Source organism: Oncorhynchus gorbuscha, linkage group LG14 (genome assembly GCF_021184085.1).
Source record: "Oncorhynchus gorbuscha isolate QuinsamMale2020 ecotype Even-year linkage group LG14, OgorEven_v1.0, whole genome shotgun sequence".
Taxonomy (NCBI): domain Eukaryota; kingdom Metazoa; phylum Chordata; class Actinopteri; order Salmoniformes; family Salmonidae; genus Oncorhynchus; species Oncorhynchus gorbuscha.
In genome coordinates this window covers 74284158-74428336 of record NC_060186.1, presented here as the reverse complement: position 1 = coordinate 74428336, position 144179 = coordinate 74284158, and the positions used below count along the sequence as shown (strand labels likewise).

The 144179-nt window shown below is 43.1% G+C and overlaps 1 protein-coding gene and 1 long non-coding RNA gene across 4 annotated transcripts; both read right to left on the bottom strand.

Annotated features, from left to right (window-relative positions):
- Positions 1-34470: 34470 nt before the first annotated feature.
- On the bottom strand, positions 34471-35756 carry LOC123995944. Its single transcript, XR_006831913.1, has 4 exons — positions 35683-35756; positions 35544-35599; positions 34709-35404; positions 34471-34631 (listed from the first exon to the last, which is right to left on the bottom strand). It is a non-coding gene; the product is annotated as an uncharacterized LOC123995944 (long non-coding RNA).
- Positions 35757-62185: 26429 nt separating this feature from the next.
- LOC123995397 (B-cell lymphoma/leukemia 11B-like) lies at positions 62186-140224 on the bottom strand. 3 transcript variants are annotated; one of them, XM_046298973.1, is made up of 6 exons: positions 139667-140224; positions 139183-139374; positions 115283-115651; positions 64613-65316; positions 63647-64450; positions 62186-63386 (listed from the first exon to the last, which is right to left on the bottom strand). In XM_046298973.1, exons 2-6 carry the CDS (start codon positions 139244-139246, stop codon positions 62790-62792), a joined length of 2538 nt encoding a protein of 845 aa, XP_046154929.1. In that variant the 5' UTR covers positions 139247-139374; positions 139667-140224; the 3' UTR covers positions 62186-62789. The 3 variants fall into 3 exon arrangements, with proteins under 3 accessions (XP_046154929.1, XP_046154928.1, XP_046154930.1); XM_046298972.1 differs by having other exon boundaries at positions 139183-140224; XM_046298974.1 differs by lacking the exons at positions 139183-139374; positions 139667-140224 and adding an exon at positions 116945-117127.
- Between the last annotated feature and the right edge of the window lie 3955 nt (positions 140225-144179).

Genomic DNA, 144179 nt, shown 5'->3' with positions numbered 1-144179 from the left:
GGAGATTTGCATTCATGGAGATTTGCATTCATGGAGATTTGCATTCATGGAGATTTGTATTCATGGAGATATGCATTCCAGGAGATGGCATTCATGGAGATATGCATTCATGGAGATTTGCATTCATGGAGATTTGCATTCATGGCATTTGCTTTGCATGTCTGCTCAGCTGTAAATTACCTTCTTCGGGATCAAATCAAATCAATTGTATTTGTAAAGCCGTACTTACATCAGCTGATATCTCAAAGTGCTGTACAGAAACCCAGCCTAAAACTCCAAACAGCAAGCAATGCAGGTGTAGAAGCACGGTGGCTAGAAAAAACTCCCTAGAAAGGCCAGAACCTAGGAAGAAACCTAGAGAGGAACCAGGCAATGAGGGGTGGTATCACTCCCTGACCATAGATAGCTTTTTTATTCTCTATTTCGGTTATGTCGGGGTGTGACTAGGGGGAGGTGTTCCAATCTTGGAGTTTTTATTTCTATGTTGGCCTGGTATAGTTCCCAATTAGAGGCAGCTGTTTATCGTTGTCTCTGATTGGGGATCACTGTGTTTTGTGGGATCTTGTTTTGAGTTAGTGCATGTAGCACCTCTTATGTTACGGTTCGTTATTGGTTTCCTTTTGAGTTTTTTTGGAAGTTTCAAATGAATAAAGATGTCTAACTCAGAGCAAGCTGCGCCTTGGTCCGTCTCTATACACAACCGTGACAGGTGGCCAGTCCTCTTCTGGCTGTGCCGGGTGGAGATTATAACAGAACATGGCCAAGATGTTCAAATGTTCATAGATGACCAGCAGGGTCAAATAATAATAATCACAGTGGTTGTAGAGGGTGCAACAGGTCAGCACCTCAGGAGTAAATGTCAGTTGGCTTTTCATAGTCGATCATTCAGAGTATCTCTACCGCTCCTGTTGTCTCTAGAGAGTTGAAAACGGCAGGTCTGGGACAGGCAGCATGTCTGGTGAACAGGTCAGGGTTCCATAGCCGCAGGCAGAACAGTTGAAACTGAAGCAGCAGCACGGCCAGGTGGACTGGGGACAGCAATGACTCATCAGGCCAGGTATTCCTGAGGCATGGTCCTAGGGCTAAGGTCCTATGAGAAAGAGAAAGAAAGAAAAAAAGAGAGAAAGAAAGAGATTATTAGAGAGAGCATACTTAAATTCACACAGGACAGGAGACAGGAGAAATACTCCAGATATAACAAACTGACCCTAGCCCCCCGACACCAAACCTACTGCAGCATAAATACTGGAGGCTGAGACAGGTGGGGTCAGGAGATACTGTGGCCCCATCCAAAGATACCCCCAGATAGGACCTAACAGGCAGGATATAACCCCACCCTCTTTGCCAAAGCACAGCCCCCACACCACTAGAGGGATATCTTCAACCACCAACTTACCATCCTGAGACAAGGCCGAGAATAGCCCACAAAGATCTCAGCCACGGCACAACCCAAGGGGGGGCGTCAACCCAGATAGGAAGATCAAGTCAGGGATCTCAACCAACTCAATTGACGCACCCTTCCTAAGGACGGCATGGAAGAGCACCAGTAAGCCAGTGACTCAGCCCCTGTAATAGGGTTTGAGGCAGAGAATCCCAGTGGAGAGAAGGGGAACCGGCCAGGCAGAGACAGCAAGGGCGGTTCGTTGCTCCAGTGCCTTTCTGTTCATCTTCACACTCCTGAGCCAGACTACACTCAATCATATGACCCACTGAAGAGATGAGTCTTCAGTAAAGACTTAAAGGTTGAGACTGAGTCTGCATCTCTCACAAGGGTAGGCAGACCATTCCATAAAAATGGAGCTCTATCGGAGAAAGCCCTGCCTCCAGCTGTTTGCTTAGAAATTCTAGGGACAGTTAGGAAACCTGTGTCTTGTGACCGTAGCGTACGTGTTTGTACGTACGGCAGGACCAAATCAGAAAGATAGGTAGGAGCAAGCCCATGTAATGCGTTGTAGGTTAACAGTTAAACCTTGAAATCAGCCCTTGCCTTAACAGGAAGCCAGTGTAGAGAGGCCAGCACTGGAGTAATATGATCAAATGTTTTGGTTCTAGTCAAGTTTCTGCATCATTTTTGGACAGAAATGTTCTGATTTTTGCAATGTTACATAGATGGAAAAAGCAGTCCTTGAAACAATCTTGATATGTTCGTCAAAAGAGAGATCAGGGTTCAAAGTAACGCCGAGGTCCTTCACAGTTTAATTTGAGACGACTGTACAACCATCGATATTAATTGTCAGATTCAACAGAAGATATTTTTGTTTCTTGGGACCTAGAACAAGCATCGCTGTTTTGTCCAAGTTTAAAAGTAGAACATTTGCAGACATCCACTTCCTTATGTCTGAAACACAGGCTTCCAACATAGGCAATTTTGGGGCTTCACCATGTTTCATCAAAATGTACAGCTGTGTGTATTTAACATTATGTTCCCGAATGACATCACCAAGAGGTAAAATATATAGTGAAAACAATGGTGGTCCTAAAACGGAACCTTGAGGAACACCGAAATTTACATTTGATTTGTCAGAGGACAAACCATTCACAGAGACAAACTGACATCTTTCCGACAGATAAGATCTAAACCAGGCCAGAACTTGTCCGTGTAGACCAACTTGGTTTACCAATCTCTCCAAAAGAATGTAGTGATCGATGATATCAAAAGCAGGGATCGGTGTCCCTTCCACGGGATGGTTTAGCTAATGGAGGCTAATGCGATAATCATGAAGTTGTAAGTAATAAGAAAACTTCCCAGGACATAGACATATCTGATATTGGCAGAAAGCTTACATTCTTGTTAATATAACTGCACTGTCCAATTTACAGTAGCTATTACAGTTAAATAACACCATGCTATTGTTTGAGGAGAGTTCGCAATATTAAAGGCCATATTATATTATGGCCTTTCTCTTGCATTTCAAAAATAAAAAAGAACGGTTAATTAAAAAATATATATATATATATATATTACCAGATCTATTGTATTATATTCTGCTACATCCCCTTCACATTTACACAAATTTCAAAGTGTTTCCTTTCAAATAATACCAAGAATATGCACATCCTTGCTTCAGAGCCTGAGCTACAGGCAGGTTGATATGGGTATGTCATTTTAGGTGAAATGAATAATATATTGTCATCTAACTCACAAACTCCCTAAATAATATTTTATTATCTAACTCACTTACTCATTAAATAATATATTGTTATCTAACTTACTAAATAATATATTGTTATCCAAGTCACTAACTGTAAATAGTACATTGTTATCTAACTCACTAACTCTGAATAATATATTGTTATGCAACTCAATAACTCTCTAAATAATATCTTTTTTTTATCTAACTCACTAACTCACTAAATAATATATGTTTTATCTAACTCACTCTCTAAATAATATATTGTTATCTAACTCACTAACTCTGAATAATATATTGTTATGCAACTAACTCTCTAAATAATATTTTTTTTTATCTAACTCAATAACTCACTAAATAATATATTGTTATCTAACTCACTAACTCACTAAATAATATATGTTTTATCTAACTCACTAACTCACTAAATAATATATTGTTATCTAACTCACTAACTCACTAAATAATATATTGTTATCTAACTCACTAAATAATATATTGTTATCTAACTCACTAACTCACTAAATAATATATTGTTATCTAACTCACTAACTCACTAAATAAATATATATTGTTATCTAACTCACTAAATAATATATTGTTATCTAACTCACTAAATAATATATTGTTATCTCACTAAATAATATATTGTTATCTAACTCACTAAATAATATATTGTTATCTAACTCACTAACTCACTAAATAATATATTGTTATCTAACTCACTAAAACTCACTAAATAATATATTGTTATCTAACTCACTAACTCACTAAATAATATATTGTTATCTAAAACTAAATAATATATTGTTATCTAACTCACTAAATAATATATTGTTATCTAACTCACTAAATAATATATTGTTATCTCACTAAATAATATATTGTTATCTAACTCACTAACTCACTAAATAATATATTAAATTATCTAACTCAATAACTCAACTAAATAATATATTGTTATCTAACTCACTAAATAATATATTGTTATCTAACTAACTCACTAAATAATATATTGTTATCTAACTCACTAAATAATATATTGTTATCTAACTCACTAAATAATATATTGTTATCTAACTCACTAAATAAATAATATATTGTTATCTAACTCACTAAATAATCACTAAATAAAATAATATATTGTTATCTAACTCACTAAATAATATATTGTTATCTAACTCACTAAATAATATATTGTTATCTAACTCACTAACTCACTAAATAATATATTGTTATCTAACTCACTAAATAATATATTGTTATCTAACTCACTAAATAATATATTGTTATCTAACTCACTAAATAATATATTGTTATCTAACTCACTAAATAATATATTGTTATCTAACTCACTAAATAATATATTGTTATCTAACTCACTAACTCACTAAATAATATATTGTTATCTAACTCACTAAATAATATAGTGTTATCTAACTCACTAAATAATATATTGTTATCTAACTCACTAAATAATATATTGTTATCTAACTCACTAAATAATATATTGTTATCTAACTCACTAACTCACTAAATAATATATTGTTATCTAACTCACTAAATAATATATTGTTATCTAACTCACTAACTCACTAAATAATATATTGTTATCTAACTCACTAAATAATATATTGTTATCTAACTCACTAAATAATATATTGTTATCTAACTCACTAAATAATATATTCTAACTCACTAAATAATATATTGTTATCTAACTCACTAAATAATATATTGTTATCTAACTCACTAAATAATATATTGTTATCTAACTCACTAACTCACTAAATAATATATTGTTATCTAACTCACTAAATAATATATTGTTATCTAACTCACTAAATAATATATTGTTATCTAACTCACTAACTCACTAAATAATATATTGTTATCTAACTCACTAAATAATATATTGTTATCTAACTCACTAAATAATATATTGTTATCTAACTCACTAAATAATATATTGTTATCTAACTCACTAAATAATAAATATATGTTATCTAACTCACTAAATAATATATTGTTATCTAACTATAAATAATATATTAAACTCACTAAATAATATATTGTTATCTAACTCACTAAATAATATATTGTTATCTAACTCACTAAATAATATATTGTTATCTAACTCACTAACTCACTAAATAATATATTGTTATCTAACTCACTAAATAATATATTGTTATCTAACTCACTAAATAATATATTGTTATCTAACTCACTAACTCACTAAATAATATATTGTTATCTAACTCACTAAATAATATATTGTTATCTAACTCACTAACTCACTAAATAATATATTGTTATCTAACTCACTAAATAATATATTGTTATCTAACTCACTAAATAATATATGTTATTATCTAACTCACTAAATAATATATTGTTATCTAACTCACTAACTCACTAAATAATATATTGTTATCTAACTCACTAAATAATATATTGTTATCTAACTCACTAAATAAAACTAAATATATATTGTTATCTAACTCACTAAATAATATATTGTTATCTAACTCACTAAACTAAATAATATATTGTTATCTAACTCACTAACTCACTAAATAATATATTGTTATCTAACTCACTAACTCATAAATAATATATGTTATCTAACTCACTAAATAATATATTGTTATCTAACTCACTAAATAATATATTGTTATCTAACTCACTAAATAAATAATATATTGTTATCTAACTCACTAACTCACTAAATAATATATTGTTATCTAACTCACTAAATAATATATTGTTATCTAACTCACTAAATAATATATTGTTATCTAACTCACTAAATAATATATTGTTATCTAACTCACTAAATAATATATTGTTATCTAACTCACTAAATAATATATTGTTATCTAACTCACTAAATAATATATTGTTATCTAACTCACTAACTCACTAAATAATATATTGTTATCTAACTCAAACTCACTAAATAATATATTGTTATCTAACTATCACTAACTCAAAATAATATATTGTTATCTAACTAACACTAACTCACTAAATAATATATTGTTATCTAACTCACTAAATAATATATTGTTATCTAACTCACTAAATAATATATTGTTATCTAACTCACTAAATAATAAATAATATATTGTTATCTAACTCACTAAATAATATATTGTTATCTAACTCACTAACTCACTAAATAATATATTGTTATCTAACTCACTAAATAATATATTGTTATCTAACTCACTAAATAATATATTGTTATCTAACTCACTAAATAATATATTGTTATCTAACTCACTAAATAATATATTGTTATCTAAAATAATATCAACTAAATAATATATTGTTATCTAACTCACTAAATAATATATTGTTATCTAACTCACTAACTCACTAAATAATATATTGTTATCTAACTCACTAAATAATATAGTGTTATCTAACTCACTAAATGATATATTGTTATCTAACTCACTAACTCACTAAATAATATAGTGTTATCTAACTCACTAAATGATATATTGTTATCTAACTCACTAACTCACTAAATAATATATTGTTATCTAACTCACTAAATAATATATTGTTATCTAACTCACTAACTCACTAAATAATATATTGTTATCTAACTAAAATAAATAATATTTGTTATAAATAAATATATTGTTATCTAACTCACTAACTAACTCACTAAATAATATATTGTTATCTAACTCACTAACTAAAATAATATATTGTTATCTAACTCAAATAATATATTGTTATCTAACTCACTAAATAATATATTGTTATCTAACTCACTAAATAATATATTGTTATCTAACTCACTAAATAATATATTGTTATCTAACTCACTAAATAATATATTGTTATCTAACTCACTAAATAATATATTGTTATCTAACTCACTAACTCACTAAATAATATATTGTTATCTAACTCACTAAATAATATATTGTTATCTAACTCACTAAATAATATATTGTTATCTAACTCACTAAATAATATATTGTTATCTAACTCACTAACTCACTAAATAATATATTGTTATCTAACTCACTAAATAATATATTGTTATCTAACTCAAATAATATATAAATAAAATAATATATTGTTATCTAACTCACTAAATAATATATTGTTATCTAACTCACTAAATAAATATATTGTTATCTAACTCACTAAATAATATATTGTTATCTAACTAAAATAATACTAAAATAATATATTGTTATCTAACTCACTAAATAAATAATATATTGTTATCTAACTCACTAAATAATATATTGTTATCTAACTCACTAAATAATATATTGTTATCTAACTCACTAAATAATATATTGTTATCTAACTCACTAAATAATATATTGTTATCTAACTCACTAAATAATATATTGTTATCTAACTCACTAACTCACTAAATAATATATTGTTATCTAACTCACTAAATAATATATTGTTATCTAACTCACTAACTCACTAAATAATATATTGTTATCTAACTCACTAAATAATATATTGTTATCTAACTCACTAACTCACTAAATATCTAACTCTCACTAAATAATATATTGTTATCTAACTCACTAACTCACTAAATAATATATTGTTACATAACTCACTAAATAATATATTGTTATCTAACTCACTAACTCACTAAATAATATATTGTTATCTAACTCACTAACTCACTAAATAATATATTGTTATCTAACTCACTAACTCACTAAATAATATATTGTTATCTAACTCACTAAATAATATATTGTTATCTAACTCACTAACTCACTAAATAATATATTGTTATCTAACTCACTAACTCACTAAATAATATATTGTTATCTAACTCACTAAATAACTCACTAAATAATATATTGTTATTAACTCACTCTAATATATTGTTATCTAACTCACTAACTCACTAAATAATATATTGTTATCTAACTCACTAAATAATATATTGTTATCTAACTCACTAACTCACTAAATAATATATTGTTATCTAACTCACTAAATAATATATTGTTATCTAACTCACTAACTCACTAAATAATATATTGTTATCTAACTCACTAACTTACTCACTAAATAATATATTGTTATCTAACTCACTAACTCACTAAATAATATATTGTTATCTAACTCACTAACTCACTAAATAATATATTGTTATCTAACTCACTAACTCACTAAATAATATATTGTTATCTAACTCACTAAATAATATATTGTTATCTCAAAATAATATATTGTTATCTAACTCACTAAACTAAATAATATATTGTTATCTAACTCACTAACTCATAAATAATATATTGTTATCTAACTCACTAACTCATAATATATTGTTATCTAACTCACTAACTCACTAAATAATATATTGTTATCTAACTCACTAACTCAAAATAATATATTGTTATCTAACTCACTAAACTAAATAATATATTGTTATCTAACTCACTAAAATAATATATTGTTATCTAACTCACTAAAATATATTGTTATCTAACTCACTAACTCACTAAATAATATATTGTTATCTAACTAACTCACTAAATAATATATTGTTATCTAACTCACTAACTCAAAATAATATATTGTTATCTAACTCACTAAATAATATATTGTTAACTCACTCTCACTAAATAATATATTGTTATCTAACTCACTAAATAATATATTGTTATCTAACTCACTAACTCACTAAATAATATATTGTTATCTAACTCACTAACTCACTAAATAATATATTGTTATCTAACTCACTAAATAATATATTGTTATCTAACTCACTAACTCACTAATAATATTGTTATCTAACTCACTAACTCACTAAATAATATATTGTTATCTAACTCACTAACTCACTAAATAATATATTGTTATCTAACTCACTAACTCACTAAATAATATATTGTTATCTAACTCACTAAAATAATATATTGTTATCTAACTAACACTAAATAATATATTGTTATCTCACTAAATAATATATTGTTATCTAACTCACTAACTCACTAAATAATATATTGTTATCTAACTCACTAACTCACTAAATAATATATTGTTATCTAACTCACTAAATAATATATTGTTATCTAACTCACTAACTCACTAAATAATATATTGTTATCTAACTCACTAACTCACTAAATAATATATTTATCTAACTCACTAACTCACTAAATAATATATTGTTATCTAACTCACTAACTCACTAAATAATATATTGTTATCTAACTCACTAACTCACTAAATAATATATTGTTATCTAACTCACTAACTCACTAAATAATATATTGTTATCTAACTCACTAACTCACTAAATAATATATTGTTATCTAACTCACTAAATAATATATTGTTATCTAACTCACTAAATAATATATTGTTATCTAACTCACTAAATAATATATTGTTATCTAACTCACTAACTAAACTAAAATAATATATTGTTATCTAACTCACTAACTCACTAAATAATATATTGTTATCTAACTCACTAACTCACTAAATAATATATTGTTATCTAACACACTAACTCACTAAATAATATATTGTTATCTAACTCACTAAATAATATATTGTTATCTAACTCACTAACTCACTAAATAATATATTGTTATCTAACTCACTAACTCACTAAATAATATATTGTTATCTAACTCACTAAATAATATATTGTTATCTAACTCACTAAATAATATATTGTTATCTAACTCACTAACTCACTAAATAATATATTGTTATCTAACACACTAACTCACTAAATAATATATTGTTATCTAACACACTAACTCACTAAATAATATATTGTTATCTAACTCACTAAATAATATATTGTTATCTAACTCACTAACTCACTAAATAATATATTGTTATCTAACTCACTAAATAATATATTGTTATCTAACTCACTAAATAATATATTGTTATCTAACACACTAACTCACTAAATAATATATTGTTATCTAACTCACTAAATAATATATTGTTATCTAACTCACTAAATAATATATTGTTATCTAACTCACTAACTCACTAAATAATATATTGTTATCTAACTCACTAAATAATATATTGTTATCTAACTCACTAACTCACTAAATAATATATTGTTATCTAACTCACTAAATAATATATTGTTATCTAACTCAACTAAAATAATATATTGTTATCTAACTCACTAAATAATATATTGTTATCTAACTCACTAAATAATATATTGTTATCTAACTCACTAACTCAAAATAATATATTGTTATCTAACTCACTAAATAATATATATTGTTATCTAACACACTAACTAATATATTGTTATCTAACTCACTAAATAATATATTGTTATCTAACTCACTAAATAATATATTGTTATCTAACTCACTAAATAATATATTGTTATCTAACTCACTAAATAATATATTGTTATCTAACTCACTAACTCACTAAATAATATATTGTTATCTAACTCACTAAATAATATATTGTTATCTAACTAAATAATATATTGTTATCTAACACTAAATAATATATTGTTATCTAACTCACTAAATAAATAATATTTGTTATCTAACTCACTAACTAACACTAAATAATATATTGTTATCTAACTAACTCACTAAATAATATATTGTTATCTAACTAACTCACTAAATAATATATTGTTATCTAACTCACTAACTCACTAAATAATATATTGTTATCTAACTCACTAAATAATATATTGTTATCTAACTCACTAAATAATATATTGTTATCTAACTCACTAAATAATATATTGTTATCTAACTCACTAACTCACTAAATAATATATTGTTATCTAACTCACTAACTCATAAATAATATATTGTTATCTAACTCACTAAAAATAATATATTGTTATCTAACTCACTAACTCATAAATAATATATTGTTATCTAACTCACTAAATAATATATTGTTATCTAACTCACTAAATAATATATTGTTATCTAACTCACTAAATAATATATTGTTATCTAACTCACTAACTCACTAAATAATATATTGTTATCTAACTCACTAACTCACTAAATAATATATTGTTATCTAACTCACTAACTCACTAAATAATATATTGTTATCTAACTCACTAACTCATAATATATTGTTATCTAACTCACAAAACTCAAAATAATATATTGTTATCTAACTCACTAACTCACTAAATAATATATTGTTATCTAACTCACTACTAACTCACTAAATAATATATTGTTATCTAACTCACTAAATAATATATTGTTATCTAACTCACTCACTAAATAATATATTGTTATCTAACTCAAATAATATATTGTTATCTAACTCACTAAATAATATATTGTTATCTAACTCACTAACTCAATAAATAATATATTGTTATCTAACTCACTAACTCACTAAATAATATATTGTTATCTAACTCACTAACTCAATAAATAATATATTGTTATCTAACACACTAACTCACTAAATAATATATTGTTATCTAACACACTAACTCACTAAATAATATATTGTTATCTAACTCACTAAATAATATATTGTTATCTAACACACTAACTCACTAAATAATATATTGTTATCTAACACACTAACTCACTAAATAATATATTGTTATCTAACACACTAACTCACTAAATAATATATTGTTATCTAACACACTAACTCACTAAATAATATATTGTTATCTAACACACTAACTCACTAACTCACTAAATAATATATTGTTATCTAACACACTAACTCACTAACTCACTAAATAATATATTGTTATCTAACTCACTAAATAATATATTGTTATCTAACACACTAACTCACTAAATAATATATTGTTATCTAACACACTAACTCACTAACTCACTAAATAATATATTGTTATCTAACTCACTAACTCACTAAATAATATATTGTTATCTAACTCACTAAATAATATATTGTTATCTAACTCACTAAATAATATATTGTTATCTAACACACTAACTCACTAAATAATATATTGTTATCTAACACACTAACTCACTAAATAATATATTGTTATCTAACTCACTAACTCACTAAATAATATATTGTTATCTAACTCACTAAATAATATATTGTTATCTAACTCACTAAATAATATATTGTTATCTAACTCACTAAATAATATATTGTTACCTAACACACTAAATAATACATTGTTATCTAACTCACTAAATAATATATTGTTATCTAACTCACTAAATAATATATTGTTATCTAACACACTAACTCACTAAATAATATATTGTTATCTAACTCACTAAATAATATATTGTTATCTAACTCACTAAATAATATATTGTTACCTAACTCACTAAATAATATATTGTTATCTAACTCACTAACACACTAAATAATATATTGTTACCTAACTCACTAATTAATATATTCTTATCCAACTCACTGACTCTAAATAATATATTGTTATCTAACTCACTAAATAATATATTGTTATCTAACTCACTAACACACTAAATAATATATTGTTATCTAACTCACTAACTCACTAAATAATATATTGTTACCTAACTCACTAATTAATATATTCTTATCCAACTCACTAACTCTAATTAATATATTCTTATCCAACTCACTAACTCTAAATAATATATTGTTTTCTAACTCACTGACTCACTAATTAATATATTGGTATCTAACTCACTAACTTTGAATAACATATTGTTGTCCAAGTCACCAAATCTCTAAATAATATATTGTTATCTCACTCTAAATTATCTTGTCCCCGTGATGACTCATACAAAATTCTTGCCATTGAGTTTCTCTGAAATCCACCGTAGTTTTCCTGAAATCCTAGTTGGAAGACTCACAGAATCAGGACGGAATAAACAGCCAAAATAATCCAACCAGGATTTCTGGAAAGCCTAGGAATTTGCAACCCTAATCAAGTGAGTTTTTCTGCTGATACAAGACTGTATGGAATGAATTATAGCCTGGTCTGTGTAAGTAAACAGGTCTAAATATCTGGGACCAGGCTAAGAGCACAGAGCCCAGAGGACCAATAAGAACCTTGTGAACACCTCTGTCTATAGTGTCAGTGTTTACATGACATTATAGTGTATGGCGTGACATGAACATTCGGGGAAGTTGGCTAAGGCACACTGCAGACATAACGACCAGGGATCAAGGGCAGGACATTTTACTCGGTGGATAGGTATGTACCTTGTGTGTTTTTGTGCTCAGTACACATGAGTTTGATTGACATTTACAGAGGAACTGGTCGAACGGCTTCAGCCTTTGACAAACTGAAAGGTGTGTGTGAAGGTATGCCCAGTATGTAAGATCTGAGGGAGGTGTGTGTGTATAAGGATGTACAGTACAGCAGTAAACACTTCATAAGAATAAGAGACAGAAGTATAGATAGACAGCATCGCTGACTTCACCTGGCTGAATGAGATAACGACTGACAGTAGCTCGTATGTAGGTGAGCTATTGTTTCAATCACCCACAACTGAAGGTCTTTCATTACTTCACATGTCCAATCACTGCTAGGTAAAACAATGACAAAGAGATATGTGAAACACAAACACCTTTAAACATAGACTGCACAACCACATGAAAAAATACAACAGTTTACTATAGAATAATACAGTACTTACTAGAGAATTCTAAAGTAAGCTGAAGTTTCCTCTAGAATACTACACTGCACAGTGTAATATCCTCTAGAGTACTGTACTACACACTGTAGTATACTGTCGAGTACTATACTATACCTTGTTGTATACTGTAGAGTACTATACTACACACTGTAGTATACTGTAGAGTACTATACTATACCTTGTTGTATACTGTAGAGTACTATACTACACACTGTAGTATACTGTAGAGTACTATACTATACCTTGTTGTATACTGTAGAGTACTATACTACACACTGTAGTATACTGTCGAGTACTATACTATACCTTGTTGTATACTGTAGAGTACTATACTATACCTTGTTGTATACTGTAGAGTACTATACTATACCTTGTTGTATACTGTAGAGTACTATACTACACACTGTAGATGCTGTAGAGTACTATACTATACCTTGTTGTATACTGTCGAGTACTATACTATACCTTGTTGTATACTGTAGAGTACTATACTACACACTGTAGATGCTGTAGAGTACTATACTATACCTTGTTGTATACTGTCTATACTATACTATACCTTGTTGTATACTGTAGAGTACCTTGTTGTATACTGTAGAGTACTATACTATACCTTGTTGTATACTGTCGAGTACTATACTATACCTTGTTGTATACTGTAGAGTACTATACTATACCTTGTTGTATACTGTAGAGTACTATACTACACACTGTAGATGCTGTAGAGTACTATACTATACCTTGTTGTATACTGTCGAGTACTATACTATACCTTGTTGTATACTGTAGAGTACTATACTATACCTTGTTGTATACTGTAGAGTACTATACTATACCTTGTTGTATACTGTAGAGTACTATACTACACACTGTAGATGCTGTAGAGTACTATACTATACCTTGTTGTATACTGTCGAGTACTATACTATACCTTGTTGTATACTGTAGAGTACTATACTACACACTGTAGATGCTGTAGAGTACTATACTACACACTGTAGTATACTGTCGAGTACTATACTATACCTTGTTGTATACTGTAGAGTACTATACTACACACTGTAGTATACTGTCGAGTACTATACTATACCTTGTTGTATACTGTAGAGTACTATACTACACACTGTAGTATACTGTAGAGTACTATACTATACCTTGTTGTATACTGTAGAGTACTATACTACACACTGTAGATGCTGTAGAGTACTATACTACACACTGTAGTATGTGTAGCACTTACAGTATTATCTGCAAAAAAACGCTGCAGTAAATACATTAGTGACTACAAAAACACTGAAGTAAATACTACATTAGTGTCCACAAAAACACTGCAGTAAATACTACATTAGTGTCCACAAAAACACTGAAGTAAATACTACATTAGTGACCACAAAAACACTGCAGTAAATACTACATTAGTGTCCACAAAAACACTGCAGTAAATACTACATTAGTGTCCACAAAAACACTGCAGTAAATACTACATTAGTGTCCACAAAAACACTGCAGTAAATACTACATTAGTGTCCACAAAAACACTGCAGTAAATACTACATTAGTGACTACAAAAACACTGCAGTAAATACTACATTAGTGTCCACAAAAACACTGCAGTAAATACTACATTAGTGTCCACAAAAACACTGCAGTAAATACTACATTAATGTCCACAAAAACACTGAGGTCTGCAAAACCCCTAGATTTTTTAAACAATAGTAAATACTGCAGTATTTAATTTGCATATACCCTGCCCCCCCCACCTTATCGCAATATGTGCCACCCATGAGTAAGAAACCTACATGCCAAGTACAGGTTACAGAAAAGAGCAGAAGTTCTGAACTAACCCCAGACCTACCTACCTACAGTATACTACAGTTAACTGTACATATGTATACTACAGTTTCTTACTACAGTATTTATACTACAGTTAACTGTACATACTAAAGTATTTATACTACAGTTAACTGTACATACTACAGTATTTATACTACAGTTAACTGTACATACTACAGTATGTATACTACAGTTTCTTACTACAGTATTTATACTACAGTTAACTATACATACTACAGTATTTATACTACAGTTTCTTACTACAGTATGTATACTACAGTTAACTGTACATACTACAGTATTTATACTACAGTTAACTAAACATACTACAGTATGTATACTACAGTTTCTTACTACAGTATTTATACTACAGTTAACTGTACATACTAAAGTATTTATACTACAGTTAACTGTACATACTACAGTATTTATACTACAGTTAACTGTACATACTACAGAATTTATACTACAGTTAACTGTACATACTACAGAATTTATACTACAGTTAACTGTACATACTACAGTATGTATACTACAGTTTCTTACTACAGTATTTATACTACAGTTAACTGTACATACTACAGTATGTATACTACAGTTTCTTACTACAGTATTTATACTACAGTTAACTGTACATACTACAGTATGTATACTACAGTTTCTTACTACAGTATTTATACTACAGTTAACTATACATACTACAGTATTTATACTACAGTTTCTTACTACAGTATGTATACTAGAGTTAACTGTACATACTACAGTATTTATACTACAGTTAACTATACATACTACAGTATGTATACTACAGTTTCTTACTACAGTATTTATACTACAGTTAACTGTACATACTACAGTATTTATACTACAGTTAACTGTACATACTACAGTATTTATACTACAGTTAACTATACATACTACAGTATTTATACTACAGTTAACTGTACATACTACAGTATTCACTGGAGTGTTTTTGCAGACTTTAGTCCACAAAAACACTATGTTGAATACTACAGTCAATTCTGAAAAAAAGCACTACAGTGAATACCAGTATTCATATCACAGTATACTACAGCATTTTTTTCACTTGGGAATATTCAACACATTCAACCATACAGAGACACCAGAACATCTGAGACCAATGCTAGCAGCACTGACTCAGGTGTGTATTATAATGGCTGGTTTTATTATTTTAGAAGGTTACACTGTAAAAAGGAGAAAACCTTCAGGCCTGCGGTAATGTCTTCACTAGATTCTTCCACTTTAGTGCTTATGCCCTGCCTGTCATTAGCAATCTAGGAAGCACAATAAGTCACCTATACAATAGGCCTCCTCTGCCCACTCAGAGAGTAAAGAAAAAATACATATGGATATATGCCAGCCTATGCAGCAGAAAAACCTCTTAAAGAAAATAGACATTATTCAGAATAATTGCCCTCTGAAGGACAAACATGCTCTGTGAATAGGAGATCCTTCAGGTGCAATCATTGGTGTGAAAACTGCAGAAATACTTGCTGCTCTGTCGAGGCCATTGTTGTGGAAGGCCACATGGCTGACACAGGAGGTTTGTCAAATGTGTCACAAATGGCAACACTTTTCCCTATTTAGTCACTGTTGGAAATGCATTCCAGGTGACTACCACATCAAGCTGGTTGAGAGTGTACAAAGCTGTCATCAAGGCAAAGAAAGGGTGGCAACTTTGAAGAATCTCAAATATAAAATATATTTTGATTTGTTTAACCCTGTTTTGGTTACTACATGTTTCCATATGTGTTATTTCATAGTCTTGATGTCTTCACTGTTATTCTACAATGTAGGACATTGTCAAACAAAGAAAAACCCTACAATTAGAAGGTGTGTCAAAACTTTTGACTGGTACTGTATATATTTACATATATACACACATACAGACAGTATATACCTACAGTGGGACAAAAAAGTATTTAGTCAGCCACCAATTGTGCAAGTTCTCCCACTTAAAAAGATGAGAGAGGCCTGTAATTTTCCTCATAGGTACACTTCAACTATGACAGACAAAATGAGAAAATAAAATCCAGAAAATCACATTGTCGGATATTTAATCAATTTATTTGCAAATTATGGTGGAAAATGAGTATTTGGTCAATAACAATAAGTTTACTATATTGACATAACCTGAAAGGCCACTCAGCAAGGAAGAAGCCACTGCTCCAAAACCGCAAAAAAAAATCCAGAGTACGGTTTGCAACTGCACACGTACTTTTTGGAGAAATGTCCTCTGGTCTGATGAAACAAAAATAGAACTGTTTGGCCACAATGACTATCATTATGTTTGGAGGAAAAATGGGGAGGATTGCAAGCCGAAGAACACCATCCCAACCGTGAAGCACGGGGGTGGCAGCATCATGTTGTGGGGTGCTTTGCTGCAGGAGGGACTGGTGCACTAAATAGATGGTTTCATGAGGGAGGAAAATTATGTGGATATACAGTGCCTTGCAAAAGTGTTCATCCCCTTTGGTGTTTTTCCTATTTTGTTGCATTACAACCTGTAATTTAAATTGATATTTATTTGGATTTCATACACAAAATATTCCAAATAGGTGAATTGAAATAAAAAAACAACTGAAAAGTGGTGTTGGCATATTTATTCACCCCCTTTGCTATGAAGCCCCTAAATAAGATCTGGTGCAACCAATTACCTTCAGAAGTCACATAATTAGTTAAATAAAGTCCACCTGTGCAATCTAAGTGTCACATGATCTCAGTATATATACACCTGTTCTGAAAGGCCCCAGAGTCTGCAACACCACCAAGCAAGTGGCACCATGAAGACCAAAGAGCTCTCCAAACAGTTCAGGGACAAAGTTGCGGAAAAGTACAGATCAGGTGAAAATAAGGTCTGAGGTCAACACAGGTGTAACGTGCGTTGTTTGAAGGAGACCAAGGCGCAGTGTAATTTGTGGTCATCATATTTATTTAAATGAGAACCAGCAACAAAATAACACACTGAAACCAAAACGAACGTAACGTTCCGTGAACAAAGTGAAACCAAATAAAACATACTGTTCTGTAGGCTACAAGAGCTGTACAAAAACAAGATCCCACAACATGGGTGGGAAAAAGGGCTACCTAAGTATGATTCCCAATCAGAGAGAACGATAGACAGCTGCCTCTGATTGAGAACCACACTCGGCCAAACACACAAAAATATACAAACATAGAATGCCCACCCCACATCACACCCTGACCTCAACAAATAGAGAAATAAAACGTCTCTCTAAGGTCAGGGCATGACAGTACCCCCCCTCCCCTAAAAGGTGTGGACTCCCGGCCACAAATCTGAACCTATAGGGGAGGGTTCGGGTGGGCATCTACCCTTGGCGGCGGCTCCGGGTCGGGGCGTAGACCCCACTCCATCTCTGGCTCCCCCCACTTTGGTGACACCTCTTGCCATGGATAATCACTGGAGGCTTCCTACATGGTGCCGGAACAGGTCTCACCGGACAGGGGAGATGCACTGGAAGCCTGGTGCTTGGAGCAGGCACCGGATACCCCGGGCCGTGGAGGCGCACTGGAGGTCTCAAGCGTAGAGCCGGCACAACCCGTCCTGGCTGGATAGTTACTTTCGCCCGGCAAATGCGGGGCGCTAGCACAGAACACACTGGGCTGTGCAGACGCACCGGAGACACAGTGCGCAGAGCCGGCGCAGGATATCCCGGGCCGAAGAGATGGACTGGAGGCCAGGAGTGCTGAGCCGGCACCATCTGTCCTGGCTGGATGCCCACTCTAGCCCGTCCAATGCGGGGAGCTGGAATACAGCGCACCGGTCTGTGACTGTGCACTGGAGACATGGTGCGCATCACTGCATAGCACTGCGCACAACCGGTCACACGCTCCCCACGGTAAGCACAGGGAGTTGGCTCAGATCTAAACCCTGACTCCGCCAATCTCCCCGTTCTCGGGCTTCCGCGCCGTGACCCCTTGTATAGTTGCCGTTCCTCTAATTCCTCGTATCCTCTCCATTCCGCTAGCTGCTTCTATCTCTACCATGCTGTGTTGTCATGTGTTCTTGCCTTTCCAGGTTGTTGTCTCAGGTCTCTATTTATGTAGTGTTGTCTCAGGTCTCTATTTATGTAGTGTTGTGTAGTCTCTCTTTATGTAGTGTTGTATAGTCTCTCTTTATGTAGTGTTGTCTTAGGTCTCTCTTTATGTAGTGTTGTGTAGTCTCTCTTTATGTAGTGTTGTATAGTCTCTCTTTATGTAGTGCTGTCTCAGGTCTCTATTTATGTAGTGCTGTCTCAGGTCTCTATTTATGTAGTGTTGTGTAGTCTCTCTTTATGTAGTGTTGTATAGTCTCTCTTTATGTAGTGCTGTCTTAGGTCTCTCTTTATGTAGTGTTGTGTAGTCTCTCTTTATGTAGTGTTGTGTAGTCTCTCTTTATGTAGTGCTGTCTCAGGTCTCTATTTATGTAGTGTTGTGTAGTCTCTCTTTATGTAGTGCTGTCTCAGGTCTCTATTTATGTAGTGTTGTGTAGTCTCTCTTTATGTAGTGCTGTCTCAGGTCTCTATTTATGTAGTGTTGTGTAGTCTCTCTTTATGTAGTGTTGTATAGTCTCTATTTATGTAGTGTTGTGTAGTCTCTCTTTATGTAGTGCTGTCTAGGTCTCTATTTATGTAGTGTTGTGTAGTCTCTGTATAGTCTCTTTTATGTAGTGTTGTGTAGTAGTCTGTATAGTCTCTTTATGTAGTGTTGTGTAGTCTCTCTTTATGTAGTGCTGTATAGTCTCTCTTTATGTAGTGCTGTATAGTCTCTCTTTATGTAGTGTTGTATAGTCTCTCTTTATTTAGTGCTGTATAGTCTCTCTTTATGTAGTGTTGTATAGTCTCTCTTTATGTAGTGCTGTCTAGTCTCTCTTTATGTAGTGTTGTGTAGTCTCTCTTTATGTAGTGTTGTATAGTCTCTCTTTATGTAGTGCTGTATAGTCTCTCTTTATGTAGTGTTGTATAGTCTCTCTTTATTAGTGCTGTATAGTCTCTCTTTATGTAGTGTTGTGTAGTCTCTCTTTATGTAGTGCTGTATAGTCTCTATTTATGTAGTGTTGTATAGTCTCTCTTTATGTAGTGCTGTCTAAGGTCTCTCTTTATGTAGTGTTGTGTAGTCTCTCTTTATGTAGTGCTGTATAGTCTCTCTTTATGTAGTGTTGTATAGTCTCTCTTTATGTAGTGCTGTATAGTCTCTCTTTATGTAGTGTTGTATAGTCTCTCTTTATTTAGTGCTGTATAGTCTCTCTTTATGTAGTGTTGTATAGTCTCTCTTTATGTAGTGCTGTCTTAGGTCTCTCTTTATGTAGTGCTGTATAGTCTCTATTTATGTAGTGTTGTGTAGGCTCTCTTTATTTAGTGCTGTATAGTATCTATGTAGTGTTGTATAGTCTCTCTTTATGTAGTGCTGTCTTAGGTCTCTCTTTATGTAGTCTTGTGTAGTCTCTCTTTATGTAGTGTTGTATAGTCTCTCTTTATGTAGTGTTGTATAGTCTCTCTTTATGTAGTGTTGTCTAGTCTCTCTTTATGTAGTGTTGTCTAGTCTCTCTATGTAGTGTTGTATAGTCCCTCTTTATGTAGTGTTGTATAGTCTCTCTTTATGTAGTGTTGTCTAGTCTCTCTATGTAGTGTTGTATAGTCCCTCTTTATGTAGTGTTGTATAGTCTCTCTTTATGTAGTGTTGTATAGTCTCTCTATGTAGTGTTGTATAGTCTCTCTTTATGTAGTGTTGTCTTAGGTCTCACTTTATGTAGTGTTGTCTTAGGTCTCTCTTTATGTAGTGTTGTATAGTCCCTCTCTATGTAGTGTTGTATAGTCCCTCTCTATGTAGTGTTGTATAGTCCCTCTTTATGTAGTGTTGTATAGTCTCTCTTTATGTAGTGTTGTCTTAGGTCTCACTTTATGTAGTGCTGTCTTAGGTCTCTCTTTATGTAGTGTTGTATAGTCCCTCTTTATGTAGTGTTGTATAGTCTCTCTTTATGTAGTGTTGTATATAGTCTCTCTTTATGTAGTGTTGTATAGTCTCTCTTTATGTAGTGTTGTCTTAGGTCTCTCTTTATGTAGTGCTGTATAGTCTCTCTTTATGTAGTGTTGTCTTAGGTCTCTCTTTATGTAGTGTTGTATAGTCTCTCTTTATGTAGTGTTGTATGGTCTCTCTTTATGTAGTGTTGTATAGTCTCTCTTTATGTAGTGTTGTCTTAGGTCTCTCTTTATGTAGTGTTGTCTTAGGTCTCCCTTTATGTAGTGTTGTCTTAGGTCTCTCTTTATGTAGTGTTGTCTTAGGTCTCTCTTTATGTAGTGTTGTCTTAGGTCTCTCTTTATGTAGTGTTGTCTTAGGTCTCTGTTTATGTAGTGTTGTATAGTCTCTCTTTATGTAGTGTTGTCTTAAGTCTCTCTTTATGTAGTGTTGTCTTAGGTCTCTCTTTATGTAGTGTGTATAGTCTCTCTTTATGTAGTGTTGTCTTAGGTCTCTCTTTATGTAGTGTTGTCTTTCTTTTCTCTCCAAAACTCTTGAACGTGCCGTCCTTGGCCAGCTCTCCCGCTATCTCTCTCTGAATGACCTTCTTGATCCAAATCAGTCAGGTTTCAAGACTAGTCATTCAACTGAGACTGCTCTCCTCTGTATCACGGAGGCGCTCCGCACTGCTAAAGCTAACTCTCTCTCCTCTGCTCTCATCCTTCTAGATCTATCGGCTGCCTTCGATACTGTGAACCATCAGATCCTCCTCTCCACCCTCTCCGAGTTGGGCATCTCCGGCGCGGCCCACGCTTGGATTGCGTCCTACCTGACAGGTCGCTCCTACCAGGTGGCGTGGCGAGAATCTGTCTCCTCACCACGCGCTCTCACCACTGGTGTCCCCCAGGGCTCTGTTCTTGGCCCTCTCCTATTCTCGCTATACACCAAGTCACTTGGCTCTGTCATAACCTCACATGGTCTCTCTTATCATTGCTATGCAGACGACACACAATTAATCTTCTCCTTTCCCCCTTCTGATGACCAGGTGGCGAATCGCATCTCTGCATGTCTGGCAGACATATCAGTGTGGATGACGGATCACCACCTCAAGCTGAACCTCGGCAAGACGGAGCTGCTCTTCCTCCCGGGGAAGGACTGCCCGTTCCATGATCTCGCCATCACGGTCGACAACTCCATTGTGTCCTCCTCCCAGAGCGCCAAGAACCTTGGCGTGATCCTGGACAACACCCTGTCGTTCTCAACTAACATCAAGGCGGTGGCCCGTTCCTGTAGGTTCATGCTCTACAACATCCGCAGAGTACGACCCTGCCTCACACAGGAAGCGGCGCAGGTCCTAATCCAGGCACTTGTCATCTCCCGTCTGGATTACTGCAACTCGCTGTTGGCTGGGCTCCTGCCTGTGCCATTAAACCCTTCAACTCATCCAGAACGCCGCAGCCCGTCTGGTGTTCAACCTTCCCAAGTTCTCTCACGTCACCCCGCTCCTCCGTTCTCTCCACTGGCTTCCAGTTGAAGCTCGCATCCGCTACAAGACCATGGTGCTTGCCTACGGAGCTGTGAGGGGAACGGCACCTCAGTACCTCCAGGCTCTGATCAGGCCCTACACCCAAACAAGGGCACTGCGTCATCCACCTCTGGCCTGCTTACCACTGAGGAAGTACAGCTCCCGCTCAGCCCAGTCAAAACTGTTCGCTGCCCTGGCCCCCAATGGTGGAACAAACTCCCTCACGACGCCAGGACAGCGGAGTCAATCACCACCTTCCGGAGACACCTGAAACCCCACCTCTTTAAGGAATACCTAGGATAGGTTAAGTAATCCCTCTCACCCCACCCCCCCTAAGTTTTAGATGCACTATTGTTAAGTGACTGTCCCACTGGATGTCATAAGGTGAATGCACCAATTTGTAAGTCGCTCTGGATAAGAGCGTCTGCTAAATGACTTAAATGTAAATGTAAATGTAGGTCTCTCTTTATGTAGTGTTGTCTTAGGTCTCTCTTTATTTAGTGTTGTCTTAGGTCTCTGTTTATGTAGTGTTGTCTTAGGTCTCTGTTTATGTAGTGTGTATAGTCTCTCTTTATGTAGTGTTGTCTTAGGTCTCTCTTTATGTAGTGTGTATAGTCTCTCTTTATGTAGTGTTGTCTTAGGTCTCCCTTTATGTAGTGTTGTCTTAGGTCTCTCTTTATGTAGTGTTGTATAGTCTCTCTTTATGTAGTGTTGTCTTAGGTCTCTCTTTATGTAGTGTTGTCTTAGGTCTCTGTTTATGTAGTGTTGTCTTACGTCTCCCTTTATGTAGTGTTGTCTTAGGTCTCTGTTTATGTAGTGTGTATAGTCTCTCTTTATGTAGTGCTGTCTTAGGTCTCCCTTTATGTAGTGTTGTCTTAGGTCTCTCTTTATGTAGTGTTGTATAGTCTCTCTTTATGTAGTGTTGTATGGTCTCTCTTTATGTAGTGTTGTATATAGTCTCTCTTTATGTAGTGTTGTCTTAGGTCTCTCTTTATGTAGTGTTGTCTTAGGTCTCCCTTTATGTAGTGTTGTCTTAGGTCTCCCTTTATGTAGTGTTGTCTTAGGTCGCTGTTTGTGTAGTGTTGTCTTAGGTCTCTCATTATGTAGTGTTGTCTACTCTCTTTATGTAGTGTTGTCTACTCTCTTTATGTAGTGTTGTCTACTCTTGTCTCTACTCTCTCATCCCTACCACCCCCTCCCTCTACCCTCTCTTTCCTCTACCCTCTCATCCCTACCACCCCTCTCATCCCTACCACACCCTCCCTCTACCCTCTCATCCCTACCACACCCTCCCTCTACCCTCTCATCCCTACCACACCCTCCCTCTCATCCCTCCCTCTCTTCCCCTCTACCCTCTCATCCCTACCACACCCTCCCTCTCATCCCTCCCTCTCTTCCCCTCTACCCTCTCATCCCTACCACACCCTCCCTCTCATCCCTCCCTCTCCCTACCACCCCCGCCCCTCTTCCCTACCACCCCCTCTCTTCCCTACCACACCCTCCCTCTACCCTCTCATCCCTACCACCCCTCCCTCTCTTCCCTACCACCCCCCGTCTCTTCCCTACCACCACCCTCTACCCTCTCATCCCTACCACCCCTCCCTCTCTTCCCTACCACCCCCAGTCTCTTCCCTACCACCCCCCTCTACCCTCTCTTCCCTACCACCCCCCTACCCTCTCTTCCCTACCACCCCCTACCCTCTCTTCCCTACCACCCCCTACCGTCTCTTCCCTACCACCCCCTCTACCCTCTCATCTCTACCACCCCATCCTCGACCCTCTCTTCCCTACCACCCCTCCCATTACCCTCTCTTTCCTCTACCCTCTCATCCCTACCACCCCTCCCATCCCTACCACCCCTCCCTCTACCCTCTCATCCCTACCACCCCCTCTACCCTCTCATCTCTACCACCCCATCCTCGACCCTCTCTTCCCTACCACCCCTCTCTACCCTCTCTTTCCTCTACCCTCTCATCCCTACCACCACTCCCATCCCTACCACCACTCCCATCCCTACCACACCCTCCCATCCCTACCACACCCTCCCATCCCTACCACCCCTCCCTCTACCCTCTCATCCCTACCACACCCTCCCTCTACCCTCTCATCCCTACCACACCCTCCCTCTACCCTCTCATCCCTACCACACCCTCCCTCTACCCTCTCATCCCTACCACACCCTCCCTCTACCCTCTCATCCCTACCACACCCTCCCATCTCTACCACCCCATCCTCGACCCTCTCTTCCCTACCACCCCCTCTCTACCCTCTCTTTCCTCTACCCTCTCATCCCTACCACCACTCCCATCCCAACCACACCCTCCCATCCCTACCACACCCTCCCATCCCTACCACCCCTCCCTCTACCCTCTCATCCCTACCACACCCTCCCTCTACCCTCTCATCCCTACCACACCCTCCCTCTACCCTCTCATCCCTACCACACCCTCCCTCTACCCTCTCATCCCTACCACACCCTCCCTCTACCCTCTCATCCCTACCACACCCTCCCTCTACCCTCTCATCCCTACCACCCCCTCTACCCTCTCATCTCTACCACCCCATCCTCGACCCTCTCTTCCCTACCACCCCCTCCCATTACCCTCTCTTTCCTCTACCCTCTCATCCCTACCACCCCTCCCATCCCTACCACCCCTCCCTCTACCCTCTCATCCCTACCACCCCCTCTACCCTCTCATCTCTACCACCCCATCCTCGACCCTCTCTTCCCTACCACCCCCTCTCTACCCTCTCTTTCCTCTACCCTCTCATCCCTACCACCACTCCCATCCCTACCACCACTCCCATCCCTACCACACCCTCCCATCCCTACCACACCCTCCCATCCCTACCACCCCTCCCTCTACCCTCTCATCCCTACCACACCCTCCCTCTACCCTCTCATCCCTACCACACCCTCCCTCTACCCTCTCATCCCTACCACACCCTCCCTCTACCCTCTCATCCCTACCACACCCTCCCTCTACCCTCTCATCCCTACCACACCCTCCCATCTCTACCACCCCATCCTCGACCCTCTCTTCCCTACCACCCCTCTCTACCCTCTCTTTCCTCTACCCTCTCATCCCTACCACCACTCCCATCCCAACCACACCCTCCCATCCCTACCACACCCTCCCATCCCTACCACCCCTCCCTCTACCCTCTCATCCCTACCACACCCTCCCTCTACCCTCTCATCCCTACCACACCCTCCCTCTACCCTCTCATCCCTACCACACCCTCCCTCTACCCTCTCATCCCTACCACACCCTCCCTCTACCCTCTCATCCCTACCACACCCTCCCTCTACCCTCTCATCCCTACCACCCCCTCTACCCTCTCATCTCTACCACCCCATCCTCGACCCTCTCTTCCCTACCACCCCCTCCCATTACCCTCTCTTTCCTCTACCCTCTCATCCCTACCACCCCTCCCATCCCTACCACCCCTCCCTCTACCCTCTCATCCCTACCACCCCCTCTACCCTCTCATCTCTACCACCCCATCCTCGACCCTCTCTTCCCTACCACCCCTCTCTACCCTCTCTTTCCTCTACCCTCTCATCCCTACCACCACTCCCATCCCTACCACACCCTCCCATCCCTACCACACCCTCCCATCCCTACCACCCCTCCCTCTACCCTCTCATCCCTACCACACCCTCCCTCTACCCTCTCATCCCTACCACACCCTCCCTCTACCCTCTCATCCCTACCACACCCTCCCTCTACCCTCTCATCCCTACCACACCCTCCCTCTACCCTCTCATCCCTACCACACCCTCCCTCTACCCTCTCATCCCTACCACCCCCTCTACCCTCTCATCTCTACCACCCCATCCTCGACCCTCTCTTCCCTACCACCCCCTCCCTCTACCCTCTCTTTCCTCTACCCTCTCATCCCTACCACCACACCCTCCCATCCCTACCACACCCTCTCATCCCTACCACACCCTCTCATCCCTACCACACCCTCTCATCCCTACCACACCCTCCCTCTACCCTCTCATCCCTACCACACCCTCCCTCTACCCTCTCTTCCCTCTAACTCTACCACCCTTCCTATTTCCTCCTCACCAGGCCTGTTTCACTTCACCCACACAGAGGACTCGAGGTGAGGGGGTATTTTTACGTCCCTGGCGTTTGGAGGAGCTCCATATGGCCGGGATCAAAGGTGTTGCTGGTTGCACGGTTCTGCTTGGTTGGCAGCTACCGACGTTAATTAGAAAACAAGATCAGAGGCGGTATTAAAATCCAATTAAGGTCCCATGAACAGATTGCCAAGTGATGTTCACTAATCCATTTCTGAGCACCATGTAAATTTTAGTGGCAGCATTTGGTTTTATGTGCGTGCGTGTGCGTGGCGGTGTGTGTGTCAGTGTGTCACCGGCACGGCTACCTCTGGCTGTTTGTGACATTGCCTGATGTTTTCTAATATATGACTTATGACTCCTTATAAAATCGCCAACAATCGGTAACCGCTAAAAGTCCCGAGGAGCCAAAGCATAATCAGCCGTGTGGAATACTTGATCACTCAGTCATAATTTGTATTTATATTATCTTTATTTATCTAGGCAAGTCAGTTAAGAATAAATTCTGATTTACACTGACGGCCTGGGAACAGTGGGTTAACTGCCTTGTTCAGGGGTAGAACAACCAATTTGTACCTTGTCAGCTGTGGGACTTGATCTTGTAACTAGTCCAACACTCTAACCACTAGGTTACCTGCCACCCCAAAACCTTACAGTGAAATGCTTGATTACGAGCTCTTAACCAACGATGCAGTTGCAAAATTATAACACAACAGGAATTCAATACAGAAGAACGGAGTACCAAATCAATGTTCAGGGGTAATAGCTATATACAGAGAGTACCAGATCAATGTTCAGGGGTAATAGCTATATACAGGGAGTACCAGATCAATGTGCAGGGGTAATAGCTATATACAGAGAGTACCAGATCAATGTGCAGGGGTAATAGCTATATACAGAGAGTACCAGATCAATGTGCAGGGGGTAATAGCTATATACAGGGAGTACCAGATCAATATGCAGGGGTAATAGCTATATACAGGGAGTACCAGATCAATGTGCAGGGTAATAGCTATATACAGAGAGTACCAGATCAATGTGCAGGGGTAATAGCTATATACAGAGAGTACCAGTACCAGATCAATATGCAGGGGTAATAGCTATATACAGAGAGTACCAGATCAATGTTCAGGGGTAATAGCTATATACAGAGAGTACCAGATCAATATGCAGGGGTAATAACTATATACAGGGAGTACCAGATCAATGTTCAGGGGTAATAGCTATATACAGAGAGTACCAGATCAATATTCAGGGGTAATAGCTATATACAGTTAGTACCAGATCAATATGCAGGGGTAATAGCTATATACAGAGAGTACCAGTACCAGATCAATATGCAGGGGTAATAGCTATATACAGGGAGTACCAGTACCAGATCAATGTGCAGGGGTAATAGCTATATACAGGGAGTACCAGATCAATATGCAGGGTAATAGCTATATACAGGGAGTACCAGATCAATGTGCAGGGGTAATAGCTATATACAGGGAGTACCAGATCAATATGCAGGGGTAATAGCTATATACAGTTAGTACCAGATCAATGTGCAGGGTAATAGCTATATACAGGGAGTACCAGATCAATGTGCAGGGGTAATAGCTATATACAGAGAGTACCAGATCAATGTGCAGGGGTAATAGCTATATACAGAGAGTACCAGATCAATGTGCAGGGGTAATAGCTATATACAGAGATTACCAGATCAATGTGCAGGGGGTAATAGCTATATACAGGGAGTACCAGATCAATATGCAGGGGTAATAGCTATATACAGGGAGTACCAGATCAATGTGCAGGGGTAATAGCTATATACAGAGAGTACCAGATCAATGTGCAGGGGTAATAGCTATATACAGAGAGTACCAGATTAATGTGCAGGGGTAATAGCTATATACAGTTAGTACCAGATCAATGTGCAGGGTAATAGCTATATACAGAGAGTACCAGATCAATGTGCAGGGGTAATAGCTATATACAGAGAGTACCAGTACCAGATCAATATGCAGGGGTAATAGCTATATACAGGGAGTACCAGTACCAGATCAATGTGCAGGGGTAATAGCTATATACAGGGAGTACCAGATCAATATGCAGGGTAATAGCTATATACAGGGAGTACCAGATCAATGTGCAGGGGTAATAGCTATATACAGGGAGTACCAGATCAATATGCAGAGGTAATAGCTATATACAGTTAGTACCAGATCAATGTGCAGGGTAATAGCTATATACAGGGAGTACCAGATCAATGTGCAGGGGTAATAGCTATATACAGAGAGTACCAGATCAATGTGCAGGGGTAATAGCTATATACAGAGAGTACCAGATCAATATGCAGGGGTAATAGCTATATACAGAGAGTACCAGATCAATGTTCAGGGGTAATAGCTATATACAGAGAGTACCAGATCAATGTGCAGGGGTAATAGCTATATACAGAGAGTACCAGATCAATGTGCAGGGGTAATAGCTATATACAGAGAGTACCAGATCAATGTGCAGGGGTAATAGCTATATACAGAGAGTACCAGATCAATATGCAGGGTAATAGCTATATATAGAGAGTACCAGATCAATATGCAGGGGTAATAGCTATATACAGAGAGTACCAGATCAATGTGCAGGGTAATAGCTATATACAGAGAGTACCAGATCAATATGCAGGGTAATAGCTATATACAGAGAGTACCAGATCAATATGCAGGGGTAATAGCTATATACAGAGAGTACCAGATCAATATGCAGGGGTAATAGCTATATACAGAGAGTACCAGATCAATATGCAGGGGTAATAGCTATATACAGGGAGTACCAGATCAATATGCAGGGGTAATAGCTATATACAGTTAGTACCAGATCAATGTGCAGGGTAATAGCTATATACAGGGAGTACCAGATCAATGTGCAGGGGTAATAGCTATATACAGAGAGTACCAGATCAATGTGCAGGGGTAATAGCTATATACAGAGAGTACCAGATCAATGTGCAGGGGTAATAGCTATATACAGAGAGTACCAGATCAATGTGCAGGGTAATAGCTATATACAGGGAGTACCAGATCAATGTGCAGGGGTAATAGCTATATACAGAGAGTACCAGATCAATGTGCAGGGGTAATAGCTATATACAGAGAGTACCAGATCAATATGCAGGGGTAATAGCTATATACAGAGAGTACCAGATCAATATGCAGGGGTAATAGCTATATACAGAGAGTACCAGATCAATATGCAGGGGTAATAGCTATATACAGAGAGTACCAGTACCAGATCAATATGCAGGGGTAATAGCTATATACAGAGAGTACCAGTACCAGATCAATGTGCAGGGTAATAGCTATATACAGAGAGTACCAGATCAATGTGCAGGGTAATAGCTATATACAGAGAGTACCAGATCAATGTTCAGGGGTAATAGCTATATACAGAGAGTACCAGATCAATATTCAGGGGTAATAGCTATATACAGAGAGTACCAGATCAATATGCAGGGGTAATAGCTATATACAGAGAGTACCAGTACCAGATCAATGTGCAGGGTAATAGCTATATACAGAGAGTACCAGATCAATATTCAGGGGTAATAGCTATATACAGAGTACCAGATCAATATGCAGGGGTAATAGCTATATACAGAGAGTACCAGTACCAGATCAATGTGCAGGGTAATAGCTATATACAGAGAGTACCAGATCAATGTGCAGGGGTAATAGCTATATACAGAGAGTACCAGATCAATGTGCAGGGGTAATAGCTATATACAGAGAGTACCAGATCAATATTCAGGGGTAATAGCTATATACAGAGAGTACCAGATCAATGTGCAGGGGTAATAGCTATATACAGAGAGTACCAGATCAATGTGCAGGGGTAATAGCTATATACAGAGAGTACCAGATCAATGTGCAGGGCAATAGCTATATACAGAGAGTACCAGATCAATATGCAGGGGTAATAGCTATATACAGTGAGTACCAGATCAATATGCAGGGGTAATAGCTATATACAGTTAGTACCAGTACCAGATCAATATGCAGGGGTAATAGCTATATACAGAGAGTACCAGTACCAGATCAATATGCAGGGGTAATAGCTATATACAGGGAGTACCAGTACCAGATCAATGTGCAGGGGTAATAGCTATATACAGGGAGTACCAGATCAATATGCAGGGTAATAGCTATATACAGGGAGTACCAGATCAATGTGCAGGGGTAATAGCTATATACAGGGAGTACCAGATCAATATGCAGAGGTAATAGCTATATACAGTTAGTACCAGATCAATGTGCAGGGTAATAGCTATATACAGGGAGTACCAGATCAATGTGCAGGGGTAATAGCTATATACAGAGAGTACCAGATCAATGTGCAGGGGTAATAGCTATATACAGAGAGTACCAGATCAATATGCAGGGGTAATAGCTATATACAGAGAGTACCAGATCAATGTTCAGGGGTAATAGCTATATACAGAGAGTACCAGATCAATGTGCAGGGTAATAGCTATATACAGGAGTACCAGATCAATGTGCAGGGGTAATAGCTATATACAGAGAGTACCAGATCAATGTGCAGGGGTAATAGCTATATACAGAGAGTACCAGATCAATGTGCAGGGGTAATAGCTATATACAGAGAGTACCAGATCAATGTGCAGGGTAATAGCTATATACAGGAGTACCAGATCAATGTGCAGGGGTAATAGCTATATACAGAGAGTACCAGATCAATGTGCAGGGGTAATAGCTATATACAGAGAGTACCAGATCAATATGCAGGGGTAATAGCTATATACAGAGAGTACCAGATCAATATGCAGGGGTAATAGCTATATACAGAGAGTACCAGATCAATATGCAGGGGTAATAGCTATATACAGAGAGTACCAGTACCAGATCAATATGCAGGGGTAATAGCTATATACAGAGAGTACCAGTACCAGATCAATGTGCAGGGTAATAGCTATATACAGAGAGTACCAGATCAATGTGCAGGGTAATAGCTATATACAGAGAGTACCAGATCAATGTTCAGGGGTAATAGCTATATACAGAGAGTACCAGATCAATATTCAGGGGTAATAGCTATATACAGAGAGTACCAGATCAATATGCAGGGGTAATAGCTATATACAGAGAGTACCAGTACCAGATCAATGTGCAGGGTAATAGCTATATACAGAGAGTACCAGATCAATATTCAGGGGTAATAGCTATATACAGAGTACCAGATCAATATGCAGGGGTAATAGCTATATACAGAGAGTACCAGTACCAGATCAATGTGCAGGGTAATAGCTATATACAGAGAGTACCAGATCAATGTGCAGGGGTAATAGCTATATACAGAGAGTACCAGATCAATGTGCAGGGGTAATAGCTATATACAGAGAGTACCAGATCAATATTCAGGGGTAATAGCTATATACAGAGAGTACCAGATCAATGTGCAGGGGTAATAGCTATATACAGAGAGTACCAGATCAATGTGCAGGGGTAATAGCTATATACAGAGAGTACCAGATCAATGTGCAGGGCAATAGCTACATACAGGGAGTACCAGATCAATGTGCAGGGGTAATAGCTACATACAGGGAGTACCAGATCAATGTGCAGGGGTAATAGCTACATACAGTTAGTACCAGATCAATGTGCAGGGGTAATAGCTATATACAGAGAGTACCAGATCAATGTGCAGGGGTAATAGCTATATACAGAGAGTACCAGATCAATATTCAGGGGTAATAGCTATATACAGAGAGTACCAGATCAATATTCAGGGGTAATAGCTATATACAGAGAGTACCAGTACCAGATCACTTTACAGGGATATGAGGTAGATATGTACTAGGCAGGGTAAAGTGAGCAGGCATCAGAATAGATACGAGTACATTAAATAACAGCATAATGAGTGAAACTGATTGTGTTGTGTCAGTATGTTTCAGGGTTTCCCCAAACTCGCTCCTCAGGACTACAAGGGGTGCTTTTAAACTACACAGCAGATTCAAATAATCAACTCAAACTTTGATAATTTGAATCAGCGGTGTAGCATTTGGGCAAAAAACATGTGCACCCAAGGACCAACTTTGGGAAACACTTATATAGTTGTGTGGGTGACAATTCTATCCTCCTGAATCCTGACTACAAGAAAGTAGGAAGTACCAGTGACTCAGTCAATAAGAAAGTGGTGAGATGAAGCAGATGCTAAACTACAGGACTGTTTTGCTATCACAGACTGGAACATGTTCCGGGATTCTTCAGATGGCATTGAGTACACCAGTCACTGGCTTTATCAATAAGTGCATCGAAGACATCCCCCCAACAGTGACTGTACGTACACACCCCAACCAGAAGCCATGGATTATAGGCAACATCTGCACTTAGCTAAAGGGTAGAGCTGCTGCTTTCAAAGAGCGGGACTCAAACCCAGAAGCTTATAAAAAATCCTGCTATGCCCTCAGATGAACCATCAAACAGTCAATGTTTCTATATAAGGACTAAGGTTGAATCGTAGTACACCAGCTCTGATGCTCGTTGGATGGGGCAGGGCTCGCAAACTATTAGTCAATAAAGGGAAGCATAGCCAGTCGCACTACCCTCTAGACATATCAAGCAGTGATGCAGCTCTCAATAGTGCAGCTGTAGAAGTTTAAGGATACAGGGGCCTGTGGCAAATCTTTTCAGCCACCTGAGGGGGATGAAACGCTGCTGGGTGCCCTTTTAACTATGCTGACCACATTTAGTGCTTAGTGATGCCAGGATTCTTTAACCTCAACCCACTAAAGCCCTGTTGATGTGGGCATGCCCTCTTCCTGGCTACCATCAGATAATTGGTCTTACTGAAGTCAAGGGAGAAGTTGTCCTGGCACCACACTGTCAAGTATGACCTCCATGTAGTCCATGGTCATTTACCAGACAAATCCCAAAGTCCCCCCAGCTCTCAATGATTTTAGGCTGGGCATCTGTATAGCATTGTGACAAGTGCCAAATTTGAAAGGGCTTCATAAAAGGTTTTGATTGAGCATGAGAAGTGTCTGCAGCTGGTGTCCTATGGCCTGAAACAGCCATGTTACCACTGACAAGCCTTGGTCATGTTGAAATGAACACTATAGAGCCACAAAGGACAGCGGATTAGGAAGTCAGCAAATGCTTAAGTGGCGGAAATTCCTAAGACGAAGACATGAGCTCTGCAAGGGACAGTCAATCTCAACTGGATTTGGTAGATAAGGACGGCTGTAGAAAAGTGGAGCAGGACAGAATGGCCAGAAGTCACATTAGATGACATGTATATTGTACAAACTGAATGTTCCTACTAGTGTGTAGAACCAAACAATAATTGAGGAAAATATATAAGCCAACCCAAACTATATACATTTCTCAAGTAGGTTTATTAGCAATCAACGGAGCCATGAAACAGCAGGATCCAGGTTAGCACAGAACCTGAGGATGAGAGAAAGTGTTACAGCTGCTCAACACATCAGAAAACAAGTGACAGAACTCAAAACCAAAAACATTACCTTCTACTGGTCACTGCCGGCGGGCATGAGGATATAGTGGTCGGTATTGGACGGGAGCAGGACGGTACCTCACAAAACCAGCTGAGCTCCATTGGTCATTTCCATGCTCATATTTGGTTCTTAAATGGGTGATGATGCCAGCAGGGAACTTCCTAGTGATGAACAGCTCCCCATAATTAGCTTCAAGACCTTCCTGGCTCGGTTCTGGTCCAATAACTTTGGATAGGGGTGGGGCTATTGTAGCAGGGAGTAGGGCTGGAATAGAACCTGCCTCAACTGCACCCTCAGGAAGTGGGAACCGTTGGTGTTCAAACTCACTCTGACTGTTGCCATGTTCGTAAACACTCTCAAAGTGAGAGATTTCCCCTGCCTGGTAGTTACTTGAAGACTCACACAGTGGAGGTAAAGGAAGAAAACTAGGGTAAGCTACTCCTGCAGAAAGACATCCAGTCTGTTCAGGAGCCTGAGGAACAAGGTAAGGTGAAGCAGTAGTCTTCAGGGGAGCAAAACTCTGAATATCAAGATTGGAGCCCCCATCAATAGGACTCCTAGAGTCAACAGGAACAGGGAGGCTTGAACCAGAAGAAATGGGTTCATGTTTAAGGAAGTAACGTGTGTAGGTGTTAATTTGGCTGGGTTTGACAAGTGGACCATATAGATTTGAAGTTCTTGGGTAGACTTGGCCCAACCTGTAGGCTGAGGAGAGAAGAGCATATTACTTTTAACATCTTAGGAAAGTCACTAATCAAACCTTAAGTGAGAGTACAAAAAAAAGAAGGTATTGGCAGATATTACCCAAGACATGTTCCATAAAGTAATCCATTGTTGTTCTTACCTTGTTGATAGGGATAGCAATGAACATCCCAGAACAGCAAAACCAGGAACAGCCCCCTAGATAACAACAAACAGTTACATGATGTAGACTACAACACTTACTGAAACAATGAATCCCATTCACATTCACATTAACTTACACTACACAGCACTTGGAAGCCATAACAGTCCTTGAACATGTGAAGTATAGAGAAATAACTGTGGCGTGTATTTATATGTTGTAGAGGACAACCTGTAACCAATCACAGCCTGATTGGACAATGCTGGCCAGCTGGTGTTAATTCACTTGCCTTGTCTAACTCCAACTCAACCCCTACGTCCTTATATCCAATTTCAGTCAGATGCACACAAGGGCAACTGGGTAGGGATAATGGTTGGTGTGGATCTGGGCCTCAATTAACTTCAGCTGTCCATCGTTATCTAATCGGCTGTGATTGGTTACAGGGTGTCCTCTACAACATATAAATACACTCCAGCATCTCTTCTCATCACATTAACAATTCTCATTGTGCAATAGCTGTAGTTTGAGTGACGTTTGAGTGACGTTTGAGTGACGTTTGAGTGACGTTTGAGTGACGTTTGAGTGACGTTTGAGTGACGTTTGAGTGACGTTTGAGTGACGTTTGAGTGACGTTTGAGTGACGTTTGAATTGGAGCTTTGGTGGTTTTAAACTGCGTGTGTTCATTGTAATCCCTATCAACAAGTTAAGAGCACCAACTGGCTGTGTTCAACAGTGTTGGGGAAATGTTTTTGCCACGACCTTTTGGTGTGATTTTTTTTTTTAAGGTCTTTAACGTCAGTTTTCAGCTTCTAAAAGAGAATAGTACTAAACATCGATTCATTATCTTCCCCAGCCTACAGAATGGACTCACTTTCCCTGAGGTTGTCTTAACCGCGTGATCGACCTGGCTATGACCAAAGAACTGTTGTACCTGCCCTTCAAAGCTCCCTGGTCCTGTCGCATCTGGGAGTTGTGGTGTTGTCCCAGTGTTCAGCGTTCTGATCCAAACTCTTATAAAAGGATTCATAAGACTGCTGCTTCCCCCTTCATTCCTCAGACTCCTGAACAGGCTGGGTGTGTTCCTGCTGGAGTACCTTACCCTAGTTTACTTCCACTACCTCACCTTTCAGTCTCCAAGTAAGTTCCAGGCAGGGCTTCTCTCAGATTGAATGTCTGAAGACCAACGGTTCCCACTTCCTGAGGGTGCAGTGGCGGCAGGTTCTATTCCAGCCCCACTCCCTGCTACAGAATCCCCACCCTGAGTTGTTAGACCAGAGCCTAGCCAGGAAGGGCTTGAGGCTAATTATGGTGAGCTGTTCATCACTGAAGATCCCTGCTGGCACCATCAGCCATTTCAGAACCTGCTATGAGCATGGGAATGACCAATGTAGCTCGTCCAGCTTCATCTGGTACCATCCTACTGTCACATGCAAGCAGCTGTTTCCTGAACCCAGTGATACCAAGGTAAAGAGGACTCTAGCTCTGCCAAGGGTCAGGTTGGCTCCAGTCCTTCCCAGCAGAGCCAGGGAGTAACTATGGTTTTCATGACAGTACTGTCATGAAACCACAGGTATATTTTTTTTCCAGCCATTTTCTGTGCAGTATAATACACTAAAGCATGACTAACTTGTTCTGGGTGTCTGATGCTCCCCAGGTTGTAGCTGGTTCCAGTTCTTCTCAGGTCATCTCCAGTTCTGACCCTCGGAACCTTTGACAGGATGTTCTAGACCCGTGGTCCCCTGGCTTAATCCGTGCTCTCTGGAATGAGTCAGAAGTAGGGTTCCTGGATTTCTGTACATAATTGTAACCAATATACGTTGCTAATACTTTTAGCACTTTGTTGTGTTCCTCAGATCCCAGTCAACGGCTGTAGTTTTGGACATCACTATTACTACAGTCATAGGGTCTACTAAGCCTCTAAGAACAACTTGGATAATATTGAATTAACCAGGTTGAAGTTTTGGGGTCTCGCTGTCCTGAGTAACACGTGTTTCTCGTCTTCCTCAGCACCATCCATCGATACTAACCTGCATTCCTATTTTGTCATGACTTAACTGATTGGCTGGATATGACATGGATATAACATGACTGCAGTGCTAGGCTCTATGACTGCATATATTTTCTAACCAAGGAGGGTTAGTTTTAAGCTGTGACCAAGCAATTGACATTAGATCACTTAATTGGACAGTGAGCTTCCAAATTTGTCTAACAAACCGCTAGTCTCCAGAACTTGAACCTGGTTAATTCAATATTATCCAAGTCGTTCTCAGAGGCTTAGTAGTCCCAATATTTTAAATGGTTAATCAACTTTTATCTGACACGGGAGTGGCTCTTACTGTGGCAATTTTGCTCGACTTGAGATATTAGCCATTTTCAGTGCAACATACTGACTAATGAACTAGGCAAAGAGATTTTGTAGGCAGAACACATTGGCGTTGGATTCTATTGCATTGACAAGCACTACTCAGCCCATACTCTACATAGACCGGAATGGCATAAACAATCAGCGGCCAGAATGCAAATTGACCATTACCATATATGGATCTGTGCTGTTTACTTTGAACTGGACGGTGTTTACAGCATCCGCGGTTGTGAGTAGATGCGCTTGTTTTTTACATCAAAGCGTCAGCTGCATGCAATTTTGTTCATATTCTTTGCTAGTTATTAGCCCAGTTTGATCATTTGTCAGCAATGGTGATTGACAAGAGTACACTGTGTACATTTCTTGACATATTTGAGAAGTGAATTTTTATTTTTTTTACCTTTTATTTAACCAGGCAAGTCAGTTAAGAACCAATTCTTATTTTCAATGACGGCCTGGGAACAGTGGGTTAACTGCCTGTTCAGGGGCAGAATGACAGATTTGTACCTTGTCAGCTCAGGGGTTTGAACTCGCAACCTTCCGGTTACTAGTCCAACACTCTAACCACTAGGCTACGCTGCCGCCCCAATGCTTGTCTAAGCTAAGTAGCCAATAGGCAGCGGGTAGCATTTGTCTGATTCTCTGTAATATGGGAATAGTAATGCTTTTTGTAAAGTGGTTTCTTGCATCAAACATTTTTAGTCACCTCCTGATGGACAATTGGAAAAATAGTTTAATGTCATGCCCTGACCACAATTATATCCTCCTGAATCCTGCATACAAGAAATTTAAGCAAGAAGTACCAGTGACTCGGTCAATAAGAAAGTGGTCAGATGAAGCAGATGCTAAAGCTACAGCACTGTTTTGCTATCACAGACTGGAACATGTTCCGGGATTCTTCAGATGGCATTTAGTACACCACATCAGTCACTGGCTTCATCAATAAGTGCATCGAAGACATCCCCCCCCACAGTGACTGTACGTACACACCCCAACCAGAAACCATGGATTACAGGCAACATCTGCACTTAGCTAAAGGGTAGAGCTGCTGCTTTCAAAGAGCGGGACTCAAACCCAGAAGCTTATAAGAAATCCTGCTATGCCCTCCGATGAACCGTCAAACAGTCAATGTTTCTATACAAGGAGATTGTCCATATGCTGTCCACTAGATACTGGGAGTTGAATTCACCTTCAACCTGGTTCCATATGCTGTCCACTAGAAACTGGGAGATGAATTCACCTTCAACCTGGTTCCATATGCTGTCCACTAGACACTGGGAGATGAATTCACCTTCAACCTGGTTCCATATGCTGTCCACTAGACAGTGGGAGATTAATTCACCTTCAACCTGGTTCCATATGCTGTCCACTAGACACTGGGAGATTAATTCACCTTTAAGCAGGACAATAATCTAAAACACAAGGCCAAGTCTCCACTAGAGTTGCTTACCAAGAAGACAGGAACTGGGTGGTGATGTTTAGACTTAAATCTACTTGAAAATCTATTGCAAGACCTGAAAATCATTGTCTAGCAATGATCAACAACTAATTTGATAGTGCTTGAAGAATTTTGAAAAAAAATGATATTGTAGAATCCAGGTTTAAAAAAAATTAAAATAAATGATATCGCCTTTATTTAACCAGGTAGGTTAGTTGAGATCAAGTTCTCATTTACAACTGCGACCTGGCCAAGATAAAGCACAGCAGTGTGACACAGACAACAACACAGAGTTACACATGGAATAACATGGAATAAACAATTAAAGAGCCAATAACACAATAAACAAGTCAATGACACTGTAGAAAAAAAGAAAGTCTATATACAGTGTGTGCAAAAGGCATGAGGAGGTAGGCAATAAATAGGTCATAGGAGCGAATAGTTACAATTTATCAAATTAACACTGGAGTGATAGATGAGCAGATGATGATGTGCAAGTAGAGATATTGGTGTACAAAAAAGCAGAAAAGTAAATAAAATAAAAACAGTATGGGGATGAGGTAGGTAAATTGGGTGGGTTATTTACAGATGGACTATGTACAGCTGCAGCGATCGGTTAGCTGCTCAGATGTTTAAAGTTGGTGAGGGAAATAATAGTCTCCAACTTCAGCGATTTTTGCAATTCGTTCCAGTCACTGGCAGCAGAGAACTGGAAGGAAAGGAGACCAAATGAGGTGTTGGGTTTGGGAATGATCCGTGAGATATACCTGCTGGAACGTGTGCTATGGGTGGGTGTTGTTATCATGACCAGTGAACTAAGATAAGGCGGAGCTTTACCTAGGATAGACTTATAGATGACCTGGAGCCAGTGGCCAGTGGGACGAATATGTAGCGAGGTCCAGCCAACTAGAGCATACAGGTCGCAGTGGTGGGTGGTATAAAGTGATTTGGTAACAAAACGGATGGCACTGTGATAGACTGAAGGAGGCTTGGTTGCGAAATAGAAAGCCGATTCTAGATTTGATTTTGGATTGGAGATGTTTAATATGAGTCTGGAAGGAGAGTTTAAGTGCAAAGCTCTTAGAGACTTTCCCAGAAAGACTCATAGCTTTAATTGCTTCCAAAGGTGATTCTAGCAAGTATTGACTCAGGGGTGTGAATACTTATGTGAATGAGATTTTTCTGTTTAATTTTATATACATTTGCAAAAATGTCAAAAAATATGTTTTTACAATTCGTCATTATGGGTATTGTGTGTAGATGGGTAACAAAAATATATATTTAATAAATGTTGAATGCAGTCTGTAACACATCAAAATATGGAATAAGTCAAGGGCCATGAATACTGTGAAATCACTCTTAAAACGCTTTTATTTTCAATAAATATTTGCTGACAGTAATGATATATTTCTGGGATTGCCCATCTTCCTTACACTACCATTCTTTTTAAAAAGTCCTAAAAGTGTTTAAGGCACTGCTGAGGTAAAACACCAAAGATTACCCACAGGAGAAAATGGCAACTATAGTCTGGTACAGAGCCCACTCAATCTACACCTTTCAAAACGCAGAGGAACAAACGTTATGATACTGACCCACCAACGCTTCAGGTCTCTCCTCTTTTCATTCCCCTGTACTTGAGACATGAAGGAGTTGCCGTCCAGACGTCCTTCCCAACTTCTTATCCCTTCTTCAAAAACGTATTTTAGAGAAGACATAACCGAGCCATGAGCCATGTCTGCCGCTGCCTTTTCAGAGTCTGTATTGTGAATCATGGCGGTCCTTCTCTTTGAAATATAATGGACACTGTGTTTTAGGTTGACTGTCTACCACATGACATTACGCCACATGACATGCAGGTGTTAGCGGGGTTCAGGGATAAAACGTTTTGAAATGGGGAAGTACTAACTCACCCTATGACAATGCAGACTGCCATGGCGACGTGAGAGAGACGCAGATTCTAGCTATAGGCTCTGCTCAATCATAATTTAAGGCAGTCACCTAATCCCGGACAGTTCCAGATAGCAGCACTAACACAGAAATACTCATAGCTCATAGTTTCCAGGGTCTTGGTTGCTTTGGATCCCCCCAGGCGAGTCTTGATATCAGGCCAGTAGTTGTCAAGCCTGTCCCCGCCTGGGCCCCCAGGGCAACAGACACAGAGAGAGAAAAAACACCCGAGCCACTGCCTGTTCACACCGCTATCATCCAGAAGGCGAGGTCAGTACATGTGCATCAAAGCGGGGACCGAGAGACTGAAAAACAGCTTCTGTCTCAAGGCCATCAGACTGTTAAACAGCCACCACTAACTCAGAGAGGCTGCTACCGATATTGAGACCCAATCACTAACTCAGAGAGGCTGCTGCCTACATTGAGACCCAGTCACTGGCCACTTTAATAAATGGATCACTAGTCACTTTATACAATGCCACTCTAAAAAATGACACTTTAATAATGATTACATATCTTACATTACTCATATGATATGTAGATACTGTATTTTTTATCATCAATTGCACCTTGCCTATGCCACTTGTTCATCACTCATCCATATATTTCTATGCACATACAGTTGAAGTCAGAAGTCTACATACACCTTAGCCAAATACATTTAAACTCAGTTTTTCACAACTCCTGACATTTAATCCTGGTAAAATTCCCTGTTTTAGGTCAGTTAGGATCACCACCTTATTTTAAGAATGTGAAATGTCAGTATAATATTTGATAGGATGATTTCTTTCAGCTTTTATTTCTTTCATCACATTCCCAGTGGGTCAGAAGTTTACATACACTCAATTAGTATTAGGTAGCATTTCCTTTAAATTGTTTAACTTGGGTCAAACGTTTTGGGTAGCCTTCCACAAGCTTCCCACAATTAGTTGGGTGAATTTTGGCCCATTTCTCCTGACAGAGCTGGTGTAACTGTATCAAGTTTGTAGGCTTCCTTGCTCGCACACGTTTTTCAGTTCTGCCCACAAATTGTCTATAGGATGGAGGTCAGGGCTTTGTGATGACCACTCCAACACCTTGACTTTGTTGTCCTTAAGCCATTTACCAAACATTGGAAGTATGCTTGGGCTCATTGTCCATTTGGAAGACCCATTTGCGACCAAGCTTTAACTTCCTGATTGATGTCTTGAGATGTTGCTTCAATATATCCACATAAGTTTCCTCCCTTGTGGTGCCATCTGTTTTGTGAAGTGCACCAGTATCTCCTGCAGCAAAGCACCCCCACAACATTGTGCTGCCACCCCTGTGCTTCACGTTTGGGATGGTGTTCTTCGGCTTGCAAGCCTCCCCCTTTTTCCTCCAAACATAATGATGGTCATTTCTCCAAACAGTACGATCTTTATCCTCATGTGCAGTTACAAACCTTTTTTATTGCGGTTTTGGAGCAGTGGCCTCTTCCTTGCTGAGCGGCCTTTCAGGTTATGTCGAAATAGGACTCGTTTTACATTTACATTAAATTTAAGTCATTTAGCAGACGCTCTTATCCAGAGCGACTTACAAATTGGTGCATTCACCTTATGACATCCAGTGGAACAGTCACTTTACAATAGTGCATCTAAATCTTAAAGGGGGGGGTGAGAGGGATTACTTATCCTATCCTAGGTATTCCTAAAAGAGGTGGGGTTTCAGGTGTCTCCGGAAGGTGGTGATTGACTCCGCTGTCCTGGCGTCGTGAGGGAGTTTGTTCCACCATTGGGGGGCCAGAGCAGCGAACAGTTTTGACTGGGCTGAGCGGGAGCTGTACTTCCTCAGTGGTAGGGAGGCGAGCAGGCCAGAGGTGGATGAACGCAGTGCCCTTGTTTGGGTGTAGGGCCTGATCAGAGCCTGGAGGTACTGAGGTGCCGTTCCCCTCACAGCTCCGTAGGCAAGCACCATGGTCTTGTAGCGGATGCGAGCTTCAACTGGAAGCCAGTGGAGAGTTTTACTGTAGATATAGATACATTTGAACCTGTTTCCTCCAGCATCTTCACAAGGTCCTTTGCTGTTGTTCTGGGAGTGATTTGCACTTTTCTCACCAAAGTACGTTCATCTCTAGAAGACAGAATGCATCTCCTTCCTGAGAGGTATGACGGCTGCGTGGTCCCACGGTGTTTATACTTGCATACTATTGTTTGTATGGATGAATGTGGTACCTTCAGGTGTCAGGAAATTGCTCCCAACGATGAACCAGACTTGTGGAGGTCTACAATGGTTTTTCTGAGGTCTTGGCTGATTTCTTTTGATTTTCCCATAACGTCAAGCAAAGAGGCACTGAGTTTGAAGGTAGGCCTTGAAATACATCCACAGGTACACCTCCAATTGACTCAAATCATGTCAATTAGCCTATCAGAAGCTTCTAAAGCCATGACATCATTTTCTGGAATTTGCCAAGCTGTGTAAATGCACAGTAAACTTAGTGTATGTAAGCTTCTGACCCACTGGAATTGTGATACAGTGAATTATAAATTAAATAATCTGCCTGTAATCTGTCTGTAAACAATTGTTGGAAAAATTACTTGTGTCATGCACAAAGTAGATGTCCTAACCGACTTGCCAAAACTATAGTTTCTTAACAAGAAATTTGTGGAGTGGTTGAAAAATGAGTTTTAATGATTCCAACCTAAGTGTATGTAAACTTCCAACTTCAACTGTTCACGTGTTAGATATTGGAACTAGAAGCATTTAGCTACATGCACATTAACATCTGCTAACCATGTGTGTGTGACCAATAAAATCTGATTTTATTTAGAAAGAAAAGCAAGGAGGGAAGCAGAAAAGCAGGAAGCAGAAAAGCAGGAAGCAGAAAAGCAGGAAGCAGAAAAGCAGGAAGGGAAGCAGAAAAAGCAGGAAGCAGAAAAGCAGGAAGCAGAAAAGCAGGAAGGGAAGCAGAAAAGCAGGAAGCAGAAAAGCAGGAAGCAGAAAAGCAGGAAGGGAAGCAGAAAAGCAGGAAGCAGAAAAGCAGGGAGGGAAGCAGAAAAGCAGGAAGCAGAAAAGCAGGAAGGGAAGCAGAAAAGCAGGAAGGGAAGCAGAAAAGCAGGGAGGGAAGCAGAAAAGCAGGGAGGGAAGCAGAAAAGCAGGGAGGGAAGCAGAAAAGCAGGAAGCGAAGCAGAAAAGCAGGAAGGGAAGCAGAAAAGCAGGAAGCAGAAAAGCAGGGAGGGAAGCAGAAAAGCAGGAAGCAGAAAAGCAGGAAGGAAGCAGGAAAAGCAGGAAGGGAAAAGCAGGAAAAGCAGGAAGCAGGAAGCAGAAAAGCAGGAAGCAGAAAAGCAGGAAGGGAAGCAGAAAAGCAGGAAGGGAAGCAGAAAAGCAGGGAGGGAAGCAGAAAATCAGGAAGCAGAAAAGCAGGAAGGGAAGCAGAAAAGCAGGAAGCAGAAAAGCAGGGAGGGAAGCAGAAAAGCAGGAAGCAGAAAAGCAGGGAGGGAAGCAGAAAAGCAGGAAGCGAGAAAAGCAGGAAGGGAAGCAGAAAAGCAGGAAGGGAAGCAGAAAAGCAGGAAGGGAAGCAGAAAAGCAGGAAGCAGAAAAGCAGGGAAGCAGAAAAGCAGGAAGCGAAGCAGAAAAGCAGGGAGGGAAGCAGAAAAGCAGGAAGGGAAGCAGAAAAGCAGGAAGGGAAGCAGAAAAGCAGGAAGCAGAAAAGCAGGAAGGGAAGCAGAAAACAGGAAGTAGAAAAGCAGGGAGGGAAGCATAAAAGCAGGGAGGGAAGCAGAAAAGCAGGAAGCGAAGCAGAAAAGCAGGAAGGGAAGCAGAAAAGCAGGAAGCAGAAAAGCAGGGAGGGAAGCAGAAAAGCAGGAAGTGGAAAAGCAGGGAGGGAAGCAGAAAAGCAGGAAGGGAAGCAGAAAAGCAGGAAGCAGAAAAGCAGGAAGGGAAGCAGAAAAGCAGGAAGCAGAAAAGCAGGGAGGAAGCAGAAAAGCAGGAAGCAGAAAAGCAGAAAAAAAGCAGGGAGGGAAGCAGAAAAGCAGGAAGCGAAGCAGAAAAGCAGGAAGGGAAGCAGAAAAGCAGGAAGCAGAAAAGCAGGGAGGGAAGCAGAAAAGCAGGAAGTAGAAAAGCAGGGAGGGAAGCATAAAAGCAGGGAGGGAAGCAGAAAAGCAGGAAGCGAAGCAGAAAAGCAGGGAAGCAGAAAAGCAGGAGGGAAGCAGAAAAGAAGGAAGCAGAAAAGCAGGGAGGGAAGCAGAAAAGCAGGAAGGGAAGCAGAAAATCAGGAAGCAGAAAAGCAGGAAGGGAAGCAGAAAAGCAGGAAGCAGAAAAGCAGGGAAGCAGAAAAGCAGGAAGGGAAGCAGAAAAGCAGGAAGGGAAGCAGAAAAGCAGGAAGCAGAAAAGCAGGGAGTGAAGCAGAAAAGCAGGAAGGGAAGCAGAAAAGCAGGAAGCAGAAAAGCAGGAAGCAGAAAAGCAGGAAGGGAAGCAGAAAAGAAGGAAGCAGAAAAGCAGGAAGCAGAAAAGCAGGAAGGGAAGCAGAAAAGAAGGAAGCAGAAAAGCAGGGAGGGAAGCAGCTTTACTGTCTTGTACAATCACAAACATTTGCCACTCAAGACCCATGTTAACTGTGCATTTCCCCCAGAAAGTTTGTTGTCTCTTTAGGGTAGACCACAAATCACCTGTACTCTATATAACTATTGCTATAATTTTGCCAATTCACAAATCTTTCTGCTGGATGGAAGGGTGCGTTTTTAGATTCTCCACTGTGTGCCATGTTGTGCATCATTCCGTCGCTGCAGGCTTCTAGCTTCTGGACAGCAGAGCAGAGGACTGACGTCTAACATGAAGTACATTCCATTCCATTCTCATGGTTCCCATCACAGGTTTAACCCTGCAGGTTTCAAAGCTGTCATACTGTAATCATCAAAGACCACATGGATGTGTCCACACTGAGTACTGCTGGCCACCACAGCTCTCCTAGCCACTTCTGGCCACCACAGCTCTCCTAGCCACCACAGCTCTCCTAGCCACTACTAGCCACCACAGCTCTCCTAGTCACTACTAGCCACCACAGCTCTCCTAGCCACTACTAGCCACCACAGCTCTCCTAGCCACTACTGGCCACCACAGCTCTCCTAGCCACTACTAGCCACCACAGCTCTCCTAGCCACTACTAGCCACCACAGCTCTCCTAGCCACTACTAGCCACCACAGCTCTCCTAGCCACCACAGCTCTCCTAGCCACTACTAGCCACCACAGCTCTCCTAGCCACTACTAGCCACCACAGCACTCCTAGCCACTAATTGCCACCACAGGTCTCCTAGCCACTACTAGCCACCACAGCTCTCCTAGCCACTACTGCCCACCACAGCTCTCCTAGCCACTACTAGCCACCACAGCACTCCTAGCCACTAATTGCCACCACAGCTCTCCTAGCCACTACTGGCCACCACAGCTCTCCTAGCCACTACTGGCCACCACAGCTCTCCTAGCCACCACAGCTCTCCTAGCCACTACTGGTCACCACAGCTCTCCTAGCCACTACTGGCCACCACAGCTCTCCTAGCCACTACTAGCCACCACAGCTCTCCTAGCCACTACTGGCCACCACAGCTCTCCTAGCCACTACTGGCCACCACAGCTCTCCTCGCCACCACAGCTCTCCTAGCCACTACTGGTCACCACAGCTCTCCTAGCCACCACAGCCACCACAGCTCTACTGGTCACCACAGCTCTCCATCAGCTAGCCAATGTCATAGTTCACATATGACATGCCATTACACTTCCCTTTAAGTAATCTTAACAGATGTAATGTAAGGCCCCACTGTCTTTTTCCAAAGCCTGACTTTGTCTCGAAGTATCTGATGCCCTGGGAAAAAAGTGGGATACAGTGACAGCAGTAAGGAGGTCTCTCATTCTCCCTTAACCAAAAGGGCTGGGAGGCGATTTGGTCACATAGAGAGACAGGGACAGGCAGTCACAGAGAGAGTGAACTCTGAAATCACTGGTCTTAGTAAAACCACGTCCTTTACTAAACAGGGTGGCAGTAGGGGTTGTGGTCCAGGTCTCGACCACACAGAGCCGTCATAAAGAACCCTCTTTCCTCTGGCTGACCGGGCCCCCATGGATCCTGCTGTCTGTATCCAGTTACTAATCTACTGTTCCTGACTCTGACCGGTGGCCAATCAAATGTTGGCGCTGCCCGCCCGAACGGGCAGGGTAGTCTGCGCTAGGTTGCACCGCGCTAGAGAGGTGAAGACTGCGACCAGAGCAAATCCACTCCAGCTGTACAGCCCCTGAGAACCAGAGAGAGGGATGGAGGCAGAGACAGAGAGAGGGCAGAACTGTGAGAGAGAAAGGCAGGGATGGAGAGATGAACCAAGAAAAAGAAGGAAAGAGAGAGAGGGCTTTTTAGAAGGGTGGTCAGGAAACTCTGAGAAGTGTGGTCACATGACAGCTGTGGTATTCTAGAATCAGAGGATTCTATCCCCTCAGGGAGTTCTGACCCAGAGAGGAACAATGACTCTGTGGTTGTATCGACCGTACATAAAGTAAAGTAAAGGAAATACATACTTACTTATTCGGAGAGAAAAAAACACTTCCATACCAACTCAGTGGGAGGTTGTTTCTGTTTCATTCACTGGAGAAAGATGTCGCCTGGTATTAAAAGTTGTACATTTCACAAACAGTAATGATCAACAATTTGATTTAACTACAAATAAAAGAAAATGTACTGCCCATTGTTCATACAATCCCCTTCTAACTAAAGAAGAACCAGAGGCCATTGTTCAACATGTAGATGCTCCAGTTAACTGAAGTCTGAACACCTACCCTATCATAACGAGCGTAACATTCCCCATTGAGAAGTTGTGTATGGAAGAGTGAACCTTGTTGATGAAACACCTATTAACCTCAGAGGGTGAAGACAGGTGGTAATCTATTCTAGCTCGACACTGACGTGTCTTTATCAAGTTGATCCTGTGATTGCTGTACGGGTCATGGTGACAGAGGTCTCTAAGACGCTCTGACACCTCTCTGTAGAAGAACAGTCAAGCAAAGTGTTTGTTTGTCTTCCTGCTAAAACCACAACGTTTGTCTGCATATTTACTCTCTCTCTCTCTCACACTCACACACACACACACACACACACACACACACACACACACACACACACACACACACACACACACACACACACACACACACACACACACACACACACACACACACACACACACACACACACACACATGCAAACGTTCCCTCTTTCCCTCCCTCCATCTACCTCCCTTTTCTATGTGGTGTAATTCCAGTTTATTCAGCCAGACCTCCCCAGAGCACCTAAACACAGGCAGGTAAATTACCGCAGCATGGCGGCTGGCTGGCGCTCTTCCTCCCTCCCTCTTTCTGCCCGAGGGGGTCAGCCAGTGTCATTGTTGACATTGGACACATGCTCATCTAATATAAAATCTTCTCATTTGATTTGGACTGTAATTATGTCGTAAAAAAAAAAATAGCTGTGAAGGCTGTGGCCTGCCAGTGTGATCTGCTTTCATCAAGTGCAGACTGGTTTAATTATAGACTAGAGACAGTATTCACCTTCCCATCCCACCATCAGCCCTCTTTCACTGGGCCTGGCTGAGCAGCCTGCCTCTCCCACTGTTTCTTGAAGCTATCACATTCTTTTATGGTGTGTTAATCACAAGGCAATAGGAGCTGTTAGCGATGTGATGAGATGTCTCAGGGTGGAAGAGCTGCTTGGAGCCTGGACACTAGTTCATACAGATCCTGATCAGATCATGATGGAATTTTATGTCTCGACTTTTTGTTTTTCAACGTGTGTGGGTGCGCATGCGTGTTTGACAATTATATGTTTTTTTCAGATCTGAAGCATAATTACATACTAATGTTCTGACATTACTAACATACTGACATACTGACATTACTAACATTACTAACATTACTGACATTACTAACATACTTACATTACTGACATACTGACATTACTAACATTACTGACATTACTGATATACTGACATACTGACATTACTGACATTACTGATATACTGACATTACTGACATTACTGATATACTGATATACTGATATACTGACATACTGATATACTGACATTACTGATATACTGACATTACTGACATTACTGATATACTGACATTACTGACATTACTGATATACTGACATTACTGATATACTGATATACTGATATACTGACATACTGACATTACTGATATACTGACATTACTGACATTACTGATATACTGACATTACTGATATACTGACATTACTGATATACTGACATTACTGATATACTGACATTACTGATATACTGACATACTGACATTACTGATATACTGACATTACTGATATACTGACATTACTGATATACTGACATTACTGATATACTGACATACTGACATTACTGACATACTGACATTACTGACATTACTGATATACTGACATACTGACATTACTGATATACTGACATTACTGATATACTGACATACTGACATTACTGACATTACTGACATACTGATATACTGACATTACTGATATACTGACATGACATACTGACATACTGACATTACTGATATACTGACATTACTGACATTACTGACATACTGACATTACTGATATACTGACATACTGACATACTGACATACTGACATTACTGATATACTGACATACTGACATTACTGATATACTGACATACTGACATTACTGACATACTGACATTACTGATATACTGATATACTGATATACTGACATACTGACATTACTGATATACTGACATACTGACATTACTGATATACTGACATTACTGATATACTGACATTACTGATATACTGACATTACTGATATACTGACATTACTGATATACTGACATTACTGATATACTGACATACTGACATTACTGATATACTGACATTACTGATATACTGACATTACTGATATACTGACATTACTGATATACTGACATTACTGATATACTGACATACTGACATACTGACATACTGACATTACTGATATACTGACATTACTGATATACTGACATTACTGATATACTGACATACTGACATTACTGATATACTGACATTACTGATATACTGACATTACTGATATACTGACATTACTGATATACTGACATACTGACATTACTGATATACTGACATTACTGATATACTGATATACTGATATACTGACATACTGACATTACTGATATACTGACATACTGACATTACTGATATACTGACATTACTGATATACTGACATTACTGACATTGCTGACACTCTGTCAGTAAGAGTGAAGTACTGTCAGTAATTACTGATATACTGACAGTACTGATCAGTAAGAGACATGAAGTACTGTCAGATATTAGAGTGAAGTATACTGACATACAGACATTACTGACATACTGACATTACTGTCAGTAAGAGTGATACTGACATTACTGATACTGACATTACTGACATAAGACATTACTGACATTACTGAATACTGACATTACTGATACTGTCAGTAATACGTTACTGAAGTACTGTCAGTAATTACTGAGTGAACTGCTGACATCACATTACTGTAAGAGACATACTGAATTACTGACATTACTGATATTGTCAGTATACTGACATTACTGATATACTGAATACTGACATTACTGTCAGTAAGAGATATACTGAATTACTGATACTGTCAGACATTAGAGACATTACTGAAGTACTGTCAGTAAGAGATATACTGAATTACTGTACTGTCAGTGAAGAGTGAATTACTGACTGTCAGTAAGAGTGAAGTACTGTCAGTAAGAGTGAAGTACTGTCAGTAAGAGTGAAGTACTGTCAGTAAGAGTGAAGTACTGTCAGTAAGAGTGAAGTGCTGTCAGTAAGAGTGAAGTACTGTCAGTAAGAGTGAAGTACTGTCAGTAAGAGTGAAGTACTGTCAGTAAGAGTGAAGTACTGTCAGTAAGTACTGTCAGTAAGAGTGAAGTACTGTCAGTAAGAGTGAAGTAATGTCAGTAAGAGTCAGTAAGAGTGAAGTACTGTCAGTAAGAGTGAAGTAATGTCAGTAAGAGTCAGTAAGAGTGAAGTACTGTCAGTAAGAGTCAGTAAGAGTGAAGTACTTGTAGAACAGGTGTTTACTGGCAGAACTGGTGTTTTACTGGCAGAACAGGTGATGACTTGCAGAACAGGTGATGACTTGCAGAACAGGTGATGACTTGCAGAACAGGTGATGACTTGCAGAACAGGTGTTTACTGGCAGAACAGGTGATGACTTGCAGAACAGGTGTTTACTGGCAGAACAGGTGTTTTACTGGCAGAACAGGTGATGACTTGCAGAACAGGTGATGACTTGCAGAACAGGTGATGACTTGCAGAACAGGTGTTTACTGGCAGAACAGGTGTTTACTGGCAGAACATGTGTTTACTGGCAGAACAGGTGTTTTACTGGCAGAACAGGTGTTTACTGGCAGAACAGGTGTTTTACTGGCAGAACAGGTGTTTACTGGCAGAACAGGTGTTTACTGGCAGAACAGGTGTTTACTGGCAGAACAGGTGTTTACTGGCAGAACAGGTGATGACTTGCAGAACAGGTGTTTTACTGGCAGAACAGGTGTTTTACTGGCAGAACAGGTGATGACTTGCAGAACAGGTGATGACTTGCAGAACAGGTGTTTTACTGGCAGAACAGGTGATGACTTGCAGAACAGGTGATGACTTGCAGAACAGGTGTTTTACTGGCAGAACAGGTGATGACTTGCAGAACAGGTGATGACTTGCAGAACAGGTGATGACTTGCAGAACAGGTGATGACTTGCAGAACAGGTGATGACTTGCAGAACAGGTGATGACTTGCAGAACAGGTGTTTACTGGCAGAACAGGTGATGACTTGCAGAACAGGTGATTACTGGCAGAACAGGTGATGACTTGCAGAACAGGTGATGACTTGAATAACAGGTGATGACTTGCAGAACAGGTGATGACTTGCAGAACAGGTGATGACTTGCAAAACAGGTGTTTTACTGGCAGAACATGTGTTTACTGGCAGAACAGGTGTTTTACTGGCAGAACAGGTGTTTACTGGCAGAACAGGTGATGACTTGCAGAACAGGTGATGACTTGCAGAACAGGTGTTTACTGGCAGAACAGGTGTTTTACTGGCAGAACAGGTGATGACTTGCAGAACAGGTGTTTACTGGCAGAACATGTGTTTACTGGCAGAACAGGTGTTTTACTGGCAGAACAGGTGTTTTACTGGCAGAACAGGTGTTTTACTGGCAGAACAGGTGTTTACTGGCAGAACAGGTGTTTACTGGCAGAACAGGTGTTTTACTGGCAGAACAGGTGTTTACTGGCAGAACAGGTGTTTTACTGGCAGAACAGGTGTTTACTGGCAGAACAGGTGTTTTACTGGCAGAACAGGTGTTTACTGGCAGAACAGGTGTTTACTGGCAGAACAGGTGTTTACTGGCAGAACAGGTCCTTCTGGCAGAACAGATGTTTACTGGCAGAACAGGTGTTTACTGGCAGAACAGGTGTTTTACTGGCAGACAGGTGTTTACTGGCAGAACAGGTGTATGCAGAACATGACTGTTTTACTGGCAGAACAGGTGTTTAAATGGCAGAATTAGGTGTTTTATTATTATTATTATATATTATTATTATTACTGGCAGAACAGATGTTTACTGGCAGAACAGGTGTTTACTGGCAGAACAGGTGTTTTACTGGCAGAACAGGTGATGTCTTGCAGAACAGATGTTGTATGTGGAGAATGAGGGCTGCAGTAGATATCTCAGATAGGGGGGTGTGAGGCCTAAGAGGGTTTTATAAATAAGCATCAACCAGTGGGTCTTGCGACTGGTATACAGAGATGACCAGTATACAGAGGAGTATAGTGTGCAGTGATGTGTCCTATAAGGAGCATTGGTGGCAAATCTGATGGCCGCATGGTAAAGAACATCTCGCCGCTCGAGAGCACCTTTTCTCCAAAATCTAGCATGGGTAGTATGGTCATCTGAATCAGGGTTAGTTTGGCAGCTGGCGTGAAAGAGGAGCAATTACGATAGAGGAAACCAAGTCTAGATTTAACTTTAGCCTGCAGCTGTGATATGTGCTGAGAGAAGGACAGCAAACTATCTAGCCATACTCCCAAGTACTTGTATGAGGTGACTACCTCAAGCTCTAAACCCTCTGAGATAGTAATCACACCGGTGGGGAAAGGAGCATTCTTCTTACCAAACCACATGACCTTTGTTTTGGAGGTGTTCAGAACAAGGTTAAGGGTAGAGAAAGCTTGTTGGACACTAAGAAAGCTTTGTTGTAGAGCGAAATCTGGGGAGGGGCCAGCTAAGTAAGTATAAGTATAAGACTATCATCTGCTAGAATGTATGCACACATGACTGTAAGTCGCTTTGGATAAAAGCGTCTGCTAAATGGCATATATTATTATTATTATTATAAATAAATGGATGCCGGAGCTTCCTACTGCCTGAGCTATGTTGTTGATGTAAATTGAGAAGAGTTTGGGGCCTAGGATCGAGCCTTGGTGTACTCCCTTGGTGACAGGCAGTGGCTGAGACAGCAGATTTTCTGACTTAATACACTGCACTCTTTGAGAGAGATAGTTAGCAAACCAGCCCAAAGACCCCTCAGAGATACCAGTACTCCTTAGCCAGCCCACAAGAATGGAATGGTCTACCGTATCAAAAGCTTTGGCCAAGTCAATATAAAGAGCAGCACAATATTGCTTAGAATCAAGGGCAATGGTGACATCTTTAAGGATCTTTAGGCTGCACTGCACATCCATAACATGAGCGGAAACCAGATTGCATACCAGAGAGAATACTATAGACATCAAGAAAGCCAGTCAGTTGATTATTGACACGTTTTTCAACACTTTTGATTAACAGAGCAAAATAGAAATAGGCTTATAACAGTTAGGATCAGCTCTATCTCCCCCTTTAAATAAAGGATGAACCGTGGCTGCCTTCCATAAGGAGCTCCTTCAGCACCTCGGACACAGTGACTGCCTGCAGGGAGGAACTTTGCAGCGGGGCAGGGGGAAAAGAGAGAAGAAGAAGAGGGAAGAAGCATCAGGGATAGTCGCATTAGGGAGATGAGGAAATGTTGGATGGGCAAGGAGGCATGGCTGAGTAGGAAATAGGAATCCTGACTTAATGAAGTGGTGATTAAAGAGCTCAGCCATGTGCTTCTTGTCAGTAACAACCACATCATCAACATTTAGGGACATGGGCAGTTGGTCTTTAACTGATCTCCAGGGGTCTTTAACTGTTTTCCAGAACTTCTTGGGGTTAAACCCACAGAAAGGAGAACTGCTCCTTAAAGTAACTAACGTGGGCCTTCCGGATAGCCTGAGTGCACTTATTTCTCATTTGCCTGAACGAGAGCCAGTCAGTCTGAATATTCGTGTGCCGAGCCTTTCGCCAAATGGAATTCTTGAGGTGGAGTAACTCTGCCAGATGACGGTCGAACCAGGGGTTGAACCTGTTTTTAGTTCTCATTTTCTTTATGGGGCCGTGTTTGTTAACAATCCCACTGAAAATATCAAGCGTCTTCGTCAGAGGGGATCAAGCTGATTCTATACCATTTTGTAGAGGCCAGTTCATGTAGGAAGGCTTGCTCATTAAAGTGTTTTAGCAAGTGTCTATGACAAATTGTTTCACTGAGCAGCCATTAAGAACACAGTCTGTAAAACAGTGATCACTAAGGTCATTACAGAAAACACCAGACTGATACCTATCAGGATTATTTGTGAAGATAACATCAAGGAGAGTAGCCTTTTCTGGGTGTTTGGAGTCATACATTGTGGGATTGGTAATAATCTGAGAAAGATTTAGGGAGTCCCATTACTTTAGGACTTGGTCAGGTGGTTTATGTATGTCCCAGTTTAGGTCACCTAGCAGGACAAATTCAGAATTAGTGTAAAGGGCCAGGAGAGAGTTTAGGGCAGGTAGGGTACAGACCGGTGCTGACGGAGGATGATAGCAACAGTCAACAAAGAGCTATTTAAGTTTAAAGTTTAATGCTTAAAACCAGCTAATCAAATTGTTTGGGGACAGACTTGGTGGAGACAACCGAGCACTGAAGGTGATCCTTGGTAAAGATTGCCACAACCCCAACTTTGGAAAAATCTGTCTTGCCAAAAAAGATTGGAACCAGAAAAGTTAGCATCAGTATTCAAAACACTCTTCCTTAACCACGTTATATCATATTGTACAGCAGTTTACTTCAACAGATATTTTATCAATACTTTACAAGTACTCATGAAGATTCAGCTACTGAAGCTAAAGTATAACTTGTGGCCTCAAAATCAATGAATCTGTTTCACTTTGGGTAGAGCTACTGTACTGTTAAGAATACAAACATTATTCTGTGAACAGGATTCTCTGAAGTGTTATAGACATTGGAGATGTTATCTATGCATTTTATGAGCTGACAGCTTCCTTCTACGCGTTGCCTTGTCTTTGTAATCTGGCTGTTCATGGTCAATATCTTAATGTGTGTTTTCTGGGCTCTATATTTGCAACATGGTTCATTTCAAGCAGATCTTTAGCTGTTATATAGATCTTCACAGCAGGGTGCCTAATGAGGCGGAGAGCTGAGCGCTTCTTTTATATGGAGCCAATGTGTATTTCTATTCCTTCCACTTCCACCGTTTAAAGATAGACTGCAGATTCATATTATTTACTCGTCGATAAATTTGATTTTGATCATATATGATTCATCTTCAGAAAGTTACATTTAAAGGGAATTTCTATTTAAAGGTCATTTCCTATTGGATGTGCTTCATTTAACGCGTGAACATTGCCTTTAAATTTCCATCACGCTGTAGCATAGCTCTTCAGCTCTACGGATTGACTCGAGCCCTAAAATAACCCTGTTGTTGGGGTGAATCCTAATTGCCAGTGACATGTATTCTTAGTCTCCCAATGAATGACTGAGTGAAAAATCAGGGGAAACATGGAAATTGGGATTGCCTCATTATAAGCACGTAGTCCCATATCATGTAGACTTCAGAGTCATGGCTCTATTCATCACATCATTATCTATCTACAATATTGAACTCCTGACTGCACCCTCCTTGGCTTCCAAGCATTTCCTGGTGCCACCTTATTAGTCTTCCCTTCTTCAAGTGGAGGGCCCCTCTCCCCCTCTCCAACCTCTCTTCCTCTCCCCCTCTCCCCCTCTCCTCCTCTCCTCCTCTCCCCCTCCCCTCCCTCACCTCCTCTCCCCTCTCCCCCTCTCCCCTCTCCCCCTCTCCCCCTCTCTTCCTCTCCCCCTCTCCCCTTTCCCCCTCTCCTCCTCTCATCCTCTCTTCCTCACCTCCTCTCCCCTCTCCCCCTCTCCACTCTCCCCCTCTCTTCCTCTCCCCCTCTCCCCTTTCCCCCTCTCCTCCTCTCCCCTCTCCAACCTCTCTTCCTCTCCTCCTCTCCTTCTCTCCCCCTCTCCTCACCTCTTCTCCCCTCTCCCCCTCTCCCCTCTCCCCCTCTCTTCCTCTCCCCCTCCCCCTTTCCCCCTCTCCTCCTCTCCCCCTCTCTCCCCTCCCCCTATCCCTCTCTCTTCAGTAGCACCTGCTACTGAGGGCAGGTGCTACTGAGGGCAAGGCTTCAAGCACCATTACTAGACATATGGTTATTCATTATCACTCACCAATGGTTTCCTGAACTATAAAGAATGATAATAATGTTAGTATATTGTAATGTATAGCGTCACATTGAGGACAGATGTTAGATATACAGTACATGTTGAGGGCAAGGCTTCAAGCACCATCACTAGAGACAAGATTAATCATGATAGCTTGGTGGTGATATAATGCAGATGCTATTTTACATCAAGGTGAGGGTAGCAGGTGATACTAAAGCAACAGTCCCCAGACATAGGGTCATTACTGCTAAACATGCAGTCAGAGATCACAATAATTGTTCAAATCGAGGACAGGTCTGAACGAACAACAGAGACAAAATATGAAAATGTATTAAAATAGTTTGAGGATCGCCTCGTCTCCGAGGAATGATCCTCGGTGGTGGTGGGGAAATGGGTGGACATCAGTAAATTGTTGGTGTAACACTGCAAGTAAGGGAACGAAAGCAAGTTACAAATAAATACGGCACAAGATTTAAGCCCGTTGGTTGAGGGAGAAGAAGGAGATTTTTGCATGAGGTTATTCAGCAAGAAATATTATTGTGCCATGCTCATAGGCTGAAAGGTGTCAGGTGACATTCTGCATGCGTTTAAGAGTAAAGGAGGAGGAGAGGCATGGCTCTACATTGATGATGTAAGTGTTTGTGAAAACTACCATATAAATATGAACTATACCCTATAGAGGAAACACTGTGAATAATATTAAGGAAAGGGGGATACCTAGTCAGTTGGTCAACTGGATGGATTCAACTGAAATGTGTCTTCCTGCATTTAACCCAACCGCCGGCTGCCATAGTCGACATCAACGTCTTCAGGCTCCCGGGGAACAGGGGGTTAACTGCCTTGCTCAGGGGTAGAACGACAGATTTTTACCTTGTCAGCTCGGCGATTCGATCCAGCAACCTTTCGGTTGCTAGTCCAATTATGTTTAGTGAATTAAGTTAAAGTGAGCTCGCCATACAGACCGCCTTAGTTATCAACAACAAAAAATTAAGCATTTTTAGTCGTGTTGGTAATGTAAGATAATGTCAGCAGTAATAGTGATCAGTTAAATTACATTTTTAGTAATGTGGGTAATGTAAGATGTGATAATGTCAGCAGTAATGATGATCAGTTAAATTACATTTTTAGTAATGTGGGTAATGTAAGATTTGATAATGTCAGCAGTAATGGTGATCAGTTACATTACATTTTTAGTAATGTTGGTAATATAAGAAGTGATCATGTCAGCAGTAATGGTGATCAGTTACATTACATTTTTAGTAATGTGGGTAATGTAAGATAATGTCAGCAGTAATGGTGATCAGTTACATTACATTTTTAGTAATCTGGGTAATGTAAGATAATGTCAGCAGTAATGGTGATCAGTAACATTAAATTTTTAGTAATGTGGGTAATGTAAGATAATGTCAGCAGTAATGGTGACCAGTTACATTACATTTTTAGTAATGTGGGTAATGTAAGATAATGTCAGCAGCAATGGTGATCAGTTGCATTCCATTTTTAGTAATGTCATAATGTGATCAGATAAAGATGTCAAGATGGTGATAATTGCATTCATTTTTAGTAATCTGGGTAATGTAAGATGTGATAATGTCAGCAGTAATGGTGATCAGTTACATTACATTTTTAATAATGTGGCCAATGTAAGATAATGTCAGTAGTAATGGTGATCAGTTGCATTCCATTTTTAGTAATGTTGATAATGTAAGATGTGATAATGTCAGCAGTAATGGTGATCAGTTGCATTACATTTTTAGTAATGTTGATAATGTAAGATGTGATAATGTCAGCAGTAATGGTGATCAGTTGCATTACATTTTTAGTAATGTTGATAATGTAAGATGTGTCAGCAGTAATGGTGATCAGTTGCATTACATTTTTAGTAATGTTGATAATGTAAGATGTGATAATGTCAGCAGTAATGGTGATCAGTTGCATTCCATTTTTAGGAATGTTGATAATGTAAGATGTGATAATGTCAGCAGTAATGGTGATCAGTCGCATTCCATTTTTAGTAATGTTGATAATGTAAGATGTGATAATGTCAGCAGTAATGGTGATCAGTTGCATTCCATTTTTAGGAATGTTGATAATGTAAGATGTGATAATGTCAGCAGTAATGGTGATCAGTTGCATTCCATTTTTAGTAATGTTGATAATGTAAGATGTGATAATGTCAGCAGTAATGGTGATCAGTTGCATTCCATTTTTAGTAATGTTGATAATGTAAGATGTGATAATGTCAGCAGCAATGGTGATCAGTTGCATTCCATTTTTAGTAATGTTGATAATGTAAGATGTGATAATGTCAGCAGTAATGGTGATCAGTTGCATTCCATTTTTAGTAATGTTGATAATGTAAGATGTGATAATGTCAGCAGTAATGGTGATCAGTTGCATTACATTTTTAGTAATGTTGATAATGTAAGATGTGATAATGTCAGCAGTAATGGTGATCAGTTGCATTACATTTTTAGTAATGTTGATAATGTAAGATGTGATAATGTCAGCAGTAATGGTGATCAGTTGCATTCCATTTTTAGTCATGTTGATAATGTAAGATGTGATAATGTCAGCAGTAATGGTGATCAGTTGCATTACATTTTTAGTAATGTTGATAATGTAAGATGTGATAATGTCAGCAGTAATGGTGATCAGTTGCATTACATTTTTAGTAATGTTGATAATGTAAGATGTGATAATGTCAGCAGTAATGGTGATCAGTTGCATTACATTTTTAGTAATGCTGATAATGTAAGATGTGATAATGTCAGCAGTAATGGTGATCAGTTGCATTACATTTTTAGTAATGTTGATAATGTAAGATGTGATAATGTCAGCAGTAATGGTGATCAGTTACGTTAATAAAGCGTCAGATAGGACAAATGAAACTTTTATTGGACTTGGTGACTTTCTTTTCAGCACATTACAAAAATACATATATATATTCAAAACAGCTGATTTGTAACGTTACTGCTGCTTTGAAACAATAATGCAGTCCATCAAAAAACAAGAAAAATATTTTTTTTTACAAAGAGCAAAAGTGGTGAAAGTTGAAAATGTGGTAAAATGTCATGTGAAGTGCCATCACAAGAACTTCTACCAACCAGGAATGTTTCTTAATATACATTTTATGAAAAGCATTTCTCCCAGAACCCATTGTAAATTCCCAGTCTCAAAATTCCTCTGATTGTTCTGGATGATTTCAAAACATTTTCAAATTTTTGTTATTGTATTTTTTTAATATACATTTTAGGATAACTTTACCAACAAAACAAACAAATATTTTAAACATCGACAAAAATCAACACCGTTTGAATAGACTCACAATTGGATTCGGACTGGTTATAACAGAATTATAACAGAATGTTGGCACCACTTAAAAAAAACTAAATGCTGCATCATTTGTCAATATTACAAATACACTGGGTATTGTTATACAGCGAGCAAGAAATTATACTTATAACTAGTCATAAGAATCTATTTTAAAATCCCTCCACCATGATAATCATAGACAACTGCTTGCTATGGCATTCAAAACATTGAAGAAAAGAATACTTTGTTGTTTTTTAAAACACAGAGGATTTCATCATTAGCATACTTCAAACACTGTAAGCATTATTCTGATTGATGCCTAAATCTTCCCTAATATTGGTCCTTTCTCTCTCTCTGATGTCACTGGTATTAGATTTGACAAGCCGGTTAAAAACACTTTTCATATGCCTTACATTTTGTTTGAGTTACTTTCATCCTTGCGCGGATCTCTCTCTCTCTCGTTACCTCTATTTCTCTCTTTCTCTCTTTCTTTCTTTCTTTCTTTCTTTCCCTCTCTCTCTCTCTCTCTCTATCGTTACCTCTATTTCTCTCTTTCTTTCTTTCCTTCTCTCTCTCTCTCTCTATATCGTTACCTCTATTTCTCTCTTTCTTTCTTTCCTTCTCTCTCTCCCCCTCTCTCTCTCTCTCTCTCTCTCTATCGTTACCTCTATTTCTCTCTCTTTCTTTCCTTCTCTCTCTCCCCCTCTCTCTCTTCTCTATTTCAGTCTTCCATGTTCGACCTCAAGAATGATCCAATCAGATCTCAAGGTCGTGTGGCCATCATCCTAACAGCTGTGCTGGACATTATTAACATAATTCAATGTAACTCAAAAGCCCTTTTTTAGACTCATCCCAGGATGAGACATCCTCATTCCTCACAGCTGAAAATACCAAATTGTAAATCTGTTATTGGGCGTTAAACCCCCATATCACTTTGAGAAGCAACATTAACAACCTCTACCTTTTCCTTTCACAGCTGCTCTACTAATACATGAGTGTTGAGTTAGTGAAGTGTGAAAGCAGGCAGGCAGATTGTGGCTTAGAGCACACAGTGGAGAAACACATGCATTGATATGAAATACATTTTGATACTGGTTTTACTGGATCCTGAGGGGATAAGAACTCACCCAGGTCAAACAGAACATTACTGTTCTAGAATCCCCCAGACGGAACAATGGAAGGATTCTAGAAGTGGAATGTACTGTACGATGTAGAATGTTTAAAAGTTTAACTTCACTAATTGCCTTTGATTAAGCTTCAGCAAGTGTCAAGAGGGAGTAACGACCTTGCCACTATGTTTTTCAAATGTAAACAGTATGACCATAGGAAGGAAGCACTATTGAGAGGACCTGTATTGCAATAATCTGGTAAAATGAGTTTAAAAAAAAGCTATATTATTCAGTACGTAAACAACTCAAGCAGCTAGTCTTTTGATTGGTTTTTAGTGGCCATTCTGGATGTAAAATACAGGGCTGGTATTATAGATCAAAGAAAAACAATATTTAGATAATGTTTGAAGAGTAAAAAAAGGGCCTCTCAAAACATCCACAAATAAATATCTGTATAACTGCTCTCCTTTCCACAGTTACTACAGTCTGATGTATGTTAAATATCTGTATAACTGCTCTCCTTTCCACAGTTACTACAGTCTGATGTATGTTAAATATCTGTATAACTGCTCTCCTTTCCACAGTTACTACAGTCAATTAGCTGATGTATGTTAAATATCCTGTGGCGATTTAATCCTGCATCTAAGGAATGTGTGCCACCGCTATTTTACATCCCCTGCTCATATTGGGAACATACGGCTGGATTACATCATTATGATAATTGCATCTAGACATTGTATAACACGTGCTGATATTTATTTTAAAAAATACCATTTTGTTTGTATAAAATTGTCTGTAACCTCTTCAGATTTTTAAAACAACAACATTTGGGATTTTTTTTAAAATTCTAAAATGATAATTAATATTTTATTGTCATATTGACATTCAGTGCTCTATGTCACATACAGGCAGATGGATTGTAGTCCGCTGTTGACCTAAAAGGGTAACAATAAGACAGTTTAAAAATAAATCATTGCTATCATAATTTTTAGAAGTTGACCTCTTCGCATTAATTTAGTCAGTTAACAATTAAAATCATATTTCTTATCAAGTGTGACCTGTTTCCAGTTATGGGTTTTGTTTTTACTGCGCATGCCCAATATCTTTACAAAACTCCAATAAATACAGACATTATTGCACAGTATAAAAGCTCCAGGGATTCCTAAATTATAAAATCCTCAGATAGATCAATAGTTGGTGGGAAACAAAGCATTTCTAGAACAATCCCCCATTCCATGTTTCCCTTTGTTTATGTTTCTCAGGTGGCAGTTTCTGTGACAAATACAACCGACAAAAACAGAATAACATACATCAAATTGTCCCAAAATATTCAAGAGGAGAAAGATTATCCAGCCAAACCCCGTGTAGAAGTCCTGTAAGTGTTCATTCAGAAGGAGTCTGTTGTGTTAGCCTAGCCTGTAGCCTTAAGCTTTAGCCTAGCGTAACCTAGCCTCTCTCAGCCTCCTCCAGTTTGACGTCGCTGGCCATCAAGTGTTCCCCGTGCCACTTCTTCATGTGTTTCTCCAGGGTGCTGTAGACGCTGAAGGGCATGTGGCAGATGTCACAGCGGTACACCTCCTTCCCAAACTGCCCATGGGTCTTCATGTGGCGAGTTAGCTTGGAGCTCTGTGCGCAGGCGTAGCTGCACAGGTCACACTTGTAGGGCCTCTCTCCCGTGTGGCTGCGCCGGTGCACCGTCAGGTTGCTGCAGTTCTTGAATATCTTCCCACAGTACTCGCAGGTGTCGCTCCGTCGGCTCTCCTTACTAGGTGGTCGACCCGGCCCGGGACCCCGCAGGAGGTGAGGGGTGGAGCTGCCCTCCAGGAACTCCCCAGGAGGGGTGGAGAAGCGGAGAGACCCCGTCTCGGAGGAGGAGTGCTCTGAGGAGGTGGCGAAGGGGGACTGGCGGGCGTCGCTGAAGCCGTGGAGGAAAGGTTCTCTGATGAAGTGGCGTGAAGCGGCGTAACCCGCCAGGAGCTGGGAGTACATGTTCTCTGGGGAGATGAGGGTCGGCGCTGGAGGGAGCTCCAACTCCTTCTCCACCTTCACATCAAATAGATTGAAATTCAAGTTTATCTATACTGAATTTTAAACATCTAACCCAGTAAAACAATACAACTAGATAAGGTACATTTTCCTAATGAAAAATGATGTACTTGTTTCAGCAGTCTAAAAGTATGACTTATGGTATTGGAAAAACAGCTTAGTGTAAAAGACAAATATAAGAAAACAAAAACACAACAGGTCATCTAAAACAAGAATAAAATCCCTGGTTAAAGGCATAGCTAAAAGGGGGTTCTTACCTTGATTCTCTTGTTGGAGGGGTTGGGGCAGGTGATGGGGGTGGGCCGGCGGTGGAACAGTCCAGTGAAGGAGTCTTCTGACCCACTAATCCTTCCGTTCATCAAGGGCCTCTCCTCTCTTCCACTTTCTCTCTCTCTGTCCATCGCTCTGTCCATCGCTCGCTCTCTGTCCCTCTCTCTCTCCATCTCCCCCCTCCCAGCATCTCCTCCTTCTCCCGACTGTCCATTAGGATGCCTCTCCCTGTCCAGACTCATGGTCCGCTTGGAAGGGGCCAGTCTCAGGTGATTGTCCAGGTGGTTATATGGGTGCATGATACCCACCCCTCCGTTCTCCATCACTCTATCCCCACCGTGAGGCTTCTCGTCTGGGGAAGGCCTCGAACCGTTTTCCATGTTCCTGTGGAACTCTGAGTCCATGGTCAGGTTAGACTCAGGCCTACTTAGGCCGTTCCTCATCTCCTCCTCATCCTCCATTTCATCCTCCTCTTCTTCCTCTTCCTCCTCCTCTTCCTCCTCCTCGTTGTCCATCCCCATTTTCCCCTCCCCCTCTCTGCTCTTCCCCTCCCCATCTCCTCCCTCTCCTCTGTTCCCCTGTTCAGGGGAGTTACCCATGGAGCCTGACTTGTGTATGTGTGTCTTCATGTGTCTCTTCAGTTTGGAGGCTTGAGAACAGGCATGGGCACACAGATGACACTTGTAGGGCCTCTCTCCTGTGTGACTCCGTCTGTGGACTATCAGGTTGCTCTGGAACTTGAAGGTCTTCCCACAGAACTCACAGGACTTGGACTTGGCTTGGGCCTGGACCTGAATGAATGAATGGATGAATGAATGAACGAATTCTTTATTGTCCCATAGAGAAAATGTCTTTGCAACATCACAGGAATTTCTGGAATACATATAACCCATTACAATACATTCAACGCTTCACTTATATATAGCATATATCCCAGGACACACTGCACATACCTGGGCTTGGTTCTGGCCCTGGGGAGTAGTGGATGGGTCTCCCTGAGGCGTGGGGGGCTGTGGGGGGTAGGTGAGGAACGGTGGGTGCTTGGAGCCTGGCTGGAAGAGGGTTGGACTCAGCAGGCGGTGCATGGGGGGCACCCGGGTGGGCGAGAGAGGGGGTGTAGGGCCTCCGTTGTTAGTATTGTTGCCAACCGCCAGCTCTCTGAGCCTTCTGGAAAAGTCCATGGAAGGAGGATCCATTGGGGTTAGACGCATCACCCTCTCAAAGGCACTGGGGTGCTGGGAAAACAGGGACCCCATCTCCTCTGGACCCAGGCGTTCAAGGGGATGCCTGGGGGCCGGGGGGCTGACAAAGGGTGGGGTGGCGGGGAGCCGGGTGTCAAGATACGCCGGAGGTGGATGGGAGTGGTGGTGGTGGTGGGGTCGGTGATACTCCCTGAGTAGTGGAGCCGCCATCCGGAGGAGGTGAAAGGGGTTGGAGGTGTCCCCTAGAAACGTTGGTAAGGGAGAACGGGGCAGGGAGTCTCCCCCACCCATGGGAGGGGGGAGGGCCATGCGAGGGGTGAGGGTGTAGTTGGAGGGGTGGGTGTCCAGGTAGATTCTGATGCCATGTGTGTGTTGGGCATGCTGGAGCAGGAACCAGGCGCTGGTGAAGGTCTGTTTACAGGAGGTGCAGATGTAGCTGGATGGCTCATCTTTACCTGAGAGGGAGAGAGAGAGAGAGAGAGAGAGAGAGAGAGAGAGAGAGAGAGAGAGAGAGAGAGAGAGAGAGAGAGAGAGAGAGAGAGAGAGAGAGAGAGAGAGAGAGAGAGAGAGAGAGAGAGAGAGAGAGAGAGAGAGAGAGAGAGAGAGAGAGAGAGAGAGAGAGAGAGAGAGAGAGAGAGAGACAGAGACAGAGACAGAGACACAGAGACAGAGACAGAGAGACAGACAGAGAGACAGAGAGACAGAGACAGAGACAGAGACAGAGAGACAGAGAGAGAGAGAGAGAGAGAGAGAGAGAGAGAGAGAGAGAGAGAGAGACAGAGAGTCAGAGAGACAGAGAGACAGACAGAGAGACAGAGAGACAGAGAGACAGACAGAGAGACAGAGAGACAGAGAGACAGAGAGAGACAGAGAGAGACAGAGTAAGTGGTTGGTTCCTATTTCCAATTTTAATAAGAGGCGTCTGCTAAATGACTAACATGAAAGAAATGCATGACTGTGGGAATCATCATCAACATTTCATGGATCACCGATATAATATCATAGAAATAATCAAGGTATATAAGCAGCATACGTTGATTGACACGTATCTGATTTTTGCATTTCTGGTATGGCAGCATCTAAAAACATCATCTCAATGGCCTTAACACACAGGAGGGATAGGGGGGGGTAGGGGCGTGGGAGGGGTAGGGGGTGGGAGGGGGTGGGGGGTGGGAGGGGGGGGTAGGGTGGTGGGGGGTGGGGGTAGGGGGTAGGGGGGTGGGGGGTAGGGAAGCAGCCATGGGGAAAGTACAACTGAGTGATGGGAGGACAGGATAAAGGGGGAATGAGCAGTGGGGTCAGAGAGACAAAGGGTGGGATATGATAAGGAAAGAGAGGAGAGAGAAGGATAGATGGAGAAAGGTAGAGAGGGATATGTAGACAGGGAGAGAGAGAGAGAGAGAGAGAGAGAGAGAGAGAGAGAGAGAGAGAGAGAGAGAGAGAGAGAGAGAGAGAGAGGGAGAGACAGAGAGACAGAGACAGAGACAGAGACAGAGACAGAGACAGAGACAGAGAGAGAGAGAGAGAGAGAGAGAGAGAGAGAGAGAGAGAGAGACAGAGAGAGAGAGGGAGAGACAGAGAGAGAGACAGAGACAGAGAGAGAGAGAGAGAGAGAGACAGAGACAGAGAGAGAGACAGAGAGACAGAGAGAGAGGAGACAGAGACAGAGAGAGAGACAGAGACAGAGACAGAGAGACAGAGACAGAGAGAGAGAGACAGAGAGAGAGACAGAGACAGAGACAGAGAGAGAGAGAGACAGAGAGAGAGAGGGAGAGAGAGAGAGAGAGACAGAGACAGAGACAGAGAGAGAGAGAGAGAGAGAGAGAGAGAGAGAGAGAGAGAGAGAGAGAGAGAGAGAGAGAGAGAGAGACAGAGACAGAGACAGAGAGAGACAGAGAGACAGAGAGACAGAGAGAGAGAGAGAGAGACAGAGAGAGACAGAGAGAGAGAGAGAGAGAGAGAGAGAGAGAGAGAGAGAGAGAGAGAGAGAGAGAGAGAGAGTGAAACCTAAACCTAAAAATCTCAAATAGAAAACCGAAGAAAATTAACAATAATGACAAATGGTTTGATGAAGAATGCAAAAATCTAAGAAAGAAATTGAGAAACCTGTCCAACCAAAAACATAGAGACCCGGAAAACCTGAGTCTACACCTTCACTATGGTGAATCACTAAAACAATACAGAAATACACTACGGAAAAAGAAGGAACAGCATGTCAGAAATCAGCTCAATGTAATTGAAGAATCCATAGACTCTAACCACTTCTGGGAAAATTGGAAAACACTAAACAAACAACAACACGAAGAATTATCTATCCAAAATGGAGATGTATGGGTAAACCACTTCTCCAATCTTTTTGGTTCTATAACAAAGAACAAAGAGCAAAAACATATACATGATCAAATACAGATCTTAGAATCAACTATTAAAGACTACCAGAACCCACTGGATTCTCCAATTACATTGAATGAGTTACAGGACAAAATAAAAACCCTTCAACCCAAAAAGGCCTGTGATGTCGATGGTATCCTCAATGAAATGATCAAATATACAGACAACAAATTCCAATTGGCTATACTAAAACTCTTTAACATCATACTTAGCTCTGGCATCTTCCCCAATATTTGGAACCAAGGACTGATCACCCCAATCCACAAAAGTGGAGACAAATTTGACCCCAATAACTACCGTGGAATATGTGTCAACAGTAACCTTGGGAAAATCCTCTGCATTATTATTAACAGCAGACTCGTACATTTCCTCAATGAAAACAATGTACTGAGCAAATGTCAAATTGGCATTTTACCAAATTACCGTACAACAGACCATGTATTCACCCTGCACACCCTAATTGACAACCAAACAAACCAAAACAAAGGCAAAGTCTTCTCATGCTTTGTTGATTTCAAAAAAGCCTTCGACTCAATCTGGCATGAGGGTCTGCTATACAAACTGATGGAAAGTGGTGTTGGGGGTAAAACATACGACATTATAAAATCCATGTACACAAACAACAAGTGTGCGGTTAAAATTGGCAAAAAAACACACACATTTCTTCACACAGGGTCGTGGGGTTAGACAGGGATGCAGCTTAAGCCCCACCCTCTTCAACATATATATCAACGAATTGGCGCGGGCACTAGAAAAGTCTGCAGCACCCGGCCTCCCCCTGCTTGTCATGTTTTGTCATTAATTATCATGTCTTGTCCCTGTGCTTCCCCTTCTATTCGTTTCCCTCTGCTGGTCTTATTAGGTTCTTTCCCTCTTTCTATCCCTCTCTCTCCCCCTCCCTCTCTCACTCTCTCGCTCTCTCTTCTCTCTATCGTTCCGTTCCTGCTCCCAGCTGTTCCTATTCCCCTAATCAATCATTTAGTCTTCCCACACCTGTTCCCGATCCTTTTCCCTGATTAGAGTCCCTATTTCTCTCCTTGTTTTCCGTTCCTGCCCCGTCGGATCCTTATCTATAATTCACCGTGCTGTGTCTATGTTTTGCCCTGTCGTGTCGTGTTTCCCTCAGATGCTGCGTGGTGAGCAGGTGTCTGAGTCTGCTAGGTTCAAGTGCCTTCCCGAGGCAACCTGCAGTTCTCGATCAAGTCTCCAGTCTGTTCTCGTCTTTACGAGTAGTATTATGCTTTTTGTTTTGTAAAGTTTCTTACTGGATTAAAAACTCTGTTTTCGCCAAGTCGCTTTTGGGTCCTCATTCACCTGCATAACAGAAGGATCCGACCAAGGAATGGACCCAGCGACTACAGAGGCTCGTAACACTGCCGTCAAGATCCAAGGAGCCATGCTCGGCAGACACGAGCAGGAATTGTCTGCTGCTCGCCATGCCGTGGAGAACCTGGCCGCTCAGGTTTCCGACCTCTCTGGACAGTTCCAGAGTCTTCGTCTCGTGCCACCTGTTACTTCCTGGCCTGCCGAGCCTCCGGAACCTAGGGTTAATAACCCACCTTGCTACTCCGGGCAGCCCACGGAGTGCCGCTCCTTTCTCACCCAGTGTGATATTGTGTTCTCTCTCCAACCCAACACATACTCTAGTGAGAGAGCTCGGGTTGCTTACGTCATTTCACTCCTTACTGACCGGGCCCGAGAGTGGGGCACAGCTATCTGGGAGGCAAGGGCTGATTGTTCTAACAATTACCAGAACTTTAAAGAGGAGATGATTCGGGTTTTTGACCGTTCAGTTTTTGGTGGGGAGGCTTCTAGGGCCCTGGCTTCCCTATGCCAAGGTGATCGATCCATAACGGATTACTCTATAGAGTTTCGTACTCTTGCTGCCTCTAGTGACTGGAACGAGCCGGCGCTGCTCGCTCGTTTTCTGGAGGGACTCCACACAGTGGTCAAGGATGAGATTCTCTCTCGGGAGGTTCCTTCCAGTGTGGACTCTTTGATTGCTCTCGCCATCCGCATAGAATGACGGGTAGATCTTCGTCACCAGGCTCGTGGAAGAGAGCTCGCATCAACGGTGTTTCCCTGCTCCGCATCGCAACCATCTCCCTCCTCTGGCTCTGAGACTGAGCCCATGCAGCTGGGAGGGATTCGCATCTCGACTAAGGAGAGGGAACGGAGGATCACCAACCGCCTGTGCCTCTATTGCGGATTTGATGGACATTTTGTTAATTCATGTCCAGTAAGAGGCCAGAGCCCATCAGTAAGCGGAGGGCTACTGGTGAGCGCTACTACTCAGGTCTCTTCATCTAGATCCTGTACTACTATGTCGGTCCATCTACGCTGGACCGGTTCGGGTGCTACATGCAGTGCCTTGATTGACTCTGGGGCTGAGGGTTGTTTCATGGACGAAGCATGGGTTCGGAAACATAACATTCCTTTCAGACAGTTAGACAAGCCTACGCCCATGTTTGCCTTAGATGGTAGTCATCTTCCCAGTATCAGATTTGAGACACTACCTTTAACTCTCACAGTATCTGGTAACCACAGTGAGACTATTTCTTTTTTGATTTTTCGTTCACCTTTTACACCTGTTGTTTTGGGTCATCCCTGGCTAGTATGTCATAATCCTTCTATTAATTGGTCTTGTAATTCTATCCTATCCTGGAACGTATCTTGTCATGTGAAGTGCTTAATGTCTGCCATCCCTCCCATTTCTTCTGTCCCCACTTCTCAGGAGGAACCTGGCGATTTGACAGGAGTGCCGGAGGAATATCATGATCTGCGCACGGTCTTCAGTCGGTCCCGAGCCAACTCCCTTCCTCCTCACCGGTCGTATGATTGTAGTATTGATCTCCTTCCGGGGACCACTCCTCCTCGGGGTAGACTATACTCTCTGTCGGCTCCCGAACGTAAGGCTCTCGAGGATTATTTATCTGTGTCTCTTGACGCCGGTACCATAGTGCCTTCTTCCTCTCCGGCCGGGGCGGGGTTCTTTTTGTTAAGAAGAAGGACGGTACTCTGCGCCCCTGCGTGGATTATCGAGGGCTGAATGACATAACGGTTAAGAATCGTTATCCGCTTCCCCTTATGTCATCAGCCTTCGAGATTCTGCAGGGAGCCAGGTGCTTTACTAAGTTGGACCTTCGTAACGCTTACCATCTCGTGCGCATCAGAGAGGGGGACGAGTGGAAAACGGCGTTTAACACTCCGTTAGGGCATTTTGAGTACCGGGTTCTGCCGTTTGGTCTCGCCAATGCGCCAGCTGTTTTTCAGGCATTAGTTAATGATGTTCTGAGAGACATGCTGAACATCTTTGTTTTTGTCTATCTTGACGATATCCTGATTTTTTCACCGTCACTCGAGATTCATGTTCAGCACGTTCGACGTGTTCTACAGCGCCTTTTAGAGAATTGTCTCTACGTAAAGGCTGAGAAGTGCTCTTTTCATGTCTCCTCCGTTACTTTTCTCGGTTCCGTTATTTCCGCTGAAGGCATTCAGATGGATTCCGCTAAGGTCCAAGCTGTCAGTGATTGGCCCGTTCCAAGGTCACGTGTCGAGTTGCAGCGCTTTTTAGGTTTCGCTAATTTCTATCGGCGTTTCATTCGTAATTTCGGTCAAGTTGCTGCCCCTCTCACAGCTCTTACTTCTGTCAAGACGTGTTTTAAGTGGTCCGGTTCCGCCCAGGGAGCTTTTGATCTTCTAAAAGAATGTTTTACGTCCGCTCCTATCCTCGTTACTCCTGACGTCACTAGACAATTCATTGTCGAGGTTGACGCTTCAGAGGTAGGCGTGGGAGCCATTCTATCCCAGCGCTTCCAGTCTGACGATAAGGTTCATCCTTGCGCTTATTTTTCTCATCGCCTGTCGCCATCTGAGCGCAACTATGATGTGGGTAACCGTGAACTGCTCGCCATCCGCTTAGCCCTAGGCGAATGGCGACAGTGGTTGGAGGGGGCGACCGTTCCTTTTGTCGTTTGGACAGACCATAAGAACCTTGAGTACATCCGTTCTGCCAAACGACTTAATGCCCGTCAAGCTCGTTGGGCGTTGTTTTTCGCTCGTTTCGAGTTTGTGATTTCTTACCGTCCGGGTAGCAAGAACACCAAGCCTGATGCCTTATCCCGTCTGTTTAGTTCTTCTGTGGCTTCTACTGATCCCGAGGGGATTCTTCCTTATGGGCGTGTTGTCGGGTTGACAGTCTGGGGAATTGAAAGACAGGTTAAGCAAGCACTCACGCACACTGCGTCGCCGCGCGCTTGTCCTAGTAACCTCCTTTTCGTTCCTGTTTCCACTCGTCTGGCTGTTCTTCAGTGGGCTCACTCTGCCAAGTTAGCTGGTCATCCCGGTGTTCGAGGCACTCTTGCGTCTATTCGCCAGCGCTTTTGGTGGCCGACTCAGGAGCGTGACACGCGCCGTTTCGTGGCTGCTTGTTCGGACTGCGCGCAGACTAAGTCGGGTAACTCTCCTCCTGCCGGTCGTCTCAGACCGCTCCCCATTCCTTCTCGACCATGGTCTCACATCGCCCTAGACTTCATTACCGGTCTGCCTTTGTCTGCGGGGAAGACTGTGATTCTTACGGTTGTCGATAGGTTCTCTAAGGCGGCACATTTCATTCCCCTCGCTAAACTTCCTTCCGCTAAGGAGACGGCACAAATCATTATCGAGAATGTGTTCAGAATTCATGGCCTCCCGTTAGACGCCGTTTCAGACAGAGGCCCGCAATTCACGTCACAGTTTTGGAGGGAGTTCTGTCGTTTGATTGGTGCGTCCGTCAGTCTCTCTTCCGGGTTTCATCCCCAGTCTAACGGTCAAGCAGAGAGGGCCAATCAGACGATTGGTCGCATACTACGCAGCCTTTCTTTCAGAAACCCTGCGTCTTGGGCAGAACAGCTCCCCTGGGCAGAATACGCTCACAACTCGCTTCCTTCGTCTGCTACCGGGTTATCTCCGTTTCAGAGTAGTCTGGGTTACCAGCCTCCTCTGTTCTCATCCCAGCTTGCCGAGTCCAGCGTTCCCTCCGCTCAAGCGTTTGTCCAACGTTGTGAGCGCACCTGGAGGACGGTGAGGTCTGCACTTTGCCGCTACAGGGCACAGACTGTGAGAGCCGCCAATAAACGCAGGATTAAGAGTCCAAGGTATTGTTGCGGCCAGAGAGTGTGGCTTTCCACTCGCAACCTTCCTCTTACGACAGCTTCTCGTAAGTTGACTCCATGGTTCATTGGTCCGTTCCGTGTCTCCCAGGTCGTCAATCCTGTCGCTGTGCGACTGCTTCTTCCGCGACATCTTCGTCGCGTCCATCCTGTCTTCCATGTCTCCTGTGTCAAGCCCTTTCTTCGCACCCCCGTTCGTCTTCCCTCCCCCTCCCGTCCTTGTCGAGAGCGCACCTATTTACAAGGTACGTAAGATCATGGACATGCGTTCTCGGGGACGGGGTCACCAATACTTAGTGGATTGGGAGGGTTACGGTCCTGAGGAGAGGAGTTGGGTTCCGTCTCGGGACGTGCTGGACCGTTCGCTTATTGATGATTTCCTCCGTTGCCGCCAGGGTTCCTCCTCGAGTGCGCCAGGAGGCGCTCGGTGAGTGGGGGGTACTGTCATGTTTTGTCATTAATTATCATGTCTTGTCCCTGTGCTTCCCCTTCTATTCGTTTCCCTCTGCTGGTCTTATTAGGTTCTTTCCCTCTTTCTATCCCTCTCTCTCCCCCTCCCTCTCTCACTCTCTCGCTCTCTCTTCTCTCTATCGTTCCGTTCCTGCTCCCAGCTGTTCCTATTCCCCTAATCAATCATTTAGTCTTCCCACACCTGTTCCCGATCCTTTTCCCTGATTAGAGTCCCTATTTCTCTCCTTGTTTTCCGTTCCTGCCCCGTCGGATCCTTATCTATAATTCACCGTGCTGTGTCTATGTTTTGCCCTGTCGTGTCGTGTTTCCCTCAGATGCTGCGTGGTGAGCAGGTGTCTGAGTCTGCTAGGTTCAAGTGCCTTCCCGAGGCAACCTGCAGTTCTCGATCAAGTCTCCAGTCTGTTCTCGTCTTTACGAGTAGTATTATGCTTTTTGTTTTGTAAAGTTTCTTACTGGATTAAAAACTCTGTTTTCGCCAAGTCGCTTTTGGGTCCTCATTCACCTGCATAACACTGCTAGAATCCGAAGTCAAATGTCTGCTGTTTGCTGATGATCTGGTGCTTCTGTCACCAACCAAGGAGGGCCTACAGCAGCACCTAGATCTTATGTGCAGATTCTGTCAGACCTGGGCCCTGACAGTAAATCTCAGTAAGACTAATATAATGGTGTTCCAAAAAAGTTCCAGTCACCAGGACCACAAATACAAATTCCATCTAGACACTGTTGCCCTAGAGCACACAAAAAACTATACATACCTTGGCCTAAACATCAGCGCCACAGGTAACTTCCACAAAGCTGTGAACGATCTGAGAGACAAGGCAAGAAGGTCATTCTATGCCATCAAAAGAAACATAAATTTCAACATACACATTAGGATTTGGCTAAAAATACTTGAATCAGTCATAGAGCCCATTGCCCTTTATGGTTGTGAGGTCTGGGGTCCGCTCACCAACCAAGACTTCACAAAATGGGACAAACACCAAATTGAGACTGCACGCAGAATTCTGCAAAAATATCCTCCGTGTACAACGTAAAACACCAAATAATGCATGCAGAGCAGAATTAGGCCGATACCCACTAATTATCCAAATCCAGAAAAGAGCCGTTAAATTCTACAACCACCTAAAAGGAAGCGATTCACAAACCTTCCATAACAAAGCCATCACCTACAGAGAGATGAACCTGGAGAAGAGTCCCCTAAGCAAGCTGGTCCTGGGGCTCTGTTCACAAACACACCCTACAGAGCCCCAGGACAACAGCACAATTAGACCCAACCAAATCATGAGAAAACAAAAAGATAATTACTTAACACATTGGAAAGAATTAACAAAAAAACAGAGCAAACTAGAATGCTATTTGGCCCTACACAGAGAGTACACAGCGGCAGAATACCTGACCACTGTGACTGACACAAAATTAAGGAAAGCTTTGACTATGTACAGACTCAGTGGGCATAGCCTTGCTATTGAGAAAGGCCGCCGTAGGCAGACATGGCTGTCAAGAGAAGACAGGCTATGTGCTCACTGCCCACAAAATGAGGTGGAAACTGAGCTGCACTTCCTAACCTCCTGCCCAATGTATGACCATATTAGAGAGACATATTTCCCCCAGATTACACAGATCCACAAAGAATTCGAAAACATATCCAATTTTGAAAAACTCCCATATCTTTTGGGTGAAATTCCACAGTGTGCCATCACAGCAGCAAGATTTGTGACCTGTTGCCACGAGAAAAGGGCAACCAGTGAAGAACAAACACCATTGTAAATACAACCCATATTTATGCTTATTCATTTTATCTTGTGTCCTTTAACTATTTGTACATTGTATATATATATATAATATGACATTTGTACTGTTTTTAAACTTCTGTATGTGTAATGTTTACTGTTAATTTTTGTTGTTTTTCACTTTATATATTCACTTTGTATGTTGTCTACCTCACTTGCTTTGGCAATGTTAACACATGTTTCCCATGCCAATAAAGCCCTTGAATTGAATTGAATTGAGAGAGAGAGAGGAGAGCGAGAGAGACAGAGAGATCTCTTTCTCCCTCTCTCTCCCTGTCTACATCTCTCTCTCTCCCTGTCTACATCTCTCTCTCTCCCTGTCTACATCTCTCTCTCTCCCTGTCTACATCTCTCTCTCTCCCTGTCTACATCTCTCTCTCTCCCTGTCTACATCTCTCTCTCTCCCTCTCTCTCTCTCTCTCTCTCTCTCTCTCTCTCTCCTCTCTCCTCTCTCTCCCTCTCTCTCTCTCTCTCTCTCTCTCTCTCTCTCTCTCTCTCTCTCTCTCTCTCTCTCTCTCTCTCTCTCTCTCTCTCTCTCTCTCTCTCTCTCTCTCCTCTGCATCATCTATGACAAATGGTCCTTTAAATGGTCTTAAACTTAATGAAACCAATTGAATGCATCAGTCCGTGTGGCACGGCCCATCTGTCTATGAGTCATAAAGGCTTGGTTTGGAGCTTTGATTCAACTCAGGCTAACACAGGCTAACACAGGCTAACGCAGGCTTTAACTCAGGCTAACACAGGCTAACTCAGGCTAACACAGGCTAACTCAGGCTAACGCAGGCTTTAACTCAGGCTAACGCAGGCTAACTCAGACTAACTCAGACTAACTCAGGGCAGTCATGTTGCAGTTTATATAGGCCTGCTGCATACAGTTACTGTGTGTGTGTGTGTGTGTGTGTGTGTGTGTGTGTGTGTGTGTGTGTGTGTGTGTGTGTGTGTGTGTGTGTGTGTGTGTGTGTGTGTGTGTGTGTGTGTGTGTGTGTGTGTGTGTGTGTGTGTGTGTGTGTGTGTGTGTGTGTGTGTGTGAGAGTGTGTGAGAGTGTGTGAGAGTGTGTGTGTGTGTGTTGGGTGTGTGTGTGTGTGTGTTTGTGTGTGAGTGTGTGTGCTGCTCACTAGGCATCTGCATCCACTTTATCATGTTATGTGGGTCTACTGCCAGCGAGAAAGCATTATGGTAGTCTTACTTCAACTCTGTCGTGTTCCCGGCCCGGGCTCAAGATCTTTAGTGATCAAATGAAGGGTATTTTAGATGGCTACACACCCACACCCACACACACACACACACACACACACACACACTGATTAAGAGAAGAACAGACAATAGCCTCTCATTAACACGCTGACCCGCCTCCCCGGGGCTCTGTCTAACCAATCACTGAGCCAAGACAGCACACGTCGCCGCGGTTACTCGAGTCTGTCTGTGTGCGTGTGTGTGTGTCTGTCTGTGTGCGTGTGTGTGTGTCTGTGTGCGTGCGTGCGTTCGTGCGTGTGCGTGTGCGTTAATGCTTACTTTTGTGTGTGTGTGTGTGTGTGTGTGTGTGTGTGTGTGTGTGTGTGTGTGTGTGTGTGTGTGTGTGTGTGTGTGTGTGTGTGTGTGTGTGTGTGTGTGTGCGCGTGCATGCTTACTTGTGTGTGTGCGTGCGCGTGCATCATTACTTTTGTGTGTGGGGGTGGGGGGGGGGGGCGTCTGCCTGTTTAGTTTGGCTGGTCTTCACAGAGCTGCTTGGCAGACAAGTGCTGGACAGCTTACAACTTGGACAGGGAGAAGAAAAGGAGAGAGGGAATGAGGGAACGAGGGAAGGAGGGATGAGGAGGAGGGATAAGGAGCGGAGTGTAAGGGAGGGGGAACGAGGGATGAGGGAACGAGGGATAAGGAGGGGAGTGTAAGGAAGAGGGAACGAGGGAACGAGGGATAAGGAGGGGAGTGTAAGGAGAGAGGGAACGAGGGGTGAGGGAGTGAGGGGTAAGGAGGGGAGTGTAAGGAGAGAGGGAACGAGGGATGAGGAGGAGGGATAAGGAAGAGAGTGTAAGGAGACAGGGAACGAGGGATGAGGAGGAGGGATAAGGAGGAGAGTGTAAGGAGAGAGGGAACGAGGGATGAGGAGGAGGGGTAAGGAGGAGAGTGTAAGGAGAGAGGGAATGAGGGAACGAGGGATAAGGAGGGGAGTGTAAGGAGAGAGGGAATGAGGGAATGAGGGATGAGGAGGAGTGTAAGGAGAGAGGGAACGAGGGATGAGGGAACGAGGGATAAGGAGGGGAGTGTAAGGAGAGAGGGAACGAGGGATGAGGGAACGAGGGATAAGGAGGGGAGTGTAAGGAGAGAGGGAACGAGGGGTGAGGGAGGGAGGGGTAAGGAGGGGAGTGTAAGGAGAGAGGGAACGAGGGATGAGGGATAAGGAGGGGAGTGTAAGGGAGAGGGAACGAGGGAACGAGGGATGAGGGAACGAGGGATAAGGAGGAGAGTGTAAGGAGAGAGGGAACGAGGGATGAGGAGGAGGGATAAGGAGGGGAGTGTAAGGAGAGAGGGAACGAGGGGTGAGGGAACGAGGGATAAGGAGGGGAGTGTAAGGGAGAGGGAACGAGGGAACGAGGGATGAGGAGGAGGGATAAGGAGGAGAGTGTAAGGAGAGAGGTAACGAGGGGTGAGGAGGAGGGATAAGGAGGAGAGTGTAAGGAGAGAGGGAACGAGGGATGAGGAGGAGGGGTAAGGAGGGGAGTGTAAGGAGAGAGGGAACGAGGGTGAGGAGGGGAGTGTAAGGAGAGGGGGAATGAGGGAATGCGGGATGAGGAGGAGTGTAAGGAGAGAGGGAACGAGGGGTGAGGAGGAGGGGTAAGGAGGAGAGTGTAAGGAGAGAGGGAACGAGGGGTGAGGAGGAGGGGTAAGGAGGGGAGTGTAAGGAGAGAGGGAATGAGGGAATGAGGGAATGAGGGATGAGGAGGAGTGTAAGGAGAGAGGGAACGAGGGGTGAGGAGGAGGGATAAGGAGGAGAGTGTAAGGAGAGAGGGAACGAGGGATGAGGAGGAGGGATAAGGAGGAGAGTGTAAGGAGAGAGGGAATGAGGGAATGAGGGATGAGGAGGAGTGTAAGGAGAGAGGGAACAAGGGAATGAGGGATGAGGAGGAGTGTAAGGAGAGAGGGAACAAGGGATGAGGAGGAGGGGTAAGGAGGGGAGTGTAAGGAGAGAGGGAATGAGGGAATGAGGGATGAGGAGGAGTGTAAGGAGAGAGGTGTAGGGTCTTTAGGGACCAGACACCTCCCAGCTCGAACATTTGGTTCTTTGGAAGTTATAGGAACGTATGTGTTTCGTTTCACATTGGTTGTGGGAAAGAAGCCATAAGTTTCCTAACCGGTAAAACTGAATGTTTTTTGTATGTTCTGAGAACAGCAGTGAACATTTAGCCTGTTCTGGGAATGTTTACTTTTAGCTTCCAGGGAGGTTCTGAGAACATTTGCCTCTGGTTCCAGGGAGGTTATGAGAACGTTTGACTCTGATTCCAGGGAGGTTCTGAGAACGTTTGACTCTGGTTCCAGGGAGGTTATGAGAACGTTTCACTCTGATTCCAGGGAGGTTCTGAGAACGTTTGACTCTGATTCCAGGGAGGTTCTGAGAACATTTGACTCTGGTTCCAGGGAGGTTCTGAGAACATTTGACTCTGGTTCCAGGGAGGTTCTGAGAACATTTGACTCTGATTCCAGGGAGGTTCTGAGAACATTTGACTCTGGTTCCAGGGAGGTTCTGAGAACGTTTGACTCTGATTCCAGGGAGGTTCTGAGAACGTTTGACTCTGATTCCAGGGAGGTTCTGAGAACGTTTGACTCTGGTTCCAGGGAGGTTCTGAGAACTTTTGACTCTGATTCCATGGAGGTTCTGAGAACGTTTGACTCTGGTTCCAGGGAGGTTCTGAGAACGTTTGACTCTGATTCCAGGGTGGTTCTGAGAACATTTAACTCTGATTCCAGGGAGGTTCTGAGAACGTTTGACTCTGATTCCAGGGTGGTTCTGAGAATGTTTGACTCTGATTCCAGGGAGGTTCTGAGAACGTTTGACTCTGGTTCCAGGGAGGTTCTGAGAACATTTGACTCTGATTCCAGGGAGGTTCTGAGAACGTTTGACTCTGATTCCAGGGAGGTTCTGAGAACATTTGACTCTGATTCCAGGGAGGTTCTGAGACAGTTTGACTCTGGTTCCAGGGAGGTTCTGAGAACATTTGACTCTTCTTTCTTAAATGTTTTCCTAGGAGGTTTAATTTCCTTAAAGCTTTCAATAAGACTTTTAATAACAGCTGTTTTGGGTTCAACTTTTTTAAACTCCAAGCACAGATAGGAAATGTGGAAATTCATGCAAACACATTCTGACACGGCATCATTGAGATTCAAACCTGTAATCTTGTGTTCTCTACCCAGGGAAATTAGTCCACTGCACCACCAGGATGGCGCTAGCATGCTGTTTATTTTAGTTTAGTCAAACAGACCCATTTCAAAGGAAACAAGCACTCATTATGATCAGCACACCTGAACACAGAACAACGTAGAGTATAGAGCGAGTTTTGGTGATGCTGAGAACAGAATGTTTTTAAATAACATTCTTAGAATGTTCTCTGAGTTTTGCTGTGTTTTTTCATGGAACGTTTTCTTGACATTCTCAAAACAATTTGAAAACATGGATTTAAATAGATCCACGAGGAAACCTGTAAGAAACGTTATACTGATGTACTGAAATTCCCACAGAAGAACGTTATTTCTTGATGTTCTCTAAACAATTTTTGAACATTAAAAACGTTAAACCATTTGGAGAACATTCCTAGAACATTGCCAAATTGTTCATTAAATGTAACAATGTTTGAACTTTTAAGAAACGTTCTGTTAAAGTAATGAAATACCAAGAAAACATAGTTTTACTGAGAATGTTCCAAAGCCAAGCGGGATCAAGCCAATCCTGCACCATTCTTTGAAAGTTGTTGGACGTTTGTATGCAAAACAACCATAGGACAACCATAGGACAACCATAGGACAACCATAGGACAACCATAGGACAGCCATAATCTCACCAATCTGTAAGCAACATATTGTTCACAGGGGACCTGATGATACAGTATGTATTGTTATAGAGAGTACTACACAGGGTACCTGATGATACAGTATGTATTGTATGTATTGTTATAGAGAGTACTACACAGGGTACCTGATGATACAGTATGTATTGTTATAGAGAGTACTACACAGGGTACCTGATGATACAGTATGTATTGTTATAGAGAGTACTACACAGGGTACCTGATGATACAGTATGTATTGTTATAGAGAGTACTACACAGGGTACCTGATGATACAGTATGTATTGTTATAGAGAGTACTACACAGGGTACCTGATGATACAGTATGTATTGTTATAGAGAGTACTACACAGGGTACCTGATGATACAGTATGTATTGTTATAGAGAGTACTACACAGGGTACCTGATGATACAGTATGTATTGTTATAGAGAGTACTACACAGGGTACCTGATGATACAGTATGTATTGTTATAGAGAGTACTACACAGGGGACCTGATGATATAGTATGTATTGTTATAGAGAGTACTACACAGGGTACCTGATGATACAGTATGTATTGTTATAGAGAGTACTACACAGGGGACCTGATGATATAGTATGTATAGTATGTATTGTTATAGAGAGTACTACACAGGGTACCTGATGATATAGTATGTATTGTTATAGAGAGTACTACACAGGGTACCTGATGATACAGTATGTATTGTTATAGAGAGTACTACACAGGGTACCTGATGATACAGTATGTATTGTTATAGAGAGTACTACACAGGGTACCTGATGATACAGTATGTATTGTTATAGAGAGTACTACACAGGGTACCTGATGATACAGTATGTATTGTTATAGAGAGTACTACACAGGGTACCTGATGATACATATGATTGTTATAGTATTGTTATACCTGATGATACAGTATGTATTGTTATAGAGAGTACTACACAGGGTACCTGATGATACAGTATGTATTGTTATAGAGAGTACTACACAGGGTACCTGATGATACAGTATGTATTGTTATAGAGAGTACTACACAGGGGACCTGATGATATAGTATGTATTGTTATAGAGAGTACTACACAGGGTACCTGATGATACAGTATGTATTGTTATAGAGAGTACTACACAGGGGACCTGATGATATAGTATGTATAGTATGTATTGTTATAGAGAGTACTACACAGGGTACCTGATGATATAGTATGTATTGTTATAGAGAGTACTACACAGGGTACCTGATGATACAGTATGTATTGTTATAGAGAGTACTACACAGGGGACCTGATGATACAGTATGTATTGTTATAGAGAGTACTACACAGGGTACCTGATGATACAGTATGTATTGTTATAGAGAGTACTACACAGGGTACCTGATGATACAGTATGTATTGTTATGATACTACACAGGGTATGATGATACAGTATGTATTGTTATAGAGAGTACTACACAGGGGACCTGATGATACAGTATGTATTGTTATAGAGAGTACTACACAGGGTACCTGATGATACAGTATGTATTGTTATAGAGAGTACTACACAGGGGACCTGATGATAGAGAGTACTACACAGGGTACCTGATGATACAGTATGTATTGTTATAGAGAGTACTACACAGGGGACCTGATGATATAGTATAGTATGTATTGTTATAGAGAGTACTACACAGGGTATGTATTGTTATAGAGAGTACCTGATGATACAGTATGTATTGTTATAGAGAGTACTACACAGGGGACCTGATGATACAGTATGTATTGTTATAGAGAGTACTACACAGGGTACCTGATGATACAGTATGTATTGTTATAGAGAGTACTACACAGGGTACCTGATGATACAGTATGTATTGTTATAGAGAGTACTACACAGGGTACCTGATGATACAGTATGTATTGTTATAGAGAGTACTACACAGGGTACCTGATGATACAGTATGTATTGTTATAGAGAGTACTACACAGGGTACCTGATGATACAGTATGTATTGTTATAGAGAGTACTACACAGGGTACCTGATGATACAGTATGTATTGTTATAGAGAGTACTACACAGGGTACCTGATGATACAGTATGTATTGTTATGTATTGTTATATGTATTGTTATAGAGTACTACACAGGGTACCTGATGATACAGTATGTATTGTTATAGAGAGTACTACACAGGGTTGATGATACAGTATGTATTGTTATAGAGAGTACTACACAGAGTACCTGATGATACAGTATGTATTGTTATAGAGAGTACTACACAGGGTACCTGATGATACAGTATGTATTGTTATAGAGAGTACTACACAGGGTACCTGATGATACAGTATGTATTGTTATAGAGTACTACACAGGGTACCTGATGATACAGTATGTATTGTTATAGAGAGTACTACACAGGGGACCTGATGATACAGTATGTATTGTATGTATTGTTATAGAGAGTACTACACAGGGGACCTGATGATACAGTATGTATTGTTATAGAGAGTACTACACAGGGGACCTGATGATATAGTATGTATTGTTATAGAGAGTACTACACAGGGGACCTGATGATACAGTATGTATTGTATGTATTGTTATAGAGAGTACTACACAGGGGACCTGATGATATAGTATGTATAGTATGTATTGTTATAGAGAGTACTACACAGGGTACCTGATGATACAGTATGTATTGTTATAGAGAGTACTACACAGGGTACCTGATGATATAGTATGTATTGTTATAGAGAGTACTACACAGGGTACCTGATGATACAGTATGTATTGTTATAGAGAGTACTACACAGGGTACCTGATGATACAGTATGTATTGTTATAGAGAGTACTACACAGGGTACCTGATGATATAGTATGTATTGTTATAGAGAGTACTACACAGGGGACCTGATAATATAGTATGTATAGTATGTATTGTTATAGAGAGTACTACACAGAGGACCTGATGATATAGTATGTATTGTTATAGAGAGTACTACACAGGGTACCTGATGATATAGTATGTATTGTTATAGAGAGTACTACACAGGGGACCTGATGATATAGTATGTATTGTTATAGAAAGTACTACACAGGGGACCTGATGATACAGTATGTATTGTTATAGAGAGTACTACACAGGGGACCTGATGATACAGTATGTATTGTATGTATTGTTATAGAGAGTACTACACAGGGGACCTGATGATACAGTATGTATTGTATGTATTGTTATAGAGAGTACTACACAGGGGACCTGATGATACAGTATGTATTGTTATAGAGAGTACTACACAGGGGACCTGATGATATAGTATGTATTGTTATAGAGAGTACTACACAGGGGACCTGATGATACAGTATGTATTGTTGTATTGTTATAGAGTACTACACAGGGGACCTGATGATACAGTATGTATTGTATGTATTGTTATAGAGAGTACTACACTGGGGACCTGATGATACAGTATGTATTGTTATAGAGAGTACTACACAGGGTACCTGATGATACAGTATGTATTGTTATAGAGAGTACTACACAGGGGACCTGATGATATAGTATGTATTGTTATAGAGAGTACTACACAGGGTACCTGATGATACAGTATGTATTGTTATAGAGAGTACTACACAGGGGACCTGATGATATAGTATGTATTGTATGTATTGTTATAGAGAGTACTACACAGGGTACCTGATGATACAGTATGTATTGTTATAGAGAGTACTACACAAGGGACCTGATGATATAGTATGTATTGTATGTATTGTTATAGAGAGTACTACACATGGGACCTGATGATATAGTATGTATTGTATGTATTGTTATAGAGAGTACTACACAGGGTACCTGATGATACAGTATGTATTGTTATAGAGAGTACTACACAGGGGACCTGATGATATAGTATGTATTGTATGTATTGTTATAGAGAGTACTACACAGGGTACCTGATGATACAGTATGTATTGTTATAGAGAGTACTACACAAGGGACCTGATGATATAGTATGTATTGTATGTATTGTTATAGAGAGTACTACACATGGGACCTGATGATATAGTATGTATTGTATGTATTGTTATAGAGAGTACTACACAGGGTACCTGATGATACAGTATGTATTGTTATAGAGAGTACTACACAGGGGACCTGATGATATAGTATGTATTGTATGTATTGTTATAGAGAGTACTACACAGGGGACCTGATGATACAGTATGTATTGTTATAGAGAGTACTACACAGAGGACCTGATGATATAGTATGTATTGTTATAGAGAGTACTACACAGGGGACCTGATGATACAGTATGTATTGTTATAGAGAGTACTACACAGGGGACCTGATGATATAGTATGTATTGTTGTAGAGAGTACTACACAGGGGACCTGATGATACAGTATGTATTGTTATAGAGAGTACTACACAGGGGACCTGATGATATAGTATGTATTGTTATAGAGAGTACTACACAGGGTACCTGATGACACAGTATGTATTGTATGTATTGTTGTAGAGAGTACTACACAGGGGACCTGATGATACAGTATGTATTGTTATAGAGAGTACTACACAGGAGATCTGATGATATAGTATGTATTGTTATAGAGAGTACTACACAGGGTACCTGATGATACAGTATGTATTGTATGTATTGTTGTAGAGAGTACTACACAGGGTACCTGATGATATAGTATGTATTGTTATAGAGAGTACTACACAGGGTACCTGATGATACAGTATGTATTGTTATAGAGAGTACTACACAGGGTACCTGATGATACAGTATGTATTGTTGTAGAGAGTACTACACAGGGTACCTGATGATACAGTATGTATTGTTATAGAGAGTACTACACAGGGTACCTGATGATATAGTATGTATTGTTATAGAGAGTACTACACAGGGTACCTGATGATACAGTATGTATTGTTATAGAGAGTACTACACAGGGTACCTGATGATATAGTATGTATTGTTGTAGAGAGTACTACACAGAGGACCTGATGATACAGTATGTATTGTTGTAGAGAGCACTACACAGAGGACCTGATGATACAGTATGTATTGTTGTAGAGAGTACTACACAGGGTACCTGATGATATTGTGTGTATTGTTGAAGAGAGAATTACTGATGTAACAGTGTCATTGAACGTCATGGCGGAGGACAATGTGGGATCAAGCCTTGCCACGCTCTTAGTCCTACAATTACATACATCTCAATGTTAGGTAATGAATTTCTGAGTGTGTGTGTGTGTGTGTGTGTGTGTGTGTGTGTGTGTGTGTGTGTGTGTGTGTGTGTGTGTGTGTGCGTGCGTGCGTGCGTGCGTGCGTGCGTGCGTGCGTGCGTGCGTGCGTGCGTGCATGTATTGTCGTAGCTGGGACCCTCTCCCTGTATGAATTTGCATCTTCCAGAGAGAGTGCCATATGCTGTTAGAGCTGCATGTCTGTTAATAGACTGGCAGCTGAAGGCTCGGCTGATCACTTTGCTGACGGCTCGGCTGATGACTCTCGGTTGATGGCTCTCGGCTGAGGGCAAGGCTGAGGGCTCAGCAGAGGGCTCTTGGCTACTGTCTAATGACGGACAACCAAAAATTGCATCACCTTCTCTTACAAGCAGGACGAGAGAGAGGGAGAGGAGGAGAGAGTAAGAGGAGGAGAGAGTAAAAGGAGGAGAGAGTAAGAGGAGGAGAGAGAGGGAGAGGAGGAGAGAGTAAGAGGAGGAGAGAGTAAGAGGAGGAGAGAGTAAGAGGAGGAGAGAGAGGGAGAGGAGGAGAGAGTAAGAGGAGGAGAGAGTAAGAGGAGGAGAGAGAGGGAGAGGAGGAGAGAGTAAGAGGAGGAGAGAGTAAGATGAGGAGAGAGAGGGAGGAGGAGAGAGTAAGAGGAGGAGAGAGTAAGAGGAGGAGAGAGTAAGAGGAGGAGAGAGAGGGAGAGGAGGAGAGAGTAAGAGGAGGAGAGAGTAAGAGGAGGAGAGAGAGGGAGGAGGAGAGAGTAAGAGGAGGAGAGAGTAAGAGGAGGAGAGAGTAAGAGGAGGAGAGAGTAAGAGGAGGAGATAGTAAGAGGAGGAGAGAGAGGGAGAGGAGGAGAGAGTAAGAGGAGGAGAGAGTAAGAGGAGGAGAGAGTAAGAGGAGGAGAGAGTAAGAGGAGGAGAGAGTAAGAGGAGGAGAGAGTAAGAGGAGGAGAGAGTCAGAGGAGGAGAGAGTAAGAGGAGGAGAGAGGGAGAGGAGGAGAGAGTAAGAGGAGGAGAGAGTAAGAGGAGGAGAGAGTAAGAGGAGGGGAGAGAGGGAGAGGAGAGAGAGGAAGAGGAGCGAAGAAGAGGAGGAGAGAGGAAGAGGAGGAGAGAGAGGGAGAGGAGGAGAGAGTAAGAGGAGGAGAGAGTAAGAGGAGGAGAGAGTAAGAGGAGGAGAGAGAGGGAGAGGAGGAGAGAGTAAGAGGAGGAGAGAGTAAGAGGAGGAGAGAGAGGGAGAGGAGAAGAGAGTAAGAGGAGGAGAGAGTAAGAGGAGGAGAGAGTAAGAGGAGGAGAGGAGGAGAGAGTAAGAGGAGGAGAGAGTAAGAGGAGGAGAGAGAGGGAGAGGAGAGAGAGGAAGAGGAGGGAAGAAGAGGAGGAGAGAGGAAGAGGAGAGAGAGGAAGAGGAGGAGAGAGAGGAGAGAGAAGAAGAGGAGGAAGAGGGGGAGCGAGAGGGAAAGGAGGAGAGAGAGGAAGAGGAGGAGAGAGAGAGGAAGAGGAGAGAGAGGAGGAGAGAGAGGAAGAGGAGGAGCGAGAGGAAGAGGAGGAGAGAGAGTAAGAGGAGGAGAGAGAAGGAGAGGAGGAGCGAGGAATTGGAGGAGGGAGAGGAGGAAAGCGAGGGAGAGGAGGAGAGAGAGGGAGAGGAGGAGCTAGGAAGAGGAGGAGAGAGAGGGAGAGGAGGGGAGAGAGGGAGAGGGAGAGGAGGAGAGAGAGGGAAAGGAGGAGAGAGAGGGAGAGGAGGAGAGAGAGGGAGAGGAGGAGAGAGAGGAAGAAGAGGAGAGAGAGGATATGCAAATTATCCTATCAGGGCTCTGCATCTTGTGATGTCAGCTGTCTCTGTGTGATGCTGTGAAATCAGCCACCCCATCAGGAAATACAATATCTACATGTAGTAGAGGCCCACAAAGCCTGGCGGACACACACACACACACACACACACACACACACACACACACACACACACACACACACACACACACACACACACACACACACACACACACACACACACACACACACACACACACACACACACACACAGCACACACACACACACCAGAGTACACACACAAAGACACACATACACACACATCAGAGAGGCCACAAGCACACACCCACGAATACACAAATACGCACCCACAAATACACAAATACACACCCACGAATACACAAATACACACCCACGAATACACAAATACACACCCACGAATACACAAATACACACCCACAAATACACAAATACACACCCACAAATACACAACTACACACCCACGAATACACAAATACACACCCACGAATACACAAATACACACCCACGAATACACAAATACACACCCACGAATACACAAATACACACCCACGAATACACGAATACACACCCAAGAATACACAAATATACACCCACGAATACACAAATACACACCCACGAATACACAAATACACACCCACGAATACACACCCACGAATACACGAATACACACCCACGAATACACAAATACACACCCACGAATACACAAATACACACCCACGAATCCACAAATACACACCCACGAATCCACAAATACACACCCACGAATCCACAAATACACACCCACGAATACACAAATACATACCCACGAATACACAAATACACGAATACACATCCACGAATATACAAATACACGAATACACACCCACGAATACACAAATACACACCCACAAATACACAAATACACATCCACAACTACGCTTTATCTTGGCCAGGTCTTGGCCAGAACTTGTTCTCAACTAGCCTACCTGGTTAAATAAAGGTGAAATAAATGAATAAATAAAATACACACCCACGAATACACAAATACACACCCACGAATACATAAATACACAACCACAAATACACAAATACACACCCACGAATACACAAATACACACCCACGAATACATAAATACACAACCACAAATACACAAATACACACCCACGAATACACAAATACACACCCACGAATACACAAATACACACCCACGAATACACAAATACACACCCACGAATACACAAATACACACCCACGAACAAATACACACCCACGAATACATAAATACACAACCACAAATACACAAATACACACCCACGAATACACAAATACACACCCACGAATACACAAATACACACCCACGAATACACAAATACACACCCACGAATACACAAATACACACCCACGAATACACAAATACACACCCACGAATACACAAATACATACCCACAAATACAGAAATACACACCCATGAATACACAAATAAACACCCACGCCAGGGAGAGAGGGGATGTATGTCTATGTATCTAGCGCTCCAGCCAATAAAGACTATGCTATGATTCAATTTACAGTAATTACTGTCGTCCGTCCACTGACACACACACAATTCTGTTAGCTTAAACACACACACACACACACACTACCAGTTACCGCACTTATGCTGTAGTCTCCATGGACACAGCGATGAGATCAAATGGCCCAATTTGCTGCCCCCCATCCCCGTCCCTCCTCACACACACGCCCACACACTTCAGTCAACATAACTGGGATGAGAGGTTAACTCGCTAAATTGAATTGTGTGGCAGTTCTATGGTTATGTGACAATCCGTGCAGCAATGTTAGTGACTCACAGCTTATCACTTGTCTCTTTCTATTGGCTCTGAGGAGAGAGTTGCCTATATAGACACAGATCTAGGAGCAGCTTACCTGAACAAATCATAAAAGTGGATGCAAAACTGATCTTAGAGCAGTGTGTCTAGGGAGAAACATTATTCTACTCCAAATTGATTGGGGTGGGCCATAGTGGGAGGGTCCTGTAGCTATAGTAGGAGGGTCCTGTAGCCATAGTGGGAGGGGCCTGTAGCTGTAGTGGGAGGGGCCAGTAGCCATCATGGGATGGGCCAGTAGCCATAATGGGAGGGGCCTGTAGCTATAGTGGGATGGGCCAGTAGCCATAGTGGGAGGGGCCAGTATCCATAATGGGAGAGGGCTGTAGCCATAGTGGGAGGATCCTGTAGCCATAGTGGGAGGGTCTTGTAGCCGTAGTGGGAGGGTCCTGGAGCCAGAGTGGGAGGGTCCTGTAGCAACAGTGGAAGGGGCCAGTAGTCATAGTGGGAGGGGCCAGTAGCAATAGTGGGAGAGTCCTGTAGCCATAGTGGGAGGGTCCTGTAGCCATAGTCGGAGTAGTCAGACAGGAAGTCATTAATGGTGAGTATATGCATAGAGGTGGGCCAATCATAAAAGAGTTCACACCCTCCTAGGTTAGTTTCTGCTAAACCACCACCAGGCCAATTAGGTATTCTATATGGACATTAGCTCTTAAGACTAAAGTCGCTTTTGTTCTTTCCAGATTGGCTTTAATAGCAATTATTTGCTTTAAAAGCACAAGCAAAACGTCAGGGAGCAGAGAGAGAGAGAACTGTGCCATGGTATTGAATTGTCTGTACTCCAGTATTTATGCTGCAATAGTTTGTGTCAGGGGGCTAGAGTCAGTCTGTTATATCTGGAGTATTTCTCCTGTCTTATCTGGTGTTCTGTGTGAATTTAAGTATGCTCCCTCTTATGCTCCCTCTTATGCTCTCTCTCGCCCTGGGACCATACCTCAAGACTACCTGGCCTGATGACTCCTTTCTGTCCCCAGTCCACCTGGTCGTGCTGCTGTTCCAGTTTTAACTCTTCTACCTGCGGCTATGGAACCCTGACCTGTTCACCGGACGTGCTGCCTGTCCCAGGCCTGCTGTTTTCAACTCTCAAGAGACAGCAGGAGCGGTAAAGATACTCTGAATGATCGGCTATGAAAAGCCAACTGACATTTACTCCTGAGGTGCTGACCTGTTGCACCCTCGACAACCACTGATTATTATTATCTGACCATGCAGGTCATTTATGAACATTTGAACATCTTGGCCATGTTATGTTATAATCTCCACCCGGCACAGCCAGAAGAGGACTGGCCATCCCTCATAGCATGGTTCCTCTCTAGGTTTCTTCCTAGGTTCTGGCCTTTCTAGGGAGTTTTTCATGGCCACCGTGCTTCTACACCTGCATTGCTTGCTGTTTGGGGTTTTATGCTGGGTTTCTGTACAGCACTTTGAGATATCAGCTGATGTACGAAGGGCTATATAAATAAATTTGATTTGATTTGATTGCTTGCTGTTTGGGGTTTTAGGCTGGGTTTCTGTACAGCACTTTGAGATATCAGCTGAAGGACTTTATAAACACATTAGATTGATTGATTGATTGATTGATTGATTGATTGATTGATTGATTGATTGACTACATCTGGGGGTTTGAGAAAATAATGAGGCTTGGTAAGGTTTGATGTAGCAGAGGGATTAACACACTCGGTAACACACACACACACAGAGTAACACACACACACACAGTAACACACACACACAGTAACACACACACACGGTAACACATACACACACACACGGTAACACACACACAGTAACACACACACACACATGTTAACACACACACACACACACACACACACACACACACACACACACACACACACACACACACACACACACACACACACACACACACACACACACACACACACACACACACACACGGTAACACACACACAGTAACACACACACGGTAGCACACACACACACACACACGGTAGCACACACACACACACACACGGTAATACACACACACAGTAACACACACACACACACAGTAACACACACACAGTAACACACACGGTAACATACACACACGGTAACACACACACACAGTAACACACACACACACGGTAACACACACACACGGTAACACACACACGGTAACACACAAACACACGGTAACACACACACACAAACGGTAATACACACACACACGGTAACACACACACACAGATACACACACTCCCACACTCCCACACACACACACACACACATACGGTAACACACAGACAGTGACACACACATAACACAAACACACCCTCTGATGTGCCACGGATTCAGAGTGACACACACACACTGCTCCCTGACACACACACACACATAGTGCCTCCCAGGCTGGATGCACCTGTCAGGGGTGAGCTGCTGTATAAAGGTCCTCATTAGCATGGCTTTGATTTAGAGGCTCACGGGGATCCCCTGCAAACTCTCCCCCTGCTTCTGTTCCCTCACCTCGCCTCCCACTCCTCCCTGTCTCCTTACCCCTCAAACCCTCCTGAAGTCACCCTCTTCCCCCTCATCTCTCCCCTGTTCTCCTTTCCCTTCCTCATCTCACTCCTCCTTCCTGCTCCGCTTACCTCCCGCTCCCCTCTCTCATCACCTCCTCCCCTCTCCACCTGCTCTCTGCTCCCCTCTCTCTTTACCTCCTCCCCTCTCCACCTGCTCCTCTGCTCCCCTCTCTCTTTACCTCCTCCCCTCTCCACCTGCTCCCCTGCTCCCCTCCCTCTTTACCTCCTCCCCTCTCCACCTGCTCTCCTGCTCCCCTCACTCTTTACCTCCTCCCTTCTCCACCTGCTCTCCTGTTCCCCTCTCTCTTTACCTCCTCCCCTCTCCACCTGCTCTTCCACTCCCCTCTCGCTTTACCTCCTCACCTTCTCCCCTCACCCCCCTGCTCCCCTCTCTCATCACCTCCTCCCCTCTCCACCTGCTCCCCTGCTCCCCTCTTTCTTGACCTCCTCACCTCATCCCCTCGGCCCCTACTCCCCTCTCTCTTGACCTCCTCACCTCCTCCCCTCGCCCCCTAATGCCCTCCCTCCTGCTCCCCTTTCCTTCCCTTCCTGTCTCTCCTCCTGTCTCTCCTGTCCCTCCTGTCTCTACTGTCCCTCCTGTCTCTACTGTCTCTACTGTCCCTCCTGTCTCTACTGTCTCTCCTGTCTCTCCTGTCTCTCCTCTCTCTCCTGTCCCTCCTGTCTCTCCTGTCCCTCCTGTCTCTACTGTCTCTACTGTCTCTACTGTCCCCCCTGTCTCTCCCTCCTGTCTCTACTGTCTCTCCCTCCTGTCTCTCCTGTCTCTCCCTCCTGTCTCTACTGTCTCTACTGTCTCTCCTGTCTCTACTGTCTCTCCCTCCTGTCTCTACTGTCTCTCCCTCCTGTCTCTACTGTATCTCCTGTCTCTACTGTCTCTACTGTCTCTACTGTCTCTACTGTCCCCCCTGTCTCTCCCTCCTGTCTCTACTGTCTCTCCCTCCTGTCTCTCCTGTCTCCACTGTCTCTCGTGTCTCTACTGTCTCTACTGTCTCTCCCTCCTGTCTCTACTGTCTCTCCTGTCTCTCCTGTCTCTACTGTCTCTCCCTCCTGTCTCTCCTGTCTCTACTGTCTCTACTGTCTCTAATGTCTCTACTGTCTCTACTGTCTCTACTGTCCCTCCTGTCTCGACTGTCTCTCCTGTCTTTACTGTCTCCTGTCTCTCCTGTCTCTACTGTCTCTCCTGTCTCTCCTGTCTCTCCTGTCTCTCCTGTCTTTACTGTCTCTCCTGTCTACTGTCTCTACTGTCTCTACTGTCTCTACTGTCTCTACTGTCTCTCCTGTCTTTACTGTCTCTCCTGTCTACCGTCTCTCCTGTCTCTCCTGTCTTTACTGTCTTTACTGTCTCTCCTGTCTACTGTCTCTCCTGTCTCTCCTGTCTCTCCTGTCTCTCCTGTCTTTACTGTCTCTCCTGTCTACTGTCTCTCCTGTCTCTCCTGTCTCTCCTGTCTCTACTGTCTCTACTGTCTCTACTGTCTCGACTGTCTCGACTGTCTCTCCTGTCTTTACTGTCTCTGCTGCGAGCGGTTCGAATCCCAGAGCCGACTTGGTGAAAAATCTGTCGATGTTCCCTTGACCAAGACACTTAGCCCTAATTGCTCCTGTAAAACAACTGACATAATTTCAATTGATTTCATTTCTAGGTGTTGCATTCTTTTCTTAACAGTCAGACAACGGTAAGAAGATCCAGGTCTTTATATGTACAATATTCTGAAAAATGTCCCCCAAGAGGTTGGCTGAGACTGGTCTCTGTAGCCTACACAGTTTCAGCACTAAACTACAGTATCATTATCTAGAAAGACTTGCATGTGTGGATTGTAAACCAGGCCAGTAAGTCTCGACTCAGCGTGGTTCTGGGCAGGAGAGTGAAGAGGGTAGATGTCTTCTCAAGCCAGAGTGTGGAGGGGCAGGAAAGTAGAGACCATACGGCCACTGTGAGGAGGGCAGTAGCAGGAAGGGAGTAGAGACCATACGGATACTGTGAGGAGGGCAGTAGCAGGAAGGGAGTAGAGTAGAGACCATACGGCTACTGTGAGGAGGGCAGTAGCAGGAAGGGAGTAGAGTAGAGACCATACGGCTACTGTGAGGAGGGCAGTAGCAGGAAGGGAGTAGAGACCATACGGCTACTGTGAGGAGGGCAGTAGCAGGAAGGGAGTAGAGACCATACGGCTACTGTGAGGGGAGCAGTAGCAGGAAGGGAGTAGAGACCATACGGCCACTGTGAGGAGGGCAGTAGCAGGAAGGGAGTAGAGACCATACGGCTACTGTGAGGGGAGCAGTAGCAGGAAGGGAGTAGAGACCATACGGCTACTGTGAGGAGGGCAGTAGCAGGAAGGGAGTAGAGACCATACGGCTACTGTGAGGAGGGCAGTAGCAGGAAGGGAGTAGAGACCATACGGCTACTGTGAGGGGAGCAGTAGCAGGAAGGGAGTAGAGACCATACGGCCACTGTGAGGGGAGCAGTAGCAGGAAGGGAGTAGAGACCATACGGCCACTGTGAGGGGAGCAGTAGCAGGAAGGGAGTAGAGACCATACGGCCACTGTGAGGGGAGCAGTAGCAGGAAGGGAGTAGAGACCATACGGCTACTGTGAGGAAGGAGTAAAGCTCTCACCCAGTTTGTACGGCTCCACACTAACTCAAAGCAGGCATAGGCCCACTATAACTACTTGCATGTGTGTGAGCTCTGTGTGTGAAAGCCCTAAGAAACAGGGAGGGGGGGGGGGGCTTGCAGTGCGGGGGTCCACCCCCCACACACACACACACACTCGTGTCTAAGGTATGTAGATTTGCCTTCCTGCCTATCTACATAAAGATATCCCGTATCTACATACAGATATCCCGTATCTACATACAGATATCCCGTATCTACATAAATATCCCGTATCTACATACAGATATCCCGTATCTACATAAATATATCCCGTATCTACATACAGATATCCCGTATCTACATACAGATATCCCGTATCTACATACAGATATCCCGTATCTACATACAGATATCCCGTATCTACATAAATATATCCCGTATCTACATACAGATATCCCGTATCTACATAAAGATATCCCGTATCTACATACAGATATCCCGTATCTACATAAATATATCCCGTATCTACATACAGATATCCCGTATCTACATAAAGATATCCCGTATCTATCTATCCCGTATAATAAATATATCCCGTATCTCATACAGATATCAACCCGTATAACCAGACAGATATCCCGTATCAATAACAATCCAGATATCCCGTATCCTATCCCGTATCATGATATCCAAACTACAGATATCCCGTATCTACATAACGATATCCCGTATCTACATACTCTGCTCATACAGATATCAATCCTCTACAGGGCATCTAAATATATCCCGTCTACATACAGATATCCCGCACAGGATATCCCGAAAACATAAAGATATCCCGTGTAAATACAGATATCCCGGAACATGATATCCCGATCTACATAAAGATATCCTCTACATACAGTCCCGTATCTACATACAGATATCTGTCTCTAAAGATATCCCGTATCTACATACAGATATCCCGCTCAGATATCCTCTGGAATCGCATAACCAGACAGGCAATAACAACCAGCCTCTCATGTCTTAACTCTTATCTCTAAGGCACAGGGAAAAGGTGTAAAAAGGAACTGTGAAGGCCTCTCAGTCAGTGAGAGCTCTGTCTCTTGGCTCAGCCTCTGGAATCGCTCAGAGAAAGATTCTTAACTCTTATCTTAACTGGAGTGTGTGTGTGTGTGTGTGTGTGTGTGTGTGTGTGTGTGTGTGGTGTGTGTGTGTGTGTGTGTGTGTGTGTGTGTGTGTGTGTGTGTGTGTGTGTGTGTGTGTGTGTGTGTGTGTGTGTGTGTGTGTGTGTGTGTGTGTGTGTGTGTGTGTGTGTGTGTGTGTGTGTGTGTGTGTGTGTGTGTGTGTGTGTCTGTGTGTGTGTGTGTGTGTGTGTGTGTGTGTGTGTGTGTGTGTGTGTGTGTGTGTGTGTGTGTGTGTGTGTGTGTGTGTGTGTGTGTGTGTGTGTGTGTGTGCGCTCTGCCAAATATTATGTGACACTGGAGGAGTTTGATAGGCGACTATCATCTGTGCTTGTGGCTGAGAGAAGACAGGATTCAGGGAATGGAGAGAAAGAAAGAAAGAGAGGGAGAGAAAGAGATTTGGAACCAAGCACTGATCTCCCCAATCCACAAAAGTGGAGACAAATTTGACCCCAATAACTACCGTGGGATATGCATCAACAGCAACCTTGAGAAAATCCTCTGCATTATCATTAAAAGCAGACTCGTACATTTCCTCAGTGAAAAAAATGTACTGAGCAAATGTCAAATTGGCTTTTTACCAAATTAACGTACAACAGATCACATATTCACCTTCATATCCTCTGTGTACAACGTAGAACACCAAATAATGCATGCAGAGCAGAATTAGGCTGATACCCGCTAATTATCAAAAACCAGGAAAGAGACGTTAACTTCTTCGAGATAGGGGGCGCTCTTTTAATTTTGGGATAAAAAAACGTTCCCGTTTTAAACAATATATTTTGTCACGGAAAGATGCTCGACTATGCATGTAATTGACAGCAGCACAGCAGCACAATTAGACCCAACCAAATCATGAGAAAACAAAATACTTGACACATTGGAAAGAATTAACAAAAAAACAGAGCAAACTAGAATGCTATTTGGCCCTACACAGAGAGTACACAGTGGCAGAATACCTGACCACTGTGATTGACCCAAACTTAAGGAAAGCTTTGACTATGTACAGACTCAGTGAGCATAGCCTTGCTATTGAGAAAGGCCGCCGTAGGCAGACATGGCTCTCAAGAGAAGACAGGCTATGTGCTCACTGCCCACAAAATGAGGTGGAAACTGAGCTGCACTTCCTAACCTCCTGCCCAATGTATGACCATATTAGAGACACATATTTCCCTCAGATTTCACAGATACACAAAGAATTCGAAATCACATCCAATTTTGATATACTCCCATATCTACTGGGTGAAATTCCACAGTGTGCCATCACAGCAGCAAGATTTGTGACCTGTTGCCACGAGAAAAGGGCAACCAGTGAAGAACAAACACCATTGTAAATACAACCCATATTTATGCTTATTTATTTTATATTGTGTCCTTTAACCAGTTGTACATTGTTAAAACACTGTATATATATAATATGACATTTGTAATGTCTGTATTGTTTTGAAACTTCTGTGAGTGTAATGTTTACTGTTAATTTGTATTGTTTATTTCACTTTTGTATATTATCTACCTCACTTGCTTTGGCAATGTTAACAAATGTTTCCCATGCCAATAAAGCCCCTTGAATTGAATTGAATTTACATTTAGAGAGAGAGGAAGAGATGGAGGGTGTTGAGAGAGAGGAAGAGATGGAGGGTGTTGAGAGAGAGGTGGAAGAGGGTGTGTGTGTGAGAGAGAGAGAGAGAGAGAGAGAGAGAGAGAGAGAGAGAGAGAGAGAGAGAGAGAGAGAGAGAGAGAGGAGGGAGAGAGAGGGAGAGAGAGAGACAGAGAGAGAGAGCATCCCCTGGCTCTTATCAGTCTGATGCATTTCCTGTTCCTGGCAGAGTTCCTGCAAAGCTTATGGTTAAGAAGGCTTTCATCCATCCAGACTGTGCCTTCAGCACACACACACACACACACACACACACACACACACACACACACACACACACACACACACACACACACACACACACACACACACACACACACACACACACACACACACACACACACACACACACACACACACACACACACGTTTGTTTTACTATCCTTGTGGGCACTAAACAATTTATTCCATGTTAAATCATATTTTTCCTAAACCTAACCTCTAACCCTGAAATTTATACAGTATATACTGTATATTATTTAAATAAATAAAAATCTGGTCCTCACAAGGATAGTAAGATCAAACACACACAGACACACACACACACACACACACACACACACACCAGACTACAGACACAGACTACAGGCCCAGACTACAGGACCAGACTACAGGACCAGACTACAGGACCAGACTACAGACACAGACTACAGGACCAGACTACAGGCCCAGACTACAGACACAGACTACAGGCCCAGACTACAGGCCCAGACTATAGGACCAGACTACAGACACAGACTACAGGCCCAGACTACAGGACCAGACTACAGGACCAGACTACAGACACAGACTACAGACACAGACTACAGGACCAGACTACAGGACCAGACTACAGGACCAGACTACAGGGCCAGACTACAGGGCCAGACTACAGGACCAGACTACAGGCACAGACTACAGGATCAGACTACAGGACCAGACTACAGGACCAGACTACAGGACCAGACTACAGACACAGACTACAGGACCAGACTACAGGACCAGACTACAGACCCAGACTACAGGACCAGACTACAGGACCAGACTACAGACACAGACTACAGACACAGACTACAGGCACAGACTACAGGCACAGACTACAGGACCAGACTACAGGACCAGACTACAGGACCAGACTACAGACCCAGACTACAGGACCAGACTACAGGACCAGACTACGGACACAGACTACAGGACCAGACTACAGACACAGACTACAGGACCAGACTACAGACACAGACTACAGGCCCAGACTACAGGCCCAGACTACAGGCCCAGACTACAGGACCAGACTACAGCACCAGACTACAGGACCAGACTACAGGACCAGACTACAGGACCAGACTACAGGACCAGACTACAGACACAGACTACAGACTACAGGACCAGACTACAGGACCAGACTACAGACACAGACTACAGGACCAGACTACAGGACCAGACTACAGGACCAGACTACAGGACCAGACTACAGGACCAGACTACAGGGCCAGACTGCAGGGCCAGACTACAGACACAGACTACAGGCCCAGACTACAGGCCCAGACTATAGGACCAGACTATAGGACCAGACTATAGGACCAGACTACAGGACCAGACTACAGGACCAGACTACAGGACCAGACTACAGACACAGACTACAGGACCAGACTACAGACACAGACTACAGGCCCAGACTACAGGCCCAGACTACAGGACCAGACTACAGGTCCAGACTACAGACACAGACTACAGACACAGACTACAGGACCAGACTACAGGACCAGACTACAGGACCAGACTACAGACACAGACTACAGGCCCAGACTACAGGGCCAGACTACAGGCCCAGACTACAGGGCCAGACTACAGGACCAGACTACAGGCACAGACTACAGGACCAGACTACAGACATAGACTACAGGACCAGACTACAGGACCAGACTACAGGACCAGACTACAGGACCAGACTACAGACACAGACTACAGGACCAGACTACAGGCCCAGACTACAGACACAGACTACAGGACCAGACTACAGGACCAGACTACAGGACCAGACTACAGACACAGACTACAGGACCAGACTACAGGACCAGACTACAGGACCAGACTACAGACACAGACTACAGGCACAGACTACAGGCACAGACTAGCTCACTGCTCCACAGATACCAATCACACTGATAACCTCGCAGGCTTTATTTCATTAAATTCTGTTCTGGGAAAGACTAAGGAGGAGAAGGGCTGTGTGTTCTGGGAAAGACTAAAGAGGAGAAGGGCTGTGTGTTCTGGGAAAGACTAAGGAGGAGAAGGGCTGTGTGTTCTGGGAAAGACTAAGGAGGAGAAGGGCTGTGTGTTCTGGGAAAGACTAAGGAGGAGATGAGCTGTGTGTTCTGGGAAAGACTAAGGAGGAGATGGGCTGTGTGTTCTGGGAAAGACTAAGGACGAGAAGGGCTGTGTGTTCTGGGAAAGACTAAGGAGGAGAAGGGCTGTGTGTTCTGGGAAAGACTAAGGAGGAGAAGGGCTGTGTGTTCTGGGAAAGACTAAGGAGGAGATGAGCTGTGTGTTCTGGGAAAGACTAAGGAGGAGATGAGCTGTGTGTTCTGGGAAAGACTAAGGACGAGAAGGGCTGTGTGTTCTGGGAAAGACTAAGGACGAGAAGGGCTGTGTGTTCTGGGAAAGACTAAGGAGGAGATGAGCTGTGTGTTCTGGGAAAGACTAAGGACGAGAAGGGCTGTGTGTTCTGGGAAAGACTAAGGACGAGAAGGGCTGTGTGTTCTGGGAAAGACTAAGGACGAGAAGGGCTGTGTGTTCTGGGAAAGACTAAGGAGGAGAAGGGCTGTGTGTTCTGGGAAAGACTAAGGAGGAGATGAGCTGTGTGTTCTGGGAAAGACTAAGGAGGAGAAGGGCTGTGTGTTCTGGGAAAGACTAAGGGGGAGATGGGCTGTGTGTTCTGGGAAAGACTAAGGAGGAGATGGGCTGTGTGTTCTGGGAAAGACTAAGGAGGAGATGGGCTGTGTGTTCTGGGAAAGACTAAGGAGGAGAAGGGCTGTGTGTTCTGGGAAAGACTAAGGAGGAGATGGGCTGTGTGTTCTGGGAAAGACTAAGGACGAGAAGGGCTGTGTGTTCTGGGAAAGACTAAGGAGGAGATGGGCTGTGTGTTCTGGGAAAGACTAAGGAGGAGATGGGCTGTGTGTTCTGGGAAAGACTAAGGACGAGAAGGGCTGTGTGTTCTGGGAAAGACTAAGGAGGAGATGGGCTGTGTGTTCTGGGAAAGACTAAGGAGGAGAAGGGCTTTTAGGTCGACTTATTATCACGGTACCTCTGTAACCTTGCAGAGATAATTCCCCTGACTATATTGTCATCAGCCATTATGGACATTCAACACAGAGCACACATTTACAGGACAAATGGGGACATATACAGTATTTAGTAGGAAACTACTGTGCAAAGAAAATGAGATGAAAAAAATGCATGAATGATAACTGATTGGTAACTGATTGGTAACTGACTGGTAACTGAATGGTAACTGATTGGTAACTGATTGGTAACTGAATGGTAACTGATTGGTAACTGAATGGTAACTGATTGGTAACTGATTGGTAACTGATTGGTAACTGATTGGTAACTGATTAACTGATTGTAACTGATTGGTAACTGAATGGTAACTGATTGGTAACTGATTGGTAACTGATTGGTAACTGACTGGTAACTGATTGGTAACTGATTGGTAACTGATTGGTAACTGAATGGTAACTGATTGGTAACTGATTGGTAACTGAATGGTAACTGATTGGTAACTGATTGGTAACTGATTGGTAACTGAATGGTAACTGATTGGTAACTGAATTGGTAACTGATTGGTAACTGATTGGTAACTGATTGATTGTAACTGATTGGTAACTGATTGAACTGATTGGTAACTGAATGGTAACTGATTGGTAACTGATTGGTAACTGATTGGTAACTGATTGGTAACTGATTGGTAACTGATAACTGATTGGTAACTGATTGGTAACTGATTGGTAACTGATTGGTAACTGATTGGTAACTGAACTGGTAACTGAATGGTAACTGATTGGTAACTGAATGGTAACTGATTGGTAACTGATTGGTAACTGAATGGTAACTGAATGGTAACTGATTGGTAACTGATTGGTAACTGAATGGTAACTGATTGGTAACTGGTAACTGATTGGTAACTGACTGATTGGTAACTGATTGGTAACTGAATGGTAACTGAATGGTAACTGATTGGTAACTGATTGGTAACTGACTGATTGGTAACTGATTGGTAACTGATTAACTGATTGGTAACTGATTGGTAACTGATTGGTAACTGATTGGTAACTGAATGGTAACTGATTGGTAACTGATTGGTAACTGAATGGTAACTGATAACTGATTGGTAACTGATTGGTAACTGATTGGTAACTGATTGGTAACTGATTGGTAACTGAACTGATGGTAACTGATTGGTAACTGATTGGTAACTGATTGGTAACTGATTGGTAACTGAACTTGGTAACTGATTGGTAACTGATTGGTATTGGTAACTGATTGGTAACTGATTGGTAACTGATTGGTAACTGATTGGTAACTGATTGGTAACTGATTGGTAACTGATTGGTAACTGATTGGTAACTGATTGGTAACTGATTGGTAACTGATTGGTAACTGATTGAACTTGGTAACTGATTGGTAACTGATTGGTAACTGATTGGTAACTGAAACTGGGTAACTGATTGGTAACTGAATGGTAACTGATTGGTAACTGACTGATTGGTAACTGATTGGTAACTGATTGGTAACTGATTGGTAACTGATTGGTAACTGATTGGTAACTGATTGGTAACTGACTGGTAACTGAATGGTAACTGAATGGTAACTGATAACTGGGTAACTGAACTGATTGGTAACTGATTGGTAACTGATTGGTAACTGATTGGTAACTGATTGGTAACTGAATGATTGTAACTGATTGGTAACTGAACTGATTGGTAACTGATTGGTAACTGAATGGTAACTGAATTGGTAACTGAATGGTAACTGATTGGTAACTGATTGGTAACTGATTGGTAACTGATTGGTAACTGATTGGTAACTGAATGGTAACTGATTGGTAACTGAATGGTAACTGAATGGTAACTGAATGGTAACTGATTGGTAACTGATTGGTAACTGAATGGTAACTGATTGGTAACTGAATGGTAACTGATTGGTAACTGAATGGTAACTGATTGGTAACTGATTGGTAACTGATTGGTAACTGAATGGTAACTGATTGGTAACTGACTGGTAACTGATTGGTAACTGAATGGTAACTGATTGGTAACTGATTGGTAACTGATTGGTAACTGATTGGTAACTGATTGGTAACTGATTGGTAACTGAATGGTAACTGATTGGTAACTGATTGGTAACTGAATGGTAACTGAATGGTAACTGATTGGTAACTGATTGGTAACTGATTGGTAACTGATTGGTAACTGATTGGTAACTGACTGGTAACTGATTGGTAACTGATTGGTAACTGATTGGTAACTGATTGGTAACTGAATGGTAACTGCAGTAATCAAGGCCTCCAATACCTCTTTGTGGTGAAACACATTGTAAACCATCAACGCTGCCTCTTCACTTTCACGGTGATATTACCACCCAGACAGATGTGACCAATAAGACGATAAGAAACACAGTGCCACTCTAAAGTAACAAGGATTACCCGTCTTTACAGAACCGCACTAACAAGCAGCCAGAATGCAACCACACCGTGCACTTTTCAACACAAAAAAAGACAGTGAATGAACACGTCCCCAGTCAGAAAAGCTCTCCTTTGCCCTAAATGTGGTCTATCGCTCGAAGCCTTTCAGACTGTACAATATACTTGTTCATCCCATGTCTGTCATCTATGCAAAGGCTTCAGTTGGATACCTAAAGAGTGTTTTCTAAAGCAGGGATAAGTCTCTGTCTATGTCGCAGGGCAGGTTTCTAAGAGATTTGACCCTCCCTAGATATTGCTGCACTGTCGGAAGTAGAAGCACAAGCATTTCGCTACACTCGCAATAACATCTGCCAACCATGTGTATGTGACCAATACAATTTGATTTGATTTGATTTTGAGGTCGAAACGGTCTTTGTTGGCATCATATTCAATCTTTAGAATTATAGCCTTTCTTGGGAGAATCAGATGAACTTAGTGGCAAGACTCAAGAGTACCTGCACAGCCGGGTCTTGGGCTCAAAATTCCCGGCATTCAATCTAAATCACAAGGTGTGTGTATTGCACATCTGTCTCAGTGAGCAGCTCAACTGAGACAGGGCAGAGTTCCACTTCCTCTACTTGCTAGATGCTGCTCCTTCCTCACACAAACAACAACGGCTTTTCATTGTCACTTAAGCCTCGATTAAACCCAAAAGCAATGTGTTGGCATTTAGTACCCAGATCTCTATTCCCCCGACACAATGGGAAACACACACACACACACACACAGACACATACATTGTGACATAGCTGGACGGGGTGTGATTTTTTTAAATGCGTTTTAAGACTCGCCTATTAAGTGGCATAAACATCCACAGCACATCTGGACAACACCGTCAGGCAGCGTCCTCCACACACACACACACACACACACACACACACACACACACACACACACACACACACACACACACACACACACACACACACACACACACACACACACACACACACACACACACACACACACACACACAAAGTTAACGGCAGGCAGCTCTGAGCACTCACTAGCCCAGTCCAAATTAGTGGGGAGATTTATTCCCCCACTGTGGTAGGAAAATATCAAATGTGCTGCCATATGAGTGTCATAAAGATGGCAGAGGACCGTTTGATGCCTTCATGTGGGAACCTTTCAGCCCGAACACTGTGTGTGTGTGTGTGTGTGTGTGTGTGTGTGTGTGTGTGTGTGTGTGTGTGTGTGTGTGTGTGTGTGTGTGTGTGTGTGTGTGTGTGTGTGTGTGTGTGTGTGTGTGTGTGTGTGTGTGTGTGTGTGTGTGTCTCCACTGGGTCGTGTGGTGCACATATGCGTTTCCACCATGTTTGACGCCTCCGAGTATGGGCCTGATTGCCCCTGTTAGCAAACACAGCCAGGCAGTCAGACAGCCCCGGGGTGGTCTCCTTTCAGCTAGCCTGAAAACAGAGCACTATAATGGGCTAGAGATGTGAAGCGATGCCGGGTAGGATTGGGGTGGGGTAGGATGGAGGTGGGGTAGGACCGAGGTGGGGTAGGATAGAGTTGGGGTAGGATAGAGTTGGGGTAGGATAGAGGTCATGTAGGATGGAGGTGATGTAGGATGGAGGTGAGGTAGGATGGAGGTGGGGTAAACTTGAGGTGGGGTATGATTGGTGAGGTAGATTGGAGGTGGCGTAGGATTAATGAGGTAGGATATAGGTGGGGTAGGATGGTGAGGTAGGATGGAGGTGGGGTAGGATGGAGGTGGGGTAGGATGGTGAGGTAGGATGGAGGTGGGGTAGGATTGGTGAGGTAGGATGGTGAGGTAGGATGGAGGTAGGGTAGGATGGTGAGGTAGGACGGAGGTGGGGTAGTAAGGAGGTGGAGTAGAATGGTGAGGTAGGATGGAGGTGGAGTAGGATGGTGAGGTAGGATGGAGGTGGGGTAGTAAGGAGGTGGAGTAGGATGGTGAGGTAGGATGGAGGTGGAGTAGGATGGTGAGGTAGGATGGAGGTGGAGTAGAATGGTGAGGTAGGATGGAGGTGGAGTAGGATCGTGAGGTAGGATGGAGGTGGAGTAGGATGGTGAGGTAGGATGGAGGTGGGGTAGGATGGTGAGGTAGGATGGTGGTGGGGTAGGATGGTGTGGTAGGATGGAGGTGGAGTAGGATGGTGAGGTAGGATGGAGGTGGGGTAGGATGGTGATGTAGGATGGAGGTGGAGTAGGATGGTGAGGTAGGATGGAGGTGGAGTAGGATGGTGAGGTAGGATGGAGGTGGGGTAGTAAGGAGGTGGGGTAGGATGGAGGTGGAGTAGGATGGTGAGGTAGGATGGAGGTGGGGTAGGATGGTGAGGTAGGATGGAGGTGGGGTAGGATGGTGAGGTAGGATGGAGGTGGGGTAGGATGGTGAGGTAGGATGGAGGTGGGGTAGGATGGTGAGGTAGGATGGAGGTGGAGTAGGAAGGAGGTGGGGTAGGATGGAGGTGGGGTAGGATGGTGATGTAGGATGGAGGTGGGGTAGTAAGGAGGTGGGGTAGGATGGAGGTAAACTGAGGTGTCCCGAATACAGGACACTCAGGTTGACACCGACAACACTCCTGTGTACAGGACATTGAGATGGACAATATTGTTTACAACATTTGAACATTATGAGCTAACACATGTTATGGATGCTGTGTTTGTTTCTGTCCTGACCCTACACACACCACACTCATGTCACAGAGCTTTGCACACACACACACACACACACACACACACACACACACACACACACACACACACACACACACACACACACACACACACACACACACACACACACACACACACACACACACACACACACACACACACACACACACGACACCATCTCTACAACACACATCTATCACCTCATAACCCCTAATCACAACCCTGAAGCCTGGACATCAAATGAAGCAAGTAGAAACTAAACATCATCAGGAGTAATTAACGCGGTTTCATATGCAAATGTTTTTAATTCAAAAACGACAAAGTCGTTATGCTAATATGTGTGTTTCCTTAAGTCGTTGTACAAATATTCACAGCTCCAATCAGAGGGATCAGTATCACCATCTTTTCATCTATTTCCCCCCTTCTCTCCTCTCCTCTGTCCTTTCCTTCCCTCGCTCCATCTGTCTGTCCCACACCCTCTGCAGAGATAACCCAGAATTAGCATATGAAGCTATTTCTAAACTTGAGCAGTGTGTGGGTATGTGTGTGTGTGTGCGTGTGCGCGTGCGTGCGCGTGCATGTGCGTGTGTGCGTGTATGTGTGTGTGTGTTTTCACGCGATGGGCCATGATGCAGCTATTACCCAGGTAGCGTGCTGATTAGGCCTGCTTGGAACTGGAGCGAGACAGGGACCCGGCCCGACTATACACAGAACCGAGGTATGAATATGCAACACCCTGATTGCTTTTCATGATTAAAGCCTATTTAATATGCTAATGAGAGCATGCCAGGTGATTAAAAGAGCAATGGGTGGCGAAGGGAAAGAACAGAGAGCAGAGGGGAGAAACGTTGTGACACATTCAAATACAGCTCGTCTCTTGGTGGGTTGGTATTGGAATATAAAGGCTCGCTATTGAGTCTAATGCAATGCTGCTATTAGCACAACTACAGCTACTACTGATACTACTACTGCAATACCACCTACAGCAGGGATAGGGGTCAGGGACACAACACAATCTGAACTCATCATGGATAGGGGTCAGGGACACAACACAATCTGAACTCATCAGGGATAGGGGTCAGGGACACAACACAATCTGAACTCATCGTGGATAGGGGTCAGGGACAACACAATCTGAACTCATCAGGGATAGGGGTCAGGGACACAACACAATCTGAACTCATCGTGGATAGGGGTCAGGGACACAACACAATCTGAACTCATCATGGATAGGGGTCAGGGACACAACACAATCTGAACTCATCATGGATAGGGGTCAGGGACAACACAATCTGAACTCATCAGGGATAGGGGTCAGGGACACAACACAATCTGAACTCATCATGGATAGGGGTCAGGGACACAACACAATCTGAACTCATCGTGGATAGGGGTCAGGGACAACACAATCTGAACTCATCGTGGATAGGGGTCAGGGACACAACACAATCTGAACTCATCATGGATAGGGGTCAGGGACACAACACAATCTGAACTCATCATGGATAGGGGTCAGGGACACAACACAATCTGAACTCATCATGGATAGGGGTCAGGGACACAACACAATCTGAACTCATCATGGATAGGGGTCAGGGACACAACACAATCTGAACTCATCATGGATAGGGGTCAGGGACACAACACAATCTGAACTCATCATGGATAGGGGTCAGGGACACAACACAATCTGAACTCATCATGGATAGGGGTCAGGGACACAACACAATCTGAACTCATCATGGATAGGGGTCAGGGACACAACACAATCTGAACTCATCATGGATAGGGGTCAGGGACAACACAATCTGAACTCATCATGGATAGGGGTCAGGGACACAACACAATCTGAACTCATCATGGATAGGGGGGACACAACACAATCTCAGGGGGTCAGACACAACACAATCTGAACTCATCAGGGATAGGGGTCAGGGACACAACACAATCTGAACTCATCAGGGATAGGGGTCAGGGACACAACACAATCTGAACTCATCATGGATAGGGGTCAGGGACACAACACAATCTGAACTCATCATGGATAGGGGTCAGGGACACAACACAATCTGAACTCATCAGGGATAGGGGTCAGGGACACAACACAATCTGAACTCATCATGAGGGGCTGCAGTTGCTCGTGGCCATTTTTTTGTACGTTTTTTAAAACATTTTTTAGTTAATTTCATGCAATTCTACCCATTTTGCCATGAGGCGCAGAGGAAAGTGATCTGTTTTTACAGCTAATTTCCTGCAATGCTACACATTTTGCCATAGGATGGAGGGATATGTTTTCAGTTTTTAATCTGATAACTGAATGAGACTGACTAACAAAATCAATGCCCCCGGCTGGTAATCCGACCATCATAACAAGTTTAGATAGCTGGGCGCTAAACTAACTTAGGAATCTAAAAAGGTACAGTTTGCTTCGGCTAAATCAGTGACTGACAGAACAAGAGAAATACTGCTGATGTAATAAACCACATTTCAAAATTGCAACTTGTGTATTTTACTATTCTAACTCTCAACAGTAAGTTGAGACCCCCACTGAGTAAAAAAAATTCTGGGGGGGGGGGTGGAATTGATGTGTGCAGTCTGTTATATCTAGTGTAATTCTCCTGTCTCATCTAGTGTCCTGTGGGAATTTAAGTAGGCTCCCTCTAATTCAATTCAATTCAATTCAATTTGCTTTATTGGCATGACGTAACAATGTACTTATTGCCAAAGATCATTTTGGATATTTACAATAAATAGGTAAAAATGAGAATCAAAATTGTCAATGGAACAACAGTAACAACAATAACCAAGTGTCAAAATAACCAACACATTGAACAATAACAATGAGCACACAGTAGAGGACATGTGCAGGTTGATTGGTCTGTCAGACACTGTCCCTCATCTTATGGCAGGCAGCAATATAGTGCGCTGCCAACCCACAGCTCTCTGCGTCCTCCCCCAACAGGACGGGTAGCCTGTCCTCATCAGAGACGTCGGGTTTCAAATTAGGGGAAATGACACTCTAATTGTTTTATATTTTTTACATTTTGTCAGGAAATGCAGCTCCGTCTCAGGTTCTGCTGTTGGACAATGGTTGCACAGCCTTTCCTCTACAGGCAGCCAGGTTTACCTGTGTCTACCCTTCTCAATGGCAAGGCTGTGCTCACTGTGCTGACTAATTCTATCTCTCTCCTTCCCCTCCCGAAGGACCTGAGCCCTGGGACCATGCCTCAGGACTACCTGGCCTGATGACTCCTGGCTGTCCCCAGTCCACCTGGCCGTGCTGCTGCTCCAGCAGTTTCAACTGTTCTGCCTGCGTCTATGGAACCCAGACCTGTTCACTGGACGTTGCTACCTTGTCCTGGACCTGTTGTTTTGGAACCTCTCTCTACCACACCTGCTGTCTCGAACTCTGAATGATCGGCTATGAAAAGCCAACTGACATTTACTCCTGAGGTGCTGACCTGTTGTTTTGGAACCTCTCTCTACCACACCTGCTGTCTCGAACTCTGAATGATCAGCTATGAAAAGCCAACTGACATTTACTCCTGAGGAGCTGACCTGTTGTTTTGGAACCTCTCTCTACCACACCTGCTGTCTCGAACTCTGAATGATCAGCTATGAAAAGCCAACTGACATTTACTCCTGAGGAGCTGACCTGTTGTTTTGGAACCTCTCTCTACCACACCTGCTGTCTCGAACTCTGAATGATCGGCTATGAAAAGCCAACTGACATTTACTCCTGAGGTGCTGACCTGTTGCCCCCTCGACAACCACTGTGATTATTATTATCTGACCCTACAGGTCATCTATGAACATTTGAACATCTTGGCCATGTTCTGTTATAATCTCCACCCGACACAGCCAGAGGAGGAATGGCCACACCTCGTAGCCTGGTTCCTCTCTAGGTTTCTTCCTAGGTTTTGGCCTTTCTAGGGAGTTTTTCCTAGCCACCGTGCTTCTACACCTGCATTGCTTGCTGTTTTGGGGTTTTAGGCTGAGTTTCTGTACAGCACTTTGAGATATCAGCTGATGTAAGAAGGGCTTTATAAATACATTAGATTGATTGCTTGATCCTTCAGAAGGGGGACCAGCCCTACAGTAACTATATAATTCACTACTGCAAACAAGACAGTAAATTCCATAATGTTCAACATTTCAGCCTAGTTCACAGTGTAGTCCTCTAGAGATGTATCTCAGCCCAAGCAGATCAAAGATGGATGGGTAGAGAGAGAGAATCATGAAATATTCACACAGAGTGTGTGTGTGTGCTTGTGTGTGCGTGTGTCTGTGTCTGTGTGTTCTGTGTGTGTGTCTGTGTGTGTGTGTCTGTCTGTGTCTGTGTGTGTGTGTGTGTGCGCGTGTGTCTGTGTCTGTGTCTGTGTCTGTGTCTGTGTCTGTGTCTGTGTGTGTGTGTGTGTGTGTGTGTGTGTGTGTGTGTGTGTGTGTGTGTGTGTGTGTGTGTGTGTGTGTGTGTGTGTGTGTGTGTGTGTGTGTGTGTGTGTGTGTGTGTGTGTGCGCGTGGTGGTGATGTCTCGGTGCACATCCAGAGGGGATATGAGGCGTCTGGAGATGGGTTCAAAGCCAGGCCAGGGTCATCGTGGCGACGGCAGCGCTCCCTTAGCGACAGCCGTGCGCTGTCTGATGACACTCATCATTCTTCACACACACAATGCTCACAAATATCTCAAACACACACACACGCCACTCTCTCAACCACACACACACATACCACTCACACAGGGTTTACATCAGCTTGAGAAATGAAGACATTCAGAAGCCATTTTTCATCCCAACATCATCTATGTTTGTGTGTGTGTTTGTCTGAGTGTGTGTGTGTTTGTGTTTGTGTTCAGTTAAATGTGCTAGCCTCACAACATCTTTGCAGTGTAAGCTGCGTACTGACGCAGTACAAGGCCAAGGCAGGATGTTACAAAAAGAAACCAACTGTGGTTTCAGACAGGAGAGGAGGGGGTTGAGGTGTATTTCTGAGTGTGTGCGTGTGGGCAGCTTGTTTCACATGCCTGACTGTGTGCGTGCAGACAGTCCCTATCTAAAACTGTCCACATAGTAGAACCTTTTGAAAAACTATTTTGAATCCAATCCAGAACTCTTTAGATTCCAGGTAGAATCCTTTTGGATCCAGGTAGAACCCTTTTGGATCCAGGTAGAACCATTTAGGTTCAAGATAGAATCCTTTTTGGGATGTACATAGAACCTTTTCCACATAATGTTTCTACCTGGAACCAAAAAGGGATCTACCTGGATTCAAAAGGGTTCTTCTATGGGGACGGTTTTAGACAGGAACTGTCTGCATACATACAGGCAGGCATGAAAAACATGCTGCCCACAATCAGAAATACACCTTAAGCCCCTCCTCTTCTGTCTGAAACAACTAACGGTTGGTTTCCTTTTGTAACATCCTGCCTCGGCCTTGTTCTGTGTCATTACGTAGAGGAACCCCATTCTACTAAGATGTGTGTCTGTGTGTGTGGGGGGGTCATGTGCATGCCATGCTTGCATTTCTGCATTTGTATGAGTGCGTGCATGACAGATCAGGTCAGCCGTTCTCCCTAACTAACTTCAGTTCTCTGTTCTGCCCTCTATATCAGGACTGCCCAACACTCTTCCTGGAGATCTACTGTCCTGTAGGTTTTCAGTCCAACCCCCTTCCCGGAGATCTACTGTCCTGGAGGTTTTCAGTCCAACCCCCTTCCTGGAGATCTACTGTCCTGTAGGTTTTCAGTCCAACCCCCTTCCTGGAGATCTACTGTCCTGGAGGTTTTCAGGACTGATAACCTACAGGACAGTTTATCTCCAGGAAGAGGGATGGACTGATAACCTACAGGACAATAGATCTCCAGGAAGAGGGATGGACTGATAACCTACAGGACAATAGATCTCCAGGAAGAGGGATGGACTGATAACCTAAAGGACAGTAGATCTCCAGGAAGAGGGATGGACTGATAACCTACAGGACAGTTTATCTCCAGGAAGAGTGTTGGGCAGCGCTGGTCTACAGCATGTTTCCCCTCCTCACCTCCACCGCAGGCACTATGATGTACTCTGTTCTGTCTGGCAGCCATGCTGGATATAATTAGCCCTTTTAAACATCATCTGGTTAGTCTCTAAGTGGTATTCTAACGTGTTGAGTAAAGCTTGAAATGCTCTTCAGCTGTTTCATTAATTCATTTAGCCCTGGAGTGCTTCCTTGTGCTGCATTACCAGAGATAAGGTTGACTTTTCCTCCGCTGAAATAAATCAAGGGAAGGTCACTGTAATACTGTCGAAGCAGAAGAAAGGCATCAAACTGTGTGAGTCGGTGGGATTCTGACTCTGATTCTGACTAGGAGGACAGTATACTTGTGTAGGAGGACAGTATATTTCTCTGTCTGCTATAGGTTGAGTTGTGTAGGAGGACAGTATATTTCTCTGTCTGCTATAGGTTGAGTTGTGTAGGAGGACAGTATATTTCTCTGTCTGCTATAGGTTGAGTTGTATAGGAGGACAGTATATTTCTCTGTCTGCTATAGGTTGAGTTGTGTAGGAGGACAGTATATTTCTCTGTCTGCTATAGGTTGAGTTGTGTAGGAGGACAGTATATTTCTCTGTCTGCTATAGGTTGAGTTGTGTAGGAGGACAGTATACTTGTGTAGGAGGACAGTATATTACTCTGTCTGCTATAGGTTGAGTTGTGTAGGAGGACAGTATACTTGTGTAGGAGGACAGTATATTTCTCTGTCTGCTATAGGTTGAGTTGTATAGGAGGACAGTATATTTCTCTGTCCCTATAGGTTGAGTTGTATAAGAGGACACTATATTTCTCTGTCTGCTATAGGTTGAGTTGTATAGGAGGACAGTATATTTCTCGCTGTCTGCTATAGGTTGAGTTGTATAGGAGGACAGTATATTTCTCTGTCTCCTATAGGTTGAGTTGTGTAGGAGGACAGTATATTACTCTGTCTCCTTTAGGTTGAGTTGTATAGGAGGACAGTATATTTCTCTGTCTCCTATAGGTTGAGTTGTGTAGGAGGACAGTATATTTCTCTGTCTCCTATAGGTTGAGTTGTGTAGGAGGACAGTATATTTCTCTGTCTCCTATAGGTTGAGTTGTGTAGGAGGACAGTATACTTCTCTGTCTGCTATAGGTTGAGTTGTGTAGGAGGACAGTATATTTCTCTGTCTGCTATAGGTTGTGTTGTGTAGGAGGACAGTATATTTCTCTGTCTGCTATAGGTTGAGTTGTATAGGAGGACAGTATATTTCTCTGTCTCCTATAGGTTGAGTTGTATAGGAGGACAGTATACTTCTCTGTCTGCTATAGGTTGAGTTGTGTAGGAGGACAGTATATTACTCTGTCTGCTATAGGTTGAGTTGTATAGGAGGACAGTATATTACTCTGTCTCCTATAGGTTGAGTTGTGTAGGAGGACAGTATACTTCTGTCTCCTATAGGTTGAGTTGTGTAGGAGGACAGTATATTTCTCTGTCTGCTATAGGTTGAGTTGTATAGGAGGACAGTATATTTCTCTGTCTGCTATAGGTTGAGTTGTGTAGGAGGACAGTATATTTCTCTGTCTGCTATAGGTTGAGTTGTGTAGGAGGACAGTATATTTCTCTGTCTGCTATAGGTTGAGTTGTGTAGGAGGACAGTATATTTCTCGCTGTCTCCTATAGGTTGAGTTGTGTAGGAGGACAGTATATTTCTCTGTCTCCTATAGGTTGAGTTGTGTAGGAGGACAGTATATTACTCTGTCTGCTATAGGTTGAGTTGTGTAGGAGGACAGTATATTTCTCTGTCTGCTATAGGTTGAGTTGTATAGGAGGACAGTATATTACTCTGTCTCCTATAGGTTGAGTTGTGTAGGAGGACAGTATATTACTCTGTCTGCTATAGGTTGAGTTGTGTAGGAGGACAGTATACTTCTCTGTCTGCTATAGGTTGTGTTGTGTAGGAGGACAGTATATTTCTGTCTCCTATAGGTTGAGTTGTGTAAGAATACAGTCTTTCTCATCATAAATATGGGCTACTTAAGGCCTCTCTGCATATGTAGAATTGGATTTATTATTCCCCAACTTCCCGATTCTACTATCTCCAGTCTACCAGTTTGCGTTCCGAAAGTAGTGACTTCTGTGTCTCTATAGGTTGTGTTGTCTATAGTAGTGACTGTGTATTTAGTGTCTGTGTGGCCTCTATAGTAGTGACTGTGTGACCTCTATAGTAGTGACTGTGTGTCCTCTATAGTAGTGACTGTGTGTCCTCTATAGTAGTGACTTTGTGACCTCTATAGTAGTGACTTATTATCCTCTATAGTAGTGACCGTTCTCTATAGTCTGACCAGTTTGTCCTCTATAGTAGTGACTGTGTGACCTCTATATTAGTGACTGTGTGACCTCTATATTAGTGACCGTGTGTCCTCTATAGTAGTGACTGTGTGTCCTCTATAGTAGTGACTGTGTGACCTCTATAGTAGTGACTGTGTGTCCTCTATAGTAGTGACTGTGTGGCCTCTATAGTAGTGACTGTGTGGCCTCTATAGTAGTGACTGTGTGGCCTCTATAGTAGTGACTGTGTGGCCTCTATAGTAGTGACTGTGTGGCCTCTATAGTAGTGACTGTGTGGCCTCTATAGTAGTGACTGTGTGGCCTCTATAGTAGTGACTGTGTGGCCTCTATAGTAGTGACTGTGTGGCCTCTATAGTAGTGACTGTGTGGCCTCTATAGTAGTGACTGTGTGGCCTCTATAGTAGTGACTGTGTGGCCTCTATAGTAGTGACTGTGTGGCCTCTATAGTAGTGACTGTGTGGCCTCTATAGTAGTGACTGTGTGGCCTCTATAGTAGTGACTGTGTGGCCTCTATAGTAGTGACTGTGTGGCCTCTATAGTAGTGACTGTGTGACCTCTATAGTAGTGACTGTGTGTCCTCTATAGTAGTGACTGTGTGTCCTCTATAGTAGTGACTGTGTGACCTCTATAGTAGTGACTGTGTGACCTCTATAGTAGTGACTGTGTGACCTCTATACTAGTGACTGTGTGACCTCTATAGTAGTGACTGTGTGTCCTCTATAGTAGTGACTGTGTGTCCTCTATAGTAGTGACTGTGTGTCCTCTATAGTAGTGACTGTGTGGCATCTATAGTAGTGACTGTGTGGCCTCTATAGTAGTGACTGTGTGACCTCTATAGTAGTGACTGTGTGTCCTCTATAGTAGTGACTGTGTGGCCTCTATAGTAGTGACTGTGTGGCATCTATAGTAGTGACTGTGTGGCCTCTATAGTAGTGACTGTGTGGCCTCTATAGTAGTGACTGTGTGGCCTCTATAGTAGTGACTCTGTGGCCTTTTAACTTTGAGCTTGTCCCCCTGCAGCTCCACATGCGTATACTAAGCAGACTCTTTAAACCAGATGAATGGTCCTATATCCTCTTTATTAATCCTCTTCTCTGCACCTCCCAGCCACAGCATTTTAATCAGCTTTCTTAACCTTTTGATGCAGCAGAATGTCCTTATGAACACACACAGGGCCTGGCAACGACTCCGCTGTCACGTCCTGGTTGGTTTCAGCAGCAGGGATCCTCCAGGCAGCTTTAGAGCTGGGGCTGCGTAGCGGTGTGTGTATGTGTGTGTGTGTGTGTGTGTGTGGGGTGTGTGTGTGTGTGTGTGTAGGGGTGTGTGTGTGTGTGTGTGTGTGTGTGTGTGTGTGTGTGTAGGGGTGTGTGTGTGTGTGTGTGTGTGTGTGTGTGTGTGTGTGTGTAGGGGTGTGTGTGTGTGTGTGTGTAGGGGTGTGTGTGTGTGTGTGTAGGGGTGTGTGTGTGTGTGTGTGTGTGTGTGTAGGGGTGTGTGTGTGTGTGTGTGTGTGTGTGTGTGTGTGTGTGTGTGTGTGTGTGTGTGTGTGTGTGTGTGTGTGTGTGTGTGTGTGTGTGTGTGTGTGTGTCGGTGTGTGTGTCGGTGTGTGTGTAGGGGTGTGTGTGTGTGTGTGTGTGTGGTGTGTGTGTGTGTGTGTGTGGGTGTGTGTGTGTGTGTGTGTGTGTGTGTGTGTGTGTGTGTGTGTGTGTGTGTGTGTGTGTGTGTGTGTGTGTGTGTGGGGTGTGTGTGTGGGGTGTGTGTGTGTGTGGGTGTGTGTGTGTGTGTGTGTGTGGGGTGTGTGTGTGTGTGTGTGTGTGTGTGTGTGTGTGTGTGTGTTTAATCGAGTGTCAAAACCCACACTGCACTTGATGCCAAACATGTGTGTATTTGTCTTTATAAACCCAAATATTATGTCTCTCCTCCTTCAAAGCATTTGAAACAGAGCCCAACCAATTGTATTCAGACTTCCAGGTTCCTACCTGAGTTTCCTCTTTCCTGCTTGGGACAGATTCCTTTAGCGGGCGTCAGCCTCCTCTCCTCTTCCTCATCCCCATGTGGGGTCACCTGCACCCCCACCTCCACTGGCACCGCCCCTCCTCGTGCCAAGATGGGGGTCCCCCTCTCGCCCGGTTTGGAGAACCCCCCAGGGGCGCGGACTCCTCCACTGCACAGTCTCCTTTTGTGTTCTATGAAGACCAGGATGTCTCCCAGGAGGAAGTTGGTCTGGCACCTCCCACAGGTCAGGAGGTCATGCTCCCCTGGCCCTGCCCTCCTCAGAGTGGGAGTGGGGCTGGGAGTGGACGGCTCCGGGGGTCGAGTTCCCACCCCCGACTCATGATTGGCCTCGGCTGTGGCAAGAAGAAAGGGCGAGGAGAGAGGAGACAGGAGAGAGAGAGATGAGAGGAGAGAGGAAAGATGAGAGGAGAGACGAGACAGGAGAGACAAGAGACGAGACAGGAGAGAGGAGAGATGAGAGATGAGAGAGGAGAAATAAGAGAGGACAAAGGAGAGACGAGAGAGACAGAGGAGAGATGAGAGGAGAGATGAGATGAGAGAGGCGAGAGCAGAGATGAGACAGGAGAGAGACGAGAGAGAGGAGACAGGAGAGAGGAGAGAGGAGAGAGAGAGGAGAGATGAGAGGGGAGACAAGAGAGGAGAGACGAGAGGAGAGAGGGGAGATGAGAGGAGAGAGGAGAGATGAGAGGAGGAGAGAGACGAGACAGGAGAGAGGAGAGATGAGAGGAGAGACGAGAGAGAGACGAGAGATGAGACAGGAGAGATGACAGGAGAGATGAGAGAGAGGAGAGAGGAGAGAGAGAGGAGGAGAGAGAGAGAGAGAGGAGAGAGAGGAGAGAGGAGAGATGAGAGGAGAGACGAGGGAGAGACAGAGGAGAGGAGAGAGAGGAGGAGAGATGAGAGGAGAGAGAGGGGAGAGAGGAGAGATGAGGGGAGGAGAGAGGAGAGAGGAGAGAGGGGAGATGAGAGAGAGGAGAGAGGAGAGACGAGAGGAGATGACGAGATGAGAGAGGGGAGATGAGAGGAGAGAGGGAGGAGAGATGAGAGGAGAGATGAGAGCAGAGACGAGACAGGAGAGACGAGAGACAAGACAGGAGAGAGGAGAGATGAGAGGAGAGAGGCGAGAGCAGAGATGAGACAGGAGAGACGAGAGACGAGACAGGAGAGAGGAGACAGGAGAGAGGAGAGATGAGAGGAGAGATGAGAGGGGAGAGATGAGAGGGGAGAGATGAGAGGAGAGAGGGGAGGAGAGAGGGGAGAGGAGAGACGAGAGGAGAGAGGGGAGATGAGAGGAGAGAGGAGAGAAATGAGAGAGATGACAGGAGAGGAGAGAGAGAGAGAGAGAGAGAGAGAGGAGAGATGAGATGAGAGGAGAGAGAGGAGATGAGAGAAGAGATGACAGGAGAGTGGAGAGAGGAGAGAGGAGAGAGGAGAGATGAGAGATGAGAGGAGAGAGAGGAGATGTCAATCATGGTGTAATCATCAAACAGTTCTAGAACATGTTACATCTGATTGTCTGCAGCACAAACTGTAAAAATATATTAAAAAAGACCACAAAACAACACCACATCTGAAGTTAATCAAAAATTACATGAACATATTTTTCATGTTTTAAATAACGTTACCTGCAAAATCCCATATTTCCATAAGACCATAAATCATTTGCTTGATGCTTATCGTGATGTTTACTCACATCACACAACCATAGAGCTGTACTGATGTGACCGTGCCGTAACAGATTAGCCAACCAAACACCTGAGAGCTTCAGTCTTTATCTGTGAGTTGAGATCAGTGAGTGAAGGTGTGGCTGACACACTATGAGTATAAAGCCATGAACCGTTTCACAGCGGTCGATGGGTTTCCGGTGCAGCTCTCTGCACTACTTTCTGCTTTATGTTCGTATTTGCACCACATGGAAACCTCATTACAAGTATTACATAGTGTCGGCCACATCCACCCTCCCAACAGACGTGTTTATGTGGGGTGGGGGAGGGGGACAGGGAAGGGGGAGTTTTGGGGGAACGTGTGTGTGTGTGTGTGTGTGTGTGTGTGTGTGTGTGTGTGTGTGTGTGTGTGTGTGTGTGTGTGTGTGTGTGTGTGTGTGTGTGTGTGTGTGTGTGTGTGTGTGTGTGTGTGTGTGTGTGTGTGTGTGTGTGTGTGTGTGTGTGTGTGTGTGTACGTGACAGATGTATTCTCCTCAGAAAGCTCTAGAAAGGGACACCACTGCCCTCCTGACACAGGCAACAGCCAGTCTCATTCTTCTGACAGTCGACGCTGTCATCGGTAACCACAAGACCATCTCCCTTGGTTGTTTTACAGTTCCACGGTGTAAATTCCTTCAGGACACTTCCTCTGTAACAATACTCTGATATAACCAGTAGTTTACGGTACGTATATTCTCCAGTGGGCCTGGACGTTCAGGGCATCTGTCTAAGTGGGGAATCCCAGGGAGACGTGATGATGCCTGATGAGAAGGGTAGCAGAGCCTGTCTCCACCGTCTACCACCCACATTCACGGGCACCAGATCAGTGTGTCTGTGTGTGTCTGTGTGTGTGTCTGTGTGTATGTGTATGTGTGTGTCTGTGTGTGTGTGAGAGAGAGTCCTGGGCTTTGTTTATCACACAGGGGAGAGAGGGGGAGAGGGGGAGAGAGGGAGAGGGGGAGAGAGAGGGGGGAGAGAGAGGGGGGAGAGAGGGGAGAGAGGGGGAGAGAGAGGGAGAGAGGGGGAAGAGAGAGAGGGAGAGAGAGGGGAGAGAGACCCTAAACTGGGAGACCTCCTGTAAACTTGCATTCACAGAAGGGGAGAGTAGGAAGAGATTCCCATAGGGCTCTGGTAGAGAGGGGGCTCTGGTAGAGAGTGCACTATATAGGGAATAGGGCTCTGGTAGAGACCCTAAACTGTAATCTGCCCCGGAGACCTCCTGTAAACTTGCATTCACAACTGCTACAGCCAGGCAGTTACACAGTACATGTGTCTCATATATCCCCCTATTCCCATAGGGCTCTGGTAAGAAGTAGTGCACTATATAGGGAATAGGGCTCTGGTAAGAAGTAGTGCACTATATAGGGAATAGGGCTCTGGTAGTGCACTATATAGGGAATAGGGCTCTGGTAAAAAGTAATGCACTAGTCAGGTAAGAAGTAGTGCACTATATAGGGAATAGTGCTCTGGTAAGAAGTAGTGCACTATATAGGGAATAGGGTGCCAAACGCAATGCAGAGAGATTCACACAGTTGCACGTAATCCTCCACTATATCAGTCTTTCTCGTCCCACTCCCTGACCTCTGACCTGCTGGCTGTTGCCCTGAAGTGAGGCTATGACAACAGGTATATTTCTCTCAAACTGTGTCTTGGAACAGAGACAAATCATTTTCTATGTAGTTCTGGGACATGACATCACCTGATGGGCCGTGTGTGAATGTTTTCCAGTAAGGGCTGCGCACGCGTGCGTGCGTGCGTGCGTGCGTGCGTGTGTGTGTGTGTGAGTCTGAGTGACTACTTAGCCCTCATATCAGTCTCATTTCAGTTGCCAGGGGCATTTAAGATGAAATAAACTAAATTCCTAACATGACTTATGCAACTGATGAGATGGGGGGGTGGAAGAAGGAGGGAGAGTGAAAGAGGGAGAGATGGAGAGGGAGAGGGGATGGAGCAACAGAGAGAGAAATGGAGAGGGAGAGGGGATGGAGCAACAGAGAGAGAGAAATGGAGAGGGAGAGGGGATGGAGCAACAGAGAGAGAGAAATGGAGAGGGAAATGGAGAGGGATGGAGCAACAGAGAGAGAAATGGAGAGGGAGAGGGGATGGAGCAACAGAGAGAGAAATGGAGAGGGAGAGGGGATGGAGCAACAGAGAGAGAGAAATGGAGAGGGAGAGGGGATGGAGCAACAGAGAGAGAGAAATGGAGAGGGAGAGGGGATGGAGCAACAGAGAGAGAAATGGAGAGGGAGAGGGGATGGAGCAACAGAGAGAGAAATGGAGAGGGGAGAGGGGATGGAGCAACAGAGAGAGAAATGGAGAGGGAGAGGGGATGGAGCAACAGAGAGAGAGAAATGGAGAGGGGAGAGGGGATGGAGCAACAGAGAGAGAGAAATGGAGAGGGAGAGGGATGGAGCAACAGAGAGAGAAATGGAGAGGAGAGAAATGGGATGGAGCAACAGAGAGAGAAATGGAGAGGGAGAGGGGATGGAGCAACAGAGAGAGAGGAGAATGGAGCAACAGAGGAGAGGGAGATGGAGCAGCAACAGAGAGAGATGAAATGGAGAGGGAGAGGGGATGGAGCAACAGAGAGAGAAATGGAGAGGGAGAGGGGATGGAGCAACAGAGAGAGAAATGAAATGGAGCAGGGAGAGGGGATGGAGCAACAGAGAGAGAAATGGAGAGGGAGAGGGGATGGAGCAACAGAGAGAGAAATGGAGAGGGAGAGGGGATGGAGCAACAGAGAGAGAAATGGAGAGGGAGAGGGGATGGAGCAACAGAGAGAGAAAGGGGATGGAGAGGGAGAGGGATGGAGCAACAGAGAGAGAGAAGAGGGGATGGAGCAACAGGAGAGGGAGATGGAGCAACAGAGAGAGAGAAATGGAGAGGGAGAGGGGATGGAGCAACAGAGAGAGAAATGGAGAGGGAGAGGGGATGGAGCAACAGAGAGAGAAATGGAGAGGGAGAGGGGATGGAGCAACAGAGAGAGAAATGGAGAGGGAGAGGGGATGGAGCAACAGAGAGAGAAATGGAGAGGGAGAGGGGATGGAGCAACAGAGAGAGAAATGGAGAGGGAGAGGGGAGGAGGGGATGGAGCAACAGAGAGAGAAATGGAGAGGGAGAGGGGATGGAGCAACAGAGAGAGAAATGGAGAGGAGAGGGGATGGAGCAACAGAGAGAGATAAATGGAGAGGGAGAGGGGATGGAGCAACAGAGAGAGAAATGGAGAGGGAGAGGGATGGAGCAACAGAGAGAGAGGGAATGGAGAGGAGAGAAATGGAGAGGGAGGGGGATGGAGCAACAGAGAGAGAAATGGAGAGGGGATGGAGCAACAGAGAGAGAAATGGAGCAACAGAGAGAGAAATGGAGAGGGAGAGGGGATGGAGCAACAGAGAGAAATGGAGAGGGAGAGGATGGAGCAACAGAGAGAAATGGAGAGGGGGGATGGAGCAACAGAGAGAGAAATGGAGAGGAGAGGAGGGGATGGAGCAACAGAGAGAGAGGAAATGGAGAGGGGAGAGGGGATGGAGCAACAGAGAGAGAAATGGAGAGGGAGGGGGATGGAGCAACAGAGAGAGAAATGGAGAGGGAGAGGGGATGGAGCAACAGAGAGAGGAAATGGAGCAGGGAGAGGGGATGGAGCAACAGAGAGAGAAATGGAGAGGGAGAGGGGATGGAGCAACAGAGAGAGAGGAGAGGAGAGGGGATGGAGCAACAGACAGAGAAATTGAGGAAGGGACAGAGAGAGAGATGGAGAGAAAGACAGAGAGATAGATGGAGAGAGAGAAAGGAGGGATGGAAAGAGAGAGAGAAGGAGAGAAAGAAAGAGAGAGATGGAGAGACAGAGAGAGAAAGGGAGAGAGAGAGCAGAAAAGGGAGGGTTGAGTAACATGTCCTAGGGGTGGGGAACTTAAATTAGCAGGCGTTGGCACCGTCACAATGCCACAGGAATATCAGCCAAACGCTCGCATCCTCTAACTGAACCCTACCTTCATCAACTCATCATCCACACTGCAGTTAGAGAGAGTGGCACACACACACACACACACACACACACACACACACACACACACACACACACACACACACACACACACACACACACACACACACACACTGGTCAATCAACCCCCAGCACATACTTCACAGCTACATAGCAGTTCTACAGTTCTGTATTCTGAGTGTTGATTAAGTTGAAACCAAACCACTTCACACAGTAACAAACGGTATTAAAATTCTCGGTAACTAAATCTCACATATCAGCACGTTCTCAGTTCTAAAGGAGTTCCATGAAGACACAGCCATCAATCACAGACATTAACTACACCACAGGAATGTAAGCTAGGTGGCATTCTGCTCCTGGGAACAGTTTGATATCCCCTCCGGTTGAGCAGCTATCAGAAGTTTAACAAGATGGGGGGGGGGGGTTCCAGTGCTCAGGGGTGTATAATTAAACACACACACACACCATAACATTTTGTGAAGTGATTGCCAGGGTTATCAACTGTAAAGTTACTGCACCACCTGTTCGACCTACAGCACCCCCTATCAATATGAATAGGAGACAGACTAACAGCACCCCCTATCAATATAAATAGGAGAGAGACAGACTAACAGCACCCCCTATCAGTCTGAACAGGAGAGAGACAGAACCCCTTATCAGTTTGAACCGGAGAGAGACAGAACCCCTTATCAGTTTGAACAGGAGAGAGACAGAACCCCCTATCAGTCTGAACAGGAGAGAGACAGCACCCCCTATCAGTCTGAATAGGAGAGAGACAGAACCCCCTATCAGTCTAAATAGGAGAGAGACAGCACCCCCTATCAGTCTGAACAGGAGAGAGACAGCACGCCCTATCAATCTGAATAGGAGAGAGACAGCACCCCCTATCAGTCTGAATAGGAGAGAGACAGCACCCCCTATCAGTCTGAATAGGAGAGAGACAGACTAACAGCACCCCCATATCAGTCTGAAAAGGAGAGAGACAGAACCCCCTATCAGTCTGAAAAGGAGAGAGACAGCACCCCCTATCAGTCTGAACAGGAGAGAGACAGCACCCCCTATCAGTCTGAAAAGGAGAGAGACAGAACCCCCTATCAGTCTGAATAGGAGAGAGACAGCACCCCCTATCAGTCTGAAAAGGAGAGAGACAGCACCCCCTATCAGTCTGAACAGGAGAGAGACAGCACCCCCTATCAGTCTGAAAAGGAGAGAGACAGAACCCCCTATCAGTCTGAATAGGAGAGAGACTGCACCCCCTATCAGTCTGAAAAGGAGAGAGACAGAACCCCCTATCAGTCTGAAAAGGAGAGAGACAGCACCCCCTATCAGTCTGAAAAGGAGAGAGACAGAACCCCCTATCAGTCTGAAAAGGAGAGAGACAGCACCCCCTATCAGTCTGAACAGGAGAGAGACAGCACCCCCTATCAGTCTGAATAGGAGAGAGACAGAACCCCCTATCAGTCTGAATAGGAGAGAGACAGACTAACAGCACCCCCTATCAGTCTGAATAGGAGAGAGACAGACTAACAGCACCCCCTACCAGTCTGAATAGGAGGGAGACAGACTAACAGCACCCCCTATCAGTCTGAATAGGAGAGAGACAGACTAACAGCACCCCCTACCAGTCTGAATAGGAGAGAGACAGACTAACAGCACCCCTTATCAGTCTGAATAGGAGAGAGACAGAACCCCCTATCAGTCTGAATAGGAGAGAGACAGAACCCCCTATCAGTCTGAATAGGAGAGAGACAGACTAACAGCACCCCCTATCAGTCTGAATAGGAGAGAGACAGACTAACAGCTCCCTCTATCAGTCTGAAAAGGAGAGAGACAGAACCCCCTATCAGTCTGAATAGGAGAGAGACAGCATGCCCTATCAGTCTAAATAGGAGAGAGACAGCACGCCCTATCAGTCTGAATAGGAGAGAGACAGAACCCCTATCAGTCTGAATAGGAGAGAGACAGCACCCCCTATCAGTCTGAATAGGAGAGAGACAGTCTAACAGCACCCCCTATCAGTCTGAATAGGAGAGAGACAGTCTAACAGCACCCCCTATCAGTCTGAATAGGGGAGAGACAGCACCCCCTATCAGTCTGAATAGGAAAGAGACAGACTAACAACACCTCCTATCAGTCTGAACAGGAGAGAGACAGACTAACAGCACCCCCTATCAGTCTGAAAAGGAGAGACAGCACCCCCTATCAGTCTGAAAAGGAGAGAGACAGCACGCCCTATCAGTCTGAATAGGAGAGAGACAGAAACCCCTATCAGTGTGAATAGGAGAGAGACACACTAACAGCACCCCCTATCAGTTTGAATAGGAGAGAGACAGAACCCCCTATCAGTTTGAATAGGAGAGAGACAGCACGCCCTATCAGTCTAAATAGGAGAGAGACAGCGCGCCCTATCAGTCTGAATAGGAGAGAGACAGCACCCCCTATCAGTCTGAATAGGAGAGAGACAGCACCCCCTATCAGTCTGAATAGGAGAGAGACAGCACCCCCTATCAGTCTAAATAGGAGAGAGACAGACTAACAGCACCCCCTATAAGTTTGAATAGGAGAGAGACAGAACCCCCTATCAGTCTGAATAGGAGAGAGACAGCACGCCCTATCAGTCTAAATAGGAGAGAGACAGCACGCCCTATCAGTCTGAATAGGAGAGAGACAGAAACCCCTATCAGTGTGAATAGGAGAGAGACACACTAACAGCACCCCCTATCAGTTTGAATAGGAGAGAGACAGAACCCCCTATCAGTTTGAATAGGAGAGAGACAGCACGCCCTATCAGTCTAAATAGGAGAGAGACAGCGCCCCCTATCAGTCTGAATAGGAGAGAGACAGCACCCCCTATCAGTCTGAATAGGAGAGAGACAGCACCCCCTATCAGTCTAAATAGGAGAGAGACAGACTAACAGCACCCCCTATCAGTCTAAAAGGAGAGAGACAACACCCCCTATCAGTCTGAATAGGAGAGAGACAGACTAACAGCACCCCCTATCAGTCTGAATAGGAGAGAGACAGTCTAACAGCACCTCCTATCAGTCTGAATAGGAGAGAGGCAGACTAACAGCACCCCCTATCAGTCTGAATAGGAGAGAGACAGTCTAACAGCACCTCCTATTAGTCTGAATAGGAGAGAGGTAGACTAACAGCACCCCCTATCAGTCTGAATAGGAGAGAGGCAGATAACAATATAACCCCCTATCAGTCTGAATAGGAGAGAGACAGACTAACAGCACCCCTATCAGTCTGAATAGGAGAGAGACAGACTAACAGCACCCCTTATCAGTCTGAATAGGAGAGAGACAGAACCCCCCCTATCAGTCTGAATAGTCTGAATAGGAGAGAGACAGAACCCCTATCAGTCTGAAAAGGAGAGAGACAGAACCCCCTATCAGTCTGAATAGGAGAGAGACAGAACCCCCTATCAGTCTGAATAGGAGAGAGACAGACTAACAGCACCCCCTATCAGTCTGAATAGGAGAGAGACAGACTAACAGCTCCCCCTATCAGTCTGAAAAGGAGAGAGACAGCACCCCCTATCAGTCTGAAAAGGAGAGAGACAGCACGCCCTATCAGTCTGAATAGGAGAGAGAGACAGAACCCCCCCTATCAGTGTGAATAGGAGAGAGACACACTAACAGCACCCCTATAAGTTTGAATAGGAGAGAGACAGAACCCCCTATCAGTCTGAATAGGAGAGAGACAGCACGCCCTATCAGTCTGAAAAGGAGAGAGACAGAACCCCCTATCAGTCTGAAAAGGAGAGAGACAGCACCCCCTATCAGTCTGAACAGGAGAGAGACAGCACCCCTATCAGTCTAAATAGGAGAGAGACAGCACCCCTATCAGTCTGAATAGGAGAGAGACAGACTAACAGCAACCCCTATCAGTCTGAATAGGAGAGAGACAGACTAACAGCACCCCCTACCAGTCTGAATAGGAGAGAGACAGACTAACAGCACCCCCTATCAGTCTGAATAGGAGAGAGACAGACTAACAGCACCCCCTACCAGTCTGAATAGGAGAGAGACAGACTAACAGCACCCCCTACCAGTCTGAATAGGAGAGAGACAGACTAACAGCACCCCTTATCAGTCTGAATAGGAGAGAGACAGAACCCGCTATCAGTCTGAAAAGGAGAGAGACAGCACGCCCTATCAGTGTGAATAGGAGAGAGACACACTAACAGCACCCCCTATAAGTTTGAATAGGAGAGAGACAGAACCCCCTATCAGTCTGAATAGGAGAGAGACAGCACGCCCAATCAGTCTAAATAGGAGAGAGACAGAACCCCCTATCAGTGTGAATAGGAGAGAGACACACTAACAGCACCCCCTATCAGTTTGAATAGGAGAGAGACAGACTAACAGCACCCCTTATCAGTCTGAATAGGAGAGAGACAGAACCCCCTATCAGTCTGAAAAGGAGAGAGACAGCACGCCCTATCAGTGTGAATAGGAGAGAGACACACTAACAGCACCCCCTATAAGTTTGAATAGGAGAGAGACAGAACCCCCTATCAGTCTGAATAGGAGAGAGACAGCACGCCCTATCAGTCTAAATAGGAGAGAGACAGAACCCCCTATCAGTGTGAATAGGAGAGAGACACACTAACAGCACCCCCTATCAGTTTGAATAGGAGAGAGACAGAACCCCCTATCAGTTTGAATAGGAGAGAGACAGAACGCCCTATCAGTCTAAATAGGAGAGAGACAGCGCGCCCTATCAGTCTGAATAGGAGAGAGACAGAACCCCCTATCAGTCTGAATAGGAGAGAGACACACTAACAGCACCCCCTATCAGTTTGAATAGGAGAGAGACAGAACCCCCTATCAGTTTGAATAGGAGAGAGACAGAACCCCTATCAGTCTGAAATAGGAGAGAGACAGCTAACAGCCCTATCAGTCTGAATAGGAGAGAGACAGCACCCCCTATCAGTCTGAATAGGAGAGAGACAGCACCCCCTATCAGTCTGAATAGGAGAGAGACAGCACCCCCTATCAGTCTAAATAGGAGAGAGACAACACCCCCTATCAGTCTGAATAGGAGAGAGACAGACTAACAGCACCCCCTATCAGTCTGAATAGGAGAGAGACAGACTAACAGCACCCCCTATCAGTCTGAATAGGAGAGAGACAGACTAACAGCTACCCCTATCAGTCTGAAAAGGAGAGAGACAGCACCCCCTATCAGTCTGAAAAGGAGAGAGACAGCACGCCCTATCAGTCTGAATAGGAGAGAGACAGAACCCCCTATCAGTGTGAATAGGAGAGAGACACACTAACAGCACCCCCTATAAGTTTGAATAGGAGAGAGACAGAACCACCTATCAGTCTGAATAGGAGAGAGACAGCATGCCCTATCAGTCTAAATAGGAGAGAGACAGCACGCCCTATCAGTCTGAATAGGAGAGAGACAGAACCCCCTATCAGTGTGAATAGGAGAGAGACACACTAACAGCACCCCCTATCAGTTTGAATAGGAGAGAGACAGAACCCCCTATCAGTTTGAATAGGAGAGAGACAGCACGCCCTATCAGTCTAAATAGGAGAGAGACAGCCCCCTACGCCCTGAATAGGAGAGAGACAGCCCCCCTATCAGTCTGAATAGGAGAGAGACAGCACCCCCTATCAGTCTGAATAGGAGAGAGACAGCACCCCCTATCAGTCTGAATAGGAGAGAGACAGTCTAACAGCACCTCCTATCAGTCTGAATAGGAGAGAGGCAGACTAACAGCACCCCCTATCAGTCTGAATAGGAGAGAGACAGAACCCCTAACAGCACCCCCTATCAGTCTGAATAGGAGAGAGACAGACTAACAGCACCCCTATCAGTCTGAATAGGAGAGAGACAGACTAACAGCACCCCTATCAGTCTGAATAGGGAGAGACAGAACCCCCTATCAGTCTGAATAGGAGAGAGACAGACTAACAATAGCACCCCCTATCAGTCTGAATAGGAGAGAGACAGACTAACAGCACCCCTATCAGTCTGAAAAGGAGAGAGACAGCACCCCCCTATCAGTCTGAATAGGAGGAGAGACAATAGGAGAGAGACAGACTACGCCCTATCAGTCTGAATAGGAGAGACAGAACACTCCTATCAGTCTGAATAGGAGAGAGACACACTAACAGCACCCCCTATCAGTTTGAATAGGAGAGAGAGACAGAACCCCCCCCTATCAGTCTGAATAGGAGAGAGACAGCACACCCTATCAGTCTAAATAGGAGAGAGACAGCACGCCCCCTATCAGTCTGAATAGGAGAGAGACAGAAACCAGACCTATCAGTGTGAATAGGAGAGAGACACACTAACAGCACCCCCCTATCAGTTTGAATAGGAGAGAGACAGAACCCCCTATCAGTCTGAATAGGAGAGGAGACAGACAGTCTGAATAGGAGAGACACGCCCTATCAGTCTAAATAGGAGAGAGACAGCACGCCCTATCAGTCTGAATAGGAGAGAGACAGAAACCCCTATCAGTGTGAATAGGAGAGAGACACACTAACAGCACCCCCTATCAGTTTGAATAGGAGAGAGACAGAACCCCCTATCAGTTTGAATAGGAGAGAGACAGCACGCCCTATCAGTCTAAATAGGAGAGAGACAGCGCGCCCTATCAGTCTGAATAGGAGAGAGACAGCACCCCCTATCAGTCTGAATAGGAGAGAGACAGCACCCCCTATCAGTCTGAATAGGAGAGAGACAGCAACCCCTATCAGTCTAAATAGGAGAGAGACAGACTAACAGCACCCCCTATCAGTCTGAAAAGGAGAGAGACAACACCCCCTATCAGTCTGAATAGGAGAGAGACAGACTAACAGCACCCCCTATCTGTCTGAATAGGAGAGAGACAGTCTAACAGCACCTCCTATCAGTCTGAATAGGAGAGAGGCAGACTAACAGCACCCCCTATCAGTCTGAATAGGAGAGAGACAGTCTAACAGCACCTCCTATTAGTCTGAATAGGAGAGAGGTAGACTAACAGCACCCCCTATCAGTCTGAATAGGAGAGAGGCAGACTAACAGCACCCCCTATCAGTCTGAATAGGAGAGAGACAGACTAACAGCACCCCCTACCAGTCTGAATAGGAGAGAGACAGACTAACAGCACCCCTTATCAGTCTGAATAGGAGAGAGACAGAACCCCCTATCAGTCTGAAAAGGAGAGAGACAGAACCCCCTATCAGTCTGAATAGGAGAGAGACAGAACCCCCTATCAGTCTGAATAGGAGAGAGACAGACTAACAGCACCCCCTATCAGTCTGAATAGGAGAGAGACAGACTAACAGCTCCCCCTATCAGTCTGAAAAGGAGAGAGACAGCACCCCCTATCAGTCTGAAAAGGAGAGAGACAGCACGCCCTATCAGTCTGAATAGGAGAGAGACAGAACCCCCTATCAGTGTGAATAGGAGAGAGACACACTAACAGCACCCCCTATAAGTTTGAATAGGAGAAAGACAGAACCCCCTATCAGTCTGAATAGGAGAGAGACAGCACGCCCTATCAGTCTGAAAAGAGGAGAGACAGAACCCCCTATCAGTCTGAAAAGGAGAGAGACAGCACCCCCTATCAGTCTGAACAGGAGAGAGACAGCACCCCCTATCAGTCTAAATAGGAGAGAGACAGCACCCCCTATCAGTCTGAATAGGAGAGAGACAGACTAACAGCACCCCCTATCAGTCTGAATAGGAGAGAGACAGACTAACAGCACCCCCTACCAGTCTGAATAGGAGAGAGACAGACTAACAGCACCCCCTATCAGTCTGAATAGGAGAGAGACAGACTAACAGCACCCCCTACCAGTCTGAATAGGAGAGAGACAGACTAACAGCACCCCCTACCAGTCTGAATAGGAGAGAGACAGACTAACAGCACCCCTTATCAGTCTGAATAGGAGAGAGACAGCTCCCCCTATCAGTCTGAAAAGGAGAGAGACAGCACCCCCTATCAGTCTGAAAAGGAGAGAGACAGAACCCCCTATCAGTGTGAATAGGAGTGAGACACACTAACAGCACCCCCTATCAGTTTGAATAGGAGAGAGACAGAACCCCCTATCAGTTTGAATAGGAGAGAGACAGAACGCCCTATCAGTCTAAATAGGAGAGAGACAGCGCGCCCTATCAGTCTGAATAGGAGAGAGACAGCACCCCCTATCAGTCTGAATAGGAGAGAGACAGCACCCCCTATCAGTCTGAATAGGAGAGAGACAGCACCCCCTATCAGTCTAAATAGGAGAGAGACAACACCCCCTATCAGTCTGAATAGGAGAGAGACAGACTAACAGCACCCCCTATCAGTCTGAATAGGAGACAGACAGTCTAACAGCACCTCCTATCAGTCTGAATAGGAGAGAGGCAGACTAACAGCACCCCCTGTCAGTCTGAATAGGAGAGAGACAGTCTAACAGCACCTCCTATCAGTCTGAATAGGAGAGAGACAACACCCCCTATCAGTCTGAATAGGAGAGAGACAGACTAACAGCACCCCCTATCAGTCTGAATAGGAGAGAGGCAGACTAACAGCACCCTCTATCAGTCTGAATAGGAGAGAGACAGTCTAACAGCACCTCCTATCAGTCTGAATAGGAGAGAGGCAGACTAACAGCACCCCCTATCAGTCTGAATAGGAGAGAGACAGCACCCCCTATCAGTCTAAATAGGAGAGAGACAGACTAACAGCACCCCCTATCAGTCTGAAAAGGAGAGAGACAGACTAACAGCACCCCCTATCAGTCTGAATAGGAGAGAGACAGACTAACAGCACCCCCTATCAGTCTGAATAGGAGAGAGGCAGACTAACAGCACCCCCTATCAGTCTGAATAGGAGAGAGACAGCACCCCCTATCAGTCTGAACAGGAGAGAGACAGCACCCCCTATCAGTCTGAATAGGAGAGAGACAGCACCCCCTATCAGTCTGAACAGGAGAGAGACAGCACCCCCTATCAGTGTGAATAGGAGAGGACAGACTAACAGCACCCCCTATCAGTCTGAACAGGAGAGAGACAGCACCCCCTATCAGTGTGAATAGGAGAGAGACAGCACCCCCTATCAGTGTGAATAGGAGAGAGACAGCACCCCCTATCAGTGTGAATAGGAGAGAGACAGCACCCCCTATCAGTGTGAATAGGAGAGAGACAGTTGCTGATCTAATACTTCATCCTCAAATAAGATAAATATATTAGATTGATTAGATTGATGTACATGAACAAAACCACAAAAATAAAAAATAAATATTAAATAATCATTTAGAGATTGTCCCAAACCGATAGTCTGTCTCTCTCCTATTCAGACTGATATAGGGTAATGCTACAGTGTCCCAAACCGATAGTCTGTCTCTCTCCTATTCAGACTGATATAGGGTGATGCTACAGTGTCCCAAACCGATAGTACGCTACAGTGTCTCAAACCGATAAGTCTGTCTCTCTCCTATTCAGACTGATATAGGGTGATGCTACAGTGTCTCAAACCGATAGTATGCTACAGTGTCTCAAACCGATAAGTCTGTCTCTCTCCTATTCGGACTGATATAGGGTGATGCTACAGTGTCCCAAACCGATAGTACGCTACAGTGTCTCAAACCGATAGTACGCTACAGTGTCCCAAACCGATAGTCTGTCTCTCTCCTATTCAGACTGATAGGGGGTGATGCTACAGTGTCCCAAACCGATAGTACGCTACAGTGTCCCAAACCGATAGTACGCTACAGTGTCCCAAACCGAGAGTACCGCTACAGTGTCCCAAACCGATAGTACGCTACAGTGTCCCAAACCGATAGTACGCTACAGTGTCCCAAACCGATAGTACGCTACAGTGTCCCAAACCGAGAGTACCGCTACAGTGTCCCAAACCGATAGTACCGCTACAGTGTCCCAAACCGATAGTACGCTACAGTGTCCCAAACCGATAGTACGCTACAGTGTCCCAAACCGATAGTACGCTACAGTGTCCCAAACCGAGAGTACCGCTACAGTGTCCCAAACCGATAGTCTGTCTCTCTCCTATTCAGACTGATATAGGGTGATGCTACAGTGTCCCAAACCGATAGTACGCTACAGTGTCTCAAACCGATAAGTCTGTCTCTCTCCTATTCGGACTGATATAGGGTGATGCTACAGTGTCCCAAACCGATAGTACGCTACAGTGTCTCAAACCGATAGTACGCTACAGTGTCCCAAACCGATAGTCTGTCTCTCTCCTATTCAGACTGATAGGGGGTGATGCTACAGTGTCCCAAACCGATAGTACGCTACAGTGTCCCAAACCGATAGTACGCTACAGTGTCCCAAACCGAGAGTACCGCTACAGTGTCTCAAACCGAGAGTACCGCTACAGTGTCCCAAACCGATAGTATGCTACAGTGTCTCAAACCGATAGTACGCTACAGTGTCCCAAACCGATAGTCTGTCTCTCTCCTATTCAGACTGATAGGGGGTGATGCTACAGTGTCCCAAACCGATAGTACGCTACAGTGTCCCAAACCGATAGTACGCTACAGTGTCCCAAACCGATAGTATGCTACAGTGTCCCAAACCGATAGTACGCTACAGTGTCCCAAACCGAGAGTACCGCTACAGTGTCCCAAACCGATAGTACGCTACAGTGCTTCAGTTCATTGAAAGCAGACTAAGTCCAGGGTGTCTGACAGAGAGAGAAACGTCTAGAATGGGTTTAGACCTGTCCTGTGCCCCCTTTGTTTTCCCTTCAACCACTGGCTGTGTTAACACACACAGACACATACCAATGCACATACACACACACACACACACACACACACACAGGCACATACCAATGCACACACACACACACACACACACACACACACACACACACACACACACACACACACACACACACACACACACACACACACACACACACACACGCACACACACACACACACACACCCACACTCACACTCACACACACACACACACACATACACACGCACACACACACGCACGCACGCACACACACACAGCAATACATACTAATTCTAATGACATGCCGTCCTGTTTCACCGTGCCTGCAGTCTGTAACTACTGATCCGTTGTGTGCTGTGTGTGCGTGTGCGTGTGCGTGTGCGTGTGCGTGTGTGTGTGTGTGTGTGTGTGTGTGTGTGTGTGTGTGTGTGTGTGTGTGTGTGTGTGTGTGTGTGTGTGTGTGTGTGTGTGTGTGTGTGTGTGTGCTGTGTGCGTGCTGTGTGCGTGTGTGTGTGTGTGTGCGTGCGTGCGTGTGAATGTCCCTATTCTGAATGGAAACAAATACTTCATTAACATCCACCAACTCCCAGGAAGAAAATGTAGTGATCAAACATCCTTGTACTTGATGTCCATGTCCCACAGGAGATCTGCTGAGACAGGCTATCATTCATGTGCGTCTTTGAATAACACACTTACAGGCTGCTGTATGTACATAGACCCTCCATCTGTAACAGCACATACTGATTATGACCATGCTTGATCAGATACCGTCAAATGAGGATCCTAAGACCACGCAGAGGAACAAAACATCACTGTCCCGCTCCACTCTAACACATCACAATAAAGATCAGATTTCCACAGTAATGGCCAGAGTCTTCAAACTGTCAGGAAAGTTTATAAAGTTTATACAGAAGTTTATACAGTTTATGTCTCTGCATGAGAGAAAGAGAGAGAGAGAGAGAGAGAGAGAGAGAGAGAGAGAGAGAGAGAGAGAGAGAGACGGAGAACGAGAGAGAGACAGAGAGAGACGGAGAACGAGAGAGAGGAGAGAGAGAGGAGAAAGAGAATGAGAGAAGGAGAATGAGAGAGAGACAGAGAAAGAGAGAGAGAGAGAGACAGAGAAAGAGAGAGAGAGAGAGAATGAGAGAAAGAGAACGAGAGAGAGACAGAGAAAGAGAGAGAGAGAGAGAGAATGAGAGAAGGAGAATGAGAGAGAGACAGAGAAAGAGAGAGAGAGAGAGAGAGAGAGAGACAGAGAGAGAGAGAGAGAGAGAGAGAGAGAGAGAGAGAGAGAGAGAGAGAGAGAGAGAAGAGAGAGAGAGAAAAAGGAGAGAGAAAATGAGAAAGAGAACGAGAACAAGAGAGAATTACAGTATAGTTTTACAGTCAGAAGGTCCAGAAATATGCTGATATTCTAGTTCTCTTCTGTTCCTCCCAACATGAGCATGACCTGTAAGGCCCATCGCTGCAGGCTAACTAGCTGGGCTGAACAGGTCTTCAAACAGACATCATAATACAGCCAAGATATCTTGTTGACTCAATCAAACTGGCAGTTTTGTTTACCCCATCTTCGACCTGACATCCTCCTTTAATCTTTGGTCTCATTCCCTACCTCCTCTCCTCTCCCTACCTTCCTACCTCCTCTCCCTCCTCTTCTCTCCCTCCTCTCCTCTCCTCTTCCTACCTCCCTACATCCCTCCTCTCCCTACTTCCCAACCTCCTCTCCCTACCTCCCTCCTCTCCCAAGCTCTTTCCCTCCCCTCTTCTCCCTCCTCTCCTCTTCCTACCTCCCTACCTCTCCTTACCTCCCTACTCCCTCTCCTCTCCCTACCTCCCTATGTCCCACCTCTCCCTACTTGCCTTCCTACTCTCCCCTCGCCCTTCCTCCCAGATGGGTGTATTGCCTCCACAGCTAACCTGGGGGATGTTGCGTGATACATGTGTTTGTATGTATTTGGATAATTAATTTGCAGGGCCTATATTGCAAATGCAGACATGGACACATGCAAACACATACCCTCACACACACAGATGACTACACACACATACACACACATACAATGCATGCTTACACACACAGACACACACACACACAATGCATACTTACACACAAAGACACACACACAATGCATGCTTACACACACAGACACACACACAATGCATGCTTACACACACAGACACACACACAATGCATGCTTACACACACAGACACACACACAACAATGCATGCTTACACACACAGACACACACACACACAATGCATGCTTACACACAAAGACACACACACAATGCATGCTTACACACACAGACACACACACAATGCATGCTTACACACACAGACACACACACAATGCATGCTTACACACACAGACACACACACAATGCATGCTTACACACACAGACACACACACAATGCATGCTTACACACACAGACACACACACAATGCATGCTTACACACACAGACACACACACAATGCATGCTTACACACACAGACATAGCTGGACAAACGTAGGGGCAGGCGGTGAGATAGATGGTCAGATGGACACACACACACACACACACACACACACACACACACACACACACACACACACACACACACACACACACACACACACACACACACACACATATTCTACATTCTCTCTCTCCTTGTCTCTCTCTCTTGTCATTCTCTCTCTCTCTCTCTCTCCTTGTCTCTCTCTTGTTATTCTCTCTCTCTCCTTGTCTCTCTTGTTATTCTCTCTCTCCTTGTCTCTCTCTTGTTATTCTCTCTCTCCTTGTCTCTCTCTTGTCATTCTCTCTCTCTCCTTCTCTCTCTTATCATTCTCTCTGTCCTAGTTTACAGTCTAATAAACCAAATTCAGAGATTGTCTAAATTGTATTTCAAGTTAAAGTTGAATCATTTAAATGTTGGGTCAGTAACTGTTCTATCCTTCCCAGACATAAATAAACACACACACACACACCACATTAACTCATATCCTGTAAGCTATCGATCTGAAGGTAAGTCATATAGAAACGACAGTTAGAGACACCCCTTTTACCCTGTGGACCTCTGGGTAAAAAGCAGGACAGTGAGACAGACACACAGTGTGAGATCTTCCTCATAGGTAACTCTAAGTTGTCGATGTAGTGGGTAAAAAGCAGGACAGTGAGACAGACACACAGTGTGAGATCTTCCTCATAGGTAACTCTAAGTTGTCGATGTAGTGGGTAAAAAGCAGGACAGTGAGACAGACACACAGTGTGAGATCTTCCTCATAGGTAACTCTAAGTTGTCGATGTAGTGGGTAAAAAGCAGGACAGTGAGACAGACACACAGTGTGAGATCTTCCTCATAGGTAACTCTAAGTTGTCGACAGTGAGACAGACACACAGTGTGAGATCTTCCTCATAGGTAACTCTAAGTTGTCGATGTTTAGTGGGTCAAACGGCATTAAAACAACAACAAAAACAAACAGAAAATATTTGGGATCCTCGGTTTGTTCCTTAGATCTGTAAGCTAATGAGTCACAAAGAGGAGTAGACAGGGAGTTACTATAGTGGTGGAATGTCCCCTGAGCCCTGTGTGATGTTTTGAGCTGCACCCTGGGACTGTTGATGGGTTTAAACACAGTCCTGCTTCAGGCTCACCTGTCCATCACCCTCACCGATTCCTCTCAGCTGAATAAAACTGCGGGGTGATTCGTCTGACAGAAAATAACACTGTTTCTGCCACTAACACACAATGCAGTTGTATCGTCTCTTACAGGAATACATGTGATCTAACTATACACATAGTAGGTGCAAGGCAACAGGCAACCTCTATTGCAGTACTCATGAGCAGTGAGCACATTATCTGCATACTTGGGGAAGGGGATTGCTGTGAACCTGATGAAAAACACCTGTAATACCAATTTCCTGTCCTAATCCTGTTGCTGATGAATTAAACTGACATCAATTTGGACTCCTCTCAACCTGCTATGAAAAGAGAATCAAACCACCTGATTTTTGTATTTCTCAGGCCTGTAGACAACGGCATGATTGCTGCTGTTTGAAAGGTGACAGCGGAAGTCAGCCAGCTGCGGGTGACAGGGAACACCGCACAGCAGATGGAGGCTGCATGCCGAGGCTACACCGATGTTACGGACTCATCAGCCCACGAGGCCACGTCACAACTGACAATAACAGGATCTACACTGAGAAAGTAGTCTTTCCTTTGTCTTGGTGAAATTTTAGAAAGCCATGTGACGTGCAAAATACGTTTTGTTAAAAATACATTGGTTATTGGTTATATTCATGCTGTCATGATTTTATTAGCTTTTTAAAAAGTATTATTAATTGGCATTGATATTTGAGGTCGGGGATTAAAACACTGAAAGATTAAAAATGATAGAATATAAAGAAGATGAAAACATGTAATATAATGGGTTAAATCCAGTGAAAACGGGGGCAGAGTAAATGATTAGTCTAGATGTTAAATGGCGGTGTGTGGGATAGAACGGGTCTAACCCTGCTCAACAAGAAACACATTGGACACAGATTACATCACAGACCTCTGTTATGAATTAGCTAGATTAGGCCACTATGAAATTGGATTTACGCACGGGAGAGAGCACTGGGAAAACTCTGGATTGATTTCAAATTGGATTATCTGACTTTAAAAAAAGAATAATATGCCCACAAGCATCTTCAATCAGATGTAGCCTAATCTATAACATAACAGGTCGTGCCTGGAAAAATCACATCGATAAACTACACATGACTCGTGATTTAAGGCAGTAAATGAAGGACTTCCTACTTGAATCCACCAGCGTGGAATCCACAACGAAGAAGCAAATAGCTCAAACATTTCGGTGACCTTTTCGGTGAATAATTTAGATACATTTTCCAGTAAGTTATACCAGACGGCTGAACATCGACTGCATTTGTACAAGCTTGATCCACATGCTCTTTCTTGGCCCCAATAATTTAGTATTCAGATTGGGATTTTTGTAAATAAAGTTTGGGTCTACAATGCACAATATACCGATAAAACGCCTATGCAGCAGCAGCTGCCGCGGTCAAAATAAACTAAAGAAACTAGACTGCGTAGAATAATGACAGAATTAACATGCACCTGCATTTCACACTGACATAATAAATAGGGATAATGTGGCAGAAAATGATATAGGCGACACCATCCTCAAAATGCATGACTGAAATAAAACATGATCTCAAGGAAATCATGACTGGAATAAAACATGATCTCAAGGAAATCATGACTGGAATAAAACATGATCTCAAGGAAATCATGACTGGAATAAAACATGATCTGGAATAAAATAAAACATGATCTCAAGGAAATCATGACTGGAATAAAACATGATCTCAAGGAAATCATGACTGGAATAAAACATGATCTCAAGGAAATCATGACTGGAATAAAACATGATCTCAAGGAAATCATGACTGGAATAAAACATGATCTCAAGGAAATCATGACTGGAATAAAACATGATCTCAAGGAAATCATGACTGGATCTCAAGGAAATCATGAAAATAAAACATGATCTCAAGGAAATCATGACTGGAATAAAACATGATCTCAAGGAAATCATGACTGGAATAAAACATGATCTCAAGGAAATCATGACTGGAATAAAACATGATCTCAAGGAAATCATGACTGGAATAAAACATGATCTCAAGAAATCTCTGGAATAAAACATGATCTCAAGGAAATCATGACTGGAATAAAACATGATCTCAAGGAAATCATGACTGGAATAAAACATGATCTCAAGGAAATCATGACTGGAATAAAACATGATCTCAAGGAAATCATGACTGGAATAAAACATGATCTCAAGGAAATCATGACTGGAATAAAACATGATCTCAAAATCATGGAAATCATGACTGGAATAAAACATGATCTCAAGGAAATCATGACTGGAATAAAACATGATCTCAAGGAAATCATGACTGGAATAAAACATGATCTCAAGGAAATCATGATCTCAAGGAAATAAAATAAAACATGATCTCAAGGAAATCATGACTGGAATAAAACATGATCTCAAGGAAATCATGACTGGAATAAAACATGATCTCAAGGAAATCATCATGACTGGAATAAAACATGATCTCAAGGAAATCATGACTGGAATAAATCTCACATGACTGGAATAAAACAATCTCAAGGAAATCATGACTGGAATAAAACATGATCTCAAGGAAATCATGACTGGAATAAAACATGATCTCAAGGAAATCATGACTGGAATAATACATGATCTCAAGGAAATCATGACTGAACATGAAGATAATATATTACACGACGCAATGACCATGGCACTATTCTAAATATTGGTGCAGTGATGAGTGACTGAACATGAGATAATATAGAGAGAGAGAGGCACTATTCTAGAGAGAGAGAGAGAGAGAGAGAGAGAGAGAGAGAGAGAGAGAGAGAGAGAGAGAGAGAGAGAGAGAGAGAGAGAGAGAGAGAGAGAGAGAGAGAGAGAGAGAGCGAAAGAGAGAGAGATCCTATAAATTGAATGATAAGGTAATATTATTATTATTTTATGTATGACTAAAGTCTAATTGCAAAGAAATGTAAAACCTTCCAAGAAAACGTGACGGCAGGCTATTCATCCTAACACAGTAGCGTGTGACTGTCACACGTGTTCTCGCCAAATTGTACTTTAAAACACATGCAATTTGAATAGAATATAGTTTCCCAAACTATGGATGATGATTGGGTCGTGTGTCCTGTGTGGCTCAGTTGATAGAGGCTATGGGTTCAATTCCCACGGGGGACCAGTGTGAAAATGTATGGGCTTACTAATGTAAGCTGCTCTCGATATGACTAAAATAAAGAAATCTGTGATGTCTCCTGATATGAAAATGGTTTTAGAACACCTATTCATACAAGGGTTTTCATTAACCCTGGACAGTTACGCACATGGACACAAATGTAAGAATGGAACAATAAGTTACAATAATTAATAAATACGTTAACTTTTAATGTGGAATTTAAAATTGTTAAATTAAATAGTACGTTTTGGTTGCACAATTATTGTGGTATTAAATGTTAATGAATGATTGCATAAATATGCCCAAAACATGCACATATGAAGGCGTCATAATAACCATGAATGTACTTTTTCATTTTTCATGCCATCAGCGGGTCTTCACAAATAAAGTTATTCTGCACTTTCCATTTTTCAGGTTTTGCAGCTAGTGCTTTAAAATCAGACCATTCCATCCCTCTTGGAAAAGATCAAAAAGTGGTTTGCAATTAAACATAAACAGCTAAATATATGTTTATAGTATACCGTGTTGCTCCAGTATCACACTGTAAACATGTACATTCATCCTAATTCATTGCCAGTGATAATGGTAATTGAATTCAGTATTTTATATACAAAATTCCCATATTTAGGCTATTATCAAATGATCTATAAGGTGATCATACTCACGTCGTATTGTTTCTCTTTGAGACAGTGATAGGTGCTGAGGGTTCCCCTGCTTGCGACGGGACATTGCCCCTGCATCTACTCTGGCATCGCCCGGAAAACTGCGCGTGGGTTCGGCTTGCTCCGTGGTGCTCCGCTGGTCTGGTGCCCGGTAACTTTTTCAAAGTGCTTCGAATTGAGACGACTAACATGAAGCTACAGTAAGTGAAAAAGAGCCAAGTTTTTTTATTGCAGTTGTTGAAAGGCGGGTAAAACGTTTGTCAACTGACCAGTCCTCGCAGAATTATTTCACCCTAAGCGCAACACCTGGAGGGGTTAAACTGTTGGAGTTACAGCAGACACATGCAAGTTCATGCAAATATTTCTGCTTGGTTATTTTGTGTCAATAACCTCAACGGAATTACTGCAATAATTGCAGAGAATAAAAAGAATTGGAATTCTGACGAGGTGCCCTCTGCCCTCTGCGTTCACTACTGGGGTAGCCTACCGTGGATGCCACTCTTCGCTCGATGGGCCAATATTCGATTCAACTGTCACCTCTTCTCCTCTGTTATTTTCTTGCAGAATTACAACAAATGTCCTATTAATTCAATAACTGAACCCAAAAAATTCCACCGGTGTTGGGTCTGCTAGGTGCTGTGAGCTTTGGCACCATTCAGTCCTCGCGGTGCGAGTCTTGACAGTAGCGAAAGGAATGGCACAGAACTCTCCGCTCGAGGAGTTGACAGAGGGAGACGGAGACAGACCAACAGCCAGCCAGTCAGAACACCTCCTATTTGTCTCCTTCCAAACAGCCGAGGTCCAATGTTTCCTGATGTCTCTTTCTCCTTTCACAGTGTCGAGTTTGTCCTATCGCTTTAGGAGAATCCCGCGTGTGTGTGTGGCTGGGATTGCCTCCGTAGAATGGGATAAGACTTCAGATTCAAGTGCAGGACGTGACGTTGCGTCCACGCTGAGAGAGACATCAGTGCGACTTGGGAGGCTACGAGCAGTGACTCGCGCGCCCATTTAGTGGGCTATCGTTAGTGCGCGCGTTTGGCGCGTGCGGGAAGGAATCAAGTGGACACGGAGAAACCAAAACAACCCAGTTCCGGTGCAGACGAACCGTTCCAAATTGGTTTCACAATGATATGATGGCATATCATGTCACTGATTTCAAGATCGATTTTGATTTTTTTCAGTAAGTAAGGCTACTTTGAGTCTGATAAATTAATTGAAGACTGACTTTTAAGCAATACGCATAGAAGCGGGATTCTTCAACATTCAGTACGGACATTGGCTTTTCGTAAATGCTATAGCAATTTTTCCTTAAGCCTATGTTTATCACTAATGCAATGTTTCAGTTATTTATAATGTTGCACATTTGTAGGCTAGAAGAAGACACGTAGACCTACAGAACAATAATGCAAAATAATAAACAATAATTTTTTTTAAACTATACATTGTTGTGAGGACAATATATTTAATTGTGTGCATTTATAACGATTCTTGAATTGATTGATTGATTAATTGAGGTAGCGAACGTGTAATATTTCAAAGCAATAAAAATAACTGGAAAAGCAATGAATTACTACAAAAGACAGACATACTGCACAGGTATGTCAAGGCGGGAACACCTCCCCTGTGTTTGCCTGTGTTCTACATATTCATCCCTGCCTTGTTGTGAAGCAACAGTACCCTCTGTTGGCATGACGATGTTAGACTATATGCCAAGCTTCCCCTATCCTACCTCTCGGTCTGTTCATTTGTTTATAATAGTAGTTCATTTTGATTTCATTTTACAGAGTGGTAAAACATTTGACCTGGATACACTATCAGATTTTCTCACATCATCTGTTGGACAGACGATGTTGTTTATACCTCTTAACATCCCCCTGTATCTGTGTCTCACATCATCTGTTGGACAGACGATGTTGTTTATACCTCTTAACATCCCCCTGTATCTGTGTCTCACATCATCTGTTGGACAGACGATGTTGTTTATACCTCTTAACATCCCCCTGTATCTGTGTCTCACATCATCTGTTGGACAGATGATGTTCTGTTCTCACATCATCTGTTGGACAGACGATGTTGTTTATACTTAACATCCCCCTGTATCTGTGTCTCACATCATCTGTTGGACAGACGATGTTGTTTATACCTCTTAACATCCCCCTGTATCTGTGTCTCACATCATCTGTTGGACAGACGATCCTCTTAACATCCCCCTGTATCTGTGTCTCACATCATCTGTTGGACAGACGATGTTGTTTATACCTCTTAACATCCCCCTGTATCTGTGTCTCACATCATTGAATTTCATTTTACAACATGTATTATTAGCTAGTGGTTCAGAACGGTTGACCTCTCACGTGTCAAATTTCCTCACGTAATTGTTCATTTAAATGCCACTTAATTTGCCATAGTAGTGATCTCCATACCACCATTCACAATTTCAATGTTGATAGGATGGTCAGGTTATCAATGAACAGTACTAGGGTTAGAGCCTCCTTGAGAAAAATATATTACTGTCTGGTCATAAATTGTATGATGAAACTAAATGATCCACTTGAGAGATATGATATAACGGTACCAGATTCACTTAGAGGTGATTTATGGGTCACTTAATAGCTCATTGTTATTTTATGCACTTACATAGTTCAGTGCTTCAGGCATGTAGATGTCCAATCCAAGGCCTTTACCTCAGGATATCCAGTCCCAGTTGCTGTAAAATAAGGAGATTCTTCTAACCTGATTAAGTATAATTGTATTTTTATTTTTAGTATTATTATTTTGAACATGTATTTAACTAGGGACGTCAGTTAAGAACAAATTCTTATTTACTATGACGGCCAAAAGGCAAAAGGCCTCCTGCGGGGACGGGGGCTGGGATTGATTTTTTTTTAAATATAAATATAGGACAAAACACACATCACGACGAGACCCTATACAACACTATTTAAAGAGAGACCTAAGACAGACAACACTACATAAAGAGAGACTATACAACACTATTTAAAGAGAGACCTAAGACAGACAACACTACATAAAGAGAGACTATACAACACTACATGAAGAGAGACTATACAACACTACATGAAGAGAGACCTAAGACAACACACTACATAAAGAGAGACTATACAACACTACATAAAGAGAGACTATACCACACTACATAAAGAGAGACCTAAGACAACACTACATAAAGAGAGACCTAAGACAGCACTACATAAAGAGAGACTATACAACACTACATATAGAGACTATACAACACTACATAGAGAGACTATACAACACTACATAAAGAGAGACTATACAACACAACACAAAGAGAGACCTAAGACAACACTACATAAAGAGAGACCTAAGACAGCACTACATAAAGAGAGACTATACAACACTACATAAAGAGAGACTATACAACACTACATAAAGAGAGACCTAAGACAACACTACATAAAGAGAGACTATACAACACTACATAAAGAGAGACTAAGACAACACTACATAAAGAGAGACTATACAACACTACATATAGAGACTATATAACACTACATAAAGAGAGACTATACAACACTACATAAAGAGAGACTATACAACACTACATAAAGAGAGACTATACCACACTACATAAAGAGAGACCTAAGACAACACTACATAAAGAGAGACCTAAGACAGCACTACATAAAGAGAGACTATACAACACTACATATAGAGACTATACAACACTACATAGAGAGACTATACAACACTACATAAAGAGAGACTATACAACACAACACAAAGAGAGACCTAAGACAACACTACATAAAGAGAGACCTAAGACAGCACTACATAAAGAGAGACTATACAACACTACATAAAGAGAGACTATACAACACTACATAAAGAGAGACTATACAATACTACATAAAGAGAGACTATACACACTACATAAATAGAGACCTAAGACAACACTACATATAGAGAGACTATACAACACTACATATAGAGACTATATAACACTACATAAAGAGAGACTATACAACACTACATAAAGAGAGACTATACAACACTACATAAAGAGAGACTATACAACACTACATAAAGAGAGACTATACAACACTACATAAAGAGAGACTATACAACACTACATAAAGAGAGACTATACAACACTACATAAAGAGAGACCTAAGACAACACTACATAAAGAGAGACCTAAGACTGCACTACATAAAGAGAGACTATACCACACTACATAAAGAGAGACCTAAGACAACACTACATAAAGAGAGACCTAAGACTGCACTACATAAAGAGAGACTATACAACACTACATATAGAGACTATACAACACTACATAGAGAGAGACTATACAACACTACATAAAGAGAGACTATATAACACTACATAAAGAGAGACTATACAACACTACATAAAGAGAGACCTAAGACAGCACTACATAAAGAGAGACTATACAACACTACATAAAGAGAGACTATACAACACTACATAAAGAGAGACCTAAGACAACACTACATAAAGAGAGACTATACAACACTACATAAAGAGAGACCTAAGACAACACTACATATAGAGAGACCTAAGACAACACTACATATAGAGAGACCTAAGACAACACTACATATAGAGACTATACAACACTACATAAAGAGAGACTATACAACAATTGAAAAAGAGAGACTACACAACACTACATAAAGAGAGACTATACAACACTACATAAAGAGAGACTAGACAACACTACATAAAGAGAGACTATACAACACTACATAAAGAGAGACTATACAACACAAAGAGAGACCTAAGACAACACTACATAAAGAGAGACTATACAACACTACATAAAGAGATACTATACAACACTACATAAAGAGAGACTATACAACACTACATAAAGAGAGACCTAAGACAACACTACATAAAGAGATACTATACAACACTACATAAAGAGAGACTATACAACACAACACAAAGAGAGACCTAAGACAACACTACATAAAGAGATACTATACAAC

Bases quoted from the DNA above. Each gene is read 5' to 3' on its own strand.
- LOC123995397 (XM_046298972.1), bottom strand. From the start codon at position 139,246: ATGTCCCGTCGCAAGCAGGGGAACCCTCAGCACCTATCACTGTCTCAA. The intron at 65,317-115,282 runs GTAGGAACCTGG...TCTCCCTCTCAG, and splicing joins GCAGGAAAGAGGAAACTCAG to GTAAAGATGAGCCATCCAGC. The intron at 64,451-64,612 runs GTATGTGCAGTG...TCATTCATTCAG, and splicing joins AGGGCCAGAACCAAGCCCAG to GTCCAGGCCCAAGCCAAGTC.